At 42.0% G+C, this 144,179-nt stretch overlaps 3 protein-coding genes across 7 annotated transcripts; all 3 read right to left on the bottom strand.

The window, feature by feature from the left end:
• Nucleotides 1-28,312: 28,312 nt before the first annotated feature.
• Nucleotides 28,313-34,660, bottom strand: LOC132885779 (V(D)J recombination-activating protein 1-like). Its single transcript, XM_060920320.1, is given in 5 exon segments — nucleotides 28,313-28,399; nucleotides 31,267-31,461; nucleotides 32,562-32,715; nucleotides 32,839-33,005; nucleotides 34,484-34,660. Coding segments are annotated over 5 exon segments (780 nt in total).
• A 16,571-nt stretch (nucleotides 34,661-51,231) lies between these two features.
• On the bottom strand, nucleotides 51,232-66,324 carry LOC132881492 (E3 ubiquitin-protein ligase RNF138-like). 3 transcript variants are annotated; one of them, XM_060913997.1, is made up of 7 exons: nucleotides 66,117-66,324; nucleotides 58,738-58,904; nucleotides 58,466-58,619; nucleotides 56,831-56,994; nucleotides 55,802-55,907; nucleotides 52,681-52,788; nucleotides 51,232-51,599 (listed from the first exon to the last, which is right to left on the bottom strand). In XM_060913997.1, the coding sequence occupies exons 2-7, from the start codon at nucleotides 58,887-58,889 to the stop codon at nucleotides 51,534-51,536; spliced, it is 750 nt and encodes a 249-aa protein (XP_060769980.1). In that variant the 5' UTR covers nucleotides 58,890-58,904; nucleotides 66,117-66,324; the 3' UTR covers nucleotides 51,232-51,533. The 3 variants fall into 3 exon arrangements, with proteins under 3 accessions (XP_060769980.1, XP_060769987.1, XP_060769997.1); XM_060914004.1 differs by having other exon boundaries at nucleotides 58,738-58,901; XM_060914014.1 differs by lacking the exon at nucleotides 66,117-66,324 and having other exon boundaries at nucleotides 58,833-58,901.
• A 9,652-nt stretch (nucleotides 66,325-75,976) lies between these two features.
• On the bottom strand, nucleotides 75,977-132,259 carry ripk1l (receptor (TNFRSF)-interacting serine-threonine kinase 1, like). 3 transcript variants are annotated; one of them, XM_060913969.1, is made up of 11 exons: nucleotides 132,128-132,258; nucleotides 120,796-121,017; nucleotides 108,677-108,830; nucleotides 102,982-103,119; nucleotides 98,463-98,694; nucleotides 90,030-90,179; nucleotides 89,679-89,755; nucleotides 89,063-89,141; nucleotides 85,685-86,170; nucleotides 76,766-76,909; nucleotides 75,977-76,551 (listed from the first exon to the last, which is right to left on the bottom strand). In XM_060913969.1, the coding sequence occupies exons 2-11, from the start codon at nucleotides 120,945-120,947 to the stop codon at nucleotides 76,229-76,231; spliced, it is 1,935 nt and encodes a 644-aa protein (XP_060769952.1). In that variant the 5' UTR covers nucleotides 120,948-121,017; nucleotides 132,128-132,258; the 3' UTR covers nucleotides 75,977-76,228. The 3 variants fall into 3 exon arrangements, with proteins under 3 accessions (XP_060769952.1, XP_060769961.1, XP_060769971.1); XM_060913978.1 differs by having other exon boundaries at nucleotides 76,434-76,551; nucleotides 76,771-76,909; nucleotides 132,128-132,259; XM_060913988.1 differs by having other exon boundaries at nucleotides 76,434-76,551; nucleotides 76,792-76,909; nucleotides 132,128-132,259.
• Nucleotides 132,260-144,179: the final 11,920 nt, after the last annotated feature.

The following is a 144,179-nucleotide window of genomic DNA, read 5'->3' as shown; positions in this document are numbered from 1 at the left end:
TATATAGCTGCAGATTTTGAAACATAACTAATTAAACTGTTTTCATTCAAACTAATTAAACTGTCTTCTTTTAAACTAATTGAACTAATGAAATTGTCTGAATCATGTGACCTGGGGTTTCCCCTAAACTTTAGGGGAAAACCCAGGTCATGTGACCAGGTGACATCAGCTCCCTGAGAGAGAGAGAGAGAGAGCATCCTGATCGCTCTGTGTTGCTCAGTAGCCCATTCAGTTCTTCTTCTTCTTCTTTGGGGTTTTATGGCAGCCGGCATCCAAATAGTTGCATTGCTGCCATCTACAGGATTGATGCCTAATTATGGCCCCATTAGGCAGCTGGGCCATAGAAGGTTCACGCTGCATGCTGCACACTACACGCTACACGCGTGTAAAGAAAAGTGGACAAACGTAGCATGACTTGCTCTGGGCCATAGAACGGCGTTCACGTTGCACGCTGCACACTTCACGTGTGAAGCGTGAAATGAACATGCACACTTTTTTCTAGGCGTGAAGATGGAAATTCCAGTCAATGCATGCGGTCACCGCCGCGCCAGCCAATCAGAACGGGTCTAGGGAGATAACTCTATGCTTTCAGGGGAAAACTTCAGAACAAATATAATTGAATGGTATAATTGAAAAATAGTTCTTCATCGGGATTGTCAAGCAGATTATAGAATGTTCGGTGAAATTCACCACGGGTTTCTCTCAGAAGGAAGTGTTCTCGGCTCCAAATTCTGTTCCTTTTTCTCTTCCTCTGTCTCAGTAAAAGCAGAATGAGGCAATCGTCGTCATCCGAAGAGTCCATATTGCGGTCAAAGTAGAACAGACGCAACACGTGAACATCCAAGCATGAAGTTTAATGGCCCAGGGTCCGGTTCTTCACGTGAACGTGTAGCGTGTAGCGTGCAGCATGCAGCGTGAACCTTCTATGGCCCAGCTGCCTTACACTATATCCTACTATATAGACCAGTATCCAATAAAAACTTGAAGAAAAATCGTCTTCCCTTTCTACTTGATCCTATTTCTAAAATGCTTTTCAACGTCACCTCTTCCAAACCAAGTCCACGCAACTGTGCGAGCAGTTCCTGTCTTTGACTGTCATAATTTTTGCAAAAGAGTATGACATGATGAACAGTCTCAGGTTCCTGACAATAACACAGACCATTCTGATGTTTTCCCAATAAAAACAAAGTGCTATTTAAAAATGTATGCCCAATTCTCAACCTTGCAAAAATAACTTCCTCCTTACGATTACTCCCTCTTTTACAACAATAGAGTGTTTTGGTAAACTGGGATGTATGGATGCTGTCAGTCCCCACTCGCTTGCTCACTCGAGTTTGTTGACGGTGCAGTGGCTGGCTGCTTTATGTCCCGGGGCTCCCTCATGCCTGTGTTACCTTCTGGCTCTCTCCTTTTAGTTATGCTGTCATAGTTAGTTGCCGGAGTCCCTGCTTGTACTCGGTGCAATATGTATACTGTTCCTACTTATTCAGGTGACATTGGGCATACCTAACCACCTGTGTTTTCTTTCTCCCCCCCCCCCCCCCCCCCCCCCCCCCACTCCAAATCTGTCCCTCTGAGTTACATGGAGTCAACAGGAAATCTTTTGGTGGAGACGGTGGGGACCTCGACTGGCTATCGTAGCCTGCAGGGAATCGGCCGTCAGACATTCTGTCGCATGTCCCAGACCCGGTGAAATGTAACTGAATTGTCTTGGCCAGGCCTAAGGGTCCCATCTGCATCTCATCATTGCTGAGGAGTGTGCTCCCATCACCCAATCTAGCATCCAGCCAGAGCAGGTCATGATATATTTTTTTACCATATTAACATGCCATTGTGTGTCATGCCTGATGTAAAGACTCTTGTCTCTGCGAGCCTACCACACAGATTTAATACTTGTCATTTTTAGGGCATACCTAACAACATGTTTTCTTTCTCTCTCTCTCTTCCCCCCCCCCCCCCCCCCCAATCTGTCCCTCTGAGTTACATGTTGATCCTGGGATTGAGATGCTGGCCTCTTCTGCCCCTCGGACCTGCTTGATCCATCCTGGTGCCCTGTGTCTGGTCGGAGTTTTATCGCACCGCTCCTGTGAAGGACGGCCCCATGAGGACAGTTGAGGGTTATACCTGTTAAAACTGTTAATATTATAGTCAGGCTGTCTGTTGTTGCCCAAATGAGGATGGGTTCCCTTTTGAGTCTGGTTCCTCTCGAGGTTTCTTCCTCATGTCGTCTGAGGGAGTTTTTCCTTGCCACCGTCGCCACAGGCTTGCTCATTGGGGATAGATTAGGGATAAAATTAGCTCATGTTTTAAGTCGTTCAAATTCTGTAAAGCTGCTTTGCGACAATGTTTATTGTTAAAAGCGCTGTACAAATAAACTTGATTGATTGATTGATTGATTGATTACAACCAACTGAGTCAGTTACTCAAGTCAAATCAAATCAAGTTTATTTGTACAGCGCTTTTAACAATAAACATTGTCGCAAAGCAGCTTTACAGAATTTGAACGACTTAAAACATGAGCTAATTTTATCCCTAATCTATCCCCAATGAGCAAGCCTGTGGCGACGGTGGCAAGGAAAAACTCCCTCAAACGACATGAGGAAGAAACCTCGAGAGGAACCAGACTCAAAAGGGAACCCATCCTCATTTGGGCAACAACAGACAGCCTGACTATAATATTAACAGTTTTAACAGGTATAACCCTCAACTGTCCTCATGGGGCCGTCCTTCACAGGAGTGGGGCGATAAAACTCCGACCAGACACAGGGCACCAGGATGGATCAAGCAGGTCCGAGGGGCAGAAGAGGCCAGCATTACAATCCCAGGATCAACATGTAACTCAGAGGGACAGATTGGGGGGGGGGGGAGAGAGAGTTACTCTACTAGAAATTGAGAATAGATGCCTTCCCTTTGTTTCTTGTTGCCAACTCTGTTGCCATTTTAAAATTGCTTCTTGCCACACAATACTTTTGCCCTCTGATTTTGATAACTTTATATTTACATCTATGGACTCTCTTTGACAAGCTTTCTTGGCTAATTTATCCACTTTTTCATTAGATGTGACACCTACATGAGCTGGGACCCATATAAACGACACCTCTATCCCTCTTCTTTTCACCTCACTAATTATCAGTAAAATCTCATAAATGAGATCCTGTCTGCTTTTTGACGAACCTTTTCCAATGCACCTAATAGCTGACACAGAGTCACTACATATCAGTACTTTCTGACTCTGTATCTGTTCAACCCACTGTATTGCCATTAGGATTGCATAGAGCGCCACAGTAAATACACTTAAAAAATCTGAGGTTCTTTTAAAAGCTTGAAAATTAAAACTCTGAACAAAAAAGGCTGACCCTGTAGCTCCTGTTTCTTGATCTTTTGACCCATCAGTAAAAATTAATATATGGTTCTTATATCTTTCTCTTACATGACACTGAAATTCAAATGCCAAGTCTATCTCAGGATTTTCCATCTTAATTTCAAGCAACTTCAAGTCAATCTCTGGACCCTCCAATTGCCATACAGGAATTAAAGGCCACATTACTACTGAACAAAAGCTCTTATTAAGAATGTTCAATTCCTGTGCTACGATTTTTCCAGACCACCCAAAACTTGAGAGTCTTGCCACCTCCCTCTCCCATGATGGTAGCCCATTCAGTGTTCTGTGTGGCTGGCTTTACATCTTCTCTCCTGGACCGAGAGCTCATAGGCTCGTCAGAGTGAAGCCATCTGGCCGCCATCTTACCCCTCACATCACGTGGATTTGGTTTTGTGTTAAACCATCATATCCGATCAAACTGGCCCTAAGACAAGTATCTCCTGACCCCCATCCCCATTACCTCCTCTTATTTTCTCAACTTTACCCCCATTCCTTACATATCTTTATAGCGCTCCCCTTCACTGTTTTTTTTTCTTTTCCATTTCAGTCTCTGGTCATTTTATGAACAGCTCTTTTACTACTATAATTATTTTTACAGACATTATTTCAGTTTATCTTTTTCTTTTGTATAGTTCTTCCTTCCTTTCTATCTGTTTATTTAAATACCAACACAAAGGCTATCCTTCCTTTCTGTTTAGGACAGCTGTTGAAACAGGAATATTTTCTCATGTTATTTGCCATTTTCACTTCATTCTTACAGTCAGGTTTTAACAGTATTTATTGGTCACAAGCTGCATGAATATTGTGACAGTGAATTATGTGGCTTTGCTGAGATTTCGTCCATATAGCGTTCCGATGCTCTCCCAACTGAGCTGCTTTACCTGAAAATCAGTAACGTATGAGGCAAAAATCAGACGCTTGGTCCAGGAGCAAGGTGAATCCCATTTTGTCTGATGACCACGTTCGTAGAACAAGCCCGACCCTGCCACCATCAGAGCTCTGTTCTAATGCTCCCCGAGCCACCATGTTGCACCCAATGCACACATTAACTGCATGGACCAAAATTCACAGCCATGACCCATTTTCATCTTTAACAAAAGTTATTTCTTTGTCCATCATTCAAAGTGGGCAAAAGCTTTTAAAGGTTCCACCAAGAATTGGACTCGGATGACTGGATTCAAAGGCCAGAGTGCTAACCGTTACACCATGGAACCAAGTTATGCTCCACTTTTAATTTTCAGAAGATGAATACAGACCCGGGGCATTGCTAGACATAAAGCTCTATTGGGGCACAGCCCCCCCATATCAAAGGTTTATGGTAGTTATTGATTTTCACCCTGGCAAGACTGCATAGTTTTTGTAGCTTATATAAATGCTAGTATGCACTGACTTTTGAGTGCTATGGGATTCTGTAGATTAGAATTAACTAACTACTTTTGACAATGCAGTGAACTTACTGAAGGTTGACAGCCGTAAATCAAATGCATACAGCATCAACAACTACAGTAGCATCACTGTTGCCAGCTGACCGAGCATAGATCAGTGATGATAATATTAACATACAGCTAGATCATCTTACCTCCCTCCACCTTATCCACATCTCTCCTTACTGCTTCTCTCCCTGCCTCTGTTTTGGATGAAGAATTTCCTGATGTCCATCTGCAGAGGTACAACCCCGATTCCAAAAAAGTTGGGACAAAGTACAAATTGTAAATAAAAACGGAATGCAATGATGTGGAAGTTTCAAAATTCCATATTTTATTCAGAATAGAACATAGATGACATATCAAATGTTTAAACTGAGAAAATGTATCATTTAAAGAAAAAATTAGGTGATTTTAAATTTCATGACAACAACACATCTCAAAAAAGTTGGGACAAGGCCATGTTTACCACTGTGAGACATCCCCTTTTCTCTTTACAACAGTCTGTAAACGTCTGGGGACTGAGGAGACAAGTTGCTCAAGTTTAGGGATAGGAATGTTAACCCATTCTTGTCTAATGTAGGATTCTAGTTGCTCAACTGTCTTAGGTCTTTTTTGTCGTATCTTCCGTTTTATGATGCGCCAAATGTTTTCTATGGGTGAAAGATCAGGAATGCTGTAATTGATGCAGTATGTGGTTTGGCATTGTCATGTTGGAAAATGCAAGGTCTTCCCTGAAAGAGATGTCGTCTGGATGGGAGCATATGTTGCTCTAGAACCTGGATATACCTTTCAGCATTGATGGTGTCTTTCCAGATGTGTAAGCTGCCCATGCCACACGCACTAATACAACCCCATACCATCAGAGATGCAGGCTTCTGAACTGAGCGCTGATAACAACTTGGGTCATCCTTCTCCTCTTTAGTCCGAATGACACGGCGTCCCTGATTTCCATAAAGAACTTCAAATTTTGATTCGTCTGACCACAGAACAGTTTTCCACTTTGCCACAGTCCATTTTAAATGAGCCTTGGCCCAGAGAAGACATCTGCGCTTCTGGATCATGTTTAGATACGGCTTCTTCTTTGAACTATAGAGTTTTAGCTGGCAACGGCGGATGGCACGGTGAATTGTGTTCACAGATAATGTTCTCTGGAAATATTCCTGAGCCCATTTTGTGATTTCCAATACAGAAGCATGCCTGTATGTGATGCAGTGCCGTCTAAGGGCCCGAAGATCACGGGCACCCAGTATGGTTTTCCGGCCTTGACCCTTACACACAGAGATTCTTCCAGGTTCTCTGAATCTTTTGATGATATTATGCACTGTAGATGATGATATGTTCAAACTCTTTGCAATTTTACACTGTCGAACTCCTTTCTGATATTGCTCCACTATTTGTCGGCGCAGAATTAGGGGGATTGGTGATCCTCTTCCCATCTTTACTTCTGAGAGCCGCTGCCACTCTAAGATGCTCTTTTTATACCCAGTCATGTTAATGACCTATTGCCAATTGACCTAATGAGTTGCAATTTGGTCCTCCAGCTGTTCCTTTTTTGTACCTTTAACTTTTCCAGCCTCTTATTGCCCCTGTCCCAACTTTTTTGAGATGTGTTGCTGTCATGAAATTTCAAATGAGCCAATATTTGACATGAAATTTCAAAATGCCTCACTTTCGACATCTGATATGTTGTCTATGTTCTATTGTGAATACAATATCAGTTTTTGAGATTTGTAAATTATTGCATTCCGTTTTTATTTACAATTTGTACTTTGTCCCAACTTTTTTGGAATCGGGGTTGGATACGGGTCCGTCTCAGAAACTGGTCTCTCATTTGGGACATTATGGTCAAAAAATAAATTTTCTAATTTTACTATTTTTTTTTTTGCATTTACCTAACACTCAATGTTTCTTTTGTCATGTTTAATAAGAATAAAGATAGTATCTTGCTTTATCTGGCCTCCACTGTGGAATTTTTTTTTTATTGCAATTCAAATGCTTTTGTAAAATTGATTTCCATATAAAATAACTCCATCATGAAGAATTAAAGCCCCTCCTTCACAGATGAGTGAAAATATTGAATAAATTTCCTCTTTTTGATTGCTTGGGTTAAAAATGCCAAGTTATGATGACTGAATTGATTATTCACTTAAATATGAATAATATGATACATTTTGGGTATTTGATGTGGTGAAATAGGACACAATGGAAAAATCAAGAACACACCGGAAAGATGAGAATAACGGCGGTGGTAAAAGAACAGCGACTGTACCGTCTGAAGGTCGCGCCGGTCTCTGCTGTGGCGCGCGAGCAACGGGACATCACTACCGCACCGGACGGAGCGCGACTGTCCATAGATTCTATCAAAAGTTTGATCTAAATTGACCATGGTCGCAAAATATTGGCCAAAAATACGCAAACACTACGAAATCTGAAAGTAAGATGAAAAAGAAACATTCTATTGCCTTATACTGCAAGACTAAAACAAAATAAAACTGTCAAAACTCACCTTTTCAGCAATAACGTCCGAACAGATCACCCGCGTAACAGAAAGACCGCAAATGGAAGCACGATCAACTTCTAACTGTTGGAGTGGAAAATTCCATTCTACACATGCAAATTGTTAATGTGTGTCCTTCCCCGCACACAAATAACACGCTACGGTAAAAAATAGACCACAACTCATTTTATAGCTCAGAAATTCATACAAGACCAGCTACCATCGTAACATATTCTGTAAGAAACATATTCTATACCTAACTTTCAGCTTTCGGTTTAAAAAACAAAATCGCAGATTTATAACTAAATGTTTATATGGCGTAGTGATTTTAAGTTGCTACTTTTGGTGAGGTCGTGACCTCGACCCTGAGGCTTTCTGTTTAGATCAAAACACGCGATCGTATTGGTTTTGGGTTTGCGGAAAATGGAGTTACGACGGTGATGAAATATTTTGCATGATGTTTTATTACGGTTATGATTATTCTGTGAGCGCACCAATCCTTAGGTGGATAAAGTTACAACTTAAAATACAATCAGTGATAACTGTAGACTTTTCAGTGGACTACAACCTTTTTAAGGGAACGCGATGTAGTCGACCGTTTATCATGTCCCAGATCAAGCCGCCATTTTTCCACAAATTTGCAGAATTTTTGCCAAATTCTGAATAGAGTATTCACATCAAAGATTTAGTTTTATCTGTATTATTTCTTTCATCATTTTATTTCAAATTAAAACCAACATCACCATTCAAAACTGTATAGTTTATTGACTGTGAGTATATTTAGTGGGGGACCCCTACAGTACCCAGTTTCTGAGGCAGACCCATATATCCACACACACACGGTGCCTTGCGAAAGTATTCATCCCCCTTCATTTTTGTCCTGTTTTGTTGCATTACAAGCTGGAATTAAAATGGATTTTTTGGGGGTTAGCACCATTTGATTTACACAACATGCCTACCACTTTAAAGGTGCAAATTGTTGTTTTATTGTGACACAAACAATAATTAAGATGAAAAAAACAGAAATCTGGAGTGTGCATAAGTATTCGCCCCCTTTCATATGAAACCCCTAAATAAGAGCTGCTCCAACCAATTCACTTCATAAGTCACATAATAAGTTAAGATCCACCTGTGTGCAATCAGAGTGTCACATGATCTGTCACATGATGTTTGTATAAATCAACCTGTTCTGGAAGGACCCTGACTCTGCAACACTACTAAGCAAGCAACATGAAAACCAAGGAGCCTCCAAACAGGTCAGAGATAAAGTTGTGGAGAAGTATGGATCAGGGTTGGGTTATAAAAAAATATCCCAAACTTTGAATATCCCACAGAGCTCCATTAAATCCATTATAGCAAAACAGGCTTTCGTCTAAACCGGGGAACAGGGGCGCTGCGCCCTCTTACTCTCGGCGTGCGCCCCCTTACCGAAATGCCAATTGAACCCCAAGTCACACTTAGGCCATGCACTTGTATGCTACTGCACAACATGCAATCTTTCTCAAAACGATCTTTTCTCCGTGAAAACATCCCAGCAACACCACGTGACAATGTGTCTGATCATCAAATACGTTATAATTACTCCAAAAATATTCCAATCATAGTAGATACACCGCCAGACGGTGCAAAAACAATCCGAATTGGCGTTTTCCAGACTGAGGCGCCATGTTGTTTACTTGTCGCGGCTGCTCTCACGAGATTTGACATGGGTTCCATACAAGGTCAGCTGACTTGTAGAGCGAGATTTCTCAAGACTGAATGACCTTTCACCCACCGGCGCGGGAGCTTTTGACAGAAGTAGTTCGCGAGTTGTTTGAGTTGACACTTGGGCATTTAAAGATGTCATCCCACGGCACGAAACGGAAGAAAGCCAAAGACTGTCCGGGGCAGAAGAAGATTCCTTCTTTCTTTTTCAATGTTGACAAACAATTTGTTACAATTTCCCTCTCAGATAGCCTCAGAATGTCCCATTGTAGCCTCAATTTTTCAAAGGCTTCGCACGGCGGAGGAGGGGGGAACCACCCCGCCCGCACACCCCCGGTCGCTTCGCTCCCTCGCCATGGTGAGCGCCCTCATACTAAATTTTTCTAGAAAACCCCCTGCAAAATGGAAAGAATATGGCACCACTACAAACCTGACAAGAGAAGGCCGCCCACCAAAACACACAGACCAGGCAAGGAGGGCATTAATCAGAGATGCAACAAAGACACCAAAGATAACACTGAAGGAGCTGCAAAGATCTCTGTGTTTGATTATTAATTAATATGTTTATACACACTAAGATGCTTTGACCCTTGTGTTGTTCTTACAGAATGAACGCGAGGATGAAGATATGCAGCTCTCCTGGGCGCTACAGATATCAGTCCAGGAGTTTTGAAAACTCGTTTATTTCTGCCTCGCCAAAGGATCCGCACTTTAGCCGATTGCTGAAAAACACATCAGTAGGCAGATTCTACCGTAACTGGATCCATTAACCACTTGCCCACAAAATAAGAAATTTTTCTTGTCCTTTTTTCAGTGAGGTAATATTTTCAAGATTGAAAATATGGTATTTGTTCTTCTAAAACAGCACGTCATTTAAAAATACACTGAGTATATCATCAATAAAAGATTTTTAAAGAATAAAGTTCTATTTCTTTGACATATCTGACAGACATAACTCCCATTTTAAAAATCCCTTTCATTATCCCTGTTGCTATCGTCAGTGAATTTCTGTCAGATGACCTGACGATAGACTCGGCCATTATGGATCTTTGGTAGTTATCGTGTGGAAGCAGGCTTTATCATTTTTGGGTGTCAACAGATAGAGTTGAAATAGATTAACAGCGAAAAAACTATTTCGTTCATGAGAGAAGCCCACAGTTATTTTTAAAAAATGCTATCGTCAGTCTGTCAGTCAAATGCACCTGACGATAGCAAAATTCAAGCCCTCACCATGCACATGTTGACTGACGCAAAGAGGAAATTCTACTGCGCATGAGTTTTGTTAGCCTGGCAAGCCAGACTAAATGTGAATATTTAGTCTGGCCTCGATCCGTAGACATTTCCGACGGGGGTAGGAGGAACAACCCGCTGTCTTTCAAACTGTCTCTGTGCGTATAGGCCAACGCTCTGACCAATCAGCGCAACAGTGACTGTGACGTAGTCAGAGCGACAGAAAGCAGTGGGGGAGGCCTTGAAATAAATAATTTTTCAAAATGCGTATTAATTAATAAACAGGTTCTAGATATTAAGAAGTTTGGAGATAATGACCACAAGTTTGGAGTCTGTACCACATACACTCATTTTTTTTCCAAGTAAGGGCTTGCTTAAACTGTTTTTGAGAGTTTTTATTTAGTGGTGTTTGGTGAAATAATTTCCCTTAAATTTGAAATAACGGGAAAATAAGAAACAATCAAAAAGTAATGTTTCAAAGCTGTTTATTAATTCTTCGTACTGCACAAACTAGCCCCATCCTTTTGGCTACGAGCGGAGCCAGCTGGTAGATCAGATTTTTGCCATAGCCGGTCGGCAAAACAGCGAAAACGTCCTTCTTGAAAAGGAATGAGCGGAGAGCCTCTTCCTGCTCATGTTTCAATGAAAACTCCAAGTCTATTCTTTAAATTCGTTTCTTAAGACAAGGATTTTTTAAGATGTTACCTTGACAGTTTCGGCGATAAACTTCCGCCTTCTTCAAAACAGTCGCCAGATGTCGAGTGGTGACGTGCCTTATCAGCTGATGTTACTCTAAGGAGGCGTGAACGTCCTGCCCAATTTGACAGGTAGTCCACGCCTCCTGCTGTCAGGTCGCTCCTTCAGGACGGCGCTCCAGGTGTGCGACAGCGCATACGCTCCCTCATCCCGGTTCATCTACTCTGGACATCTGAACATCCCATCGCACATAAAATGTCAGTAATCAGAACACTATACGACCGAGCACAGAGCATCACAGAGGAGAAAGACAGACAGGAGGAGGAACAACACATCCAACAGGCATTAAAAAACTGCCAATATCCACTGTGGGCAATTCGGAAAGGGAAACTACAGACACAAACAAAGGAAAAAAACAAACAAACAAGGAGAAACACCGAAAAAACAAACCGGGGCTTTGTCACACTACCATACATAAAAGGAGTTACAGAACGCATCCAACGATCCATGAGGAAATACCACATCAACACCCCGGTCAAACCATACAAAAACCTCCGACAGCTGCTAGTTCACCCCAAAGATAAAATACAACTGGACAATAAATGCAACGTCATCTATGAAATCCCTTGCTGTTCATGTAATAAAGTTTATATTGGTGAAACGGGCAGATGCTTCCATACTCGCAGGAAAGAACACCAAATAGAATGTGAAAAAGAAACAACAAAAAGATTCACAAGATCCGAAAAAGAAAAAGCACATCAAGAAAACTTAAAATCAGCCATTTCAGACCACTGCAAACGACAAAATCACATAATGAATTGGGAAGAGGCCAGAGTCATTCGCGCTGAAGAAAATAGATTCCAGCGTTGGATTTTGGAGGCAGTGGAGATACGAAAGCGTGCGCACAGAACGATGAACCGGGATGAGGGAGCATACGCGCTGTCGCACACCTGGAGCGCCGTCCTGGAGGAGCGACCTGACAGCAGGAGGCGTGGACTACCTGTCAAATTGGGCAGGACGTTCACGCCTCCTTAGAGTAACATCAGCTGATAAGGCACGTCACCACTCGACATCTGGCGACTGTTTTGAAGAAGGCGGAAGTTTATCGCCGAAACTGTCAAGGTAACATCTTAAAAAATCCTTGTCTTAAGAAACGAATTTAAAGAATAGTTTCAATAGGTAGACATAATGAACTTTCACTACATACAAACTCCAAGTCTAATTCTTCTAAAACTGATTCCAAAGCGGAGTCAAACTAGCGCTGTTCACTAGCCGTAGCCATCTTTCCTGTTGTGCTTTCTCCAGTGTCGTGCAGCTTTGTCGTCACTCCTGCAAAAGCCCGCCCAAAGAATCCAAACAAAAACCTTGCGTTGTGATTGGCGGACACAATTTGATGCCCAGGGTGTTTTGTTTCTATGGTGCGAGGCTAGACCCACTCGCAGGCAAAAATATTTTTGGCCCGCTAGGCGGGTGGGTCTAGTTTACTAGGCTAGATTTTTGTGACAGCAGACATTTACTTCCGGGCAAGACTTGGAGTTCTGACAGCTAGATTTCATCAAATAAATCAAGCTAAGATTTTCAGTCAGCTATCCTGACGATAGAAATTTTTGACGATAGAAACATTGAGAATATATTTGTGCATTCATATTTAAATTTTTCTGGAGGAAAACTATCGTAAGTTGAGATAAATCAGAGCCACTTGCGACCCTTTCAGCCGACAGGCCATTTCAATGTGTTATTTCCCCGCGAAAGTGACCCAGTCGTGTCTGTCGTCACTGTTCTGACAATTTCATTTTTTTTTCATTTCATTATCTCTAGCCGCTTTATCCTTCTACAGGGTCGCAGGCAAGCCGGAGCCTATCCCAGCTGACTACGGGCGAAAGGCGGGGTACACCCTGGACAAGTCGCCAGGTCATCACAGGGCTGACACATAGACACAGACAACCATTCACACTCACATTCACACCTACGGTCAATTTAGAGTCACCAGTTAACCTAACCTGCATGTCTTTGGACTGTGGGGGAAACCAGAGCACCCGGAGGAAACCCACGCAGACACGGGGAGAACATGCAAACTCCACACAGAAAGGCCCTCGCCGGACCCGGGGTTCGACCCCAGGACCTTCTTGCTGTGAGGCGACAGCGCTAACCACTACACCACCGTGCCGCCTGTTCTGACAATTATTGTTGATATTTCAATTTTGAAAATAAATTTTATCTTTTTTATTTCAATATTTTATTTTATTATTTGGTTCTAGTGATGAGGTATTTAATATTATTACTAAATTTGTCAGATTAATAATGTAAGAAACAGTTTTGTTGCTATTGTCATCTAGAGTGTCTGTCAGAATATGATGGTAGACGTTAGTTTGTCTGTCAGATTTTGATGATAGAAACCGATGTGTTTCTATTGTCATTTAGCATGTCTGTCATGTCAGGCTTTTATTAATTAGTTACCAGGACTACTGTCCTAAAATTTACTGTGAATGTCCAAGACCCCAAATGCTACTAGAAAAACTTAATAGAATGATCAAAATAATCAATTCAGCAATTTAAGGAGATGGGACTTAACTGGCCTCTGTTATGGTAGAATCTGCCAGTAGTCATCATTTGAACTCCACTTCTACTTCTTCTGCACAGAAATCAGTGCATTATGGTGGACATTTTAGCTTTAAGTGACAATTTTAAGAAAAAGTTTTTCTAAAACCAGTGTTTTTTTATGCACACAGATGTTCATATTCCTGTAATGAAATGTTGACTGTAATCACACAGTGGCTGTACATTAGTTCTGACTTGAACTGCTTTTACTCTTCAGGGGATAAACAGACCCTTAATTTGCTCTGATTCCTGATTGACCTTTTTAAAATCTCAGGAAATGTTTATAATTTCCTTGGGCGGCACGGTGGTGTAGTGGTTAGCGCTGTCGCCTCACAGCAAGAAGGTTCTGGGTTCGAACCCAGCGGCCGGCGAGGGCCTTTCTGTGCGGAGTTTGCATGTTCTCCCCGTGTCTGCGTGGGTTTCCTCCGGGTGCTCCGGTTTCCCCCACAGTCCAAAGATATGCGGTTAGGTTAATACGGGACGGCCTTGGGCTGAGGTGCCCTTGAGCGAGGCACTGAACTCCCAACTGCTCCCCGGGTGCTGTTAGCATGGCTGCCCACTGCTCTGGGTGTGTGTTCACTGCTTCAGATGGGTTAAATGCAGAGAGGAAATTTCGCAAGTGTGTGATAAATAAAGTTGTGCTTGCTTTCTAATTTGCAGAGCAGTTTTGTGTACTCTGAAAGAGACTACAGTTTCTGACAGTTCTACTTTTTTCAGTATTTACATTTATGGCAATAAAACTTGTTCAAAAAAAGCATACTGTAAGATGTCATACATGACCAAAGACAAAATTACTGAAGAATCATGTGGATATTAGGTTTTATGAACGCAGACACATTTGCCTTATTTCATTTAAATGGGATAAAATGTAAAAGCAAATAAATCAAATAAATCGAGCAGAGTTTGTTTTTGTCAATACAGCAAAATTTAAATAAAAGAAAAAAAATTGACTTTTCCCTTTATTTCTCTGGAATTTTTTTTTTAAATTTCTCATTCAGATTAAAATTGATTGAAACATCTCTGTACATATCCACATCATCCACATCATATCACTACGTTCAGACTGCAACCTGAAACGACCCATATCCGATTTGTTGTGAAATCCGATTTTTTTGTTAGGCCGTTCACATTACCAATTATATGAGACTTGCATGCGATCTCCAATATGAACGGAAAACGACCCAAAAGTGTCCCGCATGCGCAAATTGACACGTAATAAGCACATCTACGTAATACGTAAACAAAAAAAAAGCGCACTCTTCAAGTTTAATGATTTCTTTTGTTTGTTTGTTTAATTATCTGGTTAGTGTTAAAGTGTGAGGTCTCGTGTGTGTTTTTGTTTCTGAACTGAAATGAAAACGTGTAGCCTGGTAACGAGGGTTGGCTCCTAAATGTCTCTCTAATTTCTATATAAGTGCACTAGATGTTACTAGGAAGTAATGAATTTTTAAACTCTATATAGTGCACTCAAGCTTCAGTAGGCAGTCATTTGGGATACGGCCGCTGTATTACCAAACTCTTAATTCAGGCTTAATAATTTGCACATATTTATTTCGTCATATTAATAAACTTTTTCTACATTTTTATAAATATTTATTTAGATTGTTTATAGCCAGCTGAATTCTGCAACTTCTCTCAGCGCTGGCTCAAGGTGCAGAAACACCAGTGCAGTTTGCGATGGAGATGAGGCGAGACCTGGCGATGTGGTTTTTGCGGCGGCGGCGGAACTCGCACAATAATCTGATTAATGTGGGCAGCAGACTAATGAGACCGAAGGTGTCAAATTACTGGAAATTTCCAGAACAATCTTATAATCTTGTAATACAGGATGGTTTAAGTTATAAATCAGTTATAGAAACTGTTTTATTTAATCAGGCTAACAGATCAACATCCAGGTCCCTACCAAATCCACCATTAGCTTGATCAATTCTTTAAAAGTCTATTTAAATTCTGAAAACTGTACAAATGTTGTTGTTTTCCACCAAAGAGGCGGGATTAGCCAACGCAGAATAGTGACGTTTGTCTCTTGTTGATGACGTGTAGGTCACATGACTGCGACCTGTCCGGTCAGACTGCAGTCGCATGTGAAAATATCGGATATGCATCGGAATTAGGACCACATATCCAAGCGGCCTGGGTCGCATGTGAAAAAATCGGATCTGTGTCGTTCAGATTGTCAATAACAAATCGGATACAGGTCGCATATGGGCAAAAAAATCGGATATGGGTTGTTTCAGGGTGCAGTCTGAACGTAGTCTAAGTGGCTTCATCAAAGTGTGGTAAGATTAAGGTTAAATAGATGTGATTGTTCTTTAACTCCTTGAGCCCACACCCACATGTAATATTATACGACAAGAGAAGAATCCTGTTGTGGTGGAAGGTGTTAAGAAGATGAAGCCTTTATTAGTCAGCACAGCTTGACAGGAAGCTGGGGTCAGAGCGCAGGATCAGCCATGATACAGCGCCCCCTGGAGCAGAGAGGGTTAAGAGCCTTGCTCAAGGGCCCAACAGTGGCAGTGGGGAGTACTGGGGCTTGAACCCACAACCTTCTGTTCAGTAACTCAAAGCCTTGACCCATAAGTTCGGATGATATTTTCTGATCTGTATTGGGCAACACTGTAACAAGTACATTTCTTACTTCAGTGTCTCTAATCTCTGTTCACGTCCTCCCATACTTCATAACTGACTGGACTGGACTGGACTGGACTGGACAGTATTAGCACAGTATTGGGGTAATAGTGAAGCTATTACATCTACAATAATAGCTTGTAGATGTAATAGATGCTCTGTGTTATTTATTATTATTAATTGTTGTTGTTATTTTGGTTGTTATTTGTACTATTATTATCAATTAGTATCATACTGATATACTGTATACTGATGCTGTTGTTATCTCAGCTCATCTCATTATCTCTAGCCGCTTTATCCTGTTCTACAGGGTCGCAGGCAAGCTGGAGCCTATCCCAGCTGACTACGGGCGAAAGGCGGGGTACACCCTGGACAAGTCGCCAGGTCATCACAGGGCTGACACATAGACACAGACAACCGTTCACACTCACATTCACACCTACGGTCAATTTAGAGTCACCAGTTAACCTAACCTGCATGTCTTTGGACTGTGGGGGAAACCGGAGCACCCGGAGGAAACCCACGCGGACACGGGGAGAACATGCAAACTCCGCACAGAAAGGCCCTCGCCGGCCACGGGGCTCGAACCCGGACCTTCTTGCTGTGAGGCGACAGCGCTAACCACTACACCACCGTGCCGCCCCTAATTTTTTCTATTATTATGGTTATTTAGTTTGTTTGGTTTGGTTTTGATTTTACTGTTCACTGTTCACACATGTTCAAAATAAAGATTTCAATTTCAACTCCAATCATGTCAGAGCACAACAAACTTGTTTATTCGAACGATTCATAAAAATACTAATTGTGCAGTGATTGATGATGTTTGCAGGCTCGTTATCTACATTTATTGAATAAGAAGGTGGGGGCTACTGGTCCATTTGACTAATTTAAGGGGATCTCCTGCTCATCTCGAACTATATAGCAGTTCGACCCACCAATTGTGTATGCAGGTTGCCTAGCAATATTTGACAGCAGAAAATTATTATTATTAATATTATTAGATTTAACTTGTGTGGTTTTGTGTTGGCTAATTATTCATAGGTTAACAAATACAAATGGGATGTACAACAACCAACAGTGGTAGATGCTGTGGTTCCTTTGACCTGCAGGTTGCAGAAGTTGTGTAACTGTTGTTCCTGCTGCTTTCAGGTCGTCCTGCAACTCTTTTCAAGTGACTACTGGTTCTTCCTTATCATCAGTGTGTCTGGGAAGGATGAGGTGCAGTTTCATGAGCTTTTTCTTGCATATTATCAAACCAGTTGGATGGACAGCGATGTATAAAGTCAGTTATTTTTTTCCTCACTTGAGTGTTGGTTCATAATTTTGTCTCTGAGAACATTAAGACGCTCCTTGACCTTGATTGTTTGAAATCATCCCTACCAATGGTAACTTCTTGTATAGCTACTGGCACCAGGTGTAATTTGCCTGAGAAGCATTTGTGTCTTGATTTATTTTTATGTGACCTTGACAAATAGTGTCCAAATCCATTTTCCCTATCAGTTTTGGGGGTTATTTTGTCCTGATTTGTAAGTAAGTCAAATGACATACGCTACGTTCACACTGCAAGGCTTAATGCTCAATTCCGATTTTTTTGTGAAATCCGATTTTTTTGTGAGGTCGTTCACATTAACAAATATATGCGACTTGTATGTGATCCTCAGTATGAACGAAAAGCGACCTAAAAGTGTTCCGCATGCGCATTGCAGGATACGACGACGTCACACGCAGTGAGCATGGCCAGTGTTTATGGAAGTAAAACCGCCCGGTTGCGGTATGACCCATCCAGTCTAGCTTGAATAGCTGCATCCCCCAAATGGAAATCAGCTCCCTAACCTCTGCGTCCTTCCATTGAGAAGATTCAGAACCTTCACAGCCCGAAGCGTCCCTCGCATTGATGTCATGCGCAGGGGCGCAGATACGTTTTTTGAACTGGGGGGGACAAAAAACTGAGGGGGACAAAGCTGCCAGCAAACCAACCCCAACCCCGATATGCCTGTCAAACTTGTTGTGGGTTACCATAGCAACCAAGCTCGAGCTCGCAACCTGTGCAGTCTGCGCAGCTCAACCAACCGAATATCAGTCTTTGTTTTGTTTTATGTGAATTGTTGCAACTATGTATGTACTGCTGTGCACCTCAATAAACCGAATAGTAATTAGTCTTTTGATTTTTCCGGGAGGTTTGCCTTATGCAAAGAAAGACAGCATAGACGTTTTTTCCTCCCTATAAGTGGGGGGGTCCGAGCGAGGTGAATTTAAATCTGGGTGGGACGAGTCCCCCCCTCTATCTGCGCCCGTGATTATGTGCCATGTTGTTGTAACTTTTTTTGAGAGACCCGCCGCCTACTTCAGCGCAGAATAGTGACGTTTGTGGCTTGTTGATGACGTGTAAGTCGGATGAATGCGACCTGGCGGTTCAGACTGAAGTCGCATATGAAAAGAGCGGATAGGAATTGGAATTAGGACCACATATCCAAACGGCCTGGGTCGGATTTGAAAAAATCGGATCTGTGTCGTTCATATTGTCAATAAAAGATCGGATACAGGTCACATATGGGCGAAAAGATCGGATTTGAGTCACTTCAGCCTGCAGTGTGAATGTAGCCATAGTGTGTGTAAATTTAAAGTGGATATATTCAACAGCATAAACCTGAATACAGATTTCCCCCATAGTATGGTCTATTTACACTCATCAGCCACTTTATTAGGAACACCCATACACCTGCTATTTTATACAGTTCTCTAATCAGCCAATCCCTTGATAGCAGCACAATGTATAAAGACACAGATACAAATCAAGAGCTTCAGTTAACGTTCACTTCAAACATCAGAATGGGAAAATTGTTATCTCTGTGACTTTCATGGGCGTTGGTGCCAGATGGACTGGTTTGAGTATTTCAGAAACTGCTGATCTCCTGGTGTTGGAGCCATATTTGTATTCAATTTAGGTTTGTAAAACATGTTGCCATATAGTTATTTTCAATGCATTTTTATTTAGTTATATAACTTATTTTGTTAGTTATACTTACCAGATGTATACCTGCCTATCTGAAACTTTAATTGATTTCTTGCCACATGACTGCGGACACGCCCCATGGACGTGCCAATGGCGCGAAACCTGATATTTAATCAGTGCTTCCGGCTTGTGTTTGCTAGGATGGCAGTAGATAGGAAAAGTTTTCAGACCGCAGAAATGCAGAAACTCAAGACGTAAGAACTGTTAGAAATACTTTGTTTTACTTTCTTTGTTTGCAACTGGAAAGAGAACCGGACTGGATGGAATAAAAAACAACACCAACTTTACTTCATCTTTTTTGTGAGTGCTTAATTGACTGCGTGTCGGGAACCACTTGCTCCATCCTCACTTGGCGTTCTGAAAAATGCCATAACACCTGGGGTTTTCACACATAATAGTCTCTAGAGTTTACACAGAATGGTGCAAAAAAACAAAAAACACTGAGTGAGCGACAGTTCTGTGGGTGGAAACATCTTGTTGATAAGAGAGGTCAGAGAAAAATGGCCAGATTGGTTCGAGCTACCAGGAAGGACATAGTAATTCATAGCAACTATTTACAACTGTGGTGAGCAGAAAAGCATCTCAAGATGCAACAGCAGAAGACCACACTGGGTTCCACTCCTGCAGCCAAGAACAGGGATCTTAGAATCAAGAACAACTTCCTATTAAAGTGGCCCGAGAGTGTATACTGAATGATAATTAAACGACAGATTCTTATTCTTCCAGTCCAGGAAAAAAAAAATATATATACACACACAGGGTTAGTCAAAATTATGTTAACACATGGATTATTTTTCTCCTGAATGGGTGGTGTGCCATGACCATAAAATGTGTGTCCAGGCTTTAAATAGGACTGTTGCTCGCTGGTTTTTGTGTGTCGAACAGATTGAGACTATCCTGTAAATCATCTTGCACATATGATGTATGTTTTGTGAATAAATGGTTTTTACCATTTAAGTGTTAACATAATTTTGACTAAACATATATATCTACAACGGGGCGGCACGGTGGTGTAGTGGTTAGCGCTGTCGCCTCACAGCAAGAAGGTCCGGGTTCGAGCCCCATGGCCGGCGAGGGCCTTTCTGTGCGGAGTTTGCATGCTCTCCCCGTGTCCGCATGGGTTTCCTCCGGGTGCTCCGGTTTCCCCCACAGTCCAAAGACATGCAGGTTAGGTTAACTGGTGACTCTAAATTGAGCGTAGGTGTGAATGTGAGTGTGAATGGTTGTCTGTGTCTATGTGTCAGCCCTGTGATGACCTGGCGACTTGTCCAGGGTGTACCCCGCCTTTCGCCCGTAGTCAGCTGGGATAGGCTCCAGCTTGCCTGCGACCCTGTAGAACAGGATAAAGCGGCTAGAGATAATGAGATGAGATATATATCTACAACCCCAATTCCAAAAAAGTTGGGACAAAGTACAAATTTTAAATAAAAACGGAATGCAATAATTTACAAATCTCGAAAACTGATATTGTATTCACAATAGAACATAGACAACATATCAAATGTCGAAAGTGAGACATTTTGAAATTTCATGCCAGCAACACATCTCAAAAAAGTTGGGACAGGGGCAATAAGAGGCTGGAAAAGTTAAAGGTACAAAAAAGGAACAGCTATTGCAACTCATTAGGTCAATTGGCAATAGGTCATTAACATGACTGTTAGTGTCTAAAGTTACAACTTAAAATACAATTAGTGATAACTGTAGACTTTTCAGTGGACTACAACCTTTTTATTTATTTATTTATTTATTTATTTATTTAAAGGTTTAGTTATCAGGGACAATGCACATTAATAAAACATTTAAACAAATGTAAATATGCCAGAATTAGCCAGAAGGCTATTTTGCATCTGCTGTCCCTGGACTGATGTTGAAATAGTCACCCTAAAAGAACAAAAAGTAAAATATAATCAAATAAAACATTTCCAAATAAAAAACTAAATCTGAATAAAAATTAAAAAAACAAAACTAAAATACATTTACACTCAAGCCAACATAAACTCAACACCAGACAATTACTACAAACAAATCCAAGAACAACATTAAGCAACAACAAACATCAACAACATTTATAATACAAAACACAATAAGAAACTAACAAGCCATAAACAAGCAGGACATAAACACCAAACACATAATAAGAAAACATACACAAAATTTAGCCATAATACTAGACAAACTGACAAGACAACATGACGGATGGCATCAGAAAAACATCGACAGGCAGGGCAGCAAACATGGAGAAAAATTAAGCACTAAAATTTAATGTTGACAGCCTTGACCAATAATTTTAAGGGAATGCGATGTAGTCAACCGTTTATCATGTCCCAGATCAAACCACCATTTTTCCACAAATTTGCAGAATTTTTGCCAAATTCTGAATAGAGTATTAACATCAAAGGTTTAGTTTTATCTGTATTATTTCTTTCATTATTTTATTTCAAATTCAAACCAACATCACCATTCAAAACTGTATAATTTATTGACTGAGAGTATATTTCGTGGGCTACCCCCACAGTACCCAGTTTCTGAGACAGACCCATACACACACACACACAGTGTCTTGCGAAAGTATTCATCCCCCTTCATTTGTGTCCTGTTTTGTTGCATTACAAGTTGGAATTAAAATGGATTTTTGGGGGGTTAGCACCATTTGATTTACACAACATGCCGACCACTTTAAAGGTGCAAATTGTTGTTTTACTGTGACACAAACAATAATTAAGATGAAAAAAAAAAAACAGAAATCTGGAGTGTGCATATTGTAGGTATTCACCCCTTTTCGTATGAAACCCCTAAATAAGAGCTGGTCCAACCAATTCACTTCATAAGTCACATAATTAGTTGATTAAGATCTACCTGTGTGCAATCAAAGTGTCACATGATCTGTCACATGATGTCTGTATAAATCAACCTGTTCTGGAAGGACCCTGACTCTGCAACACTACTAAGCAAGCAACACGAAAACCAACGAGCCTCCAAACAGGCCAGAGACAAAGTTGTGGAGAAGTATAGATCAGGGTTGGGTTATTAAAAATATCCCAAACTTTGAATATCCCACGAAGCACCATTAAATCCATTATGGCAAAATGGAAAGAATATGGCACCCCTACCAACCTGACAAGAGAAGGCCACCCACCAAAACTCACAGACCAGGCAAGGACGGCATTAATCAGAGATGCAACAAAGACATCAAAGATAACACTGAAGGAGCTGCAAAGATCCACAGCGGAGATGGGAGTCTCTGTCCACTTCAAGCCATACGCTCCACAGAGTGGGAGTGGCATTTCATGGAAAATCTGTTCAAATCTGTTTTGATGATGAGAACAAAGGAGATTTATACAGAAATGCCACTCCCACTCATTTCATGTGAAATGCCATGTGTGGCACAAACCCAGCACCCTGAGAACACCATTCCTACAGTGAAGCATGGTGATGGCAGCATCATGCTTTGGGGATATTTTTAATCTGCAGGGACAGGAAAGCTGGTCAGGACTGAAGGAAAGATGGACGGCACTAAATACAGGGCAATTCTGGAGGAAAACCTGTTTGAGTCAGCCAGAGGTTTGAGACTGGGACAAAGGTTCATGTTCCAGCAGGACAATGACCCTAACCATACTGCTAAAGCTACACTGGAGTGGTTTAAAGGGAAACATTGAAATGTCTTGGAATGGCCTAATCAAAGCCCAGACCTCAATCCAATTGAGAATCTGTGGCATAACTTGAAGACTGCTGTACACCAATGCAGCCCATCTAACTTGAAGGAGTTGGAGCATTTTTGCCTTGAGGGATGGGCAAAAATCCCAGTGGCTAGATGTGCTAAGCTAATAGAGACATACCCCAAGAGACTTGCAGCTGTAATTGCAGCAAAAGGTGGTGCTACAAAGTATTGACTTTGGGGGGTGAATACCTATGCACACTCCAGATTTATGTTTTTTCATCTTAATTATTGTTTGTGTCACAATAAAAGAACAATTTTCACCTTTAAAGTGGTAGGCATGTTGTGTAAATCAAATGGTGCTAACCCTCCAAAAATCCATTTTAATTCCAGCTTGTAATGTGACAAAGCAGGACAAACACCAAGGGCAATGAATACTTTTGCAAGACACTGTGTGTGTAAAAATATATATCCATCCATCCATCATCTCTAGCCGCATATTCTGTTCTTCAGGGTCGCAGGCAAGCTGGAGCCTATCCCAGCTGACTATGGGCGAGAGGCGGGGTACACCCTGGACAAATCGCCAGGTTATCGCAAGGCCAACACAGAGACAAACAACCATTTGCACCTACGGTCAATTTAGAGCCACCAATTAACCTAACCTGCATGTCTTTGGACTGTGGGGGAAACTGGAGCACCTGGAGGAAACCCACGCAGACAGCATGCAAACTCCACACGGAATGGTCCTCGCCAGCCGCTGGGCTCGAACCCAGGACCTTCTTGCTGTGAGGTGACAGTGCTAACCACTACACCACCATGTCGCTCGTGTGTGTGTGTGTGTGTATGTGTATTCGTATGTCCCTGAGGGTGGGTGGAACACTGAAACAGACAGACGGGTAATGATGCTGAATACAGTCTCTTATTTTCACATGTGCTTTTCAGCTTTAAGTTACGTTTCTAACTTGTGCGTGCACACACACACACACACACATGCTCTGGACGCTCCTCCCCCTCCAGCTCCTGGGACAGAATGTACCCCAGCCCTCTGTCTGATGCATCTGTCTGCAAAATAAAAGGGAGAGAGAAGTCAGGGGAGTGTAAAAGTGGTCCCCCACATAGTACAGCCTTTACCCTAGTGAACACCTATTGGCACTGCTCCATTCACTGGACTGGATCTGGTGCTCCCTTTTTTCTGAGATCAGTCAGTGATGTCTGAATAGTTAGGTATAAATCTGTGATAGTAACCAGCCAGCCTAAGAAACTGTCTCACCCCCTTTTTGGTCTTGGGCCTTGGGCAAGCCCCAATTGCTGCAGTCTTGTCAATTTGGGGATACACCTGCCCATGACCCAAGTGGAAGCCGAGACATCATACTTCCACCTACCCAATTGCACACTTTTTAAGATTAGGCATGAGGCCTGCATGCCTCAGCAACTCCAGGATGGCCTTGAGGTGTTTTAGGTGGCACCGCCAATCATTGCTATATATAATTTTACCATGTAAGTCAGCAGCAGCATAGGTGGCATGCAGAGAGAGTATTTTGTCCATGAGCCGCTGGAACATTGCAGAAGCGCCGAATACTCTGAAAGGAAGGGTGACGAACTGATGTTATCCAAACGGTGTGGAAAAGGCCGTTTTCTCTTAGGATAGAGGAGTCAAGGGGATCTGCCAATCCCTTTGTCAAATTCAGTGTCAAATAAAAGCGAGCAGCACCTAACCAATTGAACGACTCATCAATGCGAGGTATTGGGTATGCATCAAATTTAGACATCACATTGATCTATCTATAGTCCATATACGACTGGACCGACCTGGTGGTCTTGAGAACCAAGACCACAGGGCTGCTCCAATCACTGTGTGACTCCTTGATTATTCCCATTTCGAGCATGGCCTTGACTTTGTCCCAAACCACAACTTTCTTGTGTTTGGGTAAATGATACGGGCGGCTGTGCACCACCACTCCTGGGGGCTTCTTAATGTGGTGTTCTGTGAGGTGAGTGCAGCCACAGAGGGGTGAGAACCTGGCAACCTCCATGAGTTGGGCCGGGGAGAGGTTGTCTCCACAGGGGACTGGAGTGGCTTGAGTGGTTATTTTCGTGTTTACCTCCAGCCCCAGCTCTGCCCTCTCCGGAACTACCTAGTCAATGCCATGGGGACCCCCTCATTCCAGTGTTTTAGTAGACTAAGGTGGTATATCTGTAGCACCTTGTCCCTATCAATTTGCTTCACCTCATAGTCGACATCCCTGATTCACAAACTATGAGGCGAGCAATTTTGAGCTTGAAGTGGGTAATAATACAACCCTAGTTCCAAAAAAAGTTGGGACGCTTTGTAAACTGTAAATAAAAATGCAATGCGATAATTTGCAAATCATGGAAACCTTATATTTCTTTGAAAATAGTACAAAGACAACATATCAAATGTTGAAACTGACCAATTTTACTGTTTTTCAAAAAATATATGCTTATTTTGAATTTGATGTCAGCAACACGTTTCAGAAAAGTTGGGACAGAGGCAGGTTTACCACTGTGTTGCATCACCTCTACTTTTAACAACACTCTGTAAACGTTTGGGAACTGAAGAGACCAATTGCTGTAGTTTTGAAAGAGAAATGTTGTCCCATTCTTGCCTGATAAACAATTTCAGTTGCCCAACAGTTTGGGGTCTCCTATGTCGTATTTTGCGCTTCATAATGCACCAAATGTTTTAAATAGAAGACAGGTCTGGACTGGAGGCAGGCCAGTTTAGCACCTGGACTCTTTTACTATGGAGCCATGCAGTTTTAATATGTGCAGAAAGCGGTTCGGCATTGTCTTGCTGAAAGAAGGAAGGCCTTCCCTGAAAAAGATTTTGTCTGGATGGCAGCATATCGCTCTGAAACATGTATAGATCATTCAGCATTAATTCTGTCTTCCCAGATGTATAAGCTACCCATGTCATGTGCACTAATGCACCCTCATATCATCACAGGTGCTGGCTTTTGAACTGTGCACTGATAACGAGCAGGATGGTCCCTCTCCTCTTTAGCCTGGAGGAAATGGTGTCCATGATTTCTAAAAAGAATTTCTACCTTTGATTCATCAAACCTCGGGACAATTTTCCATTTTGCCTCAGTCCATCGTAAAAGAGCTCGGGCCCAGAGAAGGTGGCGATGTTTCTGGATATTGTTTATATTTGGTTTTAACTTGCATTTGTGGATGCAGTAATGAACTGTTTTCACAGACGATGGGTTTCTGAAGTGTTCCTGAGCCCATGCAGTGATTTCCACTACAGACACGTGTCTGCTTTTAATGCAGTGTCGCCTGAGGCCCTGAAGATCATAGGCATCCAATGTCAGTTTTCAGCCTTGTCTCTTGCATACAGAGATTTCTCCAGATTCTCTGAATCTTTTAACGATATTATGTACCATAGATGATGTGATCCCCAAATCCTTTGCAATTTTACATTGAGGAATGTTATTCTTAAATTGTTGCACTGTTTGCCCACGCAGGCTTTCAGAGCAGTGAACCCCTCCCCATTTTTACTTCTGAGAGACTCCGCCTCTCTGGGATGCTCTTTTTATACCCAGTCATGTTACTGACCTGTTGCCAATTAACCAAATTAGGTTGTTGTTTGTTTTTTTTCACATTACACAACTTTTTCAGTTTTTTGTTACCCCTGTCCCAACTTTTCTGAAACGTGTTGCTGACATCAAATTCAAAATGAGCATATATTTTTCAAAAAACAATAAAAATTTTTCAGTTTCAACATTTGAGATGTTATATTTGTACTATTTTCAATGAAATATAGGGTTTCCACGATTTGCAAATTTTCATACTATGTTTTTATTTACAGTTTGCACAGTGTCCCAACTTTTTTGGAATTGGGGTTGTACAAGCACTTTATCTCCCAGTGTGAATTCTCTAAGGTGCGCACCCCTGTTATATGTTCGGGGCTGACGTTATTGCACCTGTCAACAAATTCTCCTGGGTTAGGTGACTGAGTGTGTGGAGCTTTGCGAGCATATTGAGAACATATTGAATTTTGTTTTTACTGTTCGTGGGTCCCTCCTCCCAATTTTCCCACAGCACATCCAAAACGCTGCGAGGCTTATGCCCAGATAATAATTTGGATGGGGAAAACTGTGTGGAGGCCTGCAGAATCTCTCATACTGTGAATAATAGGGGCTCGAACCATTTACCCCAATTACATGTGTCTTTGCTTACAAACTTACGAATCAAGTTTTTTAGAGTTTGGTAAAACTGTTCAACCAAGCTGTCTGTCTGTGTGATAAACCCTGGTGTGGATGTATTTAACCCCCAATAACTCATAGAGTTCGCAAAGTGTGCATGACATGAATGTAGTGCCTTGGTCAGTCAGGATTTCTGTGGGAATCCTGACTTGGGAGATAATTTTAAACAGTGCCTCTGCTACATTGCATGTGGAAATTTTGCACAGAGGGACTGCTTCTAGGGATTGTGTTGCATAGTCTACTAGGACTAAAATAAAGCGATACCCTCGTGCAGACCAATCTAATGGTTTGATGAGATCCATACCAATTCTTTTGAAGGGGGTTTCAATCAGGGAAAGAAGGTGCAATGGCACTTTTGAAGTGGCTGCTGGATTCACCAGCTGGCATTTGCGACATGCCGCACACCACCTACGGACACCCCCGCGAATCCCTGGCCAATAGAACTGGGCCATTATTCAGGCTTGTGTCTTATCCTGACCTCGGTGTCCAGCCATAGGGTTAAAGTGAGCTGCATGGAATATGAGTTACCTATGGCTCTTTGGGATTAACGATTAGGTTACTTTCTCAAGGGTTTGAGTGTCCTGTGTTACTTAGTATGACCTATCTTTAATGATCGTGAAGTATGAGTAGGAAAGTGTTCCGTTTGGCTAGATCGTCTGACCATTGACTGCTCTCAGTTGGTCAAAAGCATGACGAAGAATCTAGTCTCACATTTGTTCTAAGGGGAAATCCTTGAGGGAATCCCCGAGAGAGAGGAGGGGCGGGCCGCTCCCCTCTCTCTGTGATGTTCTGATGCAGTGCTGATGTGGATGGTTCTGAGACGGCTTCCCCAGATAATGTTACATGGGGATCCCCCATGACGTGCTACTGCAGGACCTGCGCACTATTACATGCTCCATTAGAAACTTAAACCCCAGCCAATCTGTCCCCAAAATCAGTGGATGGGTGAGGTGTGGGCTAACCACTGCCTTTACACTATGTTTTGTTCCCTGTAATTGGATGTGAATGGACACGAGCAGATATTCATGAACATCCCCGTGCACATATAAAACCTTTACCAATCATACTCACCCCAATGCCTCACCTTGAATGAGGCTTTGGTGGATGGAGGTCTGATTACAACCTGAATCCACCAATGCACAATATGTATTCCCTTGAATACTCACCAGTATGCGATATGGTCCGGCTCAGTCGAGGGTGGTCTCTGGCACATCAGGAATCTGGACCATGGCCCCCACCTCCATTGCATGGCACTAGTCCTGGAAATGCCCAGGCTCTCTGCAGCGGCAGCATACCGAGCCAGGCTTCAACTCTGCACTGGTGATCTGGGGATCAGTCACCTGAGGGGAAGGAGACACAGACACATTAGGAGAGGGAGTGAGGTGGACACCACAGGCTCAGTGAGCAGGCTGCGGGGGGTGTTGGCCGCCATTTCCATGGTGCAGGGACAGGAACAAATGGCAGTGAGGGAGGGGCAGAGACAGAAAGAGGGCAAAAAGGCAGAATGTCCACCTGCCGCTGGAACCGCCACCAGATGGTCCTCTGCCAGCTTGATTGTACGATCCAGTGGTGGCGGGTGGTGGCACTAGACCCTAGACACTAGACTGGTGTGATAACTTTGCCATTCACCTTCCCTGGTCCTGCCCTCCATTCACAAATCAACGCTTGACTACTCCCCCACTGCCACAGTCTTCCATTAGTCCTATACCACCGAACCCCAATAGGCGGCCTGTGGGCCACATCTGGCCTGGAGAGCCAAATGTCTGGCTTGCACAGACCCACTGGCACTAATGCACATGTCTTAAGTGTGTATATATACAGTGGTGCTTGAAGGTTTGTGAACCCTTTAGATTTTTCTATATTTCTGCATAAATATAACCTAAAACATCATCAGATTTTCACACAAGTCCTAAAAGTAGATAAAGAGAACCCAGTTAAACAAATGAGACAAAAATATTGTACTTGGTCATTTATTTATTGAGGAAAATGATCCAATATTACATATCTGTGAGTGGCAAAAGTATGTGAACCTCTAGGATTAGCAGTTAATTTGAAGGTGAAATTTGAGTCAGGTGTTTTCAATCAATGGGATGACAATCAGGTGTGAGTGGGCACCCTGTTTTATTTAAAGAACAGGGATCTATCAAAGTCTGATCTTCACAACACATGTTTGTGGAAGTGTATCATGGCACAAATAAAGAAGATTTCTGAGGACCTCAGAAAAAGCGTTGTTGATGCTCATAAGGCTGGAAAAAGTTACAAAACCATCTCTAAAGAGTTTGGACTCCACCAATCCACAGTCAGACAGATTGTGTACAAATGGAGGAAATTCAAGACCATTGTTACCCTCCCCAGGAGTGGTCGACCAACAAAGATCACTCCAAGAGCAAGGCGTGTAATAGTCAGCAAGTTCACAAAGGACCCCAGGGTAACTTCTAAGCAACTGAAGGCCTCTCTCACATTGGCTAATGTTAATGTTCATGAGTCCACCATCAGGAGAACACTGAACAACAATGGTGTGCATGGCAGGGTTGCAAGGAGAAAGCCACTGCTCTCCAAAAAGAACATTGCTGTTCGTCTGCAGTTTGCTAAAGATCACGTGGACAAGCCAGAAGGCTATTGGAAAAATGTTTTGTGGATGGATGAGACCAAAATATAACTTTTTAGTTTAAATGAGAAGTGTTATGTTTGGAGAAAGGAAAACACTGCATTCCAGCATAAGAACCTTATCCCGTCTGTGAAACATGGTGGTGGTAGTATCATGATTTGGGCCTGTTTTGCTGCATCTGGGCCAGGACGGCTTGCTATCATTGATGGAACATTGAATTCTGAATGATACCAGTGAATTCTAAAGGAAAATGTCAGGACATCTGTCCATGAACTGAATCTCAAGAGAAGGTGGGTCATGCAGCAAGACAACAACCCTAAGCACACAAGTCGTTCTACCAAAGAATGGTTAAAGAAGAATAAAGTTAATGTTTTGGAGTGGCCAAGTCAAAATCCTGACCTTAATCCAATCAAAATGTTGTGGAAGGACCTGAAGCAAGCAGTTCATGTGAGGAAACCCACCAACATCCCAGAGTTGAAGCAGTTCTGTATGGAGGAATGGGCTAAAATTCCTCCAAGCCGGTGTGCAGGACTGATCAACAGTTATTGGAAACGTTTAGTTGCAGTTATTGCTGCACAAGGGGGTCACACCAGATACTGAAAGCAAAGGTTCACATACTTTTGCCACTCACAGATATGTAATATTGGATCATTTTCCTCAATAAATAAATGACCATTCTAAAGGAAATTCTAAAGGGTTCACAAACTTTCAAGCACCACTGTGTGTGTGTGTGTGTGTGTGTGTATATATATATATATATATATATATATATATATATATATATATATATATATTTGCTATTGGGAATATCAGAATATATTCCACACATCTGGGAACTTTTGAACTCCTGCTCTCTTCTCATTGTCTTCTTTTTATTAGGCCTCTAAATGGGTGCAGTAAATTAAAAAGCTTTTGACTTGAGTCAGATATGACAAGGTGTTTACATGCCAGCATTTTTACCTCGCCCGCGATGAGTACCTCGCCCTGCTTACTAATCAGTGCGGTTTCTTTGTGTGTCTGCCTGTTAACAATCTAGCATCGAGACGGTTGCACCGATTGACTTCAAATTTTCAGGGTAGATGGGCAAAAGTCCGTAGATTACCTGATTAAATTTTGGGGTTCATCGGGTCAAGGTGAAGGTCAAGGTCACCAGAAAGGCCGGGTAAAGTTTGTTATTTTTCAGTATTGGTGGCTCTGTAAATGTATATACGGACATTTAAATTATTAAATGGTTGTCTTTGGAATGATTTTCTTTTCAAGAGTGCTTTTCTTTCTTGTTTTCTTGTGGGACCCTTTGAGAAGCCCAGGCCTAAATTATGACTTCCACAAAGTACTACTATGATGACGACGACTACTACTACTACTACTACTACTACTACTATTACTTCTACTACTACTACTACTACTACTACTACTACTAATAATAATAATAATAATAATAATAGCAGCAGCAGCAGCAAGAACATCATCTGCACATAAATCAACTTTTACTTGTGCAATGGAAAAAAAATCCCAGACATTTTGGCCCTTGGCTTGGCACACTTCGCATACTTTGGCCCCTGGGGAAAACTAATTGGAGAGCCCTGTTCAATATAGTACATGGTGATGGAGTTTGAAAGTGTTCACAAACCTGTTGGATGGTGTAGGAACAGGGGTGTTGTGGATAACTACGTTGCTTTCTGGTAAGTTTGGAGTTTGGACAGGAAGCAGCATGGCAACTTTACTGATAGGACCAAATTCCTCGATGTACTTCTTGCAGAATCTGTAGTGGAGCCTCATCTTGCTGAGAACTCTCTGTAAAGATAAAGGCAAAATGTGAACATGGACGTGTGTGTTGATGTACACTTGTTTGATCAAGCAACCTGGATCAACAACTCGCAAATTTGTCTTTTCAAATTCCTTAGACATAATGTCACCTTTATGTCATCTAATGAGCGAGGACATGTTCATGTTATGGTTGGTGGAAATGAAACAACTGGAGAGAAACTACAGGACTTTCCCATGATGTGATGACGTTTACTGTATATACAGTACAACCAGAGAACCACCACCACCTGCTGGAGGATTTATGAAATACAGCACAGAGCAGAGGCTTGCTTTTCTCCCTGACTAATTAACTCACATCACATTTATTAAATATTTTTCCAGTACATTTTAAACCAAGAAAATCAGTGTTTTCCCACGTCACCTTAAAAAGCAACGACAACAAGTAAGGAATGAAACACTTGGTGTAGGGCTTTTATCGGAAAATAATCAACGATGGGGTGGTGTGATGCAGTGGAGTCACTGTTACCACCAAAAAGTTGATTATTTTCCAATAACAGCACATCCTGAAGGGTTTTATTCCTCTTAAATCACAGCAAGTTGCAAAAGATTAATTTTTATGATATTTATCCATTTACAGTTCCTATTGTGGAACGTCACAAAACAAGTTTCTGTTCTCGCCTTCATGATTACACCTATAAACATTCATTCCCTCAACACCCTCTTTTTTCCTCTCTATTGAAGTTCAAGAGACAAAACCCACAGCATGCGTCGTTATTGAGAAACCACAAAGTTACAGCTTTACTTCTGACTGGTACAAAGCGCTGGCACTGGAGACTCCTTCCATAAATGTGACATAAACATTTCCTTAAGGGAAAGTTCACCGTGTCAATGATTAGACACATTTTTACTTCTTAAACATTTGTTATTTGGATTAGACAGGGAATCCAAACCTGAGGTAACTGTCTGAGCTGCTGTTATAGACAATTAATCAAGATCTTCTGACCAATCAGAATCCAGAATTGAACATTTCTGTGGTTTAATAATCATAATATGGTCTACGATGGTCCAATCAGATCTTGATGTTTCAAATAAAATGCATTCTTATATCTATAGGAGAAGATGTTGACCTTTTTTCTACAAGCTCTGCATTTGCCCTTCGTCTGTCTCATCCTTTTCTGGATGTCTGTTGCTCTGCGCACTCCCTCAAGCACGGGGCTCCGGCACAGTGGGCACTGAAGGTGCCGATTCCTCACCGCCATCTTAAAACAGCTCTGGCAGAAACTGGTGACGGAAAAAAAAAAAACACACCTTAAGTTAGTATCATTGATGAAAATTATCTTTTGAGAACTATTGAGGTCTAGTTTAAACCAGGGCCCTTTGGTTTTGGTTTGAGTTTCCACTCACACATGCTGGCAGTTCTTGGTGCGGATGGGCATTTTTAAAACCTCCCGACAGATGGGGCAGTCATAGTCGCAGTCCTCCTCCATGTCTGAATGTACATCTGTTTTCGGAGACGCTTTACTTGAGTCCAGGCTTAATTCTGATGAGTTTCCCATTTATTCAGATGCCTGCTGAAAGGAAACACAGACGTGTATTTTAATTAACTACTAATTATTTCTTTCAGTGACCAACAACTCTGATGTTCCTTTTAGTACTGTGTGATTCATATATACACCAGTCAGCCATAACATTATGACCACTGACAGGTGAAGTGAATAAAGTTGATTATCTTATTACAATGGCACCTGTAAAGAGGTGGGATATATTATTAGGCAGCAAGAAAACAGTCAGTTCTTGAAGTTGATGTGTTGGAAGCAGGAAAAATGGGCAAGTGTAAGGATCTGAGTGACTTTAACAAGAGCCAAATTGTGATGGCTAGATGACCGGGTCTGAACATCTCCAAAATGGCACATCCTGTGGGGTGTTCCCAGTCTGCAGTGGTTAGTACCTTCCAAAAGTGGTCCAAGGAAGGACAACCACGAACCAGCGACAGGGTCCTGGGTGTTGAAGGGTCACTCATGGGGCACGAAGCCTAGCCCATATGGTCCAATCCCACAGAAGAGCTACTGTAGCACAAACTGCTGAAAAAGCTAATGCTGGCTAAAACAAAAAGTTGTCACCTTCAGAGGGACATCAACATCACAAAAGATCACCAGCTGTGCACTGCCTTCCCTGGAGGACATTTTTTTCCTCTCACTGTCTCAGCAGAGCAGCCAACATACTGAAAGACCCTTCTCACCCTGAATTTCATCTGTTTAAACCACTGCCCTCTGGAAAACATTTCAGGTCCATCTCTGCTGCTCATAATTGTACTGTGCATTCTCAGTTGCCTATATATATATATATATATATATATATATATATATATATATATATATATATATATATATATATATAATATGTACATACCTATATATTTTGCTCTTGGTACTTCTTGTTTTGCTGTCAGTACACCGTCAGGACTGCTTAACCAATTACGTTGTACTCTGTGTACAATAAAGGAATTCTGATTCTGATTCTAATTCTGGACCCCTGCATTTCCCACCAGTGTTGCCAGATTGGCGGTTTCCCACCTAATTGGGAGGTTTTAAGTGCATTTTGGCAGGTTTTAAACATATTTTGGGCTGGAAAACGTCAGCAGTATCTGGCAACACTGTTTCCCACTTTGAGAACCAGTGATATACTGTAACACTCATAAACTCCTAAAGCATGCACAAAGTTGTTCCACTAACTTCTTAATAGCACAGTGATCATCTGTAAATAATTTCCTGAGGATTTTGCTTTGAATTTGGTAACCACAATGAAAATCTGAAAAAGTGTGTAATTATTGTTAATATTTCAGTGTTAACTTTTAGAAACACTAGAAACAACAAAAAATCCAGTCTTTTCCATTAAATTTGTAATATTTTTGGCAAAACAGTTAATAAAACAAACACTATTCTATCCTACACTCTTAAAAAACAAGCAAACAAACAAAAAAACCCCAGACCATTTAGGGTTCTTCGGTTGTCCCTCTGAAGAGACACTTAAAGGTTTAGTGTTTTCTTACCTTCAACCGCTCTCTTACCTTCAGTGCTCTCTTACCTTCAAGCTCCAGTCTTTCACCTTTCTTACTGATCACTTCCATCATCATCAGTCTTCTTGACTGGTCACTGTCATATGGGTATAGCAGGGCCCCTCCTGTAACACAGCCTCTAGGGTTAATAACTCTGCCGCTACCGGTCATGATTTCCCAGCGACACCAGCAACACCACACTCTACAGGCCCTTGTACATTCCTGTGCACTTCATGGAATCCTCCCTAGCCAGTGACGTTCACCTTCCCGTAACCAACCTGTGCCACCCTCTCACTGTGACCGCCCTTGATGGAAGACCCATGGGAGAAGGTACTATTGACTGCACTACTGCACGTCCAGAGATGGAAGCCATCATGAAAAGATCCAATTTAATCTTATTCAGTCTCCCAAGTTCCCCATAGTGCTTGATTTCATCTGGTTGTCTTACCGTAGTCCCCACATCAATTGGTCTTCAGGAACTGTGGTCGAGTGGGGGCCCACTTGCCAAGCCACTTGTCTCCTCTCTAGAGTCTCTGCCCCTATCCATGAGTCTCCTCGTCCTCTCAAGTTGTCATGAGTCCCTTCCGAGTGCCATGACCTGAATGAAGTTTTCAGTAAAAAAAAAAAAAGAGCCACATCACTGCCTCCTCACAGGCCTTATGATTGTGCCATTGATCTCCTTCCAGGAACTTTTCCTCCACATGGTAGAATCTTCTTTCTCTCCCCTGCTGAGACCAAAGCTATGGCGGAGTATATCAGGGACTTCCTAGATCCCAGAATCTTCCATCCTTCATCCTCTCCCACCGGAGCAGGGTTCTTTTTCATTGGAAAAAAATATGGCAGTCTTCGACCCTGTATTGACTACTGTGGGCTGAACAAGATCACCATGAGAAACTGTTATCCTTTACCCCTTATGTCTTCAGCCTTTGAGTTGCTTCAGGGAGTGACAATCTTCACCAAATTAGACCTTCACAATGCCTGCCACCTGGTCCAGATCCGGGAGGGATATGAGTGGAAGACTGCTTTCAACACACTGACAGGGCATTATGAGTACTTGGTTATGCCATTTGGGGTATCTAATGCCCCAGCTGTTTTCCAGGCTCTCATCAACAACGTCCCAAGAGATATATTTAACTGGTCCATCTTTGTCTATCTGGATGATATTCTGGTATTCTCGAAGTCCCTTCATGAGCATGTTCATCATGTCAGAGCCGTTCTCCAGTGCCTTCTTGACAACCATCTTTTCATGAAGCCAGAGAAGTGCGGATTTCATGTTTCCAAGGTTTCCCTTTTGGGGTTTATCTTGTCCATGGGGAACCTTTGCATGGACCTCAAGAAGACTCAAGTGATCTGTGACTGGCCTCAGCCCACCTCTATCAAGGAGGTTCAATGCTTCCTTGGTTTCACAAATTTGTATTGGAAATTCATTAGAAATTTCAGCTCAGTAGCAGCATCACTGTCTAACCTAACCAAGAAGCAGTCTTGTCCCATCATCTGGTCTCTGGAGGCTGAGAAGGCCTTTCAAGATCTTAAGATGAGATTTACTTCAGCCTCTATCCTTAACTTAACTTACCTGACCCTTCCCTCCCTTTTCTCGTTGAAGTAGATGCCTCGGATGTGGCAGTGGATGCAGTTTTCTCCCAGCGTCCTGCAGATGGCAAGCTCCATCCTTGCGCCTTCTTCTCCTCCTGCTTGTCTCCTGCTGAGAGAAATTATGATGTGGGTGATAGAAAACTCCTGGCAATCAAACTGGCCTTGGAAGAGTGGTGCTGTGGCAGCGGGGGCATGGTCAAGCATTGGTCTGTGACCAGAGGGCGGAGTCAGGGAAGGTAAGTGGCAGAATCATTGCACCTGATGTCAATTAACCTGTGTTTGTGTGTCTTCCCCAGTGACCGCACCCTATATAAGGAGGGAGAGAGTGGAGGACTGGAGCTCTCTCCCCAACCAGACGACTGATGTGTGTGTGTGCGTGTCTGAGTGTCTGGGAGAATGTAACGCTGAAAAGTTTCACAATAAAGAGTTTTTGGAAACTCAATTCTGGCCTGCTGTACTTCTGTGCTCCACCCACCTGCTCTAAGTTTCACAGGTGCCATTGGCTTGAAGGGGCCCGGCATCTGTTCCTGGTGTGGACAGAGCACAAACATTTGCCAAACGTCTCAACCCTCGGCAGGCAAGGTAGGCCCTTTTCTTTAATTGGTTTGATTTTGTGTTCTCACCCTGGCTCTAAGAATCAGAAACCAGACGCTCTGTCCAGGTTTTTTCAAAACTCTGACTGCAAGAACACACTGGTGACCATTCTTCCTGATTCCAAGATTGTGGCTCCTGTTCGCTGGGGAATCGAGACAGTGGTGCAACAAGCCCAGCAGAGGGAACCAGATCCTGGTAATGGGCCTTCATGTGACTCTTTGTCCCAACCTCAGTGCACTCCCAGGTCCTACAATGGGGGCATTCCTCATGGCTGACAAACCGTCCCAGCACAAGCAGGACATTAGAGTTTGTGAAGAGGCAGTTCTGGTGGCCTGGGATGAATGGCAGTGTCAAGTCCTTTGTTGCTGCTTGCCCTGTTTGTACTCAAAACAAGATTCCCCACACCCTCCCCCATGGTCTCCTGCACCCTAGAGCTGGGCAATATGGCCTAAAAAAAAATCATCGATTTTTTCACAAAAAATCCGATTTTAATAGATTTTTTCCCCCCAATAAAAATCAAACTTCAGATGACAAAGAAATGGTTCAAAACAAGTTTTACCTTTATTGTGTTTTCACTTAAATTTCCCCTTTGGGGTTAAAGTGCAACCAGAAACCAAAAAGAAGCCAAAAAACAAGCTTGTAGATGAGATAATGTCACGATAGCATCTGTGATTGCCTTCCACTGTGCCCCTTTCTTATCATAAAGCACACAGTTCAAAAACATGTCCGGGACGGTTGCTTGCTTTACTTTGGATGGTGTGCTCGTACTGCAGCTGTTTTCATTCCACTGGGAGCAGCACTTCTCCCGCTCTGCTGCATGCTTCTGTTTAAGGTGTTGAAATAAATTCATCATGCTGCTTCCTTTGGAAGCAACCATTTTCAAACACACCTTACAATGAGGACTTGTTTGGTCTGCGTCCGACGCCACAAAACCGAACCAATTCCACATCACGGAGGAAGTTACTCCTTTCTTGGGCACAAGTTGCGGCTTTCCCCCCAGTTGCTGCCATGTTGTTTGTGTGTGTCTATGGCAAGAGCACGGGAGGAGGGGTATAGTGTCAGTGCCCGATCCGTCCCTGCTGCCCGATCCGTTCTGCACATGCGCAGAGGGAAGCATCGGTGGTGGAAGTTAAAACTGAGAGAAAACCGATTTTCATAAAAACACATCGTCCTTAACTGTAAATTCGAATTAATCGATAAAATTGATTTATTGCCCAGCTCTACTTCACCCCTTACCTATACCCAAATGACCCTGGTCCCACATCTTCATGGACCTCATTACAGGTCTCCCCTCCTCCCAAGGTAATACTGTCATTTTGATTATTGTGGACCATTTTTCCAAGGCCTGCCATTTTGTTCCTTTACCCAAACTCCCCTCTGCTCATGAGACTGCTGAGATTGTTTGTTTATTCAGAATCTTTGGTCTTCCTCTGGGTGTAGTTTCTGATTGCGAGCCCCAATTCATATCACAGTTCTGGAAGGCCTTCTGCAAGCTGACTGAGGCCACTGTCAACCTCTCTTCTGGCTTCCACCTAGAATCTAATTGACAGATGGAGAGGTTTAACCAAGACCTGAAGACCACCCTTCGATGCCTGGCCTCCACTTACCCTTCATCCTGGAGCAGGTATGTCATCTAGGCGGAATATGCTCATAACACCCTGTGTTGCTCTTTTACCTGTCTCTCACCCTTTGAGTGCCAGTTTGGGTTTCAACCTCCACTGTTCCCAGACCAAGAGCCAGACATTTGGGTGCCTTCAGCCCAGAGCTTTGTCCAGCGGTGCAGGCGTGTCTGGCATAAGGTCTGGTCAGCTCTTCAAAGGTCTGCATGACAATACCAGCTCTAGTCCAACCGCTGTCACAGACCTGCTCCATCATTACATCCTGGACAAAGAGTCTGGCTGGCTCCATAATTCATGGGACCCTTCAAAGACTTGAAGAGATTTAATTCGGTCTCCTATCATCTTCAACTTCCCTGGGCCATGCATATTAATCTCACCTTCCACATCTCCCATCTACAACCTGTTACCATCAGCTCACTGGCTCCTGCAACCAGACCCCCACCACTCCCTAGACCCCCAGAGGAGCGGTCCTGGGTCCCAGCCCGAGACATTCTGGACCCAGATCTCATCAAAGACTTCCACCAGACATCCTGATTGCCCCAAAAAGAATGTCAGGAGACATTCGTAGGGAGGGGATTCCTGTCATGACTTTGTGACTTCCTTTTTTGGCCATGTGGGGTCCTCAGTATCATTTGTTTCATCTAATTATCTATGTATTGTGTTCACCTGAGCCTGATTAATGTGCCTATTTAAGGCCCCCCCCCCCCATTTTCCTGAGTTCTCTGCTCAGTCTTGAGTTGACATTTTGTTCTAACCCAGTGATTAAGCCTGTTTGTGAGTTTGTGTTTTCTCCTGTTTGTTTTCCTGTTGTTGACCCTTACTTTGTTTTAGAAGAAAAAAAAGAAGAAGCCTTTATTTGTCACATGCACATTCAAGCACAGTGAAATTCATCCTCTGCATTTAACCCATCTGAAGCAGTGAACACCTGCACAAACACCCAGAGCAGTGGGTAGCCAGACTACAGTGCCTGGGGAGCAGTTAGGGGTGAGTTACCTTGCTCAAGGGCACTTCAGCCCAAGGCCACCCCATGTTAACCTAACTGCATGTCTTTGACTCATGGACTTTGTTTTTGCCTGCCACTTTGGATTGTATGCTATTTCTGACTGACACTGGATTTTGACCCTTGCCTGTACTGTACTTCTGATTTACTGTCTTCTTGCTGTTTGGATATTCCTGTCCTGCAATCAAATAATAAACCTTCATCTGCCTTACCCCATCTATGTCTCTGCATCTAGGTCTTATAATGTCACCTTGTGGCACAGGGGTAGAGCTCTGGCCTGTTACACCAGAGACCCAGGTGAACCTGAGAATGCTGGTTCTAACTCTCTGTAAAAAAAGGGAAACTATTTTTTGTTTGACTTACTGTTCATTATAGTCACATTTTCTCACCTGGTTTGACTCCTGTGATAGGTTCCTTGACTTCCCTTCTGGAGCCATAATTGACAATTTCTTGACCCTCTTCCCCAAAATCACACAAGGACATGAACGATGATTGGTAGGGGTCAAACTTGTCATGTTCCCAGTCTCCAGACCATGAAATGGCATGATTTCATTGCACTATGATTATCTAATCTGACAGTATGTCCATAATAAAAGTTAAAAATATTGTGTAGTCTGATCTCAGCATTAGTTTAAAGCATCTGTGTACATTTTAATAATTTTTGAGCCTTAAATATTAACTTAAAAAAAAAAATATATATATATATATATATATATATATATATATATATATATATATATATATATATATATATATATATATATAGGCGGCACGGTGGTGTAGTGGTTAGCGCTGTCGCCTCACAGCAAGAAGGTCCAGGTTCAAGCCCCATGGCTGGCAAGGGCCTTTCTGTGCGGAGTTTGCATGTTCTCCCCGTGCCCGTGTGGGTTTCCTCCGGGTGCTCCGGTTTCCCCCACAGTCCAAAGACATGCAGGTTAGGCTAACTGGTGACTCTAAATTGACCGTAGGTGTGAATGTGAGTGTGAATGGTTGTCTGTGTCTATGTGTCAGCCCTGCGATGACCTGGCGACTTGTCCAGGGTGTACCCCGCCTTTCGCCCGTAGTCAGCTGGGATAGGCTCCAGCTTGCCTGCGACCCTGTAGAACAGGATAAAGTGGCTACAGATAATGAGATGAGAAGAAATTTTATATATATATATATATATATATATATAGGCACTAGATCCTACCAGTGGCTGGATAATGCAGGACTGACAGACAGCACAGAGGCACTAATCATGGCAGCACAAGAACAGGCCATAAGCACAAGAGCCATAGAGGCCAGGATCTACCAGAGTAGATCAGACCCAAGATGCAGACTGTGCAAAGAAGCCCCTGAAACAGTCCAGCACATAGTAGCAGGGTGTAAGATGCTAGCTGGATCAGCGTACATGGAGAGGCACAACCAAGTGGCTGGGATAGTATACAGGAACATCTGCAACCAGTATGGAATAGAAGTACCCAAGTCCCAATGGGCCATACCACAGAAGGTGGCTGAGAACAACAGGGCCAAAGTTCTGTGGGACTTCAGCTTCCAGACTGACAAACAGATCCTGGCTAACCAACCGGACATAGTGGTGGTGGACAAAGAGCAGAAGAGGGTGGTGGTGATAGATGTGGCGATCCCAGCTGACGCCAACATCAGGAAGAAGGAACATGAGAAACTTGAGAAGTATCAAGGGTTGAAAGAGCAGCTGGAATGGATGTGGAAGGTCAAGGGTTGCGTGGTCCCCGTGGTAGTGGGGGCACTTGGGGGAGTAACCCCCAAACTGGGAGAGTGGCTCCAGCAAATCCCAGGAACAACATTTGAAGCCTCAGTTCAGAAGAGCGCAGTACTAGGAACATCGAAGATACTGCGCAGAACCCTCAAACTCCCAGGCCTCTGGTAGAGGACCCGAGCTTGAGGATGACATGCATACCACCCCCCCTGCCGGGGGTGAGAAGGAGATTATATATATATGGCTAGTCAAAATTATGTTAACACTTAAATGGTAGAAACCATTTATTCACAAAACATACATCATATGTGCAAGACGATTTACAGGATAGTCTCAACCTGTTTGACACACAAAAACCAGTGAGCAACAGTCCTATTTAAAGCGTGGACACACATTTTATGGTCACGGCACACCACCCATTCAGGAGAAAAATAATCCATGTGTTAACGCAATTTTGACTAACCCTGTGTGTGTATGTGTGTATATATATATTTTCCTGGACTGGAAGAATAAGCATCTGTCGTTTAATTATCATTCAGTATACACTCTCGGGCCACTTTAATAGGAACTTGATTCTAAGATGCCTGTTCTTGGCTGCAGGAGTGGAACCCAGTGTGGTCTTCTGCTGTTGCATCTTGAGATGCTTTTCTGCTCACCACAGTTATAAATAGTTGCTATGAATTACTATATCCTTCCTGGCAGCTCGAACCAATCTGGCCATTTTTCTCTGACCTCTCTTATCAACAAGATGTTTCCACCCACAGAACTGTCGCTCACTCAGTGTTTTTTGTTTTTTTGCACCATTCTGTGTAAACTCTAGAGACTATTGTGTGTGAAAACCCCAGGAGATCAGCAGTTTCTAAAATACTCAAACCAGTCCATCTGGCACCAACACCCATGAAAGTCACAGAGATAACAATTTCCCCATTCTGATGTTTGAAGTGAACGTTAACTGAAGCTCTTGATTTGTATCTGTGTCTTTATACATTGTGCTGCTGTCAAGGGATTGGCTGATTAGAGAACTGTATAAAATAGCAGGTGTATGGGTGTTCCTAATAAAGTGGCTGATGAGTGTAAATAGACCATACTATGGGGGAAATCTGTATTCAGGTTTATGCTGTTGAATATATCCACTTTAAATTTACCCACATTATGTCATTTGACTTACGTACAAATCAGGACAAAATAACCCCCCAAACCTGATAGGGAAAATGGATTTGGACACTATTTGTCAAGGTCACATAAAAATAAATCAAGACACAAATGCTTCTCAGGCAAATTACACCTGGTGCCAGTAGCTATACAAGAAGTTACCATTGGTAGGGATGATTTCAAACAATCAAGGTCAAGGAGCATCTTAATGTTCTCAGAGACAAAATTATGAACCAACACTCAAGTGAGGGAAAAAAATGACTGACTTTATACAGTACATCGCTGCCCATCCAACTGGTTTGATAATATGCAAGAAAAAGCTCATGAAACTGCACCTCATCCTTCCCAGACACACTGATGATAAGGAAGAACCAGTAGTCACTTGAAAAGAGTTGCAGGACGACCTGAAAGCAGCAGGAACAACAGTTACACAACTTCTGCAACCTGCAGGTCAAAGGAACCACAGCATCTACCACTGTTGGTTGTTGTACATCCCATTTGTATTTGTTAACTTATAAATAATTAGCCAACACAAAACCACACAAGTTAAATCTAATAATATTAATAATAATTTTCTGCTGTCAAATATTGCTAGGCAACCTGCATACACAATTGGTGGGTGGGGTGACAGACGGAAGTGGTAACTGCTATACAGTTCGAGATTGATTGATTGATTACTTTATTCTGAACAATAAAGAAGAAAGATATAAAAATAAAAATTTAAATAAAAAATGCAATAGATGAGCAGGAGAGCCCCTTAAAGTGCTGATGACACGAACATGACTCTATGCAATTTCTTAAATAAACTATACAACATGGCAAACATGTTAGATTTCTGTTATAATTACGTGAAAAGAAGCTGTTGTTACGCGAATATCCAACTTTTAATTGCACAGCGCAAGAAAACTGGGTCCGTGGCTCGCGGCCATGTTGTGACGTCAGTGGAAGAACACGCTGCGGTTCACTGGCTGTTCTACTCTGGTTCTACTCAATGGAAATGGCGCATGAAAATGCCGGTGAACTCTCTAGTGCTAGCTCTTCCTCTGAACAAAAAAAAACAACCAAATACTGGTACTTTAAGCAGTGATCATGATGGCATGATTTTATCTGATTTTAAATGAGATTGATAATAATGTGAATGTTCACAACTAGTACATACAAACTCTGCAGCTTCTGATTCAGCAGCTGCGTCATACTCCGCAAAAACATCAGCAAGAACCTACAATATAAATGGAAATGCAATATACTAAGCTCAAATGACTTTTGGAAAGTATAATTTCGAAATTTTTTCTACATATTCTTGAAGTCGGTCATCGGGGTACTTGCTACCGTTCCCTAACAACGCATGGCAAAGGGTAAAGTGTAGTGTTGCTACGAGTACTTGCTAAAGCCTCCGGTGGGAGATCCTCGATGTGCTGATAAGACATACAGTTCTATATAACACACAAGTGTCACGATAATCACAAAACAGATGCAAATTGTTAAAATACCTAATTTTTAAGCAATCATGTGTTGATCTCTTCCGAATAGAATCTATGATAGCCTACCCTCTTTACCCTTTGCCTCTCGTTGCTAGGCGACAGTTACATGAAAGCCGCAAGCTTTCACAAGCAAATACATGACTGATATCACGCCGACTTTATGATTACATTTATGATTATCATGAATGTGTACTCTATGATGTGTACTCTATGAGCGCTCTGGAGCGAGTCACTTCCAAGATGGCCGCGCAGACCGCATGGTTACTATTTTTAGCATCATGTCGGAACACTCTATAGCTCTACGTACCTTTATCTTATGTTGTTTCTCAACACATGTTCTGACAGGAGGACTGTCTTTGGAGGAGTCGCCTTGTCCCAGGCGACTGCTGGATCCGGCATAGCTACTAGTAGACCCCCTCCGGAATACTGTAGGCACTGCTGATGGTAGTAACACACGTTTGTGCTGAACTGAACACCCAAGAGATTCTTTTAAGCTGGGAAGGGTGTCAAAACAATCCAAATCGAAGTGTTCAGAGCACAGGACGGATGTTGGTGAGGGCTCCCACTTGTTACGAGCGCGCCTGACTTGCCTCACCCACTTCGCATGCAGCTCGGGATCTCTGGGAAACTTGAATAAACTTACCCCATCCTTGTGGAAGCCGGCAACACAACGCGAAGGCATAATAAATAAATATATATATATATATATATATATATATATATATATATATATATATATATATATATGTATGTATAATAATGTATAATAAAAATACTAATAATGATAAACTGAACACCTGTCGTATCAACAATAAACTGGTAAGTTAGGAGGAAGGTTCTTTCGCTGACGTCATATAGCTCCTCCTCCTCTTTCGTCTCCTGGGTGCTGCAGCCCCGTCAAATTTGCCCAAATACCGCGTTTTTTATCATAACTTGTAAAATAGGCACCTTCGTGAATTAATATATGGATCATCGGGAATTACTTTTTATGTTATAAAACATCGCCAAAGATGTCAAAAACGTGTCATCAGCACTTTAAATTATTCAAATGGACCAGTAGCCGCCACCTTCTTATTCAATAAATGTAGATAACGAGCCTGCAAACATCATCAATCACTGCACAATTAGTATTTTTATGAATCGTTCGAATAAACAAGTTTGTTGTGCTCTGACATGATTGGAGTTGAAATTGAAATCTTTATTTCGAACATGTGTGAACAGTGAACAGTAAAATCAAAACCAAACCAAACAAACTAAATAACCATAATCATAGAAAAAATTAAAATAAAATAAAAAGTGTATATATATATATATATATATATATATATATATATATATATATATATATATAAATGACTAATTTTACTACTAATTAACTAATAATAATAATAATAATCATGATAATAATTATTAAAATGAACTTAAACATGTTCGAAAAGGAGTAGGAAGAAGTAGAAACTTATTAACTCCTACCCCCACTCTCTATTTTCCTATGATCATGTATGATACCAATTATTATTTAATAATAATAATAATAATAATAATAATAATAATGCATTTTATTTAGAAGCGCCTTTCAAAACACTCAAGGACACTATACAAACAGTAAAAACTAGTAAAAACAACAGTAAAAACAGTAAAACAAGACACAATAAAAGCACAGAGAAAGTAAACAGAGAATTTAGAGATGGTAAGAGTCACAGTGAATATGCTAACTGAAACAAGTGAGTTTTCAGTCTGGATTTGAATAGAGGTAGAGAGTCGATATTATGTATGTCGGGGGGGGGGGGGGGGGGAGTGAATTCCAAAATTGGGGAGCAGAGCGACTGAAAGCTCTACTCCCCATAGTACTGAGGTGGGCAAAGGGGACAGTGAGGAGGATGGAGGAGGAGGATCGGAGGGAGCGAGAGGGGGTAGCAATGTGGAGAAGATTGGACAAATATGGAGGGGCAAGATTATGGATGGCCTTGAATGTGTGGAGGAGAATTTTGAAATTGATCCTGTATTTGATAGGGAGCCAGTGGAGAGTCTGTAGTGTTGGGGTGATGTGATGAAAAGAGGGCGTATTGGTGATGATACGGGCAGCTGAATTCTGGACCAGTTGGAGCTTATGAAGGGATTTTTGAGGGAGACCAAAGAGGGGAGAATTACAGTAGTCAATGCGGGAGGTGACAAAACTGTGTGCAAGGATGGAGGTGGTGTGGGAGGTGAGGAAGGTGAAGACGATTTATGTTGCGTAAGTGAAAATAAGCAGACCGTGTAATGTTATTGATATGAGTGAGGAAGGATAGAGAGCTGTCTAGGATGACACCCAGGATCTTGACCTGAGGGGAGGGGGAGACTATGGAACCATCAATTGAAAAGGAGATACTGTCAACTTTGGAGAGGGTGGATTTGGTGCCTACAAGGAGGACTTCAGTTTTGTCGCTGTTCAGTTTCAGGAAGTTAGAGGTGACCCAGGATTTGATTTCAGCTAAGCAGGTGGTAAGGAATGGGGGAGGGAGGGTGGAAGAGGGTTTTCCAGACAGGTAGCGCTGGGTGTCATCCGCATAGCAATGAAAGTTGATATTAAATTTACGAAATATATTGCCGAGGGGAAGGAGGTGGGTGATGAAGAGGAGGGGCCCCAGGATAGAGCCCTGGGGCACGCCAGAGGTGATGGGGGAGGGTTGAGATCTAAAGGACTTGAGTTGAATGAACTGAGTGCGGCCAGAGAGATAGGAGTGAAACCAGTCGAGGGGGGTGTGAGTGATACTGATGGAGGAGAGTCTATGGAGGAGGATGGAGTGAGAGATGGTGTCAAAGGCTGCACTTAGATCGAGGAGGATGAGAATGGAGAGTAGACCAGAATCAGCTGCCATGAAGAGGTCATTGGTGATCTTTAAGAGAGCAGTTTCTGTACTATGGCAGGGGCGGAATCCAGACTGGAAGTGCTCATATAGGGAGTTGTGAGATAGGTGGGAGTGGAGTTGACAGGCTACAATTTTTTCGAGGATTTTGGAGATGAAGGGCAGGTTGGAGATGGGGCGGAGGTTGTTGTAGTCTGTGGGATCAGAGCCAGGTTTCTTGAGTATTGGGGTGACAGCAGCAACTTTGAATGGTGTGGGAACAGTTCCAGTGATGAGTGAAGAGTGGATGATAGCAGATATGATGGGGAGGAGAGAGGGAAGGCAGGATTTAACAAGGGAAGTGGGGAGGGGATCAAGCTAACAGGTAGAGGGCTTGGACTTGCGGATGAGGCCAGAGAATTCAGAGGGATCAGGGAGCTGGAAGCTAGAAAATGGCTGGTGGAGGGGAAAGAGTTCAGTGGAGGGGTGAAATGGAGGGTTGGAGCTGAGATGTTGGTGAATTTTGTGAAATTTTTCATTGAAAAAGTGCAGTAGTTTGTTGCAGGTGTCAGCTAAGTACAGGTGGGCGGGGAGAGAGTCAGGTGGTTTGATGATTTTGTTGAGCAGGGAGAACAGTGCTTTGGAGTTGCTGTTGTTGGAATGAATTAGAGTAGTAGTCAGATTTCATGTGAATATCCGTATAATACTAATGATACTAATAATAAAAATGAAGTTGGCATCCGTCAGTCAGTGATGACTATGGGGTTGCGCTTTAGGAGGTACAACCTCTACTGTGGCTGTAGAGGCCGATCCTTGATCGGTACTGTTGATTGCAGCGAGGACACATGAATGTTGCATTATTGATGGGCTGCTGTTGGAATTGCCTGTCCTTTCTTCTTTGGCGTTGTTCCGCTGCCTTGGCTCTCACGTTCCCCTCACTTTCCGTCAATCCGTGGTGCACCAGAGACCTCCAGACTGACCTGTCTGTCGCACGGGTCTCCCAGTTGTTGGTGTCGATGCCACACGCCTTCATGTCGCGTTTGCAGACTTCTGAGAAGCGAAGGAAGGGCCGGCCTGCCTTGCGCTTACCACTTGACAATTCCCCATATAACAGGTCTTTGGGGATTCGCCCGTCATCCATCCTGTGAACGTGGCCCAACCAGCGAAGACGTCGCTTGCGACGCAAGGTGTACATGCTCGGTATGTCTGCTTTAGCTAGCACTTCGTTGTTGGTTACTTTGTCTTTCCAAGTGATGCCATGAAGCCTACGCAGACATCTCATGTGAAAAACATGAAGTTTCTTTTCGTGCTGTGCATAAGTGGTCCAGGACTTGCTGCCGTAGAGCAGAGTGCTTATGATGCAAGCTTGATAGACTTTGCTTTTGGTGGAGACAGTGAGGTGTTTGTTTTCCCAGACACGCTTTGATAATTTAGCCATCGTTGTTGAAGCTTTTCCGATACGTTTGTTGATTTCAATGTCCAACGAGAGTGTGTCGGTTGTAGTAGACCCAAGATATTGGAATTGGTGGATGACTTCTAAGTTTTCCCCATGAACTGTGATATTTAGTGGCGCTGGTGTTGCTTGGCCCATGATCTGCATTTTCTTCTGGCTGATTCATAGACTGAACAGGTCACATGCACTAGAGAAATCATCCATTAGCCTCCGAAGACCTTCTTGAGAATGAGAGACGATGGCAGCATCATCGGCAAACAACATGTCTCTAATAGTGACTTTTCGCACCTTTGACTTGGCGTGCAAACGAGCAATGTTGTAGAGTTGGCCGTCTGATCTTGTGTGGAGAAAAACGCCGTCGTTTGATGTACCAAAAGCATGTTTCAACAGAAGAGCAAAGAAAATGCCAAAGAGGGTTGGTGCTAGTACGCGTCCTTGTTTCACCCCGCTTCTTAACCCAAACTCTTTGGAGATGCTGCCGTCGAACTGCACGGTACTCATCATGCCATCATGGAAGGATCGAATAAGACTGAGAAGTCTAGGCGGACATCCAATAAGAGGCAGCATCTTGAACAGGCCGTCTCTACTCACTAGGTCAAAGGCCTTGGTCAGATCAATGAAGGCCAGATAGAGGGGTTGATTCTGTTCTCTACATTTTTCTTGGAGTTGACGTAGGGAAAAGATCATATCAACAGTAGATCTATTTGAGTGAAATCCGCACTGTGACTCGGGATATATTCTCTCTGCTAAGACTTGAAGTCTCACCAGAATGACGTGTGCGAACAATTTACCAACAATACTCAGAAGTGAGATGCCTCTGTAGTTGTTGCAGTCACTGCGGTCACCTTTGTTTTTGTAGAGTGTGATGATGTTGGCGTCCCTCATATCTTGGGGAACAGCACCTTCCTCCCAGCATTTAAGTAGTAGTTTGTGTAGCGGTTCTAGGAGGCAAGCTTTGCCGCTTTTGATGACTTCTCCAGGTATGCAGTCTTTGCCAGGAGCCTTGCCCGATGGGAGTTTATCTATTGCTTTGGAGACATCTTCTAACGATGGAGGTTCGTCTAGTTCGGTCAATGTAGGTGAGCGTTCTATGGCGTCAAGGGCGGTTTGACTAACTGTGTTTTCTGCCGAATAAAGTTCTGAGTAGTGTTCGACCCATCTTTCGAGTTGCTTTGTTTTGTCGGAAATCGCTTCACCTGATTTAGTTTTAAGGGGAGCTGTTTTGGCTATGGTGGGACCGATTGCTTTTTTAATTCCATCATACATCGCTTTTATATTTCCTGTGTCTGACGCTTGTTGAACTGTGCTGCTAAGGTTGATCCAGAACTCGTTCGTGCATTTTCTCACTGTGTGTTTAACGGTGTTCCTAGCTGATCTTAAAGATGCTAGTGTTGCTTGACTTGGATGATCTTTATAAGATTTCAGGGCATTACGTTTTGCTACAATGAAGGGTTCGAGTTTTCCTGAATTTTCCTCATACCAGTCGTTTGTTTGCCTACTTTTTTTCTTTCCAAAAGCTGTGATAGCTGCGGAGTATGTAGCTGTCTTAAGATTGTTCCACAATGGATCTGAGGTCTGGTTGTCTGTGTTCTTGAATAGAGAGGTAAAGGTGGAAGTGAATTCTGCGACTTTGTCTGGATTTCCAGTTTTACTGACATCGACTTTTGATTTCCCTGGTTGCTTGGTACGATAAAATTTCTTCGGTCGAAGTTTGACTTTGCAGCAAGTGAAGTCCAGTCCAGTCATACAACTATATATATATATATATATATATATATATATATATATATATATATATATATATATATATATATATAATCAGTATAATAATAAAAATAACCACTAAAATAACAACAGCATCAGTATATATCAGTATGATACTAACTGATGATAATAATAGTACAAATAACAACCAAAATAACAACAATTAATAATAATAAATAACACAGAGCATCTATTACATCTGCAAGCTATTATTGTAGATGTAATAGCTTCACTATTACCCCAATACTGTGCTAATACTGTCCAGTCCAGTCCAGTCCAGTCAGTTATGAAGTATGGGAGGACGTGAACAGAGATTAGAGACACTGAAGTAAGAAATGTACTTGTTACAGTGTTGCCCAATACAGATCAGAAAATATCATCCGAACTTATGGGTCAAGGCTTTGAGTTACTGAACAGAAGGTTGTGGGTTCAAGCCCCAGTACTCCCCACTGCCACTGTTGGGCCCTTGAGCAAGGCTCTTAACCCTCTCTGCTCCAGGGGGCGCTGTATCATGGCTGATCCTGCGCTCTGACCCCAGCTTCCTGTCAAGCTGTGCTGACTAATAAAGGCTTCATCTTCTTAACACCTTCCACTACAACAGGATTCTTCTCTTGTCGTATAATATTACATGTGGGTGTGGGCTCAAGGAGTTAAAGAACAATCACATCTATTTAACCCTAATCTTACCAAACTTTGATGAAGCCACATATGATGTGGATGATGTGGATATGTACAGAGATGTTTCAAACAATTTTAATCTGAATGAGAAATAATAAAAAAAAAAAAATTCCAGAGAAATAAAGGGAAAAAAAAAGAGTCAATTTTTTTTGTTTTATTTAAATTTTGCTGTATTGACAAAAACAAACTCTGCTCGATTTATTTATTTGATTTATTTGCTTTTACATTTTATCCCATTTAAATGAAATAAGGCAAATGTGTCTGCGTTCATAAAACCTAATATCCACATGATTCTTCAGTAATTTTGTCTTTGGTCATGTATGACATCTTACAGTATGCTTTTTTTGAACAAGTTTTATTGCCATAAATGTAAATACTGAAAAAAAGTAGAACTGTCAGAAACTGTAGTCTCTTTCAGAGTACACAAAACTGCTCTGCAAATTAGAAAGCAAGCACAACTTTATTTATCACACACTTGTGAAATTTCCTCTCTGCATTTAACCCATCTGAAGCAGTGAACACACAAACACATACCCAGAGCAGTGGGCAGCCATGCTAACAGCGCCCGGGGAGCAGTTGGGAGTTCGGTGCCTCGCTCAAGGGCACCTCAGCCCAAGGCCGTCCCGTATTAACCTAACCGCATATCTTTGGACTGTGGGGGAAACCGGAGCACCCGGAGGAAATCCACGCAGACACGGGGAGAACATGCAAACTCCGCACAGAAAGGCCCTCGCCGGCCGCTGGGTTAAAACCCGGAACCTTCTTGCTGTGAGGCAACAGCGCTAACCACTACACCACCATGCCGCCCAAGGAAATTATAAACATTTCCTGAGATTTTAAAAAGGTCAATCAGGAATCAGAGCAAATTGAAGGTCTGTTTATCCCCTGAAGAGTAAAAGCAGTTCAAATCAGAACTAATGTACAGCCACTGTGTGATTACAGTCAACATTTCATTACAGGAATATGAACATCTGTGTGCATAAAAAAACACTGGTTTTTGAAAAACTTTTTCTTAAAATTGTCACTTAAAGCTAAAATGTCCACCATAATGCACTGATTTCTGTGCAGAAGAAGTAGAAGAGGAGTTCAAATGATGACTACTGATGTGTTTTTCAGCAATCGGCTAAAGTGCGGATCCTCTGGCGAGGCAGAAATAAACGAGTTTTCAAAACTCCTGGACTGATATCTGTAGCGCCCAGGAGAGCTGCATATCTTCATCCTCGCGTTCATTCTGTAAGAACAACACAAGGGTCAAAGCATCTTAGTGTGTATAAACATATTAATTAATTATCAAACACAGAGATGATTATTTCCATGTAACAGCACATTCTGAAGTGTTTTATTCCTCTTATACCTCAACAATTTTCCAGTGTAATAAAGAATGAAACATCACGCTTTCAAATCTGTTTACAGTTACATCCATGAAATAAGTCAGGTCCTGTTCTCTCAAAGTTATAGGAGTTATAAACAGTTGTCTCCTTACCAGTCTCTCTCTCTCGTTTTTGAAGACAAAAAACTTAACTTGTCATGTTACCAAAAAAACCATAAAACGTCGACTCTTTTCTAATGAAGATGTCAGAAAATCCAGTGTCGCTGACATCAGAAACTCCAGATACTTTTGGTATAAAGTCTATTAACGCTGAAGTTATAGCTGGTTAAACTCAACTAATATCAAATTAATGCTACGTCAGAGGAACCTGATACAAATCTAATGAGGGATTTGTTTTTCTCTGAATGAATCCATTTCAATTAAAGGTTGGATTTTTCCTCATTTTTTCAGTGTGAAATGAAGCTGCTTCACCAAAAGGTGGATTTTTTCTAAGCCTTTTCACTGATCTTTACAAGGGGTGCCAATAATTGTGGAGGGCATCCCTTGTACAATACCGTTGGTATTGTATTCAGACATACACAATACCAGTCGAAAGTTTGGACACCTTAGTTGCTCTAGAGCAGCCTTTCTCAACCGGGGTGCCGTCTGGCTTCGTTAGGGGTGCCGTCAAAAAATTATATATTCTAACATTGAAATAAATAAAATAAAATAAATTAAAATTCCAAAAAACGATAGTTACACATCACCGCCTCATGCATCATCAAAATTTGTCTCACGGCCCCCTTTCCCATGTCACAACGTCACTGCCGGGGTCAGCGTATATTTTATATGGGGGTGCCTTGAAAATTTGCATACTTCCGAAGGGTGCCGTGACTGAAAAAAGGTTGAGAAACGCTGCTCTAGAGTCCCTCAAACATTTTTATTAAATGTTTATTGTTTTATGAAATGTTTATAACATTATATATAAGATATTATAATTTACCATGTAGCTGGTGTAGCTGAATCTGTGTCTGTGCAACAAATGGCCAATAAAGTTACGGCTGATGTAACTGGGGTCCCCCCATGGCATACTCGCACAGATTGGACACACCTTCAGATAGAGTGAGGTTAATTTAATCATTACACAGTGAAAATCAGTACACACGTGCATAAACTATAGTTGCAATACAGTGTAAAATAATCTTTAAGCCTTTGTAAGTGAAATGTGGTTTTATTTATTTAGTAGATATAACACATCATTTAGGGGAAATGTATAAATACATAAATTATGTTGGTAGAAGATCTCTACGTAAATTAGTTTTGTGGAAAATCTGTAGATCTCTAGTTTGGTTACTTTTCTGGAAGATCTCTACATATACCGTATTAGTCTGGTAGAAGATCTCTACAGTGGCACGGTGGTGTAGTGGTTAGCACTGTTGCCTCACAGCAAGAAGGTCCTGGGTTTGAGCCCAGTGGCCGACAAGGGCCTTTCTGTGTGGAGTTTGCATCCTGTCTGTGTGGGTTTGCTCCAGTTTCCTCCAAAAACATGCAGGTTAGGTTAATTGGTGGCTCTAAATTGAATGGTTATTTGTCTCTATGTGTCAGCCTGGTGACTTGTCCATGGTGTACCCTGCCTCTCGCTCATAGTCAGCTGGGATAGGCTCCAGCTTGCCTGTGACCCTGTACAGGAAAAGCGGCTACAGATAATGGATAGATGGAAGATCTCTACATAAATTAGTTTGGTTGAAGATCTCTACATAAATTATTTTGGTAGAATGTCTCTACATAACCCCTCTGAAGAATCGGCACCTTAATGTGGTTGGGGGGTTTGTGTGTCCCAGTGATCCTGGGAGTTGTGTTGTCGGGGGCATTGCCCCTGGCAAATTACGGTAGTTCCAGAGGAAGGGCCAGACTAAGAGCAATTCAAGACCTTGATGAAACGGCAAAGAAGGAGCTGCAGCATCTCACCCAGGAGCGGGAAACTGGGGCCTCCTCCTGGAGCCAGACCTGGTAGGGGAGCTCGCAGGTGAGCATCTGGTGGGGCCCAGCCTGAATAAATTACATGGATCCGCCGCCATGTGGACTCACCACCCGTAAGGACAAGCACCAGGGTCGAATGCATTGTGACCCAGGTGGCAGGAAAAGGCAGGAGCCTGGGCATGCTGATCCTCAGCAGTGTAGACCAGTTTTTAGGACATGGAACATCACCTCTAGAGGTGGCGGGCAGGTGTGGGGATACTCACGAGCCCCGGCTGAGCGCCGCTGTGTTGGAGTTCTCCCTGGAGAATGAGATGGTTGCCTCTATGCGACTGCAAGTTGCTGAGAGGAAAACTGTGACTGTTGTTTGTGCTTATGCACCAAAGAGCAGTGCAGAGTATTCGGCCTTCTTGGAGTTGCTGGGTGGTGTCCTGGAAGGGGTGCCACCTGAGGATTCCATAGTTCTCCTGGGGGACTTCAACACTCACATGGGCAATGATGAAGAAACCTGGAATGGGGTGACTGGGAAGAACAGCCTGTGGTGTTTGTTGTTGGACTTCTGTGCTTGTCATGGATTGGCCATACCAAACACCATGTTCAAGCATAAAGTGGCCAATGTGTTTTGTAGATTTGGAAAAGGCTTATGACTGTGCCCTCCAGGGATTCTTGTGGAGGGCACTGCAGAAGTATGGGGTATAAGGGTCATTGCTACGAGCCATCCAGTCTTTGTACAACCAAAGTGTGAGCTGTGTCTGAATTCTCGGCACAAAGTAAATCATGTTTCCGGTGGGTGTTGGACTCCGCCAAGGCTGCCCCTTGTCGCCGATCCTGTTTGTGATATTCATGGATGGGATCTCAAGGCACAGCTGGGGTGAGGAGGGTGTCCAGTCTGGGAACCTTAGAATTGCATCTCTGCTGTTTGCAGATGATGTTGTTCTGTTGGCTTCTTCAGAGCATGACCTTCAGCATGCACTAGGATGGTTTGCAGCCAAGAGTGAATAAGATGGATTGAGAGTCAGCATCTCCAAATCTGAGGACATGGTTCTTTGCCAGAAAACAGTGGTGTGCTCCCTCCGGGTTGGTAGTGAGTTGCTGCCCCAAGTGAAGGAGTACAAATATTTCAGGGTCTTGTTTACAAGTGATGGTAAAATGGAGCGTGAGATAGACAGGTGGATTGGGGTGGCATCAGCAGTAATGCGGGTTTTGTACCAGATCATCATGGTGAAGAGGGAGCTGAGCCAGAAGGCAAAGCTTTCAGTTTACCAGTCAATCTATGTTCCAATCCTCACCTATGGTCATGATCTTTGGGTAGTGACCAAAAGGATGAGATCGTGGATGCAAGTGGCTGAAATGAGCTTTCTCCATAGGGTGGCTGGGCTCAGCCACAGAGATAGCTCAAACATCTGGAGGGATCTTGAAGTAGAGCTGCTGCTCCTTCATGTTGAAAGGAGTCAGCTGAGGTGGTATGCCTCCTGGGCGTCTTCCTTTGGAGGTTTTCCAGGCATGTCCAACTCAGAGGACACCTTGGTGTAGATCCAGAACATGGTGGAGAAATTATATATCTCATCTGGCCTGAGAGTGCCTTGGGGTCCCCCAGGAGGAACTGGAAAGCATTGCTGGGGAGAGGGACGCCTGGAATACCCTGCTTAGCCTGTTGCCACCGTGACCTGACTTCAGATAAGCAGAAGAAAATGGATGGATTGATGGATGGATGCTATCTACATAAATTAGTTTGGTTGAAGATTTCTACATAAATTATTTTGGTAGAAGATCTCTAGATAAATTAGATTGGTGGAAGATCTCTATATGAATTGTTTTGGTTGAAGATCTCTACATAAATTGGTTTGGTTGAAGATCTCTACATAAATTATTTTGGTAGAAGATCTCTACATAAATTAGTTCAGTGGAAGATCTCTAGATAAGTCAGTTTTGTGGAGAAATCTGTAGATCTCTAGTTAGCTGAGTTTAGTGGAAGATCTGGAGATAAATTAGTTTGATGGAAGACCTCTATAAAAATTTGTTTGGTGGAAGATCCCTAGATAAATTATTTTGGTAGAAGATCTGGAGATAAATTAGTTTAGTGGAATAACTCTAAAGACTTTAGTTTGATTAAAGAGCTCTGAGAAAACTGAAGGTTTGGATCTTACGATTGGAGTGTTGTCTTGATGGTGTTGGAAAACACAGTGCTCCATCAGGGCTATATCACTGAGGTCCATGAGTGAGCAGTAAGGACAAGTGTACACTCTTGCTGCACTGGACACACACATGCACAGAAACAAAAGAAAGAAGTCTCAAAGGGAGTGTGAAATAATCAGTAACACTGATAAGATTTCAGCAGGGCCAATAAACACAGATGGAATGTTTGCATCATGTCTATGTTTAGTTATGTGATCTAAAGATCAATTGTCCATCAATTTGCTTCTTTTTTGTGAAAGTAGGCATCTCTTGGCCACCATTATGGACAAGAAATGCCTGATCCTGGAGTGAAAACTAAACAGACGAGGCTTTAATCTTACTTTTAGAAACTTTATCATAAAACCATTGGCTATACCTGTACTCAGTGATAGCTGGTGAGATACAGTAGATACCAACAGCTTGACAATAAAACATTGAGTAAGTCTCATCTCGTCTCATTATCTCTAGACACTTTATCCTGTTCTACAAGGTGGCAGGCAAGCTGGAGCCTATCCCAGCTGACTACGGGCGAAAGGCGGGGTACACCCTGGATAAGTCGCCAGGTCATCACAAGGCTGACACATAGGCACAGACAACCATTCACACTCACATTCACACCTACGGTCAATTTAGAGTCACCAGTTAACCTAACCTGCATGTCTTTGGACTGTGGGGGAAACCGGAGCACCCGGAGGAAACCCACGCGGACACGGGGAGAACATGCAAACTCCGCACAGAAAGGCCCTCGCCGGCCACGGGGCTCGAACCCGGACCTTCTTGCTGTGAGGCGACAGCACTAACCACTACACCACCATGCTCAATTATCCACTCAATTATCACAAGGTCTTATTGAAATCCATGAAACATACAGCCATCACACATTTTGTGTAATTAGTATGTTGATTGGACATCATGTGTTTCATCTATCTACTTTTACTTTCTCCTCAGGCAATATTAGCATGTTGATTACATGGTGATGGAATTTGAAAGTGTTCACATACCTGTTGGATGGTGCAGGAATGGGGAAGTTGTGGATAAATACACTGCTTTCTGGTAAGTTCTGAGTTTGGACAGGAAGCGGTACTGTAGCTTCACTAATAGGACCAAATTCCTCGGTGTACTTCCTGCAGGTTCTGTAGTGGAGCCTCATCTTGCTGAGAAGTTTCTGTAAAGATAAAGATAAAAGGTGAATGTGAACATGTGCGTTGATGTACACTTGTTTGATCAAGCAACTTGGATCAACAAATTTGTCTTTTGAAACTTCTGAGATCTACCATATAACGTCTCCTTTACGTCATCTAATGAGCGAGGACATGTTCATGTTATGGTTGGTGGAAATGAAACAACTGGAGAGAAACTTCAGGACTTTCCCATGATATGATGACGTTTAGATACAGTATAAATATAAATACTGCATATCAGTGTTTACAATCAGAGAACCACCACCACCTGCTGGAGGATTTATGAAATACAGCACAGAGCAGAGGCTTGCTTTTCTCCCTAATTAACTCACATCACATTATTATATATTTTGTTCCAGTAAATTGTAAACCAAGACAATCAATGTTTTCCCATGTCACCTAAAACAGCAACAGCAGCAACAACAACAACAACAAGTAAGGAATAAAACACCTGGTGTAGTGCTGTGGGCGGCACGGTGGTGTAGTGGTTAGCGCTGTCGCCTCACAGCAAGAAGGTCCAGGTTCGAGCCCCGTGGCCGGCGAGGGCCTTTCTGTGTGGAGTTTGCATGTTCTCCCCGTGTCCACGTGGGTTTCCTCCGGGTGCTCCGGTTTCCCCCACAGTCCAAAGACATGCAGGTTAGGTTAACTGGTGACTCTAAATTGACCGTAGGTATGAATGTGAGTGTGAATGGTTGTCTGTGTCTATGTGTCAGCCCTGTGATGACCTGGCGACTTGTCCAGGGTGTACCCCGCCTTTCGCCCATAGTCAGCTGGGATAGGCTCCAGCTCGCCTGCGACCCTGTAGAACAGGATAAAGCGGCTAGAGATAATGAGATGAGATGAGGTGTAGTGCTGTTATAGGAAAATAATCAATGATGGGGTGGTGTGATGCAGTGGAGTCACTGTTACCACCACAAAGTTGATTATTTTCCAATAACAGCACATCCTGAAAGGTTTTATTCCTCTTAAATCACAGCAAGTTGCCAAATATAAATTTTTTATGCTATTTATCCATTTACGTTTGCTGTTGTTGAACGTCACAAAACAAGTTCCTGTTCTCGCTTACATTAGTGCACCTATAAATGTTCATTCCCTCAACACCCTCTTTTTTCCTCTCTATTGAAGTTCAAGAGACAAAACCCACAGCATGCTTTGTTATTGAGAAACCACAAAGTTACAGCTTTACCTCAGACTTTTACAGGAAATGTCACCGTGTCAATGATTAGACACATTATTACTTGTTAAACGTTTGTTATTTGAATTAGATTATGAAGTAGGTTGTCTGCTGTTCAAGCCCTGCTGTTATAGACAATGAATCAAGACCTTCTGACCAATCCGAAATCAGAATTGAACATTTCTGTGGCTTAATAATCATAATATGGTCTACAATGGTCCTAACAGATCTTGATGTTCAACCTAAAATGCATTCTTATATCTATAGGAGAAGATGTTGACCTCTTTTCCACACGCTCTGCATTTGCCCTTCGTCTGTCTCATCCTGTTCTGGATGTCTGTGGCTCTGCGCTCTCTCTCAGACACAGGGCTCCGGCACATCGGGCACTGAGGGCCCTGACTCCTCACCGCCATCTGAAAACAGCTCCGACAGAACCTGGTGATGGAAAAAAACCCAGCTTGAGTTAGTACCATTTTTGAAAATTCTCTTTTGAGAACTACTGAAGTCTAGTTTAAACCAGGGCCCTTTGGTTTTGGTTTGAGTTTCCACTCACACATGCTGGCAGTTCTTGGTGCGGATGGGCATTTTCAAAATCTCCTGACAGATGGGGCAGTCATAGTCACAGTCCTCCTCCATGTCTGAACGTACCTCTGCTATTGGAGATGCTTCACTCGAGTCCAGGCTCAATCCTGATGAGTTTCCCATTTATTCAGATCCCTGCTGAGAGGAAATACAGAGATGTATACTGATTAAATACCAATTAACACTTTTGAGTGACCAACAATTCTGATATGTGTGATACATATATACACCAATCAGCCATAACATTATGTCCACTGACAGGTGAAGTGAATGACATTGATTGTCTCATTACAGTGGCACCTGGCTGGCTAGGTGTGGGACATATTAGGCAGCAAGAGAACAGTCAGTTTTTTGAGTTGATGTGTTGGAAGCAGGAAAATGGGCAAATGTAAGGATCTCAGTGACTTTGACAAGGGCCAAATTACATTACTTTACATTTCATTACATGGCATTTAGCAGATGCTCTTATCCAGAGTGACACACAACGAGTGCAAAAGTCTGGTACACAAAGTGCTGAACTTCTAGACAAGAAAGTTCTAGTGCCAGCTGAACAACTGACAATACTTAGTGTAATATTCTGTTGAAGTACTGATACTCAAACATCCAAGGAAACAAACCAACCACATAAAGCACAATTAAATAGAAAACACAAACGGCTCACCCCAAGCTAGACAGTACACAGCTTGGGTTGGTCTAGACCGAAATGCAGTTACATAGTGGGCAGGAAAGCAGGGGGGAGGTGCAGCCTAAAGAGGTGAGTCTTTAGTCTGCGCTTGAAGGTGGTCAGGAAGTCAGCAGTTCTGACCTCAATGGGAAGGTCATTCCACCAACGGGGAACCAGGACAGACAGCAGTCTTGAGCGGGCTGGGCAGGAGCAGAGAGGAGGAGGGGTCAGGCAACCAGTAGTAGCGGAACCTAGGGATCTGGCTAGCGTATAGGGGCAGATTAAATTCTGGAGATATGCTGGTCCTAACCCCTTGATAGCCTGGTAAGTGAGCACCAACATCTTAAATTTGATACGAGCTGCGATAGGTAGCCAGTGCAGGTCAACAAGCAGAGGGGTGACGTGGGAAGAATGAGGGAGGTTGTAGACCAGGTGAGCTGCAGCATTCTGGATGAGCTGCAGGGTTCTGATGGCAGAAGCTGGAAGGCCAGCAAGGAGAGAGTTGCAGTAGTCCAAGCGGGAGAAGATCAGTGCTTGGACCAGGAGCTGAATGGAGTAGGTGGTAAGAAAAGAACGGATCCTTCGGATGTTGTAGAGGAGGAATTGACACGTCCAGGTCACTGCAGCGATGTTTGCTGAGGAGGAGAGTTTGTCGTCAAGATGTGATGTTGATGAAATTGTGATGGCTAGATGACTGGGTCTGAGCATCTCCAAAATGGCACATTTCATGGGGTGTTCCTGGTATGCAGTGGTTAGTACCTACCCAAAGTTGTCCAAGGAAGGTCAACCAGTGAACCAGCTACAGGTTCATAGGTGTTGCAAGCTCATTGAGTTGCATGGGGCACGAAGGCTAACCCATTCAGAATTCAGATACAGCCATTGTTATTTCGCCAATGCTGCAGAAGCTACTTTTTCAACATCACTAAGGTCAGACCTTGGAGCAACTAGTGGTGTGTTGTAACAAAGAGGAAGGAGCTTCTGTCATTTGGACATGGTTTAAGTATAACTGATCTGGCACTGATCAGTTATTTTGTACTGATCATTTCTCTCATCAAATTTAGAGAGCCCGTACTATGTTGTGGTGGCATAATGGTTAGCACTGTCGTCTCACAGCAAGAAGGTTCTGGGTTCGAGCCCAGCAGCCGACAGGGGCCTTTCTGTGTGGAGTTTACATGTTCTCCCCATGTCTACATGGGTTTTCTCTGGGTGCTCTGGTTTCCCCCACAGTTCAAAGACATGCGGTTAGGTTAACATGGGGTGGCCTTAGGCTGAGGTGCCTTTGAGCAAGGCATCTACCCCTTAACTGCTCCCTGGGTGCTGTTAGCATGGCTGCCCACTGTTCTGGGTACGTGTGTGTGCTCATTGCTCACATGTGTGTTCACTGCTTTAGATGGGTTAAATGCAGAGAGGAATTTCACAAGTGTACATGTGATGAATAAAGTTATTATTATTATTGTGATATGCATCAGTTCAAGATATGAAATTATCCATACCGTGATATGTGATTTTGTTCATATTGCCCAGCCCTAGTTGCACAGATTGCTCTCCTTTGTCCATGATACAGCGAGCTTACTGCACTTGGTGGTCAAAAATGGGAGCTGCAACAAGTGCTAATAAAGGCCTGCTGGGGCAGGAATCATGTTGCCCGACACCCAGGGGTGAAGCAATGGACAGGGCAATTCGCTGGGTTGCCAGCGTGGGCTAATAAAATCAAAACAAAACAAAAAACTTTGGCAGACTCAAAGATATTATTTTATCACAAGCCATCTGAATTTGCCAATAAATTTCTGCCAAACAAAATCAAAGTGTAAGTGCAGGCAGCATGATGTACAGTATGATCCATCCATTATCCGTAACCACTTATCCTGTGCAGGGTTGCAGGCAAGCTGGAGCCTATCCCAGCTGACTATGGACAAGAGGCGGGGTACACCCTGGACAAGTCGCCAGATCATCGCAGGGCTGACACATGGAGACAAACAACCATTCACACTCACATTCACACCTACGGTCAATTTAGAGACACCGATTAGCCTAGCCTGCATGTCTTTGGACTGTGGGGGAAACCGGAGCACCCGGAGGAAACCCACGCAGACACGGGGAGAACATGCAAACTCCGCACAGAAAGGCCCCCGTCAGCCACTGGGCTTGAACCCAGGACCTTCTTGCTGTGAGGCAACAGTGCTAACCACTACACCATGATGATGTACAAAATAATTTGTTATAAGATATTGTGGGGCGGCACGGTGGTGTAGTGGTTAGTCACAGCAAGAAGGTCCTGGGTTCGAGCCCCGGGGCCGGCGAGGGCCTTTCTGTGTGGAGTTTGCATGTTCTCCCCGTGTCCGCGTGGATTTCCTCCGGGTACTCCGGTTTCCCCCACAGTCCAAAGACATGCAGGTTAGGTTAACTGGTGACTCTAAATTGACCGTAGGTGTGAGTGTGAATGGTTGTCTGTGTCTATGTGTCAGCCCTGTGATGACCTGGCGACTTGTCCAGGGTGTACCCCGCCTTTCGCCCGTAGTCAGCTGGGATAGGCTCCAGCTTGCTTGCGACCCTGTAGAAGGATAAAGCGGCTAGAGATAATGAGATGAGATGAGATAAGATATTGTGTATTACGGCGGCACGGTGGTGTAGTGGTTAGCGCTGTCGCCTCACAGCAAGAAGGTCCTGGGTTTGAGCCCCGGGGCCGGCGAGGGCCTTTCTGTGCGGAGTTTGCATGTTCTCCCCGTGTCCGCGTGGGTTTCCTCCGGGTGCTCCGGTTTCCCCCACAGTCCAAAGACATGCAGGTTAGGTTAACTGGTGACTCTAAATTGACTGTAGGTGTGAATGTGAGTGTGAATGGTTGTCTGTGTCTATGTGTCAGCCCTGTGATGACCTGGCGACTTGTCCAGGGTGTACCCCGCCTTTCGCCCATAGTCAGCTGGGATAGGCTCCAGCTTGCCTGCGACCCTGTAGAAGGATAAAGCGGCTAGAGATAATGAGATGAGATGAGATGAGATATTGTGTATTACAAAGATTAAGAGACGGAGAGTGGGATTATGGAGCAGATAATGTCTGGAGATTAGAAATGCGTGCGAAGCACAGTGAATTGTAAAAAGGTGAGAAAAAGAAGAAATAATGTTTCTGCCTTTTCTAATGGGGCTACTTTCAGGTCTTTTGTGTGTGTGTGTGTGTGTGTGTGTGTGTGTGTGTGTGTGTGTGTTTTAGATGTAGCTGGGTTGGAAATTTTGGGGTTAGACTCAACTGGATATTACAAAGTTAAACTAAAAAGTCACTAGATAAAGGTGGTTGATGTTTTGTTTTAACATCTGCATCTTGTATACTGTATAGTGATATGGATTTGGCTTGATGCAAGTACACAAATGAAAATAATGTGTAAGGAAGTAGAAAGCGTGCATTTTATGCAAGCATACCGGAATAAGAGTACAAGCATTTTCACTTAATATCAGTGATCTCAGATAATAATAACACCAGAGCGCAATTGGTTAAATATGTTCCACCACAGAAACCATGGTCATGTGACTTGGCTCAGTCATGTACACTGCCTCGAGACAAAAACAAAAACACTTTGGAAACCACCAACATAGAACTGTATCATCCTTGTGAAGACTTGAGATAATGACTAATGCTGATAGTTAATACTACGCTGCACCCAAATCTAACTGGAATCTTAACATTAGCACACATTCTTTCTCTCTCTCTTAATAAAACCTGTAGGGTTTTCTTTCTTCCTTTTTTTTTTTGTAGGGCATTTCCAGCATTATGGACGTGACATTTGGACTCACTGAGAAACAAAATGCTTCAGACCATGAACAAACATAGTACTCATCTCATCTCATTATTTCTAGCCGCTTTATCCTGTCCTACAGGGTCGCAGACAAGCTGGAGCCTATCTCAGCTGACTACGGGCGAAAGGCGGGGTACACCCTGGACATCACAGGGCTGACACATAGACACAGACAACCATTCACACTCACATTCACGCCTACGGCCAATTTAGAGTCACCAGTTAACCTAACCTGCATGTCTTTGGACTGTGGGGGAAACCGGAGCACCCGGAAGAAACCCACGCGGACACGGGGAGAACATGCAAACTCCGCACAGAAAGGCCCTCGCCGGCCACGGGGCTCGAACCCAGGACCTTCTTGCTGTGAGGCGACAGCGCTAACCACTACACCACCGTGCCGCCCCCAGCATTGCATTTATACCAAGAAAAACACTTAAATGAACACAGAAAGAATCTCATCTCATCTCATTATCTCTAGCCGCTTTATCCTTCTACAGGGTCGCAGGCAAGCTGGAGCCTATCCCAGCTGACTACGGGCGAAAGGCGGGGTACACCCTGGACAAGTCGCCAGGTCATCACAGGGCTGACACATAGACACAGACAACCATTCACACTCACATTCACACCTACGGTCAATTTAGAGTCACCAGTTAACCTAACCTGCATGTCTTTGGACTGTGGGGGAAACCGGAGCACCCGGAGGAAACCCACGCGGACACGGGGAGAACATGCAAACTCCGCACAGAAAGGCCCTCGCCCGGACCCGGACCTTCTTGCTGTGAGGCGACAGCGCTAACCACTACACCACCATGCCGCCCCCAGCATTGCATTTATACCAAGAAAAACACTTAAATGAACACAGAAAGAATGTTTTTTGAAATATTTATCATTTTGGCAGCACGGTGGTGTAGTGGTTAGCGCTGTCGCCTCACAGCAAGAAGGTCCTGGGTTCGAGCCCCGGGGCCGGCGAGGGCCTTTCTGTGTGGAGTTTGCATGTTCTCCCCGTGTCCGCGTGGGTTTCCTCCGGGTGCTCCGGTTTCCCCCACAGTCCAAAGACATGCAGGTTAGGTTAACTGGTGGCTCTAAATTGACCGTAGGTGTGAGTGTGAATGGTTGTCTGTGTCTATGTGTCAGCCCTGTGATGACCTGGCGACTTGTCCAGGGTGTACCCCGCCTTTTGCCCGTAGTCAGCTGGGATAGGCTCCAGCTTGCCTGCGACCCTGTAGAAGGATAAAGCGGCTAGAGATAATGAGATGAGATGAGATTTATCATTTTTGGAAAAAGATATTTGGGGAAAACCAGCGTTATGGATGTGACATTTTCGTGTTAGGGATGGGCAATTCCATGTAAATGTCAACCTCACCATGCAAAAATAAAGCAACATGTAATACATCAAAACCACTCCCAGAGATATCACCTAGGCCTGTATTTTACAGATGTGAATAAGTTGAACCAATTTGTAACCAACCTAATATGTCACTGTCAGTCTGTCTTTCTTATAATGTAAAACCCAAGCTAAAATCAACTTTGATCATGTACAATTCTATATTATTGCCACAAGCCACAGAAATGTATGCTAAAATCCACAAAACAGCAAAACAATAGCCATCCTAAATATTATTTAAGAACTTTGATAGTTTTAGCTGATATTTAGAGAGTTTTTCAAAGGGTTATGGTGGTTAAATTGCTGATTTTCTAAACATATGCCATGTCTATTTCAGACGCGTCACATCCATAACGGAATTTCGTCACATCCATAACGCTGACTTTTCCTTCCGAAACTCTGCATGAAATACAAAATATTTTAAACAAAGATTTTTTAATATTCACCTTGGACCCCTCTATCAAATGGATATCTCCATTTCGACATTAGGTTTACAATTTCACAGAGTTTGATAAAAATGTACAGTCACCCAAGAAAAGTGATACTTTTTCTGTCACATCCATAACGCATCTTTTATTGGCGTTTTCTGGCATGCCCTAGATGTACTATGGGAATTGTTCTTGTTCTATCACTTCTCCAGTATGGTACAGCCTTAAAATATGCAACACCTCTTTAAATACTGGGAGACAATAAAACATGCACTGGGTCATTTGTTGCCATTTTGAGTTCAAGTGTCACATCCATAACGCTGGAATTGCTCGGATGTGACATTTCTGAACCAGGCCTCTGTATGAAAAACACACTTACTTTCTCTCAGAGCGACCAGTCAAATGTTCCCATGTATAAAACTGTCAGATACTCCTCTCTGAAACCCACCCACCCACCCACCCACACAAGTACTGTACATGTACACACACGCTTATATTTCTGCTTTTCAAGCTTGTAAGTTATACATGCTCAGTCTTTCACGTTCAGTTGAAAGCTTGATGATATTCAATGCTTGAAAAAAAGGAAATAAATAAATAGTAATTCAAAATAACTTGGCAAAATGGTTTTGTTGGCCTGGAAACTTGGCAAAAAGTACACTTCCTCATACAATGGGAAGAAAAAAAAAAGCACGTTGATATTTACAGTTTAGACCAAGAGACAAGCTTCATTTTAGGCTCTAAACTCAAACCAGGCTTTGCAAATGTATCAGCAAAACATGCAAATATTACAAACATGCTCGAGAGATATCAATGTGTATTTGAAGTAAGTTTCAGTGCTTATATTACTGTAATCATAACGCGCCTCAAATACTGATTATCTTGAATATTTTGTCATTTTTTTCTTCCTACAGCGTCCTAGATATTTGATGGTACACATACTGTACACATAATCTTGCAAGATTTCCTGCACACTTCCTCGTCACATCTTTAGAAATACACTTCAGACCCATGTCAGTGATACAAGCCTGTTTTCAGTACACACTCCTGATTACACGGTAATGCAAAACAAAGTATAAATGGTAAGACTTACAGGGAGTCACTACAGCGGTTCTCCTGTAGGTCTTGAGATCAGCCTGTGGAATGCACGCTTTAATGATCCTTCTGTGTCTTATGTGAGAGTAGTTCTCAGTCTGTGCTTTAGTTTCATTTTCTATCGAAGATTATCTAGCTGTGGAAAACACCGAACTGTTTACACTCATGACCCTTGACTAGACAGGAAGTGCTGGGTTTTTTTTTTCCCCCAACGATCCTATTCTGATATCTTGTAAGACTTTCTGGTGTTTTTCTCAGTACTCGATGAGATACTGTGCGGTCAGATACCTCAGGACATATCATGATCACGCTAGCTGGCATTTGACGTGATGAAGGAGAGTTCGAGGCAGTCACTTTTTATTAAAATGATTCAAATTACAAATTCAAAAAAAAAAGTTAGGACACTGTGTAAAACGTAACTAAAAACAGGATGTGAAGATTTGCAAATCATCCATACCCTATACTGTATTTCTTTGAAAACAGTACAAAAACAGCATATCAGATGTTGAAAATATATGCTCATTTTGAATTTCATGTCAGTAACATATTTCAGAACAGTTGGGACAGGGGAATGTTTACGACTGTGTTGCATCACCTCTACTTTGAATTCAAGTTTATTTCGATCGCGCTTTTAACAATAAACATTGCCGCAAAGCAGCTTTACAGAATTTGAATGACTTTAAACATGAGCTAATTTGATCCCTAATCTATCCCCAATGAGCAAGCCTGTGGCGACGGTGACAAGGAAAAACTCCCTCAGACGACATGAGGAAGAAACCTCGAGAGGAACCAGACTCAAAAGGGAACCATCCTCATTTGAGTGATAATAGACGTGATTATAATATTTTTAACATGAAGTCTGTTTTGGCAGCACGGTGGTGTAATGATTAGCACTGTCGCCTCACAGCAAGAGGGTCCTGAGTTCGAGCCCAGCAGCCGGCAAGGGCCTTTCTGTGTGGAGTTTACATGTTCTCCGGTTTCCCCCACAGTCCAAAAACATGCAGGTTAGGTTAATTGGTGGCTCTAAATTGACCGTAGGTATGAATGTGAGTGTGAATGGTTGTCTGTGTCTATGGCCAAGTTTACATTAGACCGTCTCTGTCTCGTTTTCTTCGCGGATGCACTGTTCGTTTACATTAAAATGCCTGGAAACGCCGGGAAACGGGAATCCGCCAGGGTCCACGTATTCAATCCAGATCGTGTCTGGTCCGGTGCTGTGTAAACATTGAGAATACACGGATACGCGGTGCTGAGCTCTAGCTGGCGTCGTCATTGGACAACGTCACTGTGACATCCACTTTCCTGATTCGCTGGAGTTGGTCATGTGACGCGACTGCTGAAAAACGGCGCGGACTTCCGCCTTGTATCACCTTTCATTAAAGAGTATAAAAGTATGAAAATACTGCAAATACTGATGCAAATACTGCCCACTGTGTAGTTATGATTGTCTTTAGGCTTGCCATCCTTCCACTTGCAAGTGGTAAGTGACGCGCATGCCCGACATGCACTGAGATCACACACACAGCGGCTCAGTCCCGAATCACTGCTCGTGCGCTTCACTCGCGCGCTCTGTGAGCTGCGCAGGGCCGGAGTGCGCACCCTCCAGAGGGCACTCGCTGTTCAGGGCGGAGTGATTTGGAGCGCAGGATGCCTGCGGAGCCGAGCGTATCCGTGTATTGGCGTTGCTGTGTGCACGCGAATCGTGTATTGGCGTTGCTGTGTGCACGCTAATCATTTTAAAAACGTTAATCTGATGATCCGCTGATATGGTCTAATGTAAACCCCACCTATGTGTCAGCCCTGCGATAACCTGGCGACTTGTCCAGGGTGTACCCCACCTCTCACACATAGTCAGCTGGGATAGGCTCCAGCTTGCCTGCAACCCTGTAGAACAGGATAAAGCGGCTAGAGATGATGGATGGATGGAAGTCTGTTTTGCTGAAGTTATAAACTCTTCATTGATGGAAACTTGAGTGCAAAACTGTTCATGACAACTGCAGTCCTAAAGTTAGCAAGTCAACTGTAGTCCTCAGCCATAAAAGCATTACTGTAAGAGTCCAGAGCGTCCTCCAGGTGTGACTTTCAACTGTCCATATGATGTTGGGCCATCCTCCACAGGAGCGATGTGATGAGACTCCAACCAGACGTTGAACAGCACTCTTTTTTCATAAAAAAGTTATACAGGAAATCTACAGCACTATTATACAATCCAGAGTCTAGCGGTCTGAGGTACAGTGGTGCTTGAAAGTTTGTGAACCCTTTAGAATTTTCTATATTTCTGCATAAACATGACCTAAAACATCATCAGATTTTCACACAAGTCCTAAAAGTAGATAAAGAGAACCCAGTTAAACAAATGAGACAAAAATATTATACTTGGTCATTTATTTTTTGAGGAAAATGATCCAATATTACATATCTGTGAGTGGCAAAAGTATGTGAACCTCTAGGATTAGCAGTTAATTTGAAGGTGAAATTAGAGTCAGGTGTTTTCAATCAATGGGATGACAATCAGGTGTGAGTGGGCACCCTGTTTTATTTAAAGAACAGGAATCTATCAAAGTCTGATCTTCACAACACATGTTTGTGGAAGTGTATCATGGCACGAAAAAAGGAGATTTCTGACAACCTCAGAAAAAGCAGTGTTGATGCTCATCAGGCTGGAAAAGGTTACAAAACCATCTCTAAAGAGTTTGGACTCCACCAATCCATAGTCAGACAGACTGTGTACAAATGAAGGAAATTCAAGACCATTGTTACCCTCCCCAGGAGTGGTCGACCAAAAAAGATCACTCCAAGAGCAAGGCATGTAATAGTCAGCGAGGTCACAAAGGACCCCAGGGTAACTTCTAAGCAACTGAAGGCCTCTCTCACATTGGCTAATGTTAATGTTCATGAGTCCACCATCAGGAGAACACTGAACAACAATGGTGTGCATGGCAGGGTTGCAAGGAGAAAGCCACTGCTCTCCAAAAAGAACATTGCTGCTCATCTGCAGTTTGCTAAAGATCACGTGGACAAGTCAGAAGGCTATTGGAAAAATGTTTTGTGGATGGATGAGACCAAAATAGAACTTTTTGGTTTAAATGAGAAGCGTTATGTTTGGAGAAAGGAAAACACTGCATTCCAGCATAAGAACCTTATTCCATCTGTGAAACATGGTGGTGGTAGTATCATGGTTTGAGCCTGTTTTGCTGCATCTGGGCCAGGATGGCTTGCCATCGTTGATGGAACAATGAATTCTGAATTATACCAGCCAACTCTAAAGGAAAATGTCAGGACATCTGTCCATGAACTGAATCTCAAGAGAACGTGGGTCATGCAGCAAGACAATGACCCTAAGCACACAAGTCGTTCTACCAAAGAATGGTTAAAGAAGAATAAAGTTAATGTTTTGGAATGGCCAAGTCAAAGTCTTGACCTTAATCCAATGGAAATGTTGTGGAAGGACCTGAAGCGAGCAGTTCATGTGAGGAAACCCACCAACATCCCAGAGTTGAAGCTGTTCTGTACGGAGGAACGGGCTAAAATTCCTCCAAACTGGTCTGCAGGACTGATCAACAGTTACCGCAAACGTTTAGTTGCAGTTATTGCTGCACAAGGGGGTCACACCAGATACTGAAAGCAAAGGTTCATATACTTTTGCCCCTCACAGATATGTAATATTGGATCATTTTCCTCAATAAATAAATGACCAAGTATAATATTTTTGTCTTATTTGTGTAACTGGGTTCTCTTTATCTACTTTTAGGACTTGTGTGAAAATCTGATGATGTTTTAGGTAATATTTGTGCAGAAATATAGAAAATTCTAAAGGGTTCACAAACTTTCAAGCACCACTGTAGGATTCTTCTTAATATCCTGGTTTGGAAGTGAGGAACCTTTCATTATCCAACAAACCCTTCAAGAACCATTGAAGAACCCTCGTTTTTATTCAGAGTGTATGGATTAACTGGTAAAGCTTGTCATACAAACTCCATTTCACTGGAAATTATTTTATTTTCAAGATCTAGAACTTGTCAAGTTCTTCAAAAAGTTCTGGCCTTCCTCACCCAGAAAACCTCACAGGAGAAAGATTGTTCTTGCACTATTTTCCAACATAGTCTACTTCAAAGCACTTGGTCCACCAATGTTCAAGCTTCTCGATCCTTTCGTGGAAGAAGGTCACATCTTGAGCCTCCAGATCCTCCTCAACAGTATGGATGTCTTCATCATCATCAGTCTGAAAATGGCGACTCAGCGAGTGAGATTTCAGTTTGGGAAACAGATAGAGGTCAGATGGTGCCAGGGTGGGTGAGTAAGGTGCACGGGGCAACAGTTCAAAACCATATTTGGCTGTTTCTGCCCCTGCCACCTGTGCTGCGTAGATGGGCGTGTTGTCTTGGAGAAACATCACGCCAGCTCGAAGCTTTCTTTCCTCTCCTTTTTTTCTGACTGTTTCTTTCATTTGAGTTTTTGTGGACAGTGATATAATGCTTTATAGTATAGAGTCATGCCTCAAAATAGGAGTTACGCCCCTTGTTTCCAGATGAGGCCGAGAACTTTTTGAAGCACCCTCATAGCTATCCTGATTTAGAAAAATGAAACCATGCTTTAAGAAGGGTTCTTTAAGGTTTTCTTGGATAACTAAGCACTCGATCGCCCCTCAAACAGTTCTAGCTGGAACCTTTTCTCAGAAACAATCAGTTCAAAGGGTTTCTCCAGATGGACAAATCAAGAACTGGGAAAATCCTGAGTCTGTGTATTAATTATTCATGATATAGTTTACAATTTGTAAGATAGTTTTGAATAATTTTGAGAATGGTGATGCTACACTGCCTCTAACTTTATGTAAAAGAAAAAAAAAATGAAGTCAGTCAATGTTCATGATACCAAAAAAAAAAAATCCCCACAAAACATAATACATCAATCATGAATTTTCTGCAAATATATTAAACCCGTGGAATATTTATTAAAGCCTGACAGAAATAAATGCAGGCAGTATCATTTTAAAATAATCAAACGTATCCTTTCTTTTCTTTGGATTAAATAATGAATAAGATGAAAATGATGAAATGACTCTCAGAAGTGGCACACTCTACACTTCTGTCTTTCTTTCTTCAGATTCTTTCTTTCTTTCTTTCTTTCTTTCTTTCTTTCTTTCTTTCTTTCTTTCTTTCTTTCTTTCTTGTTATGATCTGACCTTGCCAAAGTACAGAACAATGAAAACCAGGACTGTCTTTTGGAAATCATGAAAAAAAAAAACCATTTATTTTATTTATTTATTAACAAATAGATACTCATTAACAAATTAACAAATTTTTAGTACTCCTTAAAAATTTGTCTACATCCTAATTTCTAGAAAAATGTGCATGTAAAAACCAGAAAAAAAATTAACAAATATATATTTTTTGAGTCAATGTTTATGATACAAAAAAAAAACCCACCAAAAAAAAAAAAAAAATCAAATCCCCATAAAACTGAAAACTTTATACAATGTATAAAATCATCAATTTTCTGCAAATACAGTAAAGTCCATATATATTTGGACACTGACACAAATTTTGTTTTTTTTACCTGTTTACTGAAACATATTCAAGTTATAGTTATATAATGGACATGGACATAAAGTCCAGACTTTCAGCTTTCATTTGAGGGTATCCACATTAAAATTGGATGAAGGGTTTAGGAGTTTCAGCTCCTTAACATGTGCCACCCTGTTTTTAAAGGGACCAAAAGTAATTGGACAATTGACTCAAAGGCTATTTCATGGGCAGGTGTGGGCAGTTCCTTCATTATGTCATTCTCAATTAAGCAGATAAAAGGCCTGGAGTTGATTTGAGGTGTGGTGCTTGCATTTGGAAGATTTTGCTGTGAAGAAAACATGCGGTCAAAGGAGCTCTCCATGCAGGTGAAACAAGCCATCCTTAAGCTGCGAAAACAGAAAAAAAACCATCCGAGAAATTGCTACAATATTAGGAGTGGCAAAATCTACAGTTTGGTACATCCTGAGAAAGAAAGAAAGCACTGGTGAACTCATCAATGCAAAAAGACCTGGACACTCACAGAAGACAACAGTGGTGGATGATCGCAGAATAATTTCCAAGGTGAAAAGAAACCCCTTCACAACAGCCAACCAAGTGAACAACACTCTCCAGGAGGTAGGCGTATCAATATCCAAATCTACCATAAAGAGAAGACTGCATGAAAGTAAGTACAGAGGGTTCACTGCACGGTGTAAGCCACTCATAAGCCTCAAGAATAAAAAGGCTAGATTGGACTTTGCTAAAAAACATCTAAAAAAGCCAGCACAGTTCTGGAAGAACATTCTTTGGACAGATGAAACCAAGATAAACCTCTACCAGAATGATGGAAAGAAAAAAAGTATGGCGAAGGCGTGGTACAGCTCATGATCCAAAGCATACCACATCATCTGTAAAACATGGCGGAGGCAGTGTGATGGCTTGGGCATGCATGGCTGCCAGTGGCACTGGGTCACTAGTGTTTATTGATGATGTGACACAGGACAGAAGCAGCCGGATGAATTCTGAGGTATTCAGAGACATACTGTGTGCTCAAATGCAGCCAAACTGATTGGTCGGCGTTTCATAATACAGATGGACAATGACCCAAAACATAAAGCCAAAGCAACCCAGGAGTTTATTAAAGCAAAGAAGTGGAATAGTAAAAGGCCTGGCAGAGCATTAAAAAGGAGGAAGCACAGCGTCTGGTGATGCCCATGAGTTCAAGACTTCAGGCAGTCATTGCCAACAAAGGATTTTCAACCAAGTATTAGAAATGAACATTTTATTTACAATTATTTAATTTGTCCAATTACTTTTGAGCCCCTGAAATGAAGGGATTGTGTTTAAAAAATGCTTTAGTTCCTCACATTTTTATGGAATCATTTTGTTCAACCCACTGAATTAAAGCTGAAAGTCTGAACTTTAACTGCATCTGAATTGTTTTGTTCAAAATTCATTGTGGTAATGTACAGAACCAAAATTAGAAAAATGTTGCCTCTGTCCAAATATTTATGGACCTAACTGTATATTAAACCCATGGAATATTTATTAAAGCTTGACAAAAATAAATGCCTGTAGTTTCATTTTAAAATAATCAAATGTATCTTTTCCTTTCGATTTAATATATAGATTTAGGCACTGCCTAAAAGCAGAGCTCCCATATGTTTCTGGGTTGAAGAATTTTCTTATATCATAGCCAGCCTCTTTTGTTTTCTTTCTTTATCGGCTAACACTGACCACGAGGCGGTGTGTATAAGTGGTAATTACCAACACTGGCCACTAGGTGGTGTGTATGACTGGTAATTACTAACACTGGCCACTAGGCGGTGTGTATGGCTGGTAATTACTAAAGGCCTCTGCATGCTCTTGCGACAAGGCTTTCGCAGATAGCTTTTCGCAGACAGTTGTAATTTATCGTTGAGCGGGGAGTATAGGCGTGCGTGATGTTATTCACCGGCACAACGCAAGGGGGCGCAAAGTCGCTAGGAGTAGTTGGTGGGTGTGGTTAGTGGAGTGTTTATCCTCTGGTTACTTATAATGACTAGAACTTTTTTTTTTTTTTATAATGACTAGAACTGGAGTCGTATAGATGTACGTACTTCCTCACTTCCTCAATCAACCGCTCTTCGTGCTGCTCCATCTTCGCTCGTGTTTTTAAAAATGCCGGTCGTGAAAACAAACCAAACCGGGAAAGTAGGGAAGCGGAAGTGCATGTACAGCGGATGTAGAGTGGACCAATCAGAGCCCTCTTGTCTGCGACACTGTCTGCGAGGACTGCGTTGTCAGCATAAATTGGCTTTAACACTGACCACGAGGCGGTGTGTATAAGTGATAATTACCAACACTGGCCACTAGGCGGTGTTTATGACTGGTAATTACTAACACTGGCCACTAGGCGGTGTGTATGACTGGTAATTACCAACACTGGCCACTAGGCGGTGTGTATGGCTGGTAATTACTAACACTGGCCACTAGGCGGTGTATGAGTGGTAATTACTAGCACTGGCCACTAGACGGTGTGTATAACTGGTAATTACTAACACTGGCCACTAGGCGGTGTGTATTATTACCACTAGGCGGTGTGATTATTGTAATTACTAACACTGGCCACTAGGCGGTGTGTATGACTGGTAATTACTAACACTGGCCACTAGGCGGTGGGTATGACTGGTAATTACTAACACTGGCCACTAGGCGGTGTGCATGACTGGTAATTACTAACACTGGCCACTAGGCGGTGTGCATGACTGGTAATTACTAACACTGGCTATACTATAAACTACAGTGTGCTTTCGTGATTTATAGCAAAATGTTTCGAAAACAAAAGACTGACGATTCATGAAAACACTGAGTGGATTCAGGTCAACTTGTCAGATCCCGAAGGATTTCGCAGTGATTTCAAAATCAACATCACTATTTAGAATTAAATTCCTACGACTCATCATTTCTATTCATTCATTTTTTTTTTACAAGTTTTCTTTCTCTTTCAGCTTGTCGCTTTTCTTGTGAAAGATTTCTTCATTTTTCTCTCCTTGGTTCACTTGTCCTGACACCTTTTTAAAGTTTGTATTAAAGTTTGTAAAAGTGGTGATTATTGTGTTGCGCTGTTTGAGTTGTTCTCGGTGGAAAAACACGACAAATATGAAATTATCTGTAGACAAAAATAAGTTACGTAGGCGCGCTTGCGCTTCTAGTTCCCGCCAAAATCAAACAGCCAATCAGAATCGCGAGGGACGGGGACGGGCGGACATGGCTGGGATCCCTGTGTGTCCATGAAAAGTCAACTCGATGGGTTACCAGATTTTCTTAAGTATGGAGCTCCGCTAATAATGAATCAGATGAAAATGATGAAATGACTCTCAAAAGTGGCACACTCCACACTTCTTTCTTTCCTTCCTTCCTCCCTCCCTCCCTCCCTCCCTCCCTCCCTCCCTCCCTCCCTCCCTTCCTTCTGTCTGATCTGTTGCCCAAATAAGGATGGGTTCCCTTTTGAGTCTGGTTCCTCTCGAGGTTTCTTCCTCATGTCGTCTGAGGGAGTTTTTCCTTGCCACCGTCACCACAGGCTTGCTCATTGGGGATAGATTAGGGATAAAATTAGCTCATGTTTTAAGTCGTTCAAATTCTGTAAAGCTGCTTTGCGACAATGTTTATTGTTAAAAGCGCTATACAAATAAACTTGACTTGATCTAGCCAAAGTACATAGCATTGAAAACCAGGTCCGTCTTTCAGAAATCATGGGGGGGGAGGGACAAACAAAACAAACTTTTATTTATCTATCTATCTATCCCTGGACACAACACATACATTGAAAAGAAAAAAAAAAACAGAATGAAAATGAAGACGTTAAAGACGATTTCACGATGTGGTCCATAGCAATGGCTTGTTATATAGAAATAACAGACCACAGGATGTCATGCTTGACCAATCAGAATCAAGTATTCAATAATAGCGGCGCTCCAGCGGAGCACCGTACCTAAGAAAAAATGGTAAACCCATTGAGTCGATTTTTTGTGGTTTGTCCGTGTGCAACACCACTCATACACACCGCCTAGTGGCCAGTGTTAGTAATTACCAGTCATACATACCGCCTCCACGGTGGTATAGTGGTTAGCATTGTCGCCTCACAGCAAGAAGGTCCAGGTTCAAGCCCCGTGGCCGGCGAGGGCCTTTCTGTGCAGAGTTTGCATGTTCTCCCCGTGGGTTTCCTTCGGGTGCTCCGGTTTCCCCCACAGTCCAAAGACATGCAGGTTAGGTTAACTGGTGACTCTAAATTGACCGTAGGTGTGAATGTGAGTGTGAATGGTTGTCTGTGTCTATGTGTCAGCCCTGTGATGACCTGGCGACTTGTCCAGGGTGTACCCCGCCTTTCGCCCGTAGTCAGCTGGGATAGGCTCCAGCTTGCCTGCGACCCTGTAGAACAGGATAAAGCGGCTAGAGATAATGAGACACACCGCCTCGTGGCCAGTGTTAGCCAGTAAAGAAATAAAACAAAAGAGGCTGGCTATGATCTAAGAAAATTCTACAACCCAGAAACAGATGGGCGCTCCGCTTTTAAGCAGTGCCTAAATCTATATAACCAGACCTTCACTTGGATTTGGAGTAATTGTTAGATCAGACTCAGAGGACTGGGATTCGGAAGAGCAGTGTACTCTTGAGACTTGTACAGTAGTTGGAGAAGCACATCTGCTTTAACGGACTGCTCCAGGGCGCGACACAGTTTTCCCACCGTACAGCCTTGAAGACCTTCCTTCATCTTCCAGCGCTCCAACATCTGGTGGACCTTCTCAGCCAGGCCGTCGCGCCCGTAATCGTGCTCGATGGCATCAATCTCCACCTCGGTGAGGCCCAGCTTTCTGGCGCAGGCTTTCCATTTTGCGCCTACGTTCTTTCGGACCAGTTCCAGATGTTCATCAGTGGCGCTGTGGTCCTCTACACGAGAACAACACACACATGGATGTGGCATCATGACTGCTGTATGTGTAGCATGTACGTAGGTGGTAGAGCTACCTTAATATTCTCAGCCAAATGTAATATTTTGATGGTGTACAAGGTTTCGCATGGTTGTGTAACAGGAGCATTAGTATATTTGTCTCGTTGGATTTGGATCAAGAAACCAAGATGAATGTGTGTGAAAGAGGCTCACCATACTTCAACAGTAGCTCTGCGTACTTTGTCATGGAGGACGACGTGCTGGACTGAGAGCTCAGAGACGAGGTGTCTCTGAAATGCATGGTGTTGTTGTTCCCGATCTGAATCCCACTGGCTTGACTGATGTACAGCGACCGACCTAAAACGCCACATCAGGAAGAAACGTCATCGGCTTTAATGCAAAACGCGTGTGATTGAGGTTCGAGAATAAAGCACTAAAATAACCACTGAGCTGAAACAAATATATAAATAATATACTGATATTGTCAACATTACATCACAACATCTGCATAAATTAGGGTGTGTTTCATGGAAAGAACGGATTAGTGGGCGGAGCTTGTTTCCGACGTTTCAAATCTGGGCTCGGTAACCAACAGGATCCAGGAAAGGCTTATTCTTCAAGCACAAATCATCAGCTCAGAAAACTATCTATGGATGAATGTGTAAAAGTTTGTACACCCCTACTCATTCATAAGTCTTTCTTTTCCGTGTTTCATATTTTCTACACTGTAGAACAATCCTGAAGACATCAAAACTATGAAGTAACATCTGGAACATACAGTGGTGCTTGAAAGTTTGTGAACCCTTTAGAATTTTCTATATTTCTGCATAAATATGACCTAAAGCATCATCAGACTTTCACACAAGTCCTAAAAGTAGATAAAGAAAACCCAGTTAAACAAATGAGACAAAAATATTATACTTGGTCATTTATTTATTGAGGAAAATGATCCAATATTACATATCTGTGAGTGGCAAAAGTATATGAACCTCTAGGATTAGCAGTAAATTTGAAGGTGAAATTAGAGTCAGGTGTTTTCAATCAATGGGATGACAATCAGGTGTGAGTGGGCACCCTGTTTTATTTAAAGAACAGGGATCTATCAAAGTCTGATCTTCACAACACATGTTTGTGGAAGTGTATCATGGCACGAACAAAGGAGATTTCTGAGGACCTCAGAAAAAGCGTTGTTGATGCTCATCAGACTGGAAAAGGTTACAAAACCATCTCTAAAGAGTTTGGACTCCACCAATCCACAGTCAGACAGATTATGTACAAATGGAGGAAATTCAAGACCATTGTTACCCTCCCCAGGAGTGGTCGACCAACAAAGATCACTCCAAGAGCAAGGCATGTAATAGTCGTCGAGGTCACAAAGGACCCCAGGGTAACTTCTAAGCAACTGAAGGCCTCTCTCACATTGGCTAATGTTAATGTTTAGGAGTCCACCATCAGGGGAACACTGAACAACAATAGTGTGCATGGCAGGGTTGCAAGGAGAAAGCCACTGCTCTCAAAAAAGAACATTGCTGCTTGTCTGCAGTTTGCTAAAGATCATGTGGACAAGCCAGAAGGCTATTGGAAAAATGTTTTGTGGATGGATGAAACCAAAATAGAACTTTTTGGTTAAAATGAGAAGCATTATGTTTGGAGAAAGGAAAACACTGCATTCCAGCATAAGAACCTTATCCCATCTGCGAAACATGGTGGTGGTAGTATCATGGTTTGGGCTTGTTTTGCTGCATCTGGGCCAGGACGGCTTGCCATCATTGATGGAACAATGAATTCTGAATTATACCAGCGAATTCTAAAGGAAAATGTCAGGACATCTGTTCATGAACTGAATCTCAAGAGAAGGTGGGTCATGCAGCAAGACAACAACCCTGAGCACACAAGTCGTTCTACCAAAGAATGGTTAAAGAAGAATAAAGTTAATGTTTTGGAATGGCCAAGTCAAAGTCCTGACCTTAATCCAATGGAAATGTTGTGGAAGGACCTGAAGCGAGCAGTTCATGTGAGGAAACCCACCAACATCCCAGAGTTGAAGCTGTTCTGTACGGAGGAATGGGCTAAAATTCCTCCAAGCCGGTGTGCAGGACTGATCAACAGTTATTGCTGCACAAGGGGGTCACACGAGATACTGAAAGCAAAGGTTCACATACTTTTGCCACTCACAGATATGTAATATTGGATCATTTTCCTCAATAAATAAATGACCGAGTATAATATTTTTGTCTCATTTGTTTAACTGGGTTCTCTTTATCTACTTTCAGGACTTGTGTGAAAATCTGATGATGTTTTAGGTCATATTTATGCAGAAATATAGAAAATTCTAAAGGGTTCACAAACTTTCAAGCACCACTGTAGATGTAAACAAAATATTTTCGATTCTTCAGCGTATCCAGCGTTTACCTTGATGACGCTTTGCACACTATTGGCGTCATCTTAACCAGCTTCATGAGGGAGTCACCTGGAACGCTTTTCAATTAAAGGGGAACTTAAATCATTTTTAAACTTGCTTTATTTCTTAATTAACGTGTTGTTCAATTACGTTTTCGGTTTTAGTAACCTTATATCGTGACTCGTATTGGCAATGAATTGCAATTAAATATTATACTTATCGGCCTATTCGGTTTTTAGTCCTGTTGAATGTAGTTCGTTTGGTTCACGGTAGGCGTCGCTTATCCGTGCGATCTTCACGAGACTTGTGCGAGACTTCAAAACGTGAAGTGTCAGCGCCGCCATTTTTAAAACTGTTTTCCAAACGAAGTATTGCACAAAAACAAGTTTAAAGGATGATTACTGCCTACTTTTTTCAAACTTTGATGATTGCTATCAAAACAAACAAAACTTCCAGCTTGATTACATCAGCATTCGAAAGAGGGCGCGCGCATCTTTTGACGACCCCTGTGTCTGAAATCACTCCCTACTCACTATATAGCGAGGACGCCATTTTGTAGTGCTGTCCGAAACCTTAGTGAGGATTATTTACACCCTATATAGTGCACTCAAAGTATCCCACAATGCATCATGAAAATTAGTGTACAACGATGGTCACTAACCAAAGCAATATATCCCATCATGCATTACGGTCGTGCTAAAAGAAATCAAATTAAAAGTCTGAAATGTGATTTAATAAAAGGCAGCGGCGAAGAAGAAAGAAAGGATTCAGCCTTGATTTAAAAGAACTGAAAGATGCAGGTACTTTGCATTGATTAATGTTGGAAATGCACTCAGTATAATATGGATTTATCACAAAAACACATACATGTATTTATTATTTTGAAAACCCACCAGCTGACTGATCTGGAACGTTTTAATTGTGCGACAGTAATGACATAAATACCAGCGCAACGGAGGAGTGTCCGAAAGCGTTTTTTCATTTTAACAATGAGCTCACTATATAGTCCTCTATACAGTAATTCCCTATATAGGGAGTAGGCAATGGGTGAGTGATTTCGGACATAGATGTCAGTCACTTTGATTTCCGCTGTACGTTTTACTTCCGTCCTACGATGTCTCGCGCAGGTCTCAACGAATCTCGTTTACGGCCATTGCTTTGACATATGGACTGATATATTACAGAGCGTATTTCAAACACTCATAACTTGCTATAGCAGCGACAAAATAGCTATCAAAAATGCATTCCGATATTTAATGAAATGAGATAAATAGAATTTTGTTTTTTTAAAGATTTTTTGGGGCTTTTTCCACCTTTATTGGATAGGACAGTGTAGAGACAGGAAATGAGCGGGAGAGAGATGGATTGGGAAATGACCTTGGGTCGGAATCGAACCCGGGTCCCCGGATTTATGGTATGGCGCCCTATCACCTGACCCACGACGCCCTAAGATAAATAGAATTTTGATAATAAAAAATTTGCCTTCAGGTCTCCTTTAACAGGTGTGCCTCGTCAAAAGGTAATTAGTGGACAAGTTTCTTACCTTCTTAATGTGTTTGAAATCATCAAACAGTAAATAATAAATAATAACAGTACAAACAAAATAGCCCTGTTCAACACTACAACTGTAATAATCCGTACAGTATTAAGTCAAGAACCAACGGCTCAACTAAGTAAAAAGAAACATCCTCCATCGTTACGTTAAGGCATGAAGTTACTTTTAATTACTAATTTATAAAAATAAAGAAGAAGCACTGAATTAGAAGGAGTGTCCAAACTTTTGCCAGGCACTGTATAAGGTTTAATAAAGATATTATTAAATAATCTTAAACATTAAGATTTAGTAATGACTGTTGGAATCCTGACTGGATAAAAAAAAGTAAAAAAAAAAAAAAAGGTTTTATATCACGCCATTATTAACTGGACATTTTGTAATAAGTATACGTATGAACGTTGAATATCTAAGTGTCCTAAAATCTGCAAATATTTAAATAATACTGGCTGGTGTTGAGTGGTATATCAGATATATTCCATTCAGTGAGCATGATACTGAACGAGTCGAAGACGAGTAGCTGAATGGAATATATCTGATAGACCATGAAAAAAATCCAGCCAATATTATGATTTATTATTATTATTATTATTATACAAACACACTTTCGTATTATTAGCACTCTCAAAGGCCAACGCTGGCTTACCCGCAACTTGGTGCTGTTAGCGCGGCAGTCCGGTTAGCTTCCAGCCAGCATAGCAGTAGCGTCAGCGAAGGTTGAGGCTAGCTTACTCACGACTCGGTGCTGTTAGCGTGGCAGTCCAGTTAGCTTCCAACTGGTGTAACAGTAGTGTTAGCGAAGGTTGATGCTAGCTTATCCACGACTCGGTGCTGTTAGCGCGGCAGTCCGGTTAGCTTCCAGCCAGAATAGCAGTGGCGTCAGCGAAGGTTGACACTAGCTTACCAACGATTCGGTGCTGTTAGTGCGGCAGTCCGGTTAGCTTCCAGCCAGAATAGCAGTAGCGTTAGCAAAGGCCAATGCTAGCTTACTCATGACTCGGTGCTGTTAGCGTGGCAGTCCAGTTAGCTTCCAACTGGTGTAGCAGTAGTGTTAGCGAAGGTTGACGCCAGCTTACCTGCGACTCGGTGCTGTTAGCGCGGCAGTCCGGTTAGCTTCCAGCCAGCATAGCATTAGCGTTAGCGAAGGCCGACGCTAGCTTACCAACGATTCGGTGTTGTTAGTGCGGCAGTCCGGTTAGCTTCCAGCCAGCATATCAGTAGCGTTAGCGAAGGCCGATGCTAGCTTACTCACGACTCGGTGCTGTTAGTGTGGCAGTCCAGTTAGCTTCCAACTGGTGTAGCAGTAGTGTTAGCGAAGGCCAACGCTAGCTTACTCGCGATTTGGTGCTATTAGCGTGGAAGTCCAATTAGCTTCCAGCCGGTGTAGCAGTAGTGTTGGTGAAGGCCAATGCTAGCTTACCCGTGACCCAGTGCTGTTAGTGCAGCAGTCCAATTAGCTTCCAGCTGGCATAGCAGTAGCGTTAGCAAAGGTTGATGCTAGCTTTCCTGCGACTCGGGGCTGTTAGCACGGAAGTCCAGTTGCCTTCCAGCCAGCATAGCAGTAGCGTTAGCAAAGGCTGAGGCTAGCTTTCCTGCGACTTGGTGCTGTTAGCGCGTTAGTCCAGTTAGCTTCCAGCCGGCATAGCAGTAGCATTAGCGAAGGCCAACGCTAGCTTACCCGTGACTTGGTGCTGTTAGCGCGGCAGTCCAGTTAGCTTCCAGCTGGCATAGCAGTCGCGTTAGTAAACGCCGATGCTAGCTTACTCGCAACTCAGTGATGTTAGCGCAGCAGTCCAGTTAACTTCCAACCGGCGTAGGAGTAGCGTTAGCGAAGGCCAACACAAGCTTACCCGCAACTCAGCGCTGTTAGTGTAGGAGTCTAGTTACCTTCCAGCCAGCATAGCAGTAGTGGTAGCGAACACCGACACTAGCTTACCCACGACTCGGTGCTGTTAGTGTAGCAGTCAACTTTATCTGATATACCATGAAAAAAGCCAGCCAATATTATTATTATTATCTCATCTCATTATCTGTAGCCGCTTTATCCTTCTACAGGGTCGCAGGCAAGCTGGAGCCTATCCCAGCTGACTACGGGCGAAAGGCGGGGTACACCCTGGACAAGTCGCCAGGTCATCACAGGGCTGACACATAGACACAGACAACCATTCACACTCACATTCACACCTACGGTCAATTTAGAGTCACTAGTTAACCTAACCTGCATGTCTTTGGACTGTGGGGGAAACCGGAGCACCCGGAGGAAACCCACGCGGACACGGGGAGAACATGCAAACTCCGCACAGAAAGGCCCTCGCCGGCCACGGGGCTCGAACCCGGACCTTCTTGCTGTGAGGCGACAGCGCTAACCACTACACCACCGTGCCGCCCCATTATTATTATTATTATTATTATTATTATTATTATTATTATTATAATACATACATACTTTCGTATTATCAGAATTCTCAAAGGCCAGTGCTAGCTTACTCACGACTCAGCGCGGTTAGTGTACAGTAGCAGTCTAGTTACCTTCCAGCCAATGTAGCAGTAGCGTTAGCGAAGACTAATGCTAGCTTACCTGCAACTCAGTGCTGTTAGTGTAGCAGTCCAGTTACCTTCCAGCCGGCGTAGCAGTAGTGTTAGCAAAGACCGACGCTAGCTTACCCGCGACTCGGTGCTGTTAGTGCAGCAGTCCAGTTACCTTCTAGCTGGTGTGGTGTTAGCGCAGGCCAATGCTAGCACAATCAAGCTGGATATTATTATTATTACTATTTTTATTATTATTTTCCCTGTGTAATTTACTTATTTACTTTTAAAACCAACATCGACAGCTACACACAATTGAGTGACCTGGCAGCCAAAATTCTCTCAAAATCTTCCGCTTTTAACAAAGCAAACCTGGAGGCCATGTTTGTTTACAAACTGTCACAGTCACTCACTAGCGTGGACGCTTTACATCTCCGCCATGTCTCTTTTCCAGTTTTTCGATGTCCGTTGGTATGTTTTTCTCTTGTAAATATGCGTGAAGAATATCTAATGAAGTTTTGGTAGCCTTTCAGGTGTTCAGCGGGTTTCAGTTTATTTATTTAGTGCTTAATCCTAGCACTGGATTCGCCTCGTCTTCTCTCTTTCCTGGCTGACAAAGAAATTATTGTGCGCATGCGCAGCAGAAACGTTTCATCATTGGAGCTTCATGTGACCTCCGATGTGTAACCTAGTCTTGTCTCGACAACGTGCAATATCGTAAACCATATTCAATGCTCATCTTCCATCCGGAAGAGTGGCGTAATACATGTAGGATAAGCGATATGATAACAATATTGCATGCCATCAATAAACCTGCTAGAAGGGAATACAGTGGTGCTTAAAAGTTTGTGAACCCTTTAGAATTTTCTATATTTCTGCATAAATATGACCTAAAACATCATCAGATTTTCACACAAGTCCTAAAAGTAGATAAAGAGAACCCGGTTAAACAAATGAGACAAAAATATTATACTTGGTCATTTATTTCTTGAGGAAAATGATCCAATATTACAGATCTGTGAGTGGCAAAAGTATATGAACCTTTGCTTTCAGTATCTGGTGTGACCCCCTTGTGCAGCAATAACTGCAACTAAACGTTTCCGGTAACTGTTGATCAGTCCTGCACACCGGCTTGGAGGAATTTTAGCCCATTCCTCCGTACAGAACAGCTTCAACTCTGGGATGTTGGTGGGTTTCCTCACATGAACTGCTCGCTTCAGGTCCTTCCACAACATTTCCATTGGATTAAGGTCAGGACTTTGACTTGGCCATTCCAAAACATTAACTTTATTCTTCTTTAACCATTCTTTGGTAGAATGACTTGTGTGCTTAGGGTCGTTGTCTTGCTGCGTGACCCACCTTCTCTTGAGATTCAGTTCATGGATAGATGTCCTGACATTTTCCTTTCGAATTCGCTGGTATAATTCAGAATTCATTGTTCCATCAATGATGGCAAGCCGTCCTGGCCCAGATGCAGCAAAACAGGCCCAAACCATGATACTACCACCACCATGTTTCACAGATGGGATAAGGTTCTTATGCTGGAATGCAGTGTTTTCCTTTCTCCAACCATAACACTTCTCACTTAAACCAAAAAGTTCAATTTTGGTCTCATCCGTCCACAAGACATTTTTCCAATAGCCTTCTGGCTTGTCCACGTGATCTTTAGCAAACTGCAGACGAGCAGCAATGTTCTTTTTGGAGAGCAGTGGCTTTCTCCTTGCAACCCTGCCACGCACACTATTGTTGTTCAGTGTTCTCCTGATGGTGGACTCATGAACATTAACATTAGCCAATGTGAGAGAGGCCTTCAGTTGCTTAGAAGTTACCCTGGGGTCCTTTGTGACCTCGCCGACTATTACACGCCTTGCTCTTGGAGTGATTTTTGTTGGTCGACCACTCCTGGGGAGGGTAACAATGGTCTTGAATTTCCTCCATTTGTATACAATCTATCTGATTGTGGATTGGTGGAGTCCAAACTCTTTAGAAATGATTTTGTAACCTTTTCCGGCCTGATGAGCATCAACAACACTTTTTCTGAGGTCCTCAGAAATCTCCTTTGTTTGTGCCATGATACACTTCCACAAACGTGTTGTGAAGATCAGACTTTGATAGATCCCTGTTCTTTAAATAAAACAGGGTGCCCACTCACACCTGATTGTCATCCCATTGATTGAAAACACCTGACTCTAATTTCACCTTCAAATTAACTGCTCATCCTAGAGGTTCACATACTTTTGCCACTCACAGATATGTAATATTGGATCATTTTCCTCAATAAATAAATTACCAAGTATAATATTTTTGTCTCAGTTGTTTAACTGGGTTCTCTTTATCTACTTTTAGGACTTGTGTGAAAATCTGATGATGTTTTATAGTTTTATATTATATTATGTTTTATATTCTATAGAAATATAGAAAATTCTAAAGGGTTCACAAACTTTCAAGCACCACTGTAGAACATGTTTTTATTCCGTGTCGCACGTGTATAATAATCTGCAGTATCTGTTTTGCTGATCATTCCAAAGTTAATTATTTGTGTTATCGTCTGATTTCAGTCCGTCAGAAGAAAGATAAGGAAGACTTATTATTATTATTATTATTATTATTATTTTACACACAGTTACATGCCCTTTATGTGGACAGTGTGTACCTGGTTCTGTCGGTACAGAGAAGTCAGAAGGACATGAAGGCAAGCGTTTGAGCTGTTGGGACGGTCCACCCTGCGAAGCCGGCACTGACATCTGGCTGTCGTAATCTGGCCTGAACGAAGTTTCGTAAGGACTCTGATAAAGGGCAGGTTTGGACCAAGACTGCACTGAGGACACCTGCTGAGGAATATCTCCACCCCAACTAGGCACAGTCTGCACGGGTGGATGAGAGTTAAGCTGGAAGAGAAGGTTGGGCTGCTGCTGCTCGGGGGTGTAGCTGCCATGTTTGTGGTAGTTTAACTCCTGGTCCAGTTTCTGCTCCAGGTTAGGAGGGGCCAAAGGGTGGTCAGGGATAGCGTCTGCTTGAAGGACACCTAAGGTCATTAAACTGAGGTCCTCCAAGCTGGCTTCCACCGGCCCCAGGTCTGAACTCCTCAGAGGCGTGGGTGAGTCCCCGGAGCGCTGCAGGAAGGATGGAGCTTCTAGTACTGATAGGATGAAATGAACAGTAATATTAAACATAAATGTGGAAAGGCTTAGTAAAGATGCAACTGTGATGTATTGGTTTCAGTATCATACATCTATTTGGCACTGAGTTTAAAATGGTTTTTAGAGTTCAACTCAACATTCAGGGATTACAAGGGATGATCTACCAAGAAAAAAACAAAATCAATCCCCATTTCACCAATTTGATCAGTACCTTTGATAAACTGAACTTTTATCAGCTGTCTGATGAACCTGAGCTCCTTGAAATAACACCAGGAAAAAAGTAACGTCACAACTCAAAGCTACAATGTTTATTATTCTATCCACATTCACTGGATATTAGCAATCGTGTGCTCTGATTGGCTACTCTACTACTAGGATATCAGCTCATATCAGATCACCGTGAGTAGAGAAAAACAAAATGGTGGAGCGTGTTGCTGAACCAACCGAGGATGAAATAAAAACTACTCGAAAACAAAATCACAAAAAAAAACCAGCAACAAAATATGGAATGAAAGTATTTCATGGTAAGAACGCATCTTTTTAAAATTTTTTCAAGAATTATTATTATTATTATCGCGTTTTTGACAAATTGCTCCTGTCATTTCGCCAGTTTGTTTACATTCTCAGCGGAAATGATTTCGTCGGACGTTTCGTATAAAGTTTTTATTTATCGAATTTGCAAAAAAACTAAAAATAAAAATGCTCCGTTTCTCAAAATCCAGTGAATGTGGATAGAATAAAACAGTTATTCTACTCAATCTCGTCGTACATGGATTATAGACAACTTGGTGCTACGCGCCTCGTCGGCTATCAGCTCATGTACAACTCGATTTCGTGGAATAACTGTTAATTATTATCATAATATTTTATTAGGTTATTTATTCTATCCTCACGTCTTGTGCCAAAGTGCTTCATTATTAGTATTTATACCCCGGCTGGTATGAGGATTATTTTTCTATAACAGCATCTGCAAATCACAGGTTTATGCGTTCTGTTTAAATCTTATTAACTTCAAAAGAGAAGGAAAAAGAAAGCCAGTCAAAGAAATGCCTGTTTACAGCTGCTATAACATAAGTGAGATCAAGAACTTGTTTAATAGACGTTAAACATTAAATGTAATTCTAAACGGGTAAAAAGTATTCCATGTAGTCTTTAATTTAAAAAAAAAAGTAACTCCATATCATCACACCACCGTGTTGTTGATTATTTCTCTGGAACAGCATGCCGCTGAGTGTTTTATTCCTTACATAAAGAATTTGCTTGAAGAAATTTTTCACCACAAACTCATCCCGTTTAAGAAGTGGGTTAAATGGATCACGTAGATAAGTCAAGTCAAGTCAAGTTTATTTGTATAGTGCTTTTAACAATAAACACTGTCGCAAAGCAGCTTTACAGAATTTGAATGACTTGAGTTAATTTTATCCCTAATCTATCCCCAATGAGCAAGCCTGTGGCGACGGTGGCAAGGAAAAACTCCCTCAGACAACATGAGGAAGAAACCTCGAGAGGAACCAGACTCAAAAGGGAACCCATCCCCATCCGGGCAACAACAGACAACATGACTATAACATTAACAGTCCTAACAAAGTCAGCTTCGTTGATGCTATAAACCCCCCAACGACGGACACCTGAGCGCAAAACCGTTCACGACAACCACAGCCCTAAAATCAGCAAGTCAACTGCAGCCCTAAAGTCAGCAAGTCAACTGCAGCCCTAAAGTCAGCAAGTCAACTGCAGCCCTAAAGTCAGCAAGTCAACTGCAGTCCCAAAGTCAGCAAGTCAACTGCAGTCCCAAAGTCAGCTAGTCAACTGCAGCCCTAAAGTCAGCAAGTCAACTGCAGTCCCCAAAGTCAGCAAGTCAACTGCAGCCCTAAAGTTAGCAAGTCAACTGCAGCCCTAAAGTCAGCAAGTCAACTGCAGCCCTAAAGTCAGCAAGTCAACTGCAGTCCCAAAGTCAGCAAGTCAACTGCAGTCCCAAAGTCAGCAAGTCAACTGCAGCCCTAAAGTCAGCAAGTCAACTGCAGCCCTAAAGTCAGCAAGTCAACTGCAGCCCTAAAGTCAGCTAGTCAACTGCAGCCCTAAAGTCAGCAAGTCAACTGCAGCCCTAAAGTCAGCAAGTCAACTGCAGTCCCCAAAGTCAGCAAGTCAACTGCAGCCCTAAAGTCAGCAAGTCAACTGCAGCCCTAAAGTCAGCAAGTCAACTGCAGCCCTAAAGTCAGCAAGTCAACTGCAGCCCTAAAGTCAGCAAGTCAACTGCAGTCCCAAAGTCAGCAAGTCAACTGCAGTCCCCAAAGTCAGCAAGTCAACTGCAGTCCCCAAAGTCAGCAAGTCAACTGCAGCCCTAAAGTCAGCAAGTCAACTGCAGCCCTAAAGTCAGCAAGTCAACTGCAGCCCTAAAGTCAGCAAGTCAACTGCAGCCCTAAAGTCAGCAAGTCAACTGAAGCCCTAAAGTCAGCAAGTCAACTGCAGCCCTAAAGTCAGCAAGTCAACTGCAGCCCTAAAGTCAGCAAGTCAACTGCAGTCCCAAAGTCAGCAAGTCAACTGCAGTCCTAAAGTCAGCTAGTCAACTGCAGCCCTAAAGTCAGCAAGTCAACTGCAGTCCCCAAAGTCAGCAAGTCAACTGCAGCCCTAAAGTCAGCAAGTCAACTGCAGTCCCAAAGTCAGCAAGTCAACTGCAGTCCCAAAGTCAGCAAGTCAACTGCAGTCCCCAGCCACAAAAGCACCACTGCAGGAGTCCAGCGCGTCCTCCAGGCGCGACCCCCAACTGTCCACATGGGGCCGTCCTCCACAGGAGCGATGCGATGAGACTCCAACCAGACACAGGGCACCAGGATGGAAACAGTAGCAGATAAACAGTAAGGTCTTTTTTGTTCATTTGAAGGTCAGAGTACCTGCAGGAGTAACTCCCGGCTCTGTCCCGAACAGTGTGTTTAACGTTTCCAGCAGGTCAGGCGGACCTTCATACAACTCCTGCATGAAAAATATGAAGTAGTTAAAGAATACTCACACCATCCCTTAATCACAGCATTCATCTATTCATATCATAACATGCTTCATTCTAATAGATTGGTATGTAGCACTGAACACAGAGACACTGACTAAAAGCTAGGTAAAGCTCAGGAAAAAAAAAAAAAACGAAACAAAACAAAACATCGCCTTGGAAAAAAAACCTGCGTCAAATTTCTGAATTTAAATAAACACCAATGTTCTCAAACAATTTCGAATAAATTGGAGGCCCACGCTTTATCTTTACAACTATCTCCTATCTTTAATCGTCTCCCTGAGATTCTGAATTCCTTTTGCGTTCAGTATGTAACTCCGCTGTATTTTTTTCCTTCTTCAAAATATCTCCTCTGTCTGTCCTGCTACAAGATACACACATTTTATTTATTTATTATTCGTTTACTTTTTTTTAAATTTATCCTGCATCAAATTCTTATAAGTTCTTATTTTCACCTCAGAAATGAGGGGCGCGCAAACTTTTGCACCCAGCAACACAACACTTGCCTTAAGGCCCTGCAAATCCTGCTCAACATCTCCTTCCAGGCTGTGCTTATAGAAAGGCAAAAATGAGTCATAGCTTTCTGTAATAAGAAAGAACAAAAGAAATTTAAGCAAAATGGAAACTACGATTTAAAGAATTACGACTTGGAAATTGTAATTTTTTTTTTCATCTGATCACAATATTTCACAAAGAATTCAAAACGTTAAAACAACAACAACAACAACAACAAAACGTTGTATACAGTCACATGATGATGCAGTTTCACTGATAATAATTGATATTTTCCGAACCGTAAAAATTCAGGGACTATATATAATTTATATTACATCCAAATAAACATCCAAAGCCCAGACCTTGAAAGCGGGGTCGTTTCTGAGGGTCATGGTTCCAGCATCTTTTCATCAGAGTGAGGAACTCTTTTGGCGTATCGTGTGGAATAAGGGCCTCATCTGGACGGTCTCCCTTACGCACACACTGGTAGATCTGGTCTTGACTAATAGCATCTGGAAAATGAACAACACGATGACGCAAGTTCAGAACACACAACAGGACCCATCACTAAGTCATTTCAACGTGATATGCTTGCAGATTAGACTCCATCCTGTCCAAATATTGCTCTTATTAGTCAAAACCTGATTCATAGCGAAGCTCTGTACTTCAGAGAATATGGGAATGTATCGACCTGATTTTTGATGGCTTTCGCGACCGTACGAATGACGTACGTGCACCACCACAGGGAACCTGATCGTAAGTGCAAGGCGACATATCTCATAAACACTTGACCACTGGACAACGAAATTTCTATCTTTATTTATATACGACAGATGGGTTTTTATCCACTGCTTCTTTTTAGTTTGCTTTAAAAATAAGGTGGGATTATTGACAAACACATTCTACAGACACTGTCATATAAAACGAGTTAAAACAGCTTTATTAGTCCACTAGCTTGTTGGACGATTAACAGTTTCCGTCATGTAAGGGTGGTAAATGAATGTTAGTGCAGGAAGAGTTTTATTAAGCAAAGGAATCCAAAACGTAGACAACAAACAGGCAGTGGTGGAGTGAGGCACTGACCGGATATCAGAGAGAATACAATACTCACAGTCCAAAAACACAAACAGGGTCAAAACCAGAAAAACGATACAAAAAATGTAAGGCTTGGTAATGTTAGATGTTGTATACTTTGCAAAGTGTATGTGTTACTGAGAGTCCTTATATGTCTGCGCTGTGATTGTGCTCTAATCAGGAACAGATGCATGGGAATTAGACCTAATAGTGATGTGTCGAAGCATGCGGACATGAGAGATGTGACCAGGCAACTGTTTCAATATCAAGTGTGATATCAGATGGTGGCGGCACAGTGGTGCAGTGGTTAGCAATGTTGCCTCACAGCAAGAAGGTCCTGGGTTCAAGTCCAGTGACCGACGAGGGCCTTTCTGTATGGAGTTTGCATATTCTCCCCATGTCTGTGTGGGTTTCCTCCAGGTGCTCTGGTTTCCTCCACAGTCCAAAGACATGCAGGTTAGGCTAATTGGTGGCTCTAACTTGACCATAGGTGTGAATGTGAGTGTGAATGGCTGTTTGTGTCAGCCCTGTGATGACCCGGTGACTTGTCCAGGGTGTACCCCACCTCTCACCCACAGTCAGTTGGGATAGGCTCCAGCTTGCCCATGACCCTGAACAGGATAAGTGGTTACGGATTAAATTCATTGGGAATATCTATATTATAGATGCACAAACAATTACAGGTCCTTTCTCCAGCTTCCATGGTGGCTCTGAGGGACTGTTTCTCCAATGTTCCCGATGCCCAATAGGTTATAAAGAGAGTGAATGAAAACCCATCTGCAGTCTTTTACAAGGTGTTCAAACACTGCTGTCCAAACCAGTATATTTTACAAGTTTGGTTGACTTCCTGTGACTGAAGTTTTACCTTCTTTAATAATTCAAGATTCTTCCAAATCTTTCCATGTTGCTGCTGCTTAAAGGCCTTTTGACAAACAAGTAGCCAGTCGTCAAACTTTTTTTCAAAGGTTGTTGGCAAACATAATGAGATCTCATACAGTCACTATTCGATTTGATTTGATTCACGATACTGGGTCCGATATCTCATCTCATCTCATTATCTCTAGCCGCTTTATCCTGTTCTACAGGGTCGCAGGCAAACTGGAGCCTATCCCAGCTGACTACAGGCGAAAGGCGGGGTACACCCTGGACAAGTCGCCAGGTCATCACAGGGCTGACACATCGACACAGACAACCATTCATACTCACATTCACACCTATGGTCAATTTAGGCCCTGTTTACATTATTTTGAATCAGCGGATCATCAGATTAACATTTTTAAAACGATTCGCGTACACACAGCAACGCCAATACACGATTCGCGTGCACACAGCAACGCCAATACACGGATACGCTAATCACATGACTAATTAGACGGCACGTCACACGATCCCAGTGCATATCGGGCATGCGCAAGTCACTCACCACTTGCAAGTGGAAGGATGGCAAGCGAACACCTTCTCCAGCAAATAAACACACCTGGCTGTGATGTTCATGTTCTCACTGAGTTTAAGCGCCTGAAGGAGGTTGAAATGTGTAAATAAACCTCAGTGCGGCTCAGCGCTTCCTCCTGTGCTCCAAATCACTCCGCCCTGAACAGCAAGTGCCCTCTGGAGGGTGCGCACTCCGGCCCTGCGCAGCTCACAGAGCGCGCGAGTGAAGCGCACGAGCAGTGATTCGGGACTGAGCCGCTGTGTGTGAGATCCCAACGCCAGCGAATCAGGAAGGTGGATGTCACAGTGACGTTGTCCAATGACGACATCAGCTAGAGCTCAGCACAGCGTATCCGCGTATTCTCAATGTTTACACAGCACCGGACCAGACACGAACTGGATTGAATACGTGGGCTCTGGCGGACTCCCGTTTCCCGGCGTTTTAATGTGAACGGACAGTGCATCCGCGAAGAAAACGAGACAGATACGGTCTAATGTAAACTTGGCCTTAGAGTCACCAGTTAACCTAATCTGCATGTCTTTGGACTGTGGAGGAAACCGGAGCACCCGGAGGAAACCCACGCGGACACGGGGAGAACATGCAAACTCTGCACAGAAAGGCCCTCGCCGGCCACGGGGCTCGAACCCAGGACCTTCTTGCTGTGAGGTGACAGCACTAACCACTACACCACCGTGCCTCCCCTGGGTCTGATATTTTCATCATATTTTAATTGATGAGATTTGACTGGGGGTACGCCTTTTAAATTTCTAAAGCATAAACAAAGCTGCATACAGCTGCGAATAAAACTCTGTTTATGTCTGTAAAGAAAATGTACTGCAGGTTCACTATATCTTTAAAATAAATAAATAAACTAACTCTCCCCAAAATTTGATTAATTAGACAAACGCTGGGACCTTTGGTGTTCAAAGAGTGTGACAGCATTAGATGTACATTATATTCACAGAATGATAATATCGCACAATTGTAGCATGCACACAGCACACACAAAGTGCAAATAACCAATCAGATTGCAAGCTTCAAGAGTCTAAAGCTTGTGACCAGATAACTGTGTGAAAGATGTCAGATGCCAGTCTTATGCCACCAGATTGAGGCATGGAGGCTGCCTAGACCTGCCTGATCCATCCGGATGCCCTACTTCTAGCTGGAGTCTCATCATATCGCTCCTGTGGAGGACGGCCCCATATGGACAGTCAAAAGACACTCTTGGAAGATGCCTCTGGACACTTACAGTTTTGCTACGATGGCTGAGGACTACAATCACCATGATAATTTTTGGACTGCAGTTGTCATGAACAGTTTTGCACTCAAGTCTCCATCAATTGATGAACAGTTGATAACTTCAACAAAACGGACTTCATGTTAAAACTATAATGATTTTCCTGGTTACACAGTTGGACTTTGTGACTATATAGGACACAGTGATAGGAGTGAGTTATTTATAATCACACTATCTGTTATCACCCAGATGAGAATGGGTTCCCTTTTGAGTCTGGTTCCTCTCGAGGTTTCTTCTTCATGTCGTCTGAGGGAGTTTTAGCCTGAGGCGACGGACGCGAGGAAAAACTCCCTCAGACGACATGAAGAAGTCCTCGCGTCCGTCGCCTCAGGCTTGCTCATCAGGGATAAATACATTTATTTGGGAAAAAAAATAGCTCATACGTTTAAAATCTTTGTCTGTACAGTAAAGCTATTTTGAGACCATGTCTTTTGTTAAAAGCACTATACAAATAAAACTGACTTGACTTGATACAGACCCAGATACTGTGCAATCAGATTTCCTGTATTTTCCAATGTGTGCCAAGTCAGCTAGTTTAGAAACTATTGGGTGTGAGATATGGCACAAATATCCAACTGTATATACACTGAAACCCTGCTATAATTAACTCTTTTACTAAGAACTTTCACATATAATGAACTACATTTGTGTCTCCCGCCTTTAATGACAATGAGTCGGAGTCTTAAAAAAAATATCACTGTCACATTGACATGCGTTGGTGCTCCGAGCGCCATTAGGACTAATTACCATACACCTGTTCTGGATTAGAGTGCAATCACAGCGCACGCTTATAAGGACTCTCTAAACACACAGACTTGGTGAAGTATATACACTGTACCGAGTGTCTCACATTACCAAGCCTTATTATCTGTGTATCGCCTTTCTGGTTTTGATTTGTTTTGTGTATTTGTACTCCGCCTTTCGTCTTTGCCTCCACCAGTCTGTTTGTGCCTCACGTGACCGTTGCCCGTTTCAGGACCCTGCCTTTATCTTACATTTTTGACCTGTTTACCTGCCTGTTTGTAAATAAACGCTCTTCCTGCGATTACATCCATCATTCGCCTGCTCACATGACACACTGAGCCATGCGCTCCTCTTCCCACCAGAGACAAACAATAAGTAATCAAGTCCACAGTCGAGTTAACAATACATGCTTAACTGGCTGAGCTTAGGTGTCGATCACTGACAATTATCAAGAACGGTGATCAAAGGATCAATAAAAGGATGAAATGACTGCTGATACAGCAAAAGTAAAAGTGCACTGGTAGTGTTTTTATATCCCCCTGCCCCGCCCAGCTCCAGTGTGACATAAATGGCATAATCAGTGATTTGCAACACATGAATGAACTGAATGGTGAAGATTTAGAAAACAGAGCGAGTCAGTGGGTGGATATTCACACAATACAATACACCGTTAACCTCCGTCATTTCCATAACAGATGAAGAAATCATCACCTCCATTCGTGATCCTTTAACTCAGTCAGTGAACTGCGGTAGAGACTCGGAAGGAGAAATTCCTGATAAGGAGAATGTATCTAAAATTTTGCATATAACATGAATGCTTGTTGTGACAAGTGGGCCCATTTCAGTATTACAAACTTTACGGTACTGACAAACTATCTGGACGTCCCCCAAGGAGTTCGTTATAGCAGGGTTGCAGTGTATGTATATTCTATCCACAATCAGTGGATATGAGTAATCGTGTGCTCTGATTGGCTACTCTATGACTAGGATATCAGCTCATATACCGTGAGTAGAGAAAAACAAAATGGCAGAGCGTGTTGCTGAACCAACCGAGGATGAAATAAAAATGCTAATCGAAAACAAAACCCCCCAAAATTATCAAATATTTAAAAGAAACAGAAATAGCTAAAAGAATATAGTAGTTTTTTTCCAATACAGTGGGGCAAAAAAGTATTTAGTCAGCCGCCAATTGTGCAAGTTCTCCCACTTAAAAAGATGAGAGAGGCCTGTAATTTTCATCATAGGTACACTTCAACTATGAGAGACAGAATGGGGGGAAAGAATCCAGGAAATCACATTGTAGGATTTTTAATGAATTAATTGGTAAATTCCTCAGTAAAATAAGTATTTGGTCACCTACAAACAAGCAAGATTTCTGGCTCTCACAGACCTGTAACTTCTTCTTTAAGAGGCTCCTCTGTCCTCCACTCGTTACCTGTATTAATGGCACCTGTTTGAACTCGTTATCAGTATAAAAGACACCTGTCCACAACCTCAAACAGTCACACTCCAAACTCCACTATGGCCAAGACCAAAGAGCTGTCAAAGGACACCAGAAACAAAATTGTAGACCTGCACCAGGCTGGGAAGACTGAATCTGCAATAGGTAAGCAGCTTGGTGTGAAGAAATCAACTGTGGGAGCAATTATTAGAAAATGGAAGACATACAAGACCACTGATAATCTCCCTCGATCTGGGGTTCCACGCAAGATCTCACCCCGTGGGGTCAAAATGATCACAAGAACGGTGAGCAAAAATCCCAGAACCACACGGGGGGACCTAGTGAATGACCTGCAGAGAGCTGGGACCAAAGTAACAAAGGCTACCATCAGTAACACACTACGCCGCCAGGGACTCAAATCCTGCAGTGCCAGACGTGTCCCCCTGCTTAAGCCAGTACATGTCCAGGCCCGTCTGAAGTTTGCTAGAGAGCATTTGGATGATCCAGAAGAGGATTGGGAGAATGTCATATGGTCAGATGAAACCAAAATAGAACTTTTTGGTAAAAACTCAACTTGTCGTGTTTGGAGGAGAAAGAATGCTGAGTTGCATCCAAAGAACACCATACCTACTGTGAAGCATGGGGGTGGAAACATCATGCTTTGGGGCTGTTTTTCTGCAAAGGGACCAGGATGACTGATCCGTGTAAAGGAAAGAATGAATGGGGCCATTTATTATGAGATTTTGAGTGAAAACCTTCTTCCATCAGCAAGGGCATTGAAGATGAAACGTGGCTGGGTCTTTCAGCATGACAATGATCCCAAACACACCGCCCGGGCAACGAAGGAGTGGCTTCGTAAGAAGCATTTCAAGGTCCTGGAGTGGCCTAGCCAGTCTCCAGATCTCAACCCCATAGAAAATCTTTGGAGGGAGTTGAAAGTCCGTGTTGCCCAGTGACAGCCTCAAAACATCACTGCTCTAGAGGAGATCTGCATGGAGGAATGGGCCAAAATACCAGCAACAGTGTGTGAAAGCCTTGTGAAGACTTACAGAAAACGTTTGACCTCTGTCATTGCCAACAAAGGGTATATAACAAAGTATTGAGATGAACTTTTGTTATTGACCAAATACTTATTTTCCACCATAATTTGCAAATAAATTCTTTAAAAATCAGACAATGTGATTTTCTGGATTTTTTTTTCTCATTCTGTCTCTCATAGTTGAGGTATACCTATGATGAAAATTACAGGCCTCTCTCATCTTTTTAAGTGGGAGAACTTGCACAATTGGTGACTGACTAAATACATTTTTGCCCCACTGTATCTCCTGTTCCACACTCCAGCCCAGTTGGTGGCAGTAATGCAGCTTTAAGTTGGTTTGCCAACCACTAGAAAAAAAACCTAAAGAAGAAGGAACCCCCCCCCCCCCCCCAGAAAAAAAAAAACCAAAAAAGGGCAACAAAATATGGAATAAAAGTATTTGATGGTAAGAACATATCTTTTTTATTTTTCAAGAATTATTATTATCGCATTTTTCACAAATTGCTCGTCACTTCGCCGGTTTGTTTATATTCTAAGTGGAAGTGATTTTGTTGGATGTTTTGTGTCAAGTTTTTATTTACTGAATTTGCAAAAAAAAAAATGCTCTGTTTCTCAAAATCCAGTGAATGTGGATAGAATAAAACAGTAATTCCACTCAATCTGGTCATACACGGCTTATAGACAACTCGGTGCTACGCGCCTCACTGCTGTCAGCTCATGTACGACTGGATTTCGTGGAATAACTGTGATATATATGAGAGAGAGCGAAAGCGAGAGAGAGAGAAAGGGACAGGGAGAGAGAGAGAGAGAGAAACTGGCAGCAGAATAGTAGGACAAGTTAAATAAAATAAAAACAAAACAAGTGTTACCAGGCAAAACAAACCTCGCCTGGTAGCACTTATGATGAATATGAAGGAAGATATTGCAAAAAAAACAATTTTGACCTTTTTGGTGACCTTGACCAGATGACCCTCAAAATGTTGGAGGTTCTATTTGAGACCAATGCTTATCTATCCTGAACGTTTTATGAAGATTGGTCCAGCCGTTTTCCCGTAATATCATTCACGAAAAAAAACAAAGAAACAAACAAAGAAACCCCACTGAAAATGATACCTCGCCCCCGGTGGACTCCGTCGCTGGTGAGGTAACAATGATTTCAGTGATACTTTAAAATCTACACTGTAGATCATCTCATCTCATCTCATTATCTCTAGCCACTTTATCCTGTTCTACATGGTCGCAGGCAAGCTGGAGCCTATCCCAGCTGACTACGGGCGAAAGGCGGGGTACACCCTGGACAAGTCGCCAGGTCATCACAGGGCTGACACATAGACACAGACAACCATTCACACTCACATTCACACCTACGGTCAATTTAGAGTCACCAGTTAACCTAACCTGCATGTCTTTGGACTGTGGGGGGAAACTGGAGCACCCGGAGGAAACCCACGCGGACACGGGGAGAACATGCAAACTCCGCACAGAAAGGCCCTCGCCGGCCACGGGGCTCGAACCCGGACCTTCTTGCTGTGAGGCAACAGCGCTAACCACTACACCACCATGCCGCCCAGATCTTATCATTTCTTAAAATATTAAAATACACTAATGATATCGATGCTATTCAGAGGATGGAATTTTATATGATATCCTACTCAGAGCTGTGTATTTTTACACCAAAGTACTGATTTACTGGGACAGAATTCATGTCTATGCATTGGTTATGAACATAAATGTGTATCCACAGTGTCGTATATTCGATGTCACTCACTCTCATAAGGCTCCTGGCTGGTCAGAATAACCCACACCACTATGCCGAAGCTGTAAACGTCCGATTTTTCAGTGGAGCGAGTGTTGATGCTTTCCAGGTGTTCAGGAGCCATGTAGCACAATGTCCCGGCCGCCACCACACACGACTTCCTGCCTCCCTGACTCTGTCTGCGCAACTCCTCCTTCGTCAGCCGACTCCACGTCTGACACGTGGCCAGTCCGAGGTCCGCAATCTGACACGAAACACACACAACATCGTTTAATTGTTTCTGTGCTTCTCCCAATTCATAATAAATATATGTGTATTAAAAAATAAACAAAGTACACACACACACACACACACACACACAGTGGTGCTTGAAAGTTTGTGAATTCTTTAGAATTTTCTATATTTCTGCATAAATATGACCTGAAACATCATCAGATTTTCACACAAGTCCTACTGTAAAAGTAGATAAAGAGAACCCAGTTAAACAAATAAGACAAAAATATTACACTTGGCCATTTATTTTTTGAGGAAAATGATCCAATATTACATATCTGTGAGTGGCAAAAGTATGTGAACCTCTAGGGTTAGCAGTTAATTTGAAGGTGAAATTAGAGTCAGGTGTTTTCAATCAATGGGATGACAATCTGGTGTGAGTGGGCACCCTGTTTTATTTAAAGAACAGGGATCTATCAAAGTCTGATCTTCACAACACATGTTTGTAGAAGTGTATCATGGCACGAACAAAGGAGATTTCTGAGGACCTCAGAAAAAGTGTTGTTGATGCTCATCAGGCTGGAAAAGGTTACAAAACCATCTCTAAAGAGTTTGGACTCCACCAATCCACAGTCAGACAGATTGTGTACAAATGGAGGAAATTCAAGACCATTGTTACCCTCCCCAGGAGTGGTCGACCAACAAAGATCACTCCAAGAGCAAGGCACGTAATAGTCAGCGAGGTCACAAAGGACCCCAGGGTAACTTCTAAGCAACTGAAGGCCTCTCTCACATTGGCTAATGTTAATGTTCTTGAGTCCACCATCAGGAGAACACTGAACAACAATATTGTGCATGGCAGGGTTGTAAGGAGAAAGCCACTGCTCTCCAAAAAGAACATTGCTGCTCGTCTGCATTTTGCTAAAGATCACGTGGACAAGCCAGAAGGCTATTGGAAAAATGTTTTGTGGACGGATGAGACCAAAATAGAACTTTTTGGTTTAAATGAGAAGCGTTATGTTTGGAGAAAGGAAAACACTGCATTCCAGCATAAGAACCTTATCCCATCTGTGAAACATGGTGGTGGTAGTATCATGGTTTGGACCTGTTTTGCTGCATCTGGGCCAGGACGGCTTGCCATCATTGATGGAGCAATGAATTCAGAATGATACCAGCGAATTCTAAAGGAAAATGTCAGGACATCTGTCCATGAACTGAATCTCAAGAGAAGGTGGGTCATGCAGCAAGACAACGACCCTAAGAACAAGTCACTCTACCAAAGAATGGTTAAAGAAGAATAAAGCTAATGTTTTGGAATGGCCAAGTCAAAGTCCTGACCTTAATCCAATCGAAATGTTGTGGAAGGACCTGAAGCGAGCAGTTCATGTGAGGAAACCCACCAACATCCCAGAGTTGAAGCTGTTCTGTATGGAGGAATGGGCTAAAATTCCTCCAAGCCGGTGTGCAGGACTGATCAACAGTTACCGGAAACATTTAGTTGCAGTTATTGCTGCACAAGGGGGTTACACCCGATACTTTTGCCACTCACAGATATGTAATATTGGATCATTTTCCTCAATAAATAAATGACCAAGTATAATATTTTTGTCTCATTTGTTTAACCGGGTTCTCTTTATCTACTTTTAGGACTTGTGTGAAAATCTGATGATGTTTTAGGTCATATTTATGCAGAAATATAGAAAATTCTAAAGGGTTCACAAACTTTCAAGCACCACTGTATACGCTCACCGGCCACTTTATTAGGTACACCCATACACCTGCTGGTTATGCAGTTATATAATCAGTCGATTCCTTGATGCATAAAATCATGCAGATACAAATCAAGAGCTTGAGTTAACGTTGACTCCGAATGGGAAAAATTGTGATCTCAGAGTGTGACTTTCTTTCACTGTGGCATGAAAGTGTGTTGGTTTGAGCCAGATGGAGCAGGAGGGTTTGAGTATTTCAGAAACTGCTGATCTTGTCCTGGGGTTTGTTTTCACATACAACGGTTTCTACATTTTTTGAGTGTTCGGGTCGATTCTCGATAAAATATGTATTCGGATGCGACTGTAATATCAATACTGTAGTAAGTTACATCATTAAAGCATTTTCTGAAAGTATTCAGGATGCGGCTAGCACGGTTTTTAATGAACCATGCTAGCTAGCTAGCTTGCGAATATCATTCTCGATTCTGATTGGTTGATTCATTTTCCATAACAGTAATTCCAGTCGCTCGGTCTAATACATTATCGTTTCCATAGTAACAGCTTACTGACGGACTGAGTGTGCATTTTTGATGCTGCAAATAATAAACCAAGTAATAAAGAGATTCACGTCGTCTTGTGATTTAACAAAGAAAAGTGAGTGTGTTCGTCAATATCGTGACGTTTCCTGTAAGGAGATGTTGATGTAACATTTATGGAAGGAGTCTCCAGTGTCAGCGCTTTGTACCAGACAGAACTTACAGAGCTTATTGTATTTTGTGGTTTCATGGAAGCAAACTGCATAAGATTAAAAAAAAAACAACCTTCAAACCTTTATAGTTGCTTTAACATAAGTGATTATTTTCCTAAAACTGCGTACCAGTTGTTTTATTCCTGTCAGAATGTCTTGGGTTGTAAATTCTCGGATTGAATATTTAACTACAGGAAACTAACAGAAGAACATCATCGGAACTTCTGTCAACGTTCCTGGATATAACGTTCATAAACGCTCCTACAACGTTACAACAACATTTTTTTTTCATTTTAACCCTGCCATTTTAACCATGCTTTAAGATTTTATATATATATATATATATATATATATATATATATATATATATATCTGAGAAGTTTTATGAACATTGCAGAAATCATTAGGTATTGCTGGAAAGCTGAAGTTTCACTGGCCATTTTATTAGGTACACCCATCCACCTGCCGTGTTATGCGGTTGTCTAAACCCCTTGACGCATAAAATAACGCCGATACAAATCAGGAGCTTCAGTTAATGTTCACAATGTTCAAACATCAGAACGGGAAACGTTGTGATCTCAAAGTGCGACTTTCACTTGGTGCCGGATGGACTGGTTTGAGTATTTCAGAAACTTCTGATCTCCTTCCTGGGGTTTTCATACACAACAGTTTCTAGATTTTACACAGAATGGTGCGGAAAACAAAAAACAAACATCGAGTGAGTGAGTGAGGGACAGTTCTGTGGGTGGAAACAAACGCCTTGTTGATAAGAGAGGGTCAGAGGAAAATGGACAGGAAGGATATACACTAAGTAACTTTAAAAACGCACATTGATAAAACTTGCTGAATTCGTGCTGAGTTTATCTCAAGAAGAAAAGAAATATATCACAATGGAAAAATAACTTCGTTCCGCCCGAATAAGTTCCAAATCTGTGCTCAAATCAGAATTTAAGGGAGTTGTACTCAATAACGTACAATATGACTCGGGTAGTCAATGACATGGACAGGCTTTAATTTTCAAACAAATTTTGCATACACTGTACACAGACAATCTTGCCTATAAATACCCGGGGGAAATGATGGGAAAATTGTCATTATTGAAGATGCCACGCCTAAGCCAAAATCAACGTGAACAGGCCATCGGGATGTTGCGTGCCGGAAGTACACAGACAGAGGTCGCCCGGCACTTCGGTGTTCATCATTCAACAATTTCCCGTTTGAGTCAGCGTTACAGACAGACAGGGAGCACCAGGGATCGTCCACGCCCTGGTCAGCCTCGAGTCACGACGCCAGTTCAGGATCAGCACATCAGGCTAGCTCACCTCCGTGACAGATTCCTGACACCCTCAGTCACTGCTGCTGAGACCCCTGGACGACACAGACCCAGAATCTCCGAACATGGACCAACTGTCACTTTGAATTTTTTTATTGTGAATTAATTCTTGAGTTTGACAATAAATGTCCTTTATCGATGTTTCAAGACGTGTGTGCATTACATACAATATCATAAATTTCAAATATATGCATGGATCTAAAGTGATATCGTGTTGAATTCCATTGTGCGTTTTTAAAGTTACTTAGTCTAGTAACTCGTATAATCACTCTTTACAACCGTGGTGAGCAGAAAAGCATCTCAGCATGCAACAAAAAACAGAAGAACGCACTGGGTTCCAGTCCTGCAGCCAAGAACATGGATCTTAGACTCAACAACAAATTCCTATTAAAGTGTCCGGTGCGTGTATGACTTTAAAACACTTCTTTATAATAATCATCATTATTATTATTATTATTATGAGAAATATGTCAGTATTTTAGGCACATACATACAGCGCACAGTCAACAACCGTAAACTTTACTGTACCTTTATATGGAAATTTTCATCCACCAGGATGTTTTCCGGTTTCAGATCCTTGTGAACCACTTGGCTGCCTGTTAGATAAACCATTCCCTCTAGGATTTCCAGAACGATCCTTCCTTTAATGGATACTGGAACACTCACCTGGTTTTGTCAACGAGAGCAGCATCGAAATATAAATACAGCACTGTGCAAAAGTCTTAGCCCCCCATTTTTCCCCCCATATAATCTTTGTTCCAGATTTCTATTTTATGACTTCTACATTCATTATCGAGTCAAAACATTACAGAAAACATTTTAGAGTTCCAAACGTTCGGTTTTTTTTTTTTTTTACAGCACAAAATTAAATATTACAGAAAAAAAATGTTTGTTTACGTCTGAGTATTCCATAAGAGAGCACTTTTCAGATTAAAAAAAAAAAGAAAACACAATCAAGGCTACTGGAAATTTCTTGGTGCAAAATGAAGAAGCGAGCATGACAAAGTGTCCAGAAGAACTGTGGCTGGTTCTGGAAGATGCTCAGTAAAACCTACAGCCTATAAAACTGCACTCATTGGACCTCAGACTCATCTCATCTCATTATCTGTAGCCGCTTTATCCTGTTCTACAGGGTCGCAGGCAAGCTGGAGCCTATCCCAGCTGACTACGGGCGAAAGGCGGGGTACACCCTGGACAAGTCGCCAGGTCATCACAGGGCTGACACAAACAGTGGGGCAAAAAAGTATTTAGTCAGCCATCAATTGTGCAAGTTCTCCCACTTAAAAAGATTAGAGAGGCCTGTAATTTTCATCATAGGTACACTTCAACTATGAGAGACAGAATGGTAGCCCAAGAGCATTAGCTCAAAATTGAGTCCAACCCGGAACAAATTAGTAACAAGCTGAATTTTTCAGAATATGTTCAGAATACCCTTAGGAATAACATACTAAAAGTCCCCGGGAATCCACCTTGTGCTCTCTGAGAAATTCAAGATGGCATCCAAAATGGCCACCGATTGGAGATTTTTCAATATCTCAGGGATAAAACATAATATAAATGCAATTAAAATGTTAAATTATATGTTCTCTCATACAAGCAATGCAAATTCACCATTGTCACACTGTTAAAATTAAAATTAACCAAGATTACAAGGTCATTAATGTGGAAATTACATGGAATTTGATGGTTGACATGATTGACAGATTAGCTTAGTAGGCTACCTACATACATGAACATAATGTAAGACAACAATTAGACATCAATTTCCTTAATATTTAGTGCATCTTTAAGCTTTGATAAAATATTAAAGGGAAATTAAATTTGAGAACTCGATCTTCTAAAACTACAATGGCAAGCTGTTTCAGTTCACTTCTTCAACATTCCGGCGACTTTCATGACAGAAAGGTCTGCCTCAATAAAAGCTCTTGCTTATAAACAATGAGTAGACTTAAACACTTCTCAGTGCCTCAGTTGTAATGCTTGGACCTTTGTTGTACCATCAATGAAGTAGGGAATTTATTCAAGCTTGTTTAAGGGTGGAAAAAAATTAATCTTTGAGTTTCTAGCGCCAGTCTTTACTACTAGCAATGCCAGTGTGTTCGGACAAAAAAATGACTAAACTCAGCATGACCTTTTAACATGCCATTTTTCATTTTACACCACCAATTTACTTTAATTAATATTAATGAAAATAAGTGCTCCAACCCCTAGTAATTGTGTTTGTTGTTTTGTGAACAGAATAGGATGATACGGAGTGAACGAGTAACCAATGGATCCACACTATACACAAATATACTGTTATAATAATGTGTACATTGTTATTATATAATGTTAATACACAATGTAATTAATACACACATGTTGGAATTTACTCTCCTACCCTACAAAACATATATTCTGACCTTTTAATTGCATTAATATTTTGTTTTGGGCCTGAGATATGGGCAGATCTCCATTTGGCGGGCATTTTGGACGCCATCTTGAATTTCTCAGAGACCACAAGGGGGATTTCCGGGGACTTTTATTATGTTATTCCTAAAGGTATTCTGAACATATTCTGAAATTTTCAGCTTGTTACTAATTTGTTCCGGGTATAACCCTATTACTCCTGGGCCATGGGGGGAAAGAATCCAGGAAATCACATTGTAGGATTTTTAATGAATTAATTGGTAAATTCCTCGGTAAAATAAGTATTTGGTCACCTACAAACAAGCAAGATTTCTGGCTCTCACAGACCTGTAACAACTTCTTTAAGAGGCTCCTCTGTCCTCCACTCGTTACCTGTATTAATGGCACCTGTTTGAACTTGTTATCAGTATAAAAGACACCTGTCCATAACCTCAAACAGTCACACTCCAAACTCCACTATGGCCAAGACCAAAGAGCTGTCAAAGGACACCAGAAACAAAATTGTAGACCTGCACCAGGCTGGGAAGACTGAATCTGCAATAGGTAAGCAGCTTGGTGTGAAGAAATCAGCTGTGGGAGCAATTATTAGAAAATGGAAGACATACAAGACCACTGATAATCTCCCTCGATCTGGGGCTCCACACAAGATCTCACTCCGTGGGGTCAAAATGATCACAAGAACAGTGAGCAAAAATCCCAGAACCACATGGGGGGACCTAGTGAATGACCTGCAGAGAGCTGGGACCAAAGGAACAAAGGCTACCATCAGTAACACACTACGCCGCCAGGGACTCAAATCCTGCAGTGCCAGACGTGTCCCCCTGCTTAAGCCAGTACATGTCCAGGCCCGTCTGAAGTTTGCTAGAGAGCATTTGGATGATCCAGAAGAGGATTGGGAGAATGTAATTTGGTCAGATGAAACCAAAATAGAACTTTTTGGTAAAAACTCAACTTGTCGTGTTTGGAGGAGAAAGAATGCTGAGTTGCATCCAAAGAACACCATACCTACTGTGAAGCATGGGGGTGGAAACATCATGCTTTGGGGCTGTTTTTCTGCAAAGGGACCAGGACGACTGATCCGTGTAAAGGAAAGAATGAATGGGGCCATGTATCGTGAGATTTTGAGTGAAGACCTCCTTCCATCAGCAAGGGCATTGAAGATGAAACGTGGCTGGGTCTTTCAGCATGACAATGATCCCAAACACACCACCCGGGCAACGAAGGAGTGGCTTCGTAAGAAGCATTTCAAGGTCCTGGAGTGGCCTAGCCAGTCTCCAGATCTCAACCCCATAGAAAATCTTTGGAGGGAGTTGAAAGTCCGTGTTGCCCAGCGACAGCCCCAAAACATCACTGCTCTAGAGGAGATCTGCATGGAGGAATGGACCAAAATACCAGCAACAGTGTGTGAAAACCTTGTGAAGACTTACAGAAAACGTTTGACCTCTGTCATTGCCAACAAAGGGTATATAACAAAGTATTGAGATGAACTTTTGTTATTGACCAAATACTTATTTTCCACCATAATTTGCAAATAAATTCTTTAAAAATCACACAATGTGATTTCCTGGATTTTTTTTCTCATTTTGTCTCTCATAGTTGAGGTATACCTATGATGAAAATTGCAGGCCTCTCTCATCTTTTTAAGTGGGAGAACTTGCACAATTGGTGACTGACTAAATACTTTTTTGCCCCACTGTAGACACAGACAACCATCCATACTCACATCTACGGTCAATTTAGAGTCACCAGTTAACCTAACCTGCATGTCTTTGGACTGTGGGGGAAACCGGAGCACCCGGAGGAAACCCACACGGACACGGGGAGAACATGCAAACTCCACACAGAAAGGCCCTCGCCGGCCACGGGGCTCGAACCCGGACCTTCTTGCTGTGAGGCGACAGCGCTAACCACTACACCACCCAGACCTCAGACTACTATTTTTTTTTTTTAAAGCAAAGAGAATTTCGTCTCACACCAAATACTGACTTTGCTTCATTCGTTATGGCTTACTGATTACTCTTTATAGTGTTTTTTTTTTTTTAATATTGAAACATTTAATTTTATTATTTTTAAGCCATTTTTGGTTGTATGTGCCGAAGACTTTTGCACAGCACTGCGTATAAGAAATGTTTTAAATATCTGATGCAGAAATCATGTTAATCAGCAGAATTTCCAAAGAGTAGCATAATTTCTTTTCTTCACATTTAAAGCTAGACAGCCTTTCGATTTCATAAAATCGGTGAAGTTGAGTTCCCTCTGAAATGTGGTCATTGTGATATATGTTTATTCCTGTAATATCTCAGAAAATATCAGGCCATTCTGTTCTGTGGCTGGGAAGTTATTTAATTTGATGGGATTAAAGCAAATAATGTGCATGAAATCGCATAGTCAAGCAGACAGAGGCAGTCCATGTGCACATACACAGGTTTACCTTACATCATTCTGTCGCTAAACGAACAGCTGATCACACCGAGGTGCTCACTGACCGCCGATATTTATTAGTTTGGTCCTGCGTTTCCTTTCCTTCGTATATAACATAACGTCTTTTTATTTTTTTGCGGTCCGGTTTCCATCAAATCCTGCGCTCTGATTGGCTGGCGAGCGGGTCCGTATCCTACGATACGGACCCCGGTTACAGACCTCTGGCGACTTGCTCGTTCACAACAACAACAAAAATAATAGCAATTTTTGTCAACGTTTATCCTTTTTTTTTATAAGATTATCAAAGTCTTTTGCCAGCATTTCTCAGGAGAATAGCATTAATTTTACAGCATGGATAGCGATAACGACAGTGTTCACAGTGAAAGCAAGTTTAACTCCCCTGATGAAGATGAAATAAAAGAAAACATTTCAGGAGAAAGCTAAAAACCTGTAACTGTTGCTAACGCCGAGCAAAAACATGGCTGAATCCTGAATGACTCAATTTTGTATAAATAGGGCACTACATAGGCGGCAAAATGTAGTTTTTTTCCTGCCATGGAAGTGCACTTGTATACCGAGGAGGAAGCCATTTGCATTACAGCCGTGAATGAGGATTCAAAATGGCGGTTCGGCTCGGTTTTCCCTTTCGAGCGCTCTCGTTTTCTGTTAGAATTTGGTAAAGAAAAAAAACCCCAGAAGGCCTTGGTCAATACTTTCAAGACCTCGGTCACGATACGGACCTCCCAGCTGGTAAATAACATATATTTCTTCTAGCTTTCTTTCCGTTACTGCAGTCGGTCTTTCACGTTTCATTCACACACTCACATCCTCCATTTTTCTCTCCTGTTTCAAATTTGCCTTGCGTGAATAGAGAAAGCACACCACATGATGCATGACGTAGTACGTATCTTGTATTGGGTCATGGTGAAGCAGGAAAAAATAGCAGAGAATTTAGGGCCACATGGCCTTAAATTCATTAATTATTCTATTTAAAAAAAACGAATGAAATTGGAAGTCTGTGATTCGAATTTATGAGCTTTCGGTCCACTAAACAAAAATAACTGGGTGTCGGGGAAAATTCTTTTTATGGCCTACACTTGAAAAATCTGAAAGGCAGTCTAGCTTTAATTTCATCATTTAAAAACATTTGAATACTTGACTCCATTTAAAAGTGGCGACGTTTTTTTTTTACTGACCCTGGAATACATTCTTTGCCTGAATACTCACTTTTTAATGAAGAAAAGTTTCAATACATTATGTACACTTTCATCTCTCAGTTCCCCTCTGGTTATTACTCCTACTATTATTCCTAGTTGCTGTGTGTAAAGCAGAGTGGAAACATCAGCACTGGAAACATCAGGTGTTTAGAGATTAATGAATTTGGTCTTCTCACTTTCTTCAGCATGGCAAGTAGGTTGCCTTTAGGAATGAGCTCCATGACCAGCGAGTAGTCTCTGTCCTCCAGTATGACCCCCAGGAGCTTAACCACGCGCTCGTGTTTCAACTTGCTCATCAGACTGCCTTCCTCCAGCAGAGACGTCTTCTGCCTGCATGCACAACAAAACACACGCCACTTATATAAAGCCTACAGCATTGTCATTATTATTATTAGTAGTAGTAGTCGCATATTATTATTTTTATTACAACAACCCCAAATCGGAAAAAGTTGGGACGGTATGGAAAATGCAAATGATGAAAGAAAGCAGTGATTTCTAAATTTACGTTGACTTGTATTTCATTGCAGACAGAATGAACCCAAGATATTTCATGTTTATTTTAGTTCAACTTCATTTCATCTGTTAACATACATCCATTTGTACATTTCAGACCTGCAACACATCCCAAAAAAAAAGAAGTTGTTGGGATGGGGCAATTTAGGGCTAGTAATGAGGTATAACAATTAAGTAATGATGTGATTTGAAACAAGTGATGACAACAGGTGATTATAATCACGATTTGGTACAAAATCAGTATCCAGGAAAGGCCTCGTCTTTGAGGAGCAAAGATGGGCGGAGGATCTCCAGTTTGTCCACAAGTGCATGAGAAAATTATTGAAGTGTTTAAAAACAATGCTCCTCAAAGAAAGACAGGAAGGGATTTGGATATTTCACGCTCTACGGTGCGTAATATCATTAAACGATTTAAGGACTCTGGAGGAATTTCAGTGCGTAAAGGGCAAAGGGCTCAAGCCTAATCTGAACCCCTGTGATCTCTGATCGCTCACTGCATCAAGAACCATCATTCGATGGGCTCAGGATTATTTTGGTAAACCTTTATCAAGCTACAATACAGAGTTACATCCACAAACGCCAGTTAAAACTTTACTGTGCACAATGTTAACTGTTTCCAGAAGCGCCGTTGACTTCTCTGGGCTCGGAGGCATCTGGGATGGACCATCACACAGTGGAAACGTGTATTGTGGTCAGATGAATCAGTCTTCCAGGTCTTTTTTGGAAGAAATGGACGCCGTGTGCTCCAGACCAAAGACATCCAGACTGTTACCAGAAACAAGTCCAAAAGCCAGGGTGTGTCATGGTATAGGGTTGTGTCAATGCCGTTGGTAAAGGTAACTTACACTTCTGTGATGGAGCATTAATGCAGAGATTTTGGAGCAACATATGCTGCCTTCAAGACGACGCCTTTTCAAGGGAAATTTCAACAAAACCACATTCTATACACGTTACAAAGGCGTGGCTGTGGAAGAAGAGGGTGTGTCCCCTCTGTCCCCAGTAGATAATGTGTGGAGAATTTAGAAATGAACAATATGACAGTGACGACCCCGTACTGTTGGACACCTTAAGCCCTGTTTGCAGGAAGAATGGGACAAAAAAAAACCCACCTGAAACACTTCATCACTTGGTGTCTTCAGTCCCTAAACATCTTTTCAGTGTTGTGGGAAGGAATGGGAACGTTATAAAGTGGTAAATGCTTTACTGCAACAATTTTTTTTTAAATGTGTTGCAAGAATCAAAACTGAAAGTGTGTACTTTGAAAAAAAATCATGAGGTCAAACAAATAATGTGCTGTTGCATTGTTTTGAGTACAATACAAGTCAAAGATTATTTACAACCATTGTTTTCAGTTTTGATTTCAATTTCAACATACCGTCCCAACTTTTTCTGATTTGGGGTTGGATATCAGTATGAGTTAATGGCCGAGAGTGGTAGCACAATGAATTGAATAAGATTAAAAATCAAACATGATTAAAACTGTTGATTTAACAACGTTTTTGAATTTGAATTTTGAATGGAAAAATAATAATTCGTTAATTAATTAATAAAAAAATAAAAATAAACAGCGCCCGCACAAACACAGCTACAGTTTGGAGCAGCACATGTACAGACTGGAGTATTACGACACTTTTGGTTCCCCAAGCCACATTTTCCTTTCCACATGCATTGTACTCTAGTGGTTGTTTGAGGAACATGGGAAAAACCACAGAAGCTAACAAAACTGCCTTGCAGATTCAAAAAGAGAAGTGAAACACTTTAAAAGCTGCTGACTGAAAGGAGCCATTGTTCATGGTGTCTGCGACCTCTATCAATTCAGTACCTTGTTTAAGTACTCACTTTGCCACAATATTTGGTTGCTATACCAACCATCGCACATCATTTGATCTGAGATGTGAACTCACGACCAAAGAATTACTTTATGATTTGTGCCTTTGAGACGGATATCATGATGACCGCTTCCCCCTCCCCCAAATCTTTTCCTTCATGTTATTTCTATTGCGCTTTTAATCATCGTCACAATGCAGCTTTATACAAATCCAGGTGGAGATACAGATCCCTATTGTCCCTGAGACGACATGACGAAGAAACCTTTAAAAAAATCACATTTAAAGATATGTCTTCTCTTGAATTGTCTTGGTTTTTGTCTTGGCTGGTCTGGTCCTATTTAGGCTGGTCATGTCTTATTTCAGTTTGTTGTGTCTTGTCTGGTCTTTTCTGATCTGGTCTTGTGTAGTCTGTAGTCTGGCCTTGTCTTGTCTGGTCTTACCTTATGTGGTCTTGTCTTGTTTTGTTTTACAACCTCCGCCAACTTTGTTGTAGGAGGTTGTATTTTCACCACCACTTGTTTGTTCCCAATGTAACTCCAAAAGTAGTGAATAGATTTTGGTGAAATTTGGAGGAAAGGTGGGCTGTGGGCCAAGAAACAATTGGCTAGATTTTGATTCAAATCCAGATATGTACCGTATGTGGATCCAGGATCCAAAGATGTATGTGGATCCAGGAGTTTTTTGTCTATTCCCAACGTAACTCAAAAAGTAGTGAACAGACTTTGATGAAATCTGGAGGAAAGTTGGTCCAGGGGCCAAGAAACAATTGACTAGATCTTGATTCAACTCCAGATTGAATTGAGTCTTTGGACTGTGGGGGAATCAGCCGCATCAGAGTTTGGAGTTTGATGAGGAAATGGCGGGCGCTATTTTTCTATCTCCGACCATTTTGCTCGTGCTTGCTGTCAATCTCTATTCCTGGCAGCAATTTTCATCCAAGAAGCACGACAACTATTTCAGCATTAGACCGAATGCTGATTTCTTTGCGGGACAACAAGCAAAGGATGGTTTGGAGGCATTGCGCCGCTGGTCTGGTAAATATGACCTAGCATCGGGCATGTTTTGCTTGAGCACGAAAAGAACTCCTTATGACTACTGGAACTGTTGAAGTTAATCCAGGTCCAATTTCAACTCACTTGTCTGGCTCAACAGTTAATTCTAAGCCCAAATTTCGTAGTTTAAGTAAGTCTAGTTGGCGGCACGGTGGTGTAGTGGTTAGCGCTGTCGCCTCACAGCAAGAAGGTCCTGGGTTCGAGCCCCGGGGCCGGCGAGGGCCTTTCTGTGCGGAGTTTGCATGTTCTCCCCGTGTCCGCGTGGGTTTCCTCCGGGTGCTCCGGTTTCCCCCACAGTCCAAAGACATGCAGGTTAGGTTAACTGGTGACTCTAAATTGACCGTAGGTGTGAATGTGAGTGTGAATGGTTGTCTGTGTCTATGTGTCAGCCCTGTGATGACCTGGCGACTTGTCCAGGGTGTACCCCGCCTTTCGCCCGTAGTCAGCTGGGATAGGCTCCAGCTTGCCTGCGACCCTGTAGAAGGATAAAGCGGCTAGAGATAATGAATGAATGAATGAAAGTAAGTCTAGTTGTCTTAAATGCCTCTCGTTTAATGCCCAAAGCATTGCAAGTCAAAACGAATCTGGTGGCGCCATAGTGAGCAATCTGGCTTCCTTCCAAGATCTTGTGTACGCAGAGAATTTTGATTTCATAGCAGTCACTGAAACCTGGCTGCATGAGAACACGTTTAGTTCTGAAATCCTCCCGTATGGCTATAACATTATTTGTACAGACCGCCCTGTTGACAAGCGTGGTGGTGGCGTGTTGACAGCTTTACGCAGTGATATTCGTTTTACAACTTTAAATATGGGAAGCTGGGGTGATCGCTTGGAGATTATTGCTATTGAAGTGGAACTTATCAACTTGAAAAGGAGCCAACTGTGTATTTGTTACCGGTCTCAGAGCTGGAATCTCGACGAATGGTTAATTTGTTTATTTCATTCCTAGAAACTATTTCCAGCTATGACAGAACACTAAATACCGGTGATTTTAACTTCCCGAACCTTACTTGGAATTCTGAGCTTCTTCCTGCGAAGGATGCTTCCTCTGGGTCAACTGAGTTTAGAGAAGTGACTATGGATTTTTATTTAGAGCAAATGAATATGTACCCGACCAGACCGAATAATATTCTTGACCTTGTGTTCACCAACTCCCCTGAGGCTGTCACTAACGTGTCGTGCGTACCACCACAATCAATAGGTCTTTTTAGTGACCACATGGGCCGATTGGGACGGTCTGGCCGAAACCTTGTCACACGTAGACCTTTCTCCCTCAGATATAACAAATGAAAACATCGATTCAGACTGGGAACAATGGAGCGATACTTTTCTTGGCGCTGCGGCTACTCATATCCCTTTAAAATCTTTTGAGAGAAGTAATTGGATTGACAGTGATGTCAAGTACTTTTTCAAGTAAAAAGAGGCCGCCAGACGCAAGGCTAAGGCTAAGCTTAGCCTTAGCCTGCAGGAAAACTTTCGCAATATCCGGCGTGAATGTAAAACTCTTATTTCCAAAAAAACGAAAAGAGTTTTACGAGTCCTTGCCAAATTTGCTCAAATCCAGTCCTAAGAAGTTCTGGTCAGCTTTCAAACATGTTTCCAGCCTTTTAAGTGTCCCTAATAAAATGACATGGACACAAGATGGTACTACTACAACAGCTGATAATCCTACCGACATCGCTGCACTACTGAATAATTACTTTTATTCGGTATTTAAAAACCCCCTTTCGAGTGATGAGTATCTACGACAGTTTCCACCTTTATCATCGGATAGTAAAACTAATGCCAGTGAACTTAGTACCATCTCCTTCTCCCCTATGAGATGTGCGAGACGTTTTACTTTCATTGGACGTGAATAAAGCAACTGGCCCTGATAAGATTCCGGCCAGGCTGTTAAGGGGCCCTGCACTTTATATCTGTGACTCTTTATGCTCCTTGTTCAACAAATGTCTCAGCTTGGGAAAAGTCCCATCCTCATGGAAACTGGCAAATATCATCCCTATTCACAAGCGCGGGGCCACTAAGGAAGTGACAAACTATAGGCCTATTTCACTACTGCCGGTGGCTTCAAAAGTAATGGAACGGCGTGTTTACAACAAAATCATCGACCGCATTGCCGCCCAGCTGTACAAACTTTAGTATGGTTTTTTGAAGGGGTTATCTACTACTAATCAGCTATTAAAGGTTCTCCATGAGATAGGTCAACTTCTTGACACCAGAATTCAACCTGACGCAGTATACCTAGACTTCGCCAAGGCTTTTGATAAAGTAGATCACCACCTACTGCTCATGAAGCTGCGGCGGTTTGGTATTACGGGTAAACTTTTGGACTGGTTCAAGGATTACCCCTCTGACTGCTATCAGAGAGTGATAGTCTTGGGTAAAATGTCAGAGCCACTTCCAGTACTCTCTGGAGTGCCACAGGGCTCTATACTTGGGCCCTTGTTGTTCCTCGTGTTTGTCGATTCACCCTGCGTAGTCACGTCATCGTCTATTGCATTATACGCCGACGACACTAAGTGTTATTGCGCAATTAACACCTCTGAGGACAGTGCATGCCTGCAAAACGATCTTGACAGCATATGCAGTTGGTGTGATCTCTGGAGGATGGACCTTAATCTGTCTAAGTGTGGGCTTCTGTCGTTCACGAGAAGCTTCAAGCCTCTGCTGACCACATACCAACTGAAATATGCGCCTGTCAAAATGACTGAGTCACAGAAAGACCTTGGTGTTACAGTTACGCCATGTCAAATGGAACTCTCATGTCCAACTGGTTTTAGCTAAAGTGAGTAAAATGTTGGGCTTTGTTAGAACTTTTGAGGTTAGAGATATCAAGGTGCGGAAGTCACTTTACATCTCTCTGGTCAGAAGCTGTTTGACGTACTGCTCTTAGGTCTGGGCTCCACAATTAGTTATCCTGCTCTGCTCAGTTGAGAGAATCCAGAGATGTGCAACTAAGTATATTCTATCTCTTCCGTTTAGATCAGATGTTAACGACAAGGACAGATTGTTAAAGCTAGGACTCCTTCCTTTTTGTTACTGGCATGAGTACCTGGATCTTGTTTATCTTTTTAAATCTATGTCAACAGACCATAATATTTCTATTAGTGTACCTAGAAGGTTTACTACGCAATTAGATTTGTCTAGGGAAACTATGTTAAATGTACCCAAGGCTAATACTGTAACACTTCAGACCAGTTTTTATATTCGGGGTCCTAGAATCTGGAATATTTTACCCCCGCATTTAAAGAATTTGAATCAATCACTTTCACAGTTTCAAAAGGACCTTTTTTTATATTATAGTAATTTAACTAGGCTTTATTTTGATATTGATAGACCACAGACTTTTAAATCTGTGTGTGTAAAATGTCATACATGTCGGCCAATCTCCACTCTCGGCACCAGTTTGTGCTGCTATTAGTCTGTATACCGTACGTCTAGGCTGTTGTTTTTTCTTTTTCTAATATGTATTATTTATTGTTGATTTATTTATTTATTGTACTATTTAAATTTTTTATAATTTTGTGGGACCTCGGATATTGGAGCTTATTGCTCTGTTGAGGATTCCCTGCTGTTTAATCGGCGAAGTAAATAAATAAATAAATAAAAACAGATATGTATGTGGATTCAGGATCCAAATATGTATGCGGATCCAGGATTTTTTTTTTGTCTATTTCCAATGTAATTCCAAAAGTAGTGAATGGATTTTGGTGAAATTTGGAGGAAAGGTGGGCCATGGGCCAAGAAACAACTGACTAAATTTCGATTCAAATCCAGATATGTATGCGGATCCAAGACTTTTTTTTTTCTATTCCCAACGTAACTCCAAAAGTAGTGAATGGATTTTGATAAAATTTGGTGGAAAGGTGGGCCATAGGCCGAGGAATAATTGGTTAGATTTTTATGCAAATCTGAACAGGTGACTTGGCGGAGGTATGCACTCTCCTGACTGCCCTTCTAGTTTGGTCTTGTGTGATGTAGAACCTGAAATGTTATTATTCCTAGATCAGGTGGGCCGATGTCTGATCTGGTTTATTTGTATCATCTTGTCTAATTTGGTCTTGCCTTGACTAGCCTGGTCTTGTATGATCTTTTTAGGTCAAGTCTGATTTGATCTGGTCTTGTCTTCTGTTTTCTTCTGTGGTCTGGTATGAGTTTGTCTTTTCTGGTTTTGTTATTTCTGATCGGGTCTTATCTGATTTTGTTACTTAAAGCTTGACTGCCTTTCAGATTTTTCAAGTGTAGGTCATAAAAAGAATTTTCCCTGACACCCAATTATTTTTATTTAGTGACCGAAAGCTACTGAATTCGAATCACAGACTTCCAATTTTATTTGTTTTTTTAAATAGAACAATTAATGAATTTAAGGCCACATGGCCCTAAATTCTCTGCTATTTTTTCCTGCTTCACCATGACCCAATACAAGATGCTACGTCATGCATCACGTGGTGGGCTTTCCCCGTTCACCCAAGGTATTGTGGAATACAAATCTGAAACAGGAAAAATGGAGGACGTGAGTGCGCGAATGAAACGTGAAAGACCGACTACAGTAACGGAAAGAAAGCGAGAAGAAAAGACGTTATGTTATATACGAAGGAAAGGAAACGCAGGACCAAACTAATAAATATCGGCACTCAGCGAGCACCTCGGTGTGATCAGCTGTTCGTTTAGCGACAGAATGATGGAACTGTCAGTGCACGGTCAAAGGTAAACCTGCGCATGCGCACACACACGGACTTCCTCTGTCTGCCTGACTGCACAAAGTGAGCAATTTCATGCACATTATTTGCTTTAATCCCCTGAAATTAAATAACTTCCCAGCCACAGAATGGCCTGATATTTTGTGAGATGTTACAGAAATAAACATATATCACAATGACCACATTTCAGAGGGAACTCAATTTCACCGATTTTATGAAATCGAAAGGCCGTCTAGCTTTAAGGTCTATACATATACAGCGTGACGCAAATAAATGCACAATTTTGGGTACATCCTATCCTGAGAAGCAGGTGAGAACATGGTGACAACGTTCACTGCTTGGTTCAGGAGTTGCTGAGACTGACAACAAGCTTCAGTACATCACAAAGTACAGACTATGGACTGTACAGCCACCATTTTCATTACCGAGCTCCTCTCCTAGTTTTTCTTTTCGCCCAGACATTGTCTTGAAAGTCGTTATCATTTTTGTTGCTCTTGTCAAACAGCGCTGGAGTTTGAGACACAAACTGAATGAGAGACTCTGCCAAGCCTGGAACAGCGTGATGATATTTACACAGCTTCCGCCCTGATTGGTTGAATACGTTCCTTTCGTGGATGAAATAATAGAAAATCAAACCTGATGCAAAAAACAAACAAACAAACAAACAAACATGGCCTTTGATGTAAAAGTGTTCATTTATGGGATAGTCCTTCAAAAATATATACAACCCCAATTCCAAAAAGGTTAGGACGCTGTGTACACTGTAAATAAGAACAAAATGTGATAATTTGCAAATCATGGAAACCCTACAGTATATTTCATTGAAAATGGTACAAAGACAACATATCAAATGTTGAAACTGAGAAATTTTATTATTTTTGAAAATTATATGCTCATTTTGAATTTGATGTCAGCAACACATTTCAGAGAAGTTGGGACAGGGGCATGTTTACCACTGTGTTGTATCACCTCTACTTTTAACAACACTCTGTAAATGTTTGGGAACTGAGGAGACCAATTTCCATAGTTTTGAAAGAGAAATGTTGTCCCATTCTTGCCTGATATACAGTTTCAGTTGCTCAACAGTTCGGGGTCTCCTTTGTTGTACTTTGAGCTTCATAATGCACCAAATCTTTTAAATGGGAGACAGGTCTGGACTGCAGGCAGGCCAGTTTAGCACCTGGACTCTTTTACTACAGAGCCATGCAGTTTTAATATGTGCAGAAAGCAGTTCGGCATTGTTTTGCTGAAAGAAGGAAGGCCTTCCCTGAAAAAGATTGTGTCTGGATGGCAGCATATTGCTCTGAAACGTGTTTATATCATTCAGCATTAATGATGCCTTCTCAGATGTACAAGCTACCCATGTCATGTGCACTAATGCACCCTCATACCATCACAGATGCTGGCTTTTGAACTGTGCACTGATAACAAGCCGGATGGTCCCTCTCCTCTTTAGCCTGGAGGACGTGGTGTCCATGATTTCTAAAAAGAATTTCTATTTTTGATTCGTCAGACCTCGGGATAGTTTTCCACTTCGCCTCAGTCCATCGTAAAAGAGCTCGGGCCCAGAGAAGGTGGCGGTGTTTCTGGATATTGTTTATATCTGGTTTTAACTTGCATTTGTGGATGCAGTAATGAACTGTTTTCACACACGATGGTTTTCTGAAGTGTTCCTGAGCCCATACAGTGATTTCCACTACAGACACGTGTCTGCTTTTAATGCAGTGTCTCCTGAGGGCCTGAAGATCACAGGCACCCAATGTCAGTTTTCAGCCTTGTCTCTTGCATACAGAGATTTCTCCAGATTCTCTGAATCTTTTAATGATATTATACACCATAGATGATGTGAAATTCTCTGCAATTTTACATTGAGGAACGTTATTCGTAAACTGTTGCGCTGTTCACCCATTCAGTCTTTCACAGAGCGGTGAACTCCTCCCCATCTTTACTTCTGAGAGACTCCACCTCTCTGGGATGCTCTTTTTATACCCAGTCATTTACAGACCTGTTGCCAATTCACCAAATTGCACAATTTTTTCAGTCTTTTGTTGCCCCGTCCCAACTTTTTTTAAACGTGTTGCTGACGTCAAATTCAAAATGAGCATACATTTTTCAAAAAATAATAAAATTTCTCAGTTTCAACATTTGATATCTCATCTTTGTACTATTTTCAATGAAATACAGGGTTTCCATAATTTGCAAATCTTCACATTCTGTTTTTAGTTATGTTTTACACAGCATCCCAACTTTTTTGGAATTGGGGTTGTATTTCCATGTGTAAAAATCATAACAACGAGACCATCAATGGCGGCGTAGCTCACTCTGGCCCAGAAGGAACGATGTAAAGTAGGACGCATTAATGCGCAATAAATGTTGCAAGCTATATACACTATATACAAGCTATATATAGACGCGATATCCACCCTAGGAATACCGACCTATTTAGCAGAAAGAATCCAAAATGGCAAGGAATTGACTGAGAAAAAGCGATTTTTGTTGAACTGCTCACTCATTAAGGTTTAATTAGTCTATAACTTCATTAATAATTGTCATTAAGCAAATCTGGGTAGAATTTATATGCACCCTAGGTCCCCCTTAGCCTGGGAAATCCCATGCTGCTTTGCACAATCGTTCCGATCTGAAAAGACAGCATGGAAACTATGGTCTAAAGGCTCGCCTGAGTTAGGGAGCCAATCAGAGAGTGGGGAGGGGTGGAAAGACGGTGACGCGTACTACTCGACAAACGGAAGCTTGTAGTTTATTTGGGACTGTTTACGGATCACATTTAACATGGCGGCGAGCGATACGAACCAAACTTTCGATCAAGCTTTGTCTTACACAAACGGCAGTAATCGTTCGTTGCCATTGTTTTCCTATTTTTGTTTTGCCTTCTCTTTCTCTTTCCTTCTCTTTTTCGCCTCTTCGTCTTCTTCGTCGCTCTAACTACGTCACCGGGTACAACTGCCATGATTGGCCATGGGCTACGTATACGCCAAATGATAGACATTCGCAACGTCCAATAAACGGCCGTTGACAATCATAAACCACACCTCCCCTACGAGAAATTCAATAGGCGGATTCCAGACCATATTTCACTTGTGATATGGTCTGGTGTTAACCAGACTAGGTCCCCCTACCTTCATGCCAGAAGAATTGAAGGAGAAGAAGCGATTTGTGTGGAAACTGCTCATTAGGGATTGATTAATTACTCCATATCTTATGCAAATTTGGGTCAAAGCTATCTATATGCACCCCAGGCAGACCTACCTTCCTGCCAAAAAGAATAAAAATCAGTGAAGAACTGAAAGAGAAGATGTGATTTTCATGAAATGTGGACGACGGACAACACATGATGGCATAAACTCATCACATGTCGGCCGGAGGAGCTAATAATTCACCCTGTATGTGTAACGGCTGTAAGTCATGACAAACTGGCCTTGTATCTTCCCTGGCTTTGTCATTTCTGGACTTTTTATGTCTGATCCTGTCTGATCTTGACTGACCTCGTCTGGATGTGTCTGATTCTGTCTTGTCTGATCGTTTCTTGTCTGGTTTAGTCTTGTCCGGTCTCGCCCGATTTGGTCATTTCTTGTCTTGACTTTTTTTAATTTGTCATTTTTGGTTTGTTCTTGTCTTGTCTAGTCTGGTCTTGCCTGATTTTGTCCTGTGTCGTGATATCTGGTCTCTTTTTTTTTTGTCATGTTTCTTGTTTGGTCTGGTGACGACTGATTTGGTCTCGTCTTCATCTCATCTCATTATCTCTAGCCGCTTTATCCTGTTCTACAGGGTCGCAGGCAAGCTGGAGCCTATCCCAGCTGACTACGGGCGAAAGGCGGGGTACACCCTGGACAAGTCGCCAGGTCATCACAGGGCTGACACATAGACACAGACAACCATTCACACTCACATTCACACCTACGCTCAATTTAGAGTCACCAGTTAACCTAACCTGCATGTCTTTGGACTGTGGGGGAAACCGGAGCACCCGGAGGAAACCCACGCGGACACGGGGAGAACATGCAAACTCCGCACAGAAAGGCCCTCGCCGGCCACGGGGCTCGAACCCGGACCTTCTTGCTGTGAGGCGACAGCGCTAACCACTACACCACCGTGCCACCCCTGGTCTCGTCTTGTCATTTTCTTTTCTTTTCAGCATGGTCTTGTGTGGTCTAATCTCGTCTTGTGTAATGCAGATACTCACTCATTACGAGGTGGTCCTGTGTACACAGTCTTCTGTACCACATGTCCCAGCGTTTTGTGGTAGCACAGAAACACCTCCCCGAACCCGCCATAATCCAGGCGCTGCCTCTTGATGAGGTCTGAGGACTTCATGATGTCCAAGTTTAATGCCATGGTTTCACTGACTAGTGGGACCTGGGTCAAATCCCAAATGGCTCCCTGCTCCCTGTGGTCTGCAGGTGCACTACACAGGGGATAAAATAAGAACACCTACATATTATAACAGTCCACGACTGGGAGCCATTTGGTATTCAGAGAGGAAGAAACCATATGAGGTTTAACTTTAATCATGTGATTTATTTATTTATTTACCTTTGTCATGTCTATAACACAATAGCATAAAATATAGATATGTCTACAAAGGCATGACATCTGAGACAAAACTCAATCCCCTCATTGTCTTTTCACCTTGTTTTTAACCCCGCCGACAGTAGTCGGAGGGGTTATTATTTTCACCTGCGTCAGTCTGTGTGTGTGTGTATCTGTCTGTCTGTCTGTCTGTCTGTGTGTCTGCAAGACATCTCAAGAACCAATGGATCGATTTGGACCAAATTTTGTACATGTGTTGCCAATCACCCAGGAAGGAAACCATTAAATTTTGGAGGTCAAAGGTCAAGGTCATGGCAGAACTTCGAAATTTTCGCCCAATGTATTTTAATAGGGAAAAGGCGGGGTTTGCACTCGTTAGAGTGTCCCTGTCTAGTTTTTATTTATTTTTATCTCCTATGAAGAAAGAAAGAAAGAAAGAAAGAAAGAAAGAAAGAAAGAAAGAAAGAAAGAAAGAAAGCACAACTTTATTCATCACACACTTGTGAAATTCCTCTCTAAAAATAAACTATAACAGTGTCTATAACCAGTGATCAGCGCTGAGGACAGGGATACGGACGGGTCACGCTTACACCGTACAAGTGAATTCGAGTAAAACTAATGTGAAAAATCATCGTGTGAAAATACACGAATGGTGTGGAAAAAACTGCCCGGGAAAATAAATGAATTATTTAAAAAAAATCACCTGAGAATAAACAACTCGTAAAAAATAAATAAATAAATAAATAATAATAATAATAATGTGAAAGTAAACAAATCATATTGAAAGAATCATGTGAGAATAAATGAATGATGTGAAAAAGAATCACGTGTGAAATTAAACGAGTCACGTGAGGAAAAAGAACATACATGGATATAAATTGTGAAAAATCACATGAAAATAAAGGACTAAGGTCTAAAAGAATCATGTGTGAAAACAAGAGACTCGTGTTAAAAGAATCCTATGTAAAATGAATTATGCGAAACGAATCACATGTGAAAACAAATAAATTGTGTGAAAATAATCACATGTGAAAACGAATCATGTGAAACGAATCACATGCAAACCCAAAATGAATCATGTGAAAAGAATCACATGTGAAAAATGAATTGTGTTAAAAGAATTGCATGTAAAAATAAACAAGTAATGTGAAGTGCCACATGTGAAACTAAATTAACCGTGTTAAAATAATCACATGTAAAAATGAATCATGTGAAACGAATCACATATAAAAAACAAATGAACCATGTGAAAAGAATCACGTGGAGAATGGATTGTGTTAAAAGAATAGCATGTAAAATGACTCATGTGAAATGAATCACATGTGAAAATAAATCATGTGAAACGAATCACATGTAAACGCAAATGAATCACGTGGAAAGGATCACATGTGAAAACAAATGAATCATGCAAAAGGAATCACATGTGAAAAAATAAATTGTGTTAATAGAACCACATGTAAAAATAAGCAAATAATGTGAATTGTCACCTGTGAAACTAATCGTGTTAAAACAATGACATGTAAAAACAAATCATGTGAAAAGAATCACATGTAAAAACAAATGAATCATGTGAAACAAGTCACATATAAAAAAACCAAATGAACCATGTGAAAAGAATCACATGCGAAAAAAGAATCATGCAAAAAGACTCACATGTGAAGAATGAATTGTGTTAAAAGAATAATGTAAAATGACTCATGTGAAATGAATCAGATGTAAAAGCAAATGAAATGTGCGAAAAGAATCACGAGAAAACAGAATGAATCACATAAAACGAATCATGAAAAGAATCACATGTGAAGTATGAATTGTGGTAAAAGAATCACAAGTATAAATCAATGAATCATGTGAAATGAGTCACATAAAAACAATGAATCATGTGAAAAGAATCACACGTAAAAATAAATGCCTCATGTGAAAAGGATCACATATGCAAACAAAAGACTCGTGTTAAAAGAATCAGATGAAAAATGAATTGTGTGAAATAAATCACATGTAAAAATGAATCATGTGAAATTAATCACATGTAAACCCGAATGAATCATGTGAAAAGAATCACATGTGAAAAATGAATTGTGTTAAAAAGAATTGCATGTAAAAATAAACAAGTAATGTGAAGTGCCACATGTGAAACTAAATTTACCGTGTTAAAACAATCACATGTAAAAACGAATCACGTGAAACGAATCACATATAAAAAAACAAATGAAACATGTGAAAAGAATCACATGCGAAAAAAGAATGAATCATGTGAAAAGACTCACATGTGAAGAATGAATTGTGTTAAAAGAATAACGTAAAATGACTCATGTGAAATTAATCACATGTAAAAGCAAATGAAATGTGCGAAAAGAATCACGGGAAAACAGAATGAATCACATAAAACGAATCGTGAAAAGAATCACATGTGAAGTATGAATTGTGGTAAAATAATCACAAGTATAAATCAATGAATCATGTGAAATGAGTCACATAAAAACAATGAATCATGTGAAAAGGATCACATATGCAAACAAAAGACTCGTGTTAAAAGAATCAGATGAAAAATGAATTGTGTGAAATAAATCACATGAAAACAAATAAATTGTGTGAAAATAATCACATGCAAAAATGAATCATGTGAAATTAATCACATGTAAACCCGAATGAATCATGTGAAAAGAATCACATGTGAAAAATGAATTGTGTTAAAAAGAATTGCATGTAAAAATAAACAAGTAATGTGAAGTGTCACATGTGAAACTAAATTAACTGTTAAAACAATCACATGTAAAAACGAATCATGTGAAACGAATCACATATAAAAAACATGAACCATGTGAAAAGAATCACATGAAGAATGGATTGTGTTAAAAGAATAACATGTAAAATAACTCATGTGAAATGAATCACATGTGAAAACAAATCATGCGAAATGAATCACGTGAAAAAAGAATGAGTCATATAAAATGAATCATGTGAAAAGAATCACATGTGAAGTATGAATTGTGGTAAAATAATCACATGTATAAATCAATGAATCATGTGAAACAAGTCACATATAGAAAACAAATTAATCATGTAAAAATAATCACGTGAAAAATGAAGTGTTAAATGAATCGCATGTAAAAACAAACAAATGATGTGAAGTGTCACATGTGAAACTAAATGAATTGCGTTAAAAGAATCACATTTAATATGACTCCTGAAATTAATCACATGTAAAAACAATGAAATCATATAAAACTAATCATGTGAAAAGAATCACGTGTAAAGAACGAATTGTGTTAAAAGAATCACGTAAAAAATAAATGAATCATGCGAAACGAGTCACATATAAAAAACAAATGAATTATATAAAAAGAATCAGATGAAAAATGAATTGTGTAAAATAAAATCACGTGAAAACAAATTGTGTGAAAATAATCACATGCAAAAATGAATCATGTGAAATTAATCACATGTAAACCCGAATGAATCATGTGAAAAGAATCACATGTGAAAAATGAATTGTGTTAAAAAGAATTGCATGTAAAAATAAACAAGTAATGTGAAGTGTCACATGTGAAACTAAATTAACCGTGTTAAAACAATCACATGTAAAAACAAATCACGTGAAACAAATCACATATAAAAAACAAATGAACCATGTGAAAAGAATCACATGAAGAATGGATTGTGTTAAAAGAATAACATGTAAAATGACTCATGTGAAATGAATCACATGTGAAAACAAATCATGTGTAATGAATCACGTGAAAAAAGAATGAGTCATATAAAATGAATCATGTGAAAAGAATCACATGTGAAGCATGAATTGTGGTAAAAGAATCACATGTATAAATCAATGAATCATGTGAAACAAGTCACATATAGAAAACAAATTAATCATGTAAAAATAATCATGTGAAAAATGAAGTGTTAAATGAATCGGATGTAAAAACAAACAAATGATGTGAAGTGTCACGTGAAACTAAATGAATTGCGTTAAAAGAATCACATTTAATATGACTCCTGAAATGAATCACATGTAAAAACAATGAAATCATACAAAACGAATCATGTGAAAAGAATCACGTGTAAAGAACGAATTGTGTTAAAAGAATCACATGTAAAAAAATAAATGAATCATGCGAAACGAGTGACATATAAAAAACAAATGAATTATGTAAAAAGAATCATGTGAAAAATGAATCGTGTTAAAAGAATCACGTGTAAAAACAAACAAATGATGTGAAGTGTCACGTGTGAAACTAAACGAATCGTGTTAAAAGAACTGCATGTAATATGACTCATGCGAAATGAATCACATGTAAAAACAAATGAATAGTGTAAAAAGAATCACATATAACACAAATCATGTGAAAAGAATAACATGTGATGAATAAATTGTGCTCAAAGGATCACGTAAAAAAAAAAAAAATCACATGTGAAGAGCAAACGAATCATGTGAAAATAATCCAGGGCTCGAAATTCGCGGTGGTCCGGTCGCCCGAGGCGACTTAATTTGTCATTTGGTGGGTAATTCCTGTCACTAGCCAGCCCGGCTGGCTAGTTGAAAATAAAAAATATATATGAAGCGAAGATTCAGACACACCGTCAACTAAAGCGTGTGCCGTGTCTGTGTTAATCGATGTGTTTATCGGCAGGACGGAAAACATCCATCCATCCATTATCTGTAGCCACTTTATCCTGTTCTACAGGATCGCAGGCAAGCTGGAGCCTATCCCAGCTGACTACGGGCGAAAGGCGGGGTACACCCTGGACAAGTCGCCAGGTCATCGCAGGGAAAAAGAATCACATGTGAAGAATGAACTGTGTCAAAAGAATCACATGTAAAAAAATAAATGAATCATGTGAAACGAGTCACATATAAAAAACAAATGAATCATTTGAGAAGAAGACGCAGTGTGTCACATGCACACTCAAAGCACGGTGAAATTCGTCCTCTGCATTTCACCCATCTGAAGCAGTGAACACACACACACACACACAGAGCAGTGGGCAGCCACACTACAGCACCTGGGGAGCAGTTGGGGGTTCGGTGCCCCATGTTAACCTAACCTGCATGTCTGCATGACTGTGGGGGAAAACTGGAGCACCCAGAGGAAACCCACGCAGACACCACATAGAAAAGCCCTCGTCAGCTGCTGGGCTCGAACCCAGAACCTTCCTGCTGTGAGGCGACAGTGCTAACCACTAAAAATGAGCAACTGATGTGAAGAGTCACATGTGAAAACAGTTTAAATTAAAAATCGAGAAAAATCATAAAAAAAACAAGCAAAAAAAAAAAAAAAACCCAGATGTGAAACCTAACATGTGGAAAGTCAAAAACAAAACCACGTGTAAATGTCACCCATGAAACGTGCAGTAAATATTTACATGCGGTTTATTTATTTGGTAAATTGAGCTGTGACATCAACATACTTGCGAACCATCCCGATTTCGGAGGGAGGCTCCCGATTTTAGCCTCCGTCTCCTGATCGTATTTGTTAAAAACTGGATAATCTCCCGGTTTTGGGAAATCCCTACCGCCAAGTTAAAAATACTCCCGATTATGTCCAATCAGAATCGTATGAGAAACACTGCTGACGCCAACTGATTTTTAACCAATCGACGAACAGAACGACAGTCACTTCCGTAATGTAGGATTCACCCAGGCTGTCCGACATTTTTTACAAGCAGTCATTCATCATGGCCGCTAAACCCAATACCACACGGCAAAAACATGAACGCAAATCCCAGGTTGCCTGGGAGAATGAATTTCCATGGATAAGCAAATGTTCGACCAGCCAGTTACACATTTTAAGGTAAAGATACCTTAAATCAGAATATAATGGACATCATTGAGTGTGAAATTAAACTAGTCTTCCGTAGCATTTCAGAAACAAACTGTACAACTTCTAAAGTGTTTAGTGAAATGTTGCACGACAGAGAATGTGTTTGGTGAGTGTATTTGAATAGTGTGGGAGTGTCTTAGTGCTATTTTGAATTTATGTTTGAAAGTTTATAAGTGAATTATCTGGAAAGTGATTGATTTTGATCGAGTTCTGAGGTTTTAAGTGAAAGATTACTAGCGAGTGTATTTCGGTCGGACTAAAATTTTGCATTCGAGTGAATTTCTTTGTGGAGTATATTTTGATAGTATGGTAGTATTTATAGTGCCATTTTTAAATTTTGTTTGAAAACTTTCCAAGTTTGCAAGTGAGCAAATTCCTTTGCTGCATTCCGATAGGATTTTGATAGGATTTCTCGTGCTTTTTAAAAATTCTGTTAGAAAGTGTTTAGTGAGAGAGCTGCATTTTAGTCGTACTAAGACAGTGCAGTATTTATTTAATTCAATTGTTGCTATTTTGGTCAAAGCTTATTAAAATTTAATTTATATATGATATTATAGTTCTCTGGGCGGCACGGTGGTGTAGTGGTTAGCGCTGTCGCCTCACAGCAAGAAGGTCCGGGTTCGAGCCCCGTGGCCGGTGAGGGCCTTTCTGTGTGGAGTTTGCATGTTCTCCCCGTGTCCGCGTGGGTTTCCTCCGGGTGCTCTGGTTTCCCCCACAGTCCAAAGACATGCAGGTTAGGTTAACTGGTGACTCTAAATTGACCGTAGGTGTGAGTGTGAATGGTTGTCTGTGTCTATGTGTCAGCCCTGTGATGACCTGGCGACTTGTCCAGGGTGTACCCCGCCTTTCGCCCGTAGTCAGCTGGGATAGGCTCCGGCTTGCCTGCGACCCTGTAGAAGGATAAAGCGGCTAGAGATGATGAGATGAGATGAACCATTCTTTGGTAGAATGACTTGTGTGCTTAGGGTCGTTGTCTTGCTGCATGACCCACCTTCTCTTGAGATTCAGCTCATGGACAGATGTCCTGACATTTTCCTTTAGAATTCGCTGGTATAATTCAGAATTCATTGTTCCATCAATGATGGCAAGCCGTCCTGGCCCAGATGCAGCAAAACAGGTCCAAACCATGATCATGTTTCACAGATGGGATAAGGTTCTTATGCTGGAATGCAGTGTTTTCCTTTCTCCAAACATCACAATTCTCATTTAAACCAAAAAGTTCTATTTTGGTCTCATCCATCCACAAAACATTTTTCCAATAGCATTCTGGCTTCTCCACGTGATCTTTAGCAAACTGCAGACGAGCAGCAATGTTCTTTTTGGAGAGCAGTGGCTTTCTCCTTACAACCCTGCTATGCACACCATTGTTGTTCAGTGTTCTCCTGATGGTGGACTCATGAACATTAACATTAGCCAGTGTGAGAGAGGCCTTCAGTTGCTTAGAAGTTACCCTGGGGTCCTTTGTGACCTCGTCGACCATTACACGCCTTGCTCTTGGAGTGATCTTTGTTGGTCGACCACTCCTGGGGAGGGTAACAATGGTCTTGAATTTCCTCCATTTGTACACAATCTGTCTGACTGTGGATTGGTGGAGTCCAAACTCTTTAGAGATGGTTTTGTAACCTTTTCCAGCCTGATGAGCATCAACAACGCTTTTTCTGAGCTCCTCAGAAATCTCCTTTGTTCGTGCCATGATACACTTCCACAAACATGTGTTGTGAAGATCAGACATTGATAGATCCCTGTTCTTTAAATAAAACAGGGTGCCCACTCACACCTGATTGTCATCCCATTGATTGAAAACACCTGACTCTAATTTCACCTTCAAATTAACTGCTAATCCTAGAGGTTCATATACTTTTGCCACTCACAGATATGTAATTTTGGATAATTTTCCTCAATAAATAAATGACCAAGTATGATATTTTTGTCTCATTTGTTTAACTGGGTTCTCTTTATCTACTTTTAGGACTTGTGTGAAAATCTGATGATGTTTTAGGTCATATTTATGCAGAAATATAAAACATTTTAAAGGGTTCACAAACTTTCAAGCACCACTGTATGTATACAATATTTAGGCATGAGATTTTTCAGCTAAAAATCTGATTTAAGACTTCCCTTTCATTGTTATTATATTAAAATTCAAGACATATATGTTATTTAGCAGCTGGGAGGTCTGTATCATGAAATACCGTGACCGAGGTCTTGAAAGTACTGAGCGAGGCCCTCTGGGTCAAGGTCAGTATTCAAGGCCGAGGTCACGGTATTTCACCATACGGACCGACCTTAAGCTGGTAAATAATATATTTATTTTTTTCTTTACCAAATTCTAACAGAAAACGAGAGCGCCCGAAAGGGAAAACCGAGCCGAGCTGCCATTTTGAATCCTCATTCACGGCTGTAATGCAAATGGCTTCCTCCTCGGTATACAAGTGCACTTCCATGGCAGGAAATAAAACTACATTTTGCCGCCTATGTAGTCCCCTATTTATACAAAACTGAGTCATTCAGGATTCAGCCATGTTTTTGCTCGGCGTTAGCAACAGTTAGAGGTTTTTAGCTTTCTCCTGAAATGTTTTCTTTTATTTCTTATTCCTCAGGGTAGTAAAACTCGCTTTTGCTGTGAACACTGTCGTTATCGCTATCCATGCTGTAAAATTAATGCTGTTCTCCTGAGAAATGCTGGCAAAGATTTATAAGATTTTTGATAATCTTTGAAATAAATCTTATAAAAAAGATAAATGTTGACAAAAAATGCTACGTTTGTTGTGAACGAGCGAGTCGCCAGAGGTCCGTATCGTAGGGTATGGACCCGCTCGCCAGCCAATCAGAGCGCAGGATTTGGACCGCGAATAAAATAAAAGAGTATTATTTCAGATTTTTCACTCTGAGCTCTCTCATGCCGGATACATGAATCCCATAACCAGGGTGCGATTTGTCAAAAAACCAGAAGGGGGGATGTTTTTTTTTTAATCATGAAACGTCACAAAATTAAGGTAACAATAGGCTAACAGCTCAATAACATCCGATGATATCAAATGAATAACATTAAATGAAAACGAACACTAAACCAGAGATAGTAAATTCATCTTCCTATCTCTCTGACTAAATACACGAACACTAACACACAACAAAGTTCGCATTGCTTGTCGCGTTGCTGTGATGTTTCTCTCCCTCCGGATTAAATGGACAGTGACTCGAAAATCACTGAAATACATGAATACTAAATGAACAGTTTGCTCTGATGGCGCAGTTCATGTGGCCTTTTCTGCTTTCCCGTCGGTGTGCTATCCGCCGCGTTTCGCCCTTCTTTAATCCACATTTCTGCGAATTTCTCAGCAGGGAAGGAACGCACGTCTGGCCCATTGACAGCGAGGAAAAGAAGGCTGTTCAGTGTGGATACATTCATTCTGTTGCGCTCATCAGTAAGGATGTGATTCATGGTGCTAAATCCACGTTCACACTCTGGATATTGTTATTATCTATTTGCTGGGGACGTTCGTGAACATCAAAGCTGCCACTTCGGGTCATTTTGAAAGTGAGTGCAATGTAGACCATAGAAAACTGTGTCACAACATGCCTGTCATGTCAACTTTTTTTTTGGTTTGTTTGTTTTATTGACGGGGTTGTCCCCGAGGATTTTTTTTCAGCAGAGATAAAAACCAGAGGGGGGGATGATCCCCCCCAGCAAATCGCACCCAGCCCATAACCTATAGTAATGGATAGAACAATATCTCATCTCATTATCTGTAGCCGCTTTATCCTGTTCTACAGGGTCGCAGGCAAGCTGGAGCCTATCCCAGCTGACTACGGGCGAAAGGCGGGGTACACCCTGGACAAGTCGCCAGGCCATCACAGGGCTGACACATAGACACAGACAACCATTCACACTCACATTCACACCTACGCTCAATTTAGAGTCACCAGTTAACCTAACCTGCATGTCTTTGGACTGTGGGGGAAACCGGAGCACCCGGAGGAAACCCACGCGGACACGGGGAGAACATGCAAACTCCGCACAGAAAGGCCCTCGCTGTGTTCGGCTCACAGGGCTCGAACCCGGACCTTCTTGCTGTGAGGCGACAGCGCTAACCACTACACCACCGTGCCGCCCTAGAACAATATCAGCAATTCAAAAATTGGATAAATTTCAAATGGTTTGCAATTAATTGGGATCCACTGTTTTTATCATTTCAACCCTCGTCCAATTGAAAATGTCCTTCATGCACTTTTCAATCAAGTTTATTTGTACAGCGCTTTTAACAATAAACATTGTCGCAAAGCAGCTTTACAGAATTTGAACGACTTAAAACATGAGCTAATTTTATCCCTAATCTATCCCCAATGAGCAAGCCTGTGGCGACGGTGGCAAGGAAAAACTCCCTCAGACGACATGAGGAAGAAACCTCGAGAGGAACCAGACTCAAAAGGGAACCCATCCTCATTTGGGCAACAACAGACAGCCTGACTATAATATTAACAGTTTTAACAGGTATAACCCTCAACTGTCCTCATGGGGCCGTCCTTCACAGGAGTGGGGCGATAAAACTCCGACCAGACACAGACACTTTTCTCCCCCATGAGAATTTTGAAAAGTTGGCAAGTCTGCATGAAACAGTGTGGGTGAGAAACCCTATCTAGGGCAGAGGGATCGGTTTGGGACGCACCCACGGGATGTGCGCGCGTGCCGAGTCCAAAGCGGAAGTGGAAAGCAGTATTCTCGAGGTCAAAGAGGAAAGAGACAGACATGAGTGGTTTCCATCATGGGAAAGATTAAGTTCACAAAAACACAAACTTTAATGTGGAAAAAATTATAAGAAGAGATTTGGCTGAAACAAAGAAGTCTTGAGGTCGTTTATTTATTTTATTTATTTTATTTGAGCACACAGACCCACCAGGGTGTTTATTATTATTACTACTACTATTATTATTATTATTATTATGATTATTATTATTATTATTGATTAATAATGTGTACAACCCCCCCAAAAAAAAAAAATCCTATGAACATCCATCCAGATGTTTCTTACTCTTATAGACAGCTGTTTATCCCCAACACCCATTCCCCCCCCCCCCCCCCCCACACACACACCATCCTGAACCAAATCTATCATTAATGATCAATAATAAGTGTAAAAGTGATCAGTATTTAATAGTTAGACTCACCGACGTGCACTGGATCCTACATTCAGTTCCTGTAGACTCGGTTTCCGGATTGTAGAAACTTACCAGCAAGGCAAGTGAAAGTAACAGCATCCAGGCTGAAATAATCAACCCCAGAGCACAGGATGTCAACCTTCAGATTCTGCACTTCACTCTTTCAGCTCCACACACTCCAGATCAGGAAATGTTTCAGTCTTTAATCAGAGGCTGAAAGAATGAAACAGGATGAAGGTTGTGTTCAAGGGACAAAAAAAAAAAAAAAGGAAACCGAAAGGCTCCTGTGGTCCCTGAAGAATTTTACTGTACAACACATTCATTTTCTGTTTGTGTGATGATCCAGCTGGAACCAAGATCTCTAAAGTGTACGGGTTATATGATTATATGAAGTTCTCACAAGGACATATACAACCCCGATTCCAAAAAAGTTGGGACAAAGTACAAATTGTAAATAAAAACGGAATGCAATGATGTGGAAGTTTCAAAATTCCATATTTTATTCAGAATAGAACATAGATGACATATCAAATGTTTAAACTGAGAAAATGTATCATTAGGTGATTTTAAATTTCATGACAACACGACATCTCAAAAAAGTTGGGACAAGGCCATGTTTCCCACTGTGAGACATCCCCTTTTCTCTTTACAACAGTCTGTAAACGTCTGGGGACTGAGGAGACAAGTTGCTCAAGTTTAGGGATAGGAATGTTAACCCATTCTTGTCTAATGTAGGATTCTAGTTGCTCAACTGTCTTAGGTCTTTTTTGTCATATCTTCCGTTTTATGATGTTTTCTATGGGTGAAAGATCTGGACTGCAGGCTGGCCAGTTCAGTACCCGGACCCTTCTTCTACACAGCCATGATGCTGTAATTGATGCAGTATGTGGTTTGGCATTGTCATGTTGGAAAATGCAAGGTCTTCCCTGAAAGAGACGTCGTCTGGATGGGAGCATATGTTGCTCTAGAACCTGGATATACCTTTCAGCATTGATGGTGTCTTTCCAGATGTGTAAGCTGCCCATGCCACACGCACTAATGCAACCCCATACCATCAGAGATGCAGGCTTCTGAACTGAGCGCTGATAACTCGGGTCGTCCTTCTCCTCTTTAGTCCGAATGACACGGCGTCCCTGATTTCCATAAAGAACTTCAAATTTTGATTCGTCTGACCACAGAACAGTTTTCCACTTTGCCACAGTCCATTTTAAATGAGCCTTGGCCCAGAGAAGACGTCTGCGCTTCTGGATCATGTTTAGATACGGCTTCTTCTTTGAACTATAGAGTTTTAGCTGGCGACGGCGGATGACACAGTGAATTGTGTTCACAGATAATGTTCTCTGGAAATATTCCTGAGCCCATTTTGTGATTTCCAATACAGAAGCATGCCTGTATGTGATGCAGTGCCATCTAAGGGCCCGAAGATCACAGGCACCCAGTATGGTTTTCCGGCCTTGACCCTTACGCACAGAGATTCTTCCAGATTCTCTGAATCTTTTGATGATATTATGCACTGTAGATGATGATATGTTCAAACTCTTTGCAATTTTACACTGTCGAACTCCTTTCTGATATTGCTCCACTATTTGTCGGTGCAGAATTCGGGGGATTGGTGATCCTCTTCCCATCTTTACTTCTGAGAGCCGCTGCCACTCCAAGATGCTCTTTTTATACCCAGTCATGTTAATGACCTATTGCCAATTGACCTAATGAGTTGCAATTTGGTCCTCCAGCTGTTCCTTTTTTGTACCTTTAACTTTTCCAGCCTCTTATTGCCCCTGTCCCAACTTTTTTGAGATGTGTTGCTGTCATGAAATTTCAAATGAGCCAATATTTGGCATGAAATTTCAAAATATCTCACTTTTGACATTTGATATGTTGTCTATGTTCTATTGTGAATAAAATATCAGTTTTTGAAATTTGTAAATTATTGCATTCCGTTTCTATTTACAATTTGTACTTTGTCCCAACTTTTTTGGAATCGGGGTTGTATGTTATTTAGCAGCTGGGAGGTCCGTATCGTGAAATACCGTGACCGAGGTCTTGAAAGTACTGAGCGAGGCCCTCTGGGCCGAGGTCAGTATTCAAGGCCGAGGTCACGGTATTTCACCATACGGACCGGCCTTAAGCTGGTAAATAATATATTTATTTTTTTCTTTACCAAATTCTAACAGAAAACGAGAGCGCCCGAAAGGGAAAACCGAGCCGAGACGCCATTTTGAATCCTCATTCACGGCTGTAATGCAAATGGCTTCCTCCTCGGTATACAAGTGCACTTCCCTGACAGGAAATAAAACTAAATTTTGCCGCCTATGTAGTCCCCTATTTATACAAAATTGATTCATTCAGGATTCAGCCATGTTTTTGCTCGGCGTTAGCAAGTTACAGGTTTTTAGCCTTCTCCTGAAATGTTTACTTTTATTTCTTCTTCCTCAGGGTAGTAAAACTTTGCTTTTGCTGTGAAGACTGTCGTTATCGCTATCCATGCTGTAAAATTAATGCTATTCTCCTGAGAAATGCTGGCAAAGATTTATAAGATTTTTGATAATCTTATAAATAAATCTTATTAAAAAAAGATAAATGTTGACAAAAAAATGCTACTATGTTTTTTGTTGTGAACGAGCGAGTCGCCAGAAGTCCATAACCGGGGTCCATAACTCGCCAGCCAATCAGAGCGCAGGATCTGGACCGCAAAAAAAAAAAAAGAAAGTTATTACAAGTTCTCTTTTTTTTGTATTTATTTAAAGATGCACTGCCTTTCAGATGGGTGGTGTAGTGGTTAGCACTGTCGCCTCACAGCAAGAAGGTTCTGGGTTCAAGCCCAGCAGCTGACGAGAGCCTTTCTGTATGGAGTTTGCATGTTCTCCCCGTGTCTGCGTGGGTTTCCTCCGGGTGCTCCGGTTTCCCCCAAAGACATGCAGGTTAGGCTAATTGGTCGCTCTAAATTGACCGTGAGTGTGAATGGTTGTTTGCCCTGCGATGACCTGGTGACTTGTCCAGGGTGTACCCCGTATCTCTCTCAGAAGACTTCTGGGCATCACCAGGCAGGACCGTGTCACCATCACCGATGTCCTGGCCAAGGCATGGATCCCCAGAATATTTGCCATGCTGACCCAGAGACGCCTGCGCTGGCTAGGCCACGTCAGCCGCATGGACGATGGCCGCATCCCAAAGGACGTGCTGTATGGTGAACTGGCCACAGGCTCCAGGCCCACAGGACGACCCGCACTACGCTACAAGGACGTGTGCAAGCGCGACCTGAGGGCAGGCGGCTTCAACCCTGCAGACCTGGAGACTGTGGCCTCAGACCACGCCGGCTGGCGGTCCACCACCAAGGCCATCGTTGGGGAAGCCGAGGAAAGGAGAGAGACCTGGTGGGGGGAGAGGAGGCTCCGACGACAGCGGAGACTGCAGATGGCAACAACAGACACCCAACCAAGCAACTTCACCTGCAGCAACTGTAGCAGACCGTGTGGCTCACGCATCAGCCTATACAGTCATATTAGGCGCTGCAACTTGACAACTGATGGATGACCCCTGGCGCAGAACACCACGATCTTTCAAGATCGAAGGAGCCAACAACAACCCCGCCTTTCACCCATAGTCAGCTGGGATAGGCTCCAGCTTGCCTGTGACCCTGTAGGACAGGATAAGCGGCTACAGATAATGGATGGATGCCTTTCAGATTTTTCAACTGTAGGCCATAAAAAGAATTTTCCCGACACCTGATTATTTTTGAAAGCTCATGAATTCGAATCACAGACTTCCAATTTCATATATACACTATATTGCCAAAAGTATTTGCTCACCCATCCAAATTATCGGAATCAGGTGTTCCAATCACTTCCATGGCCATAGGTGTATAAAATCAAGCACCTAGGCATGCAGACTGTTTTTACAGTTTGGAGCGGGCCCCTTCCTCTTCCAACATGACTGTGCACCAGTGCACAATAAAGACATGGATGACAGAGTCTGGTGTGGATGAACTTGACTGGCCTGCACAGAGTCCTGACCTCAACCCGATAGAACACCTTTGGGATGAATTAGAGCGGAGACTGAGAGCCAGGCCTTCTCGTCCAACATCAGTGTGTGACCTCACAAATGCGCTTCTGGAAGAATGGTCAAAAATTCCCATAAACACACTCCTAAACCTTGTGGACAGCCTTCCCAGAAGAGTTGAAGCTGTTCTAGCTGCAAAGGGTGGACCGACGTCATATTGAACCCTATGGATTAGGAATGGGATGTCACTTAAGTTCATATGTGAGTCAAGGCAGGTGAGCGAATACTTTTGGCAATATAATGTATTAAAAAAAACCCAGAACAATTAATGAATTTATCTCAACGTGGCCCTAAATTCTCCGCTATTTTTTCCTGCTTCACCATGACGCAATTCAAGATACTCTGTCATGCATGACATGGTGGGCTTTCTCCGTTCGCGCAAGGCAAATTTGAAACCGGAGAGAAAAATGGAGGATGTGAGTGTGCGAATGAAACGTGAAAGAACGACTACAGTAACAGAAAGTGAGAAGAAAAGACGTTATGTTATATAGGAAGGAAAGGAAACGCAGGATCAAACTAATAAAGTTCCTAGGCACCTTTGATCTTAAGGTAGTTTTGGTTATTGGTGTGACGTATTTCCTGGTTTACGAGTTGTTTGCGACAAGTCTTTTTTCTGTGAGTGATAGCGTTAATCAGTAATCTTTTTTATTTTCTCTACAAAGAATTTTCCAGTAATTTTCCTTCTAAATTTTTTTTTTATTGTAGTTTCACTTCCGCTTTCCTTTTTCCGCATTTTAAATTAGGGATAAAGATTAGGGATAAAATTAGCTCATGTTTAAAGTCATTAAAATTCTGTTAAGCTGCTTTGCGGCAATGTCTATTGTTAAAAGAGCTATAAAAATAAACGTGACTTAATAAATATCGGCGCTCAGCGAGCACCTCGGTGTGGTCAGCTGTTCGTTTAGCAACAAAATGATGGAACTGTCAGTTCACGGACTGCTTGACTGCACGAAGCGAACGATTTCATATGCATTATTTGCTTTAATCCCCTCAAATTAAATAACTTCCCAGCCACAGAACAGAATGGCCTGATATTTTGTGAGATGTTACAGAAATAAACATATATCACAATGACCACATTTCAGAAGGAACTAAATTTCACCGATTTTATGAACTCGAAAGGCCGTCTAGCTTTAAACAAAAGCCCTTTCTCATCTCATCTCATTATCTCTAGCCGCTTTATCCTTCTACAGGGTCGCAGGCAAGCTGGAGCCTATCCCAGCTGACTACGGGCGAAAGGCGGGGTACACCCTGGACGAGTCGCCAGGTCATCACAGGGCTGACACATAGACACAGACAACCATTCACACTCACATTCACACCTACGGTCAATTTAGAGTCACCAGTTAACCTAACCTGCATGTCTTTAGACTGTGGGGGAAACCGGAGCACCCGGAGGAAACCCATGCGGACACGGCGAGAACATGCAAACTCCACACAGAAAGGCCCTCGCCGGCCCCGGGGCTCGAACCCAGGACCTTCTTGCTGTGAGGCGACAGCGCTAACCACTACACCACCGTGCCGCCCCAAAAGCCCTTTAAAAAAAAAAAAAACATACTTACTTCCCAGGACACCCGAGTACGGATCTTCCAGTCTCTGCGATCCCTTAAACACGATGTGAGTTCCCAGCTCCTGCAAAACTTGCTCTTGGTCTTCCCCGTCTCTTTTGCTCATGCACCAGGTCCCATGTGATGAGTCGACTTGCTGTTTTCTCCGGATGTCTAAACCAGTGTCCATCCAGCTCCATCCTCCAAGCCATTGATCCTTGGTAGCTCTCCGTACAGCACTTCATTTGTGATGTGCTGCCTCCAGATAACGTTAAGGACTGTATGTAGCAACCATCGAGAGATCTTTCGAGCCATGGTGTTAGGGTCCAAGCCTCACATCCATACAGGAGAACGGACTCTACTATGACCAAGACGTAGCTCCACTCAACCTCCATTGACATTCTTGACTTTCATATTCTTTTAGTGCTCTCCGGGCTACAGCTTAATGTCTGCTTCAGGGGACTCCACCCAGGAACCCAGGATCTTAAAAGGGTTCTCAATGTTGGAAGGTATCGCCTTGGTCTTTTTGGCATTTAGATCAAGTCCCACTATATAAATACTTCTACTGCAACTACTATCACTATTCCAACAACAACTCTTCCTCCTTTTCGTCTTCTTCCTTCTCCTACTTCTATTACTATGACTAATAATAAATGAAAAGATCTAAAAGGATTCCTTGTGCTTACTGAGTTTAAAGTGAAGGTCAGGTTTAGATGTAGTCACTGCATTAAGCTGCATTAATAAATATTGAAAAGTAATTTTAATAAATAATTTAATGAAAAGTCTTCACAAGGATAGTGTGTGTTCGGGAATCAGACACAGTCTCAGCGTTTAAGTCTAGGCTGAAAACATATCTGTTTAGTCAAGCCTTTTGTTTATGAGGTAAGGGAGTAGATCTGGAGGGTCGTCAGACATAGAGTGTTTTGGTAAACTGGGATGTGCCATATGGATGCTGTCAGTCCCCCACTCGCTTGCTCACTCAAGTTTGTAGTGGCTGCTGCTTTATGTCCTGGGGCTCCCTCATGCCTGTGTTACCTTCTGGCTCTCTCCTTTTAGTTACGCTGTCATAGTTAGTTTTGCCGGAGTCCCTGCTTACACTCAGCGCAAAATGTATACTGTTCTTACCTATTCAGGTGACATTGGGCATACCTAACAACCTGTGTTTTCTCTGTCTTCCCCCCATCTGAGTTACATGTCAATCCTGAGATCGAGATGCTGACCTCGGACCTGCCTGATCCATCCTGATGCCCTACGTCTGGCTGGAGTCTCATCACATCGCTCCTGTGAAGGACGGCCCCATACCATATGGACAGTTGAAAGTCACACCTGGAGGACGCTCTGGACACTTACAGTAATGCTTTTATGGCTGAGGACTACAGTTGACTTGCTAACTTTAGGACTGCAGTCGGTTGTCATGAACAGTTTTGCACTCAGGTTTCCATCAATGAAGAGTTTATAACATCAACGAAACTGACTTCATGTTAAAACTGTTAATGTTATAGTCAGGGTGCGATTTGTCAAAAAACCAGAAGGAGGGATGTTTTTTTTTTTAATCATGAAACGTCACAAAATTAATGTAACAATAGGCTAACAGCTCAATAACATCCGATGATATCAAATGAATAACACTAAATGAAAACGAACACTAAACCAGAGATAGTAAATTCATCTTCCTATCACTCTGACTAAATACACGAACACTAACACACAACAAAGTTCGCATTGCTTGTCGCGTTGCTCTGATGTTTCTCTCCCTCCGGATTAAATGGACAGTGACTCGAAAATCACTAAAATACGCGTACATGAATACTAAATGAACAGTTTGCTCTGATGGCGCAGTTCACATTGTGCGCAGCTTTCCGATTTAAACTGTTTTTTTTCTCATCCTTATACTTCCTGTTTCATGGACTGTAACGGATTTGCTTATTTAGTAATTTTAATACAGAATTTACTTTGAAATTATAATCAGACACTCCAACGCCCCCCCTAAAAAAAAAAAATCGGCCGTGAAAAAGGCAGCATCAGCCAAAAGGCGCGCTGTTTGCATCCCTGCATAGAACGCAAAGATATTGTTATTATCTACAATGTATCTATTTGCTGGGGATGTTTGTGAACATCAAAGCTGCCACTTCGGGTCATTTTGAAAGTGAGTGCAATGTAGACCATAGAAAACTGTCACAACATGCCTGTCATGTCAACTTCTTTTTTGGTTTGTTTGTTTGTTTTATTGACGGGGTTGTTCCCGAGGATTTTTTTTCAGCAGAGATAAAAACCAGAGGGGGGGATGATCCCCACCATCCCCCCCAGCAAATCGCACCCAGGTTATAGTTATGTTGTCCGTTGTCGCCCAAATGAGGATGGGTTCCCTTTTGAGTCTGGTTCCTCTCGAGGTTTTTTCCTCATGTCGTCCTTACCACCGTCGCCACAGCCTTGCTCATCGGGGATAGATTAGGGATAAAATTAGCTCATGTTTTAAGTCGTTCAAATTCTGTAAAGCTGCTTTGCGACAATGTAACAGGGTCAATCATAGCCCATGTTTACATTAGACCATATCAGCGGATCATCAGATTAACGTTTTTAAAATGATTAGTGTGCACACAGCAACACCAATACACGATTTGCGTGCACACAGCAACACCAATACGCGGATACGCTCGGCTCCGCAGGCATCCTGCGCTCCAAATCACTCCGCCCTGAACAGCGAGTGCCCTCTGGAGGGTGCGCACTCCGGCCCTGCGCAGCTCACAGAGCGCGCGAGTGAAGCACACGAGCAGTGATTCGGGACTGAGCCGCTGTGTGTGAGATCCCAGCGCATATCACTTAACACTTGCAAGTGGAAGGATGGCAAGCCTAAAGACAATCATAACTACACAATGGGCAGTATTTGCATCAGTATTTGCAGTATTTTCATACTTTTATACTCTTTAATGAAAGGTGATACAAGGCGGAAGTCCGCGCCGTTTTTCAGCAGTCGCGTCACATGACCAACGCCAGCGAATCAGGAAGGTGGATGTCACAGTGACGTTGTCCAATGACGACGCCAGCTAGAGCTCAGCACAGTGTATCCGCGTATTCTCAATGTTTACACAGCACCGGACCAGATACGATCTAGATTGAATATGTGGACGCTGGCGGATTCCCGTTTCCCGGCGTTTCCAGGTGGTTTAATGTAAACGGACAGTGCATCCGCGAAGAAAACGAGACAGATACGGTCTAATGTAAACGTAGCCATAGTCTCATGGATTTTGTACTGAAAACAAAAAACAGGAATAAAAAGGTAAAAATAAATACCTGACAGTTTTCCTTGTGAGTGTAAAAACACCTGAGCTGTTTGTAGTAAACTGGACAACATACTACAGGTCTGTCTGTTATTATCTACAGACTCTCACACACTCTGTACTGTCCCTTTAAGAGCTGCTGGGACACAGGAAGAGTTCGAGTCTCACACTGCAGCACTGACTCCTGACAGGGCGGAGTCTCAGATCTGATCTCAGATCAGCATCTTAATGCTGGATGCTCTCTCTCTCTCTCTCTCTCTCTGCGTCTCAAACCGACCTGTGTTCACCACTTCAGCTTTTCAGTTCTTTTCCTACAACACCAACACTTTTGTTTCCTCATGCAGAACTTCAACTTCTGCAACTCAGATGAAAGAAATAATTACATTTAAATAAACTCATGAATAATTAACATGACCAGCACCTTTAAGAACTGCATAAGAAATTGATTGGAAACAATATCTCAATGAACACAAACAATTTCCAAAATGTTGAGAAGTTTAATATAACATCTGTTTAACTTATAACGTGAAAGTAAGGTTAATAATATAACTTAGATTACACATTTTTCAGTTTTACTCCAATTAGGGTGGTGCAAAAATGAGTACACCCCACAACAAAAACTACTACATCTAGTACTTTGTATGGCCTCCATTATTTTTAATGACGGCGCCAAGTCTTCTAGGCATGGAATGAACAAGTTGGAGACATTTTGCAACATCAATCTTTTTCCGTTCTTCAACAATGACCTCTTTTAGTGACTGGATGCTGGATGGAGAGTGATGCTCAACTTGTCTCTTCAGAATTCCCCATAGGTGTTCGATTGGGTTCAGATCAGGAGACATACTTGGCCACTGAATCACTTTCACCCTGTTCTTCTTCAGAAATCCAACAGTGGCCTTAGATGTGTGTTGAGGATCATTGTCATGTTGGAAAAGTGCACGACGACCAAGGGCACGGAGTGATGGTAGCATCTTCTCTTTCAGCATAGAGCAATACATCTGTGAATTCATGATGCCGTCAATGAAATGCAGCTCCCCGACACCAGCAGCACTCATGCAGCCCCACATAAGGACACTGCCACCACCATGTTTCACTGTAGGCACCAGGCGTTTTTCTTTGTATTCCTCACCTTTGCGACGCCATACAGTTCCAAAAGCATTTATCTTGGTCTCATCACTCCAGAGTATAGAGTCCCAGTAGTCTTTATCTTTGTCAGCATGGGCCCTGGCAAACTCTAGGTGGGCTTTTTTGTGCCTGGGCTTTAGGAGAGGCTTCTTTCGTGGACGGCATCCATGCATGCCATTCCTCTGCAGTGTACGCCGTATTGTGTCACGGGAAATAGTCACCCCAGTTTGGCTTTCTACTTCTTTAGATAACTGCAGTGAACTTGCATGACGATTTTCTTCAACCCTTCTCATCAGAAGACACTCCTGTCGAGGTGTTAACTTCCGTGGACGACCTGGACGTCTCTGTGAGATGGTTGCAGTTCCATCTTTCTTAAATTTTTGTTCCACTTTTGCTGACTGATAAGTAAAGCTTTGCTGATCTTCTTGTAGCCTTCACCTTTGTGGTGTAAAGAAATTATTTTCTTTGGGGAATTCTGAAGAGACAAGTTGAGCATCACTCTCCATCCAGCATCCAGTCACTAAAAGAGGTCATTGTTGAAGAATGGAAAAAGATTGATGTTGCAAAATGTCGCCAACTTGTTCATTCCATGCCTAGAAGACTTGGTGCTGTCATTAAAAATCATGGAGGCCATACAAAGTACTAGATGTAGTAGTTTTTGTTGTGGGGTGTACTCATTTTTGCACCACCCTAATTGGAGTAAAACTGAAAAATGTGTAATCTAAGTTTATATTATTAACCTTACTTTCACGTTATAAGTTAAACAGATGTTATATTAAACTGAGCACTGTACAATCCATCCATCCATTATCTGTAGCCGCTTATCCTGTTCTACAGGGTTGCAGGCAAGCTGGAGCCTATCCCAGATGACTACGGGCGAAAGGCGGGGTACACCCTAGACAAGTCGCCAGGCCATCACAGGGCTGACACATAAACACAGACAACCATTCACACTCACACCAATTAGCCTAACCTGCATGTCTTTGGACTGTGGGGGAAACCGGAGCACCCGGAGGAAACCCATGCAGACACGGGGAGAACATGCAAACTCCACACAGAAAGGCCCTCGCCGGCCACGAACCCAGAACCTTCTTGCTGTGAGGCAACAGTGCTAACCACTACACCACCGTGCCGCCCCAGATATACAATCACCAATATATGAAATTAAATAATAAGGAATAAATAAACAAATATAAATCATTATATCGAACATTGGTAAAGCCTATGTTTCTAGTTTTTAAATAAATAATCAAAAAATTGACTTAAATATACCAAGTTGCAATGTAGACTGAAAACAAACAAACAAATAAATAAATAAATATATGTTTTTTTAAAATACATGAACATGTAAGGCTTTTAATTACACAGTTGATATTAATTAATTACTCATAATATATCAGTCAAACAATCCATCCATCAATCAGTTGTTTTTTTTTTTCTGTTTTATCTTTTGCAGTTACGACCATATGTGCAGTAAGTGTGTTTCATCTATTTCATAATTCCTCTAATTTATTATTTATCTTATATATATATATATTCTTTTTAATGTATGTGTGTGTATTTTATATCTACAGTTGTGGTCAGAAGTTTACATACAGTGACATGAAGGTCATCTTGGATATGAATGTCATGGAAATATTTGGGCTTTCAGTAATTTCTTTGAACTGTTCTTTTCCTGTGGCAGAATGATTGTACAGCATACAGCTTTAATAAAAAAAAAAAAACACTAGAATTTGCTGCACACGTTTTAATTTTCTTTGGGTTTTCTGAAATCAACTCAACACAGGGTCAAAATTATGCATACAGGGTCAAAAATATACATAATCTCACTTAGATTATTAATTCAGAGGTGTTGAAACTTCCAAAATGTCTCTTATCTTGCCAAGGCCGAGGTCTCTTAACTTCCTGTTAGTGATCATGATTGACTACAGCTGGTAGCTTCTCTATGCCTTCATAAAAAGGGTTTGTTTACAGCACTCATTGGATTGACCAACACACAGTAAAATAGGAAAGTCCAAGGAGCTCAGTGCAGATCTGATAAAGAGGATCACA

This window comes from Neoarius graeffei, chromosome 1 (assembly GCF_027579695.1).
Source record: "Neoarius graeffei isolate fNeoGra1 chromosome 1, fNeoGra1.pri, whole genome shotgun sequence".
NCBI classification, from domain to species: domain Eukaryota; kingdom Metazoa; phylum Chordata; class Actinopteri; order Siluriformes; family Ariidae; genus Neoarius; species Neoarius graeffei.
Note: the sequence above shows the minus strand (reverse complement) of the source record. Positions and strands in the feature narration are given on the sequence as shown.

Coding starts and splice junctions, on each gene's coding strand:
- ripk1l (XM_060913969.1), bottom strand. CDS start 120,947: ATGGCATTAAACTTGGACATCATGAAGTCCTCAGACCTCATCAAGAGG. Junction 90,180..98,462: donor CAGCCAGGAGCCTTATGAGA/GTGAGTGACATC, acceptor TTCATTTTCCAG/ATGCTATTAGTCAAGACCAG. Junction 89,142..89,678: donor AGGATTTGCAGGGCCTTAAG/GCAAGTGTTGTG, acceptor TTTTTCATGCAG/GAGTTGTATGAAGGTCCGCC.
- LOC132881492 (XM_060913997.1), bottom strand. CDS start 58,889: ATGGGAAACTCATCAGGATTGAGCCTGGACTCGAGTGAAGCATCTCCA. Junction 56,995..58,465: donor GCAGAGCGTGTGGAAAAGAG/GTCAACATCTTC, acceptor TTATCTTTACAG/AAACTTCTCAGCAAGATGAG. Junction 55,908..56,830: donor ATTCCTGCACCATCCAACAG/GTATGTGAACAC, acceptor GTGTGTGTCCAG/TGCAGCAAGAGTGTACACTT.